Source organism: Sminthopsis crassicaudata, chromosome 3, assembly GCF_048593235.1.
Source record: "Sminthopsis crassicaudata isolate SCR6 chromosome 3, ASM4859323v1, whole genome shotgun sequence".
Taxonomy (NCBI): Eukaryota; Metazoa; Chordata; class Mammalia; order Dasyuromorphia; family Dasyuridae; genus Sminthopsis; species Sminthopsis crassicaudata.
Window position 1 is genome coordinate 440,858,261 of NC_133619.1, and position 134,351 is coordinate 440,992,611.

Sequence of the window (134,351 nt, forward strand, 5' to 3'; positions counted from 1 at the left end):
TGGACTTTATACACACACACACACACACACACACACACACACACACACACACACAAATTGTTTATATATATCTTATATACCAAACCCTTATCAAAGAAACAATATAAAGCTTTCCCCCCCCCACATTCCACCACTTCCATTCTTATCCTAAATACATTAAATTTTTCTGTGAAGAAACATTTAAGTTTCATGTAATCAGTCATCTATTTTATTTTTTTGTCATTATTACTATTTTTGTTTGGTTAAGAATATATATCTCTTAACCATAGTTTTCAGAGATATATGATTTGCTTCCCATCTAATTTTTTTTAATGTTATGAGCTTTAATATCAAGATCACAAATTTATTTGGAACTTATTGTAGAGTTTCTTGGTCTATGCTTACTTTTTGACAAACTTTTAAGTTTTTTAGAAATTTTTATCAAAAAAAAAAAAACAAGGAATTTTTTTTCTTCTAGGTAACTGATGCTTTCTATTCTATCAAACTCTGGATTTTTGAGTTCCATTGCTTCTGATTCTCCTTAATGCAGTCTGTTCAACTGAGTTGTCTCTCTATTTTTTAACCAATACCAAATGGCTTTGATTACTGCTATTTTATAATACAGTTTGAGATCTGGAAATGCTATTGTCCCTTCAAGCCTATTTAAAAAAAATTTTTTTTTCTCTTGATAGTATAGATTTTTCATTTTTCAAATGAATTTTATTATTTTATCAAATTCTAAGAAATATTTATGAAGTATTTGGTAATTTGATTGGTAAACTATGAAAAGTGTACATTAACTTTGGTAGTACAGTCATTTTTATTTTATTGTCACATGTTAGCCATGGGTATTGTGTGATCCTCTAGCTATTTGAGTTGTTCTTTGTTTCTTTAAAAAAGTAGTTTCTGATTGAGTCTATACTGAAATTTTTTATGTATTTTGGTAGGATGATTTCTGGATCCTTTATGAATTTTTATACTTATTTGAATGTGTTTTCCTTTTTTTAGCTTTTGTTTCTTGAGTTTTGTCATTACATAGAAATGCAATTTTTTTTTGAGGTTTTATTTTAAGCTTTCAACTCTACTGAAGCTATTAATTGTCCTGATTAGTATCCTTGCTTCCAACATTTTCCAACTATACTGTCATATTAGAGCTAGGGATAATTTTATCTCCTCTTTACCTGTATTTGTGCCTTTAGTTTCTTCCCCTTTTCTTATTGCTATTGCTAATATTTCCAGAACTATGTCAAATAATAATAGGGAAATTGGGCTTCCTTGTTTCACTCTTATATTTACTAGATGAGGTGCAAATGTATCCCTATTATATATGAAATTTACTTTTCATTTTAGAGGGATGTTTTTGTAATATTAAAAAAGGTCATTCCTTCCATGCCTAAATTTGTAGAGTTTTAGTATAAAAGAGTGTAGTACTTTTATAAAAGGTTTTTTCTTGCAACTATTGAAATGATCATGTCGTTTTTGATGTTATTGTTGAATCATCCTTACATTCCTGGTAAAAATCCCATTTGGTCTTAAATGATTTCTTGGATAAATGTCTATCTTCTGTTTGACACAATTTTGTTTTAAATTTTTGAATCAATATTCATTAATGATATTGACCTATAATTTTTCTTCTAGGTTTTATCTTTCTCTAATTTATGTATTAGGACTATATTTGTCTCATCGAAGGATTTCATTAAGCCTCTTTCTCAGCTCTTAAGAATAATTTGTGAAGTATGGTTATTGATTGTTTTTTTAAAATCTTGATAGTACTCATCTGTGAATCTGTCAAGAATAGTTTTTTTTTTCTTTGATTATCCTTTACAACTAGGTTTACTTCCTTTATATTATGTTATTTAAAGTTTCTATCTGGTACTTTGATAGTTGTGAGTATTGTATATTTTTGCAAGTAGTCCTCAATTTCTTTTGTGTTACTGGTTTTGTGAGCATATAACTGTGCATAATTATGCTCTGGTTATTCTTTTTATTTCTTCTTTGTTGTAATTTCTATTGTTGCTATTATATTGATTTGATTTTCTGTCCTACTTTTTCTAGCCATTCACTAAATTTTTATCAGCTTTATTAGTATTTTCAGAGAACCAGGGTTTAATTTAATTATCATTTTATGAGTTTTTTTGTTTCCAATTTATCTACTTCTCTAATTCTTAATAGCTTCTTTTTTGTTCTTAAGTTTTGTTTGTTGGGTTTCTAAAGTTTTAGATGATTATTCAATTCATTAATCTTTATTTTCTTAATATATGTTTGTAGTTGATTTTATTTCCCCTGAGAACTGCTTTAGCTGCATCCAAGAAATTTTGACATGTTGTTTCATCATTATAATTTTCTTTCACATAATGTACTATCACCTACTGTAATGCCACTTAGCATTCCCTCTCTTACTGTTTTTTTTTACATTTGTTTGGAATATCTCTCTGCCTTAGTATATAGTCAGTTTTTGCAAAAGTTTTATGAAGTAGTAAGAAATCTGTATGTTCTTTTACTATCCCATTTAGGAGATGCCAGATATTTGTTTATTTCTGGGCATGTGGTGGGCCTTGGGGGGAAAATCTGTTGAGTGGATTTGAGTTGATGTGAATGTAGGCACCAAATGATGTGATTTAGGAGAGCAATTACTGGTTCCAAATGATGTGTTTGGAATTTAGCCCCAAATGTTGAGAGGTACCAAGTGTGGAAGTTCAGTCATTGAAGAATTCACAATGCACAAGGTAGGCTTATTAGTAGAAGAGGTTATAGACAAAATGAAGAGATACAACAAACACAAGAAATAGTAAATATGAAATGAGTTGGGAGAACACATAGCAAGGAAAGAAATTTTAACAATTAATAATGGAAAAGAAGTTCCGTAGTGGAACTCTCAATAATCAGGAGAAAGGGAACACTCTGTGAAGTTGGAGTATGCCCTTAATTGTCAGGTTAAATCCTTTTTAAAAAATTCTTTTTAAAAATAATAACTTTTCATTTTCAAAATACATGCAAAGATAGTTTTCAACATTCTCCTTTGCAAAACCTTGTATTCCAATTTTTTCCTTTCTCCCTTCCTACTATCCTCTCCCCTAGTAATAAGTAATACAATATATGTTAAACATATGCAATTCTTCTAAACATATTTCCACATTTTTCATGCTGCACAAGAAAAATCAGATCAAAAATGAAAAAAATGAGAAAGAAAACAAAGAGCAAGCAAACAATAACAAATAAGGTGAAAATACTATATTATGATCCACATTCAGTCCCCATAGTCCTCTTTCTGTTTGCAGATGCTCTCTCCATCACAAATCTATTGGAATTAGCCTGAATTACCTCATTGTTAAAGAGTCATGTCCATCAGAACTGATCATCACATAATTTTGGTGCCATGTATAATGTTCTCTTGGTTCTATTCCCTTAGCATCAGGCCTTTCTGAAATCATCCTGCTGATCATTTCTTATAAAACAACAATATTCCATAACATTCATATACTATTACTTATTCAGCCATTCTCCAACTGATGGGCATCCACTCAGTTTCCAGTTCCTTGCCACTACAAAAAGGGCTGTTACAAACATTTTTGCACATGTGGGTACTTTTCCCTTTTTGTGATTTCTTTGAGATATAGAAAGGGCACAACTTTTAATGAAGTCAATAATTTTGATAATATCAAGAAACATAACTTCTAATTCTAATGACATTTTTTTGCTTCCTAATGGATCATATAGTGAGTAAAAGTGATAGATTCAGTACCACCAGAAATCCAACATTCTCATATGTCATTGCTACAGTATCATCTGTACAGATTCCAATACAATTTTTACACTGCAAACTATTTGTGCAAAATTCATCAACTTTAACTCTAACTCTTTCCCTCTTGTGTGTCCTTCCAAAGGGTGACAAAACAATAATTCCTTATGTATGCTTCCTTCAGATACAATATCTTACATAAAATAACAACTGTGCCATGTTAAAAATATCAGTTGTTTCATTTAAGTGAATTATAAAACTTTGGACTGCCCTTAAGCTTAGTAATAAGCTATTGGAATTTGTCCTAACCAATTTCAGAAATTCTTTTGGAAATAGTATCATTTGATCAAAATTTTTTTTACAAATTTCATCACCATATTATTTCTCATGAACTATTTCTGGCATTTTAATAGTAACAGATAGCACAAGGTCTTCTATTACATAGGGCTTTTTTAGCTTTTTCAATTAAATAAGTTTTGTAGGATTCAAGTAAATACTTTTCATTGACAGTAACAAGTTTCTTAAAACATTGTTTTCTTTATGTGAAAATTTTAAAAGTTGTTTCAAAATCTGATTGCTACTTTCATAGTCTGAGCTCTGCAAGTTCTTAACCTGGGTTTTGGTCAGCAACAGTAGACTGCTTCTGAACTCACCCTCTCAGCCAGCCAGGAAATTCTGTTGGTTCAGAAAGACAGAACTGTGGGCTCTTTTATTTAGAACTCCTGCCATGGTCATTCCTCTGCATCTGGGCTGGGTGCTATAACTGAAATCCTGCTCTGCTTCTGAGGTCTGTAAAGCATTGAACCTCTTGCTTTCTTAATACACTATTCAAAACCTTCCTATCTAGGAATGACATCCATATGTTTATATCTTCTCAATTTGCCCAGATCTGTGATCCAGAACTAGGTAGTAAGTGACAAAGCTGTTCCAGTTGGCACCTAAACCAAAGGCAGTGTCCTTGTATGGGGTTTGAAAGTGTCATTGCCTTAATGCACAAACCTCTTTATATGGTTCCCTTAACTGTAAAAAAAGACTGTGTGACTTTTTTTTTTTTTAATTTCCCATCAGGATTCTGTCTAGTACATTTTCCAGTTCTGTTTGGAAAAATTGTGATGGGAAGCTAACCCTACACTGTTCTCTGCTATTTTCACTAGCTTTTATTTACCTTCCCAGATTCTTTAGAATTGCAATAGGCTTTTAACAAAGCCTGGTTTTCCATGGGGATATTTCTTTTTTTTTTTTTCCTTTTTTTTTTAAATTTTATTTATAATTTTTGACATTATATATGCATGAGTAAATTTTTAAATAACATTATCCCTTGTATTCATTTTTCCAAATTTATCCCCCCCCTCCACTCCCTCCCCCCAATGACAGGCAATCCCATACATTTTACATACATTACAATATAACCTAGATATAATATATGTGTGTAAGTACCATTTTCTTGTTGCACATTAAGTATTAGATTCCAAAGGTATAAGTAACCTGGGTAGATAGACAGTAGTGCTAACAATTTACATTAACTTCCCAGTGTTCCTTCTCTGGGTGTAGTTGTTTCTGTCCATCATTGATCAACTGGAAGTGAGTTGGATCTTCTTTATGTTGAAGATATCCACTTCCATCAGAATACATCTTCATACAGCATTGAAGTGTACAGCGATCTTCTGGTTCTATTCATTTCACACAGCATCAGTTGATGTAAGTCTCTCCAAGCCTCTCTGTATTCCTCCTGCTGGTCATTTCTTACAGAGCAATAATATTTCATAATCTTCATATATCATAATTTACCCAACCATTCTCCAATTGATGGACATCCATTCATCTTCCAGTTTCTGGCCACTACGAAAAGGGCTGCCACAAACATTTTGGCACATACAGGTCCCTTTCCCCTCCTCAGTATTTCTTTGGGATATAAGCCCAATAGCAGCAATGCTGGATCAAAGGGCATGCACAGTTTGATAACTTTTTGGGCATATTTCCAAATTGCTCTCCAGAATGGTTGGATTCTTTCACAACTCCACCAACAATGTATCAGTGTCCCAGTTTTCCCACATCCCCAGGGGAATGTTTCAAAAAGTCCTAAATAAAAACTATGAGGCAAAAGAATTAATTGTGCCACTTTAAAAGGAAACAAAACCAATGATAGAATAAGTAGGGAAGAAAAGAAATCTAGTCCCCAAATCCCAAAATACCTTGTGAAGTATAAGCAATTAAAATTTATATTTCTTTGTTCAGAACATCCACATGTAAGGTTATGACTATCCCTGAGGATAGAGAGAGAAAAGAAAAAGGAAGAAGAGAAGGAAATAGCAGCCTCACCCAACTTGAACTAGCCAGCTGGTTCCCAGGGGGTAGCTACTACTACTCACCAATAATACCTCCCCATCTATTCACTTGCCAGAATGCTCTGATATCCACTCAGAGTGCAGTCAAAAGAACTCACAGTAAAATAGATTGGGGCAAAGCAAAAAGGCTTGTGGCTTACCTCAGAGCTTCCTAGTGATTTATTTTTCACTTCACAAGTTAAAAACTAACCAAATCTCCCCTGTGACATCAATATTCTTTATTGAATTATCCTTTATTCCAGTTATATGATTTTTCATTTTGTAAGTTTTACTCTTTCAAATCTTAAAACACTTACATGCAAATGATGACCTGAGACCACAATCCCCTGTAGGTACTACCATTAATCTGTTCTTCCATCACAGTCTTTGTCCTTGAAAACCATTTTTAAAAAAAATTGGAATATTTTTCAATCACCTGCAATCTATCTTCTTTCCTTAACCTCCTCCAATTAAAAAATTTTAAAGAAAAACAATTCCCTTTTATAAATGTGTAGTCAAGGAAAATAAATTTCTGCAGTGATCATATCCAAAGAAGTCTCAGTCCACACACACTGAAACCATTACCAATTTTAGCATGTTTACTGTGTTTCATCATGAGTCCTTTGAAATCATGTTTAGGTTCTGCATTTATCAAAACACCTAACTCTTGGGGTGCTTCTGAGTATCAAATGAAATAAAGCGCTTGTATTCAGCACAATGCTTTGCTAACAGTAGGCACTTAATAAATGCTTGTTTCCTTCCTTCTTCCCTTCCTACATCTTTCCCACTTGTTTGTCATTATAATATTGTTGATTTTAGATTATTTTAATTAGACCCCAATTTTATTTAAATCAGTATTAACCAGCTTAATGTGATTCTAAAGGGATAGTGAGTGTTAGTAATTATTAGCATTATGATTGTCTATCAATATACATTTAGTTTATCAACTAATATTTGTATAGAAAAGTCCATATTAACACATATTTTATATCTGGAGATAATTAAATAAGATATATTCTTTCTTATAATAAGTTCCAAACTTTAAACTATAAGATTAAAAGTTTGTTTGCTTTTATGAAGTTCACTTGCTTAATCATAGGAAGTTAACTAGAGAATCTCTACCGTTTCTTCCTGCTGAGTAGGGGACCAAGCCTAGTGTGGCAGAGGTGACTCTATGATATTGAAAAGTTCCTAGCTATTTTTATTTTCCCTCCATCTCTGGTCACCTCTTCATTGCCCAACATGGGAAGATGGCCATGAACATTTTACCAACAAGTAATCCTGTTTGCTAACCTGTGGTAAACTTATCAACTGTACCAAACCTATCAACTCATGTGGATGTTTTAACATGGATCTGCTCATTGGCTTGGTAGGCCTCCTGAAAGGTCAAGATACAAGTTTGTTAACCAATGGAATTCTGTATTTTTTATTATTATAGCTTTTTATTTACAAGATATATGCATGGGTAATTTGTCAGCATTGACAATTATTGCAAAACCTTTTGTTCCAACTTTTCCCCTCCTTCCCCGACCCTTTCCCCCAGATGGCAGGTTGACTAATACATATTAAATATATTAAAGTATAAGTTAAATACAAAATACATATATATATATATATATATATATATATATATATATATATATATATATATATATATATATATATATATATATATATATATACATCCACACAGTTATTTTGCTGTACAAAAAGAATCAGACTCTGAAATAGTATACAATTAAGCCTGTGAAGGAAATCAAAAATGCAGGTGGACAAAAATAGGATTGGGAATTCTATGTAATGGTTCATAGTCCTCTCCCAGAGTTCTTTTGCTGGGTGTAGCTGGTTCAGTTCATTACTGCTCTATTGGAACTGATTTGGTTCATCTCATTGTTGAAGATGGCCACGTCCATCAGAATTGGTCATCATACAGTATTGTTGTTGACGTTTATAATGATCTCCTGGCCCTGCTCATTTCACTCATCATCAGTTCATGTAAGTCTCTCCAGGCCTTTCTGAAATCATCCTGTTAGTCATGTCTTACAGAACAATAATATTCCGTAATATTTACATATCAAAATTTATTCAGCCATTCTCCAATTGATGGGCATCCACTCAGTTTCCAGTTTCTGGCCACTACAAAGAGGGATGCCACAAACATTCTTGCACATACAGGTGGTATTCTGTATTTTATGTAGACACTCCTGAAGGGTTAAGATCTATCAATCAATGAAATTGTATTTTTAGTTTGTTTCATCTGTATTGTCTGAGTATCAAGCTCTATAAACCTAAGGCCCTGGAGGAAGGGGGCAGCTCATATTGTGAGGAAGATCCAAAATTATGTTTATTAAAATGGGCCATGTCCCTTTAATAAGTGATTATTGGCTCAGAGCTCTGCTTCAGTTATAGTAGATTGGAGAATTTTGCAGCCCACATACTACATAAATAATTTTCCTCAAACTGCCTACCACATTCTGCATCAGCTCATAAAAGTCTTTCCAGATTTCCCTGAAACCAACTTCTTCATCCTTTCTTACAGCAAAACAGTATTTTGTTAAATATGTACCATAACTTGGACAACCATTCCCCATCTCCTTAATTTCCACAGCCTATTTATCCTAGAACACCATCCCTTTGCAGATCTTCTTCAGCTCACCCTATGTTTGTGTGTGTGTGGTAATGAGCTACAGAACTGCCAATTGACAATTGCTGCACCCTGCACAAATTTAGAACCTTTTGTCTTAGTTCGGGATTTTTTCCCTGGGGCACAGCATCTTCCTGCTCTAGAATGCCATATCTCTCTTTCCCTGTGCCAAACTAGTCTTAAAAATGATTCAATGATTTTTTTTTCTTGGATTTCCCGAAAAAGAATTGGTGTGGTATATTTTCTATATATGTTTGGAGTTATAGAGTAAATTATTTGTCTTTCTCTTATTCAGCCATATCAGCCTCTCAAAATTGTTAGTACTTTCATTTTATCACTTTTTAACAAATAAAAGTTCTTTCTCTGCTCTTTTAAACAAATGAAACTACTTACATATAAATAAGACATCACCCTACATCCTTTACAAGGTGAACTAATTCTTTATATTTGTCGTAATTTATGTTCTATCCCAAAGTGTTCAAAGCAATATAACTTTTTCCTCACATCCATTTTTGTAGTTTTTATTAACTAAAGTTATTTTCCTGATTTTTTCCCTAACCATCAACTTCATATGTTAAAGAGGCAATACCTCCATTTTATTTTTATCAGTTGATTGAATAATTTTATTAACTATTTTGGTTTTGATCTCTTGTATTTCACTTGAACCCTTCTGAATCCCAGGTAGGTAGTGTGTTTCATCACAACTCCTAAAACATAGTGATTAGTCACTATATTGTTCAGAATTCTTCATTCTTTCAAAGTTGTTTGTTTTTGCAATGTTGTTGTTATTATATTAATTGTTCTGTTAGTTCTGTTCATTTCATCCTGGATCAGTTCAATCAAGTCTTTCCAGGTTTCCCCGAAACTTTCTCCTTTATGAGTTTTTATGGAATAATAGTTTTCCATCATTTTCATGCACCATGATTTGGTCAGCCATTCCCTAAATGATGATTGGATAATAAATGTTTCCATTTCCTTGCCAGAACAAACAGAGCTGCTATAGATATTTTTGTACAATTAGGTCCTTTCTTTCTTTCTTCTTTATTTGTGATTTATTACTATGTCAAAGGAAAGGAAGGCACAGTTCTGTGAATTTGGGGATGTTATTCCAAAGTGCTTTCCAGAATGACTAGACCAGTTCATGGCTCTACCAACAATACATTAAAATATCTCTTTTTCCTGCAGATTTTTCAACATTTATTATTGTCTTTTCCTTTGTTCATTCATTCTTTTTTTCTTTACAATTTTACCAATTTGATGGGTGTGAGGTAGAATCTCAGTTACTTTAATTTACATTGCTATAATTATTAATGATTTGGAGGAAAAATGTCATACACTCAGTCTAAAGCCCACATAGAGCCTGCAACACTCCCAACCCAGATTAAAATGTAACTGAGAAATACTTAATAAAATAAAATTTAAAAATTCAACAAAACATAGATAATATTAGATTTTAAAACTACGTTATCAATATGCAGTCTATGGGGATCCTAGTGTATGGATAATATGAGTTTGATGTCACTGTTCTGAAGCATTACTCATGTGGCTAATTATTTGGGTTTTTTCACATGAAAATTGCTTGTTTGTATCCTTTGATCATTTTTCTATTGGGAATGGATCTTATTTTCATAAATTTAATTTGTTTATATACATACACACACATATATGTACCCATGTGGTATCTCTCTGTGTCTTTATGTATGTGCATGTATATATAGTATGATGTGGCAACTGTTAGGCACAGGTACCAAAAGATGTGAGTGCCAAATGTTGCACCAAATATTGGGGTTCAGTCATGTGAAGAATTCACAATAACCATTTTCTTTGGCAAAAGGTAGGTTTTATTTAAGACAAAATGAAGAGATACAATAGACACCAGAAATGGTAAATATGACAGAGTTGGGAAAGCATATAGGTAGCTAGCTGTAAGAAGGAGCAAGACACCACAAGGCATTCTGAGGGTTGAGAGGGGAGACACCATGTGGCATGGGGGAGGGGTGAAGGGAAAGACACCAGAAGGCAAAGTGCTGTGATGGGCTATACACAAGAGATGACATGAGCCATGGACAGAGTTAAGGGAGAAATTTAACTTCAGGAACATGATAGATTTCTGACAGGACATAGCAAGGTGAGTCTGCCCACAACCTCCAAAGAAGATGGGTCTCAGCATTTGACATAGCTTGAATTTCTGATTAGATAACCTCCACAGAGGAGCTAAACTAATCTCTATGAGTCCTTTCCCTGCCTCTCCCCAGGGAACAATTCCATCATTGCTCCAGTGCCTCTCTGCCAATCATACCCAGGTCCTGAGGACCTCTGTGTGTGTGTCTTTCTGTCTGTCTTAAAATGAGACCTACTTTTTCCTTAGTTACCTTCTTTTCTAATTTTATCTGATTAGTTTTGCTTGTACAAAAACTTTTCATTTTATGTAATTGAAGCTGTCTTTTTCTGACTTTTGCCTTCTATGATCCTTTCTAACCCCTTTTTGATTATGAACTCTTCCTTATCCATAAATCTGAAAGGTAATTTTTTTCTTCAAATTTGTTTATATATCCCTTTATTTATTTTTTTCTTTTTTTGCTGAGGTAATTGGGATTAAGTGACTTGCCCAGAGTCACACAGCTAGGAAGTATTAAATATCTGAGACCATATTTGAACTCAGATCCTCCTGGCTTCAGGGCTGGTGCTCTATCCTTTGTGCCACCTAGCTACCCCCCTTTATTTGTAAGTCATATACTCATTTGTAATTTCTCTTGGTATAGAGAATGAGATATTAGTTTATACAAAGTTTCTACCAGATTACTTTCAAGTTTTCTTAGCAGTATTTTTTAATCAAATAGTAAATTTTTTGCCCAAATAGCAGGGATCATGAGATTTATGAAACAATAGACTGTTGTAACATGTTTATTTACTTCTATATAATATATACCTAATCTTTTCTGTTGACCAAATCTCTTTATTTTCTAGCCAGTATCAAATCATTTTGGTGCTGTAGTTTGAGATTTCATATTATTAAGCTTCCAATCTTCTCATTTATATCCAATCTTTCTCTGTAAATTTAAACCTTTTCTTCCACCAGATGAATTCATGTTTTCTTTTTTTTAGCTCCATAGAGTAACCTTCAAGAAGAATGAAGATTAAGAACAGTTAGAGTCAATAAACATTTACTAAGGACTTTACTATATACCAAGCATTGTGCCAACTAAGCCCTAGGGATTCAAAGAGAGGCATAAGAAAGCCCCTGCCCACAGGGAACTCCAGATCTAACAATACTTTGGATTTAATAATTATAAGATAATTAATAACTTTAATAGAATTTTCAATTGAATGATGTACTTGAATAATAAAATACAAAGAGTTTAGCAGAGGATGAGAGGAAAGGAAGTAGAGCCACCAATTGCAGACTTTATATTTAAGGAATTTAGCCATAAAAGGGAAGAAAAGTATAGAATTTTAATGATTTAGATTGGTGAACCGAATTGCTGGTACTTTTGAGGACAGGGAAAATGCAGTCATATATTAGGCTGTAGAAAAGCAACTAATATAGAGGGATTGATTGAAGATTAATGAGAAAATAGGAATGTTAGAGGGGGAAATATGTTGAAGTACCCATTTTATCACCTGTGACTGGTTGTATTGTTTCTTTGTCTAAGAATTCTTCCCCTAACCACAAATGTATCTTCTTCTTTGTTTCTCTAATTTGTTTCTGATACGACTTCTTATATCTAAGACATTTCTATATTTGGAGCACATAGTGGTAAATGCTATGAGATGATCTAGATTTCTCCTAGAATGATTTCCAATTTCCCCAGCAGTTTTTGTTGAATCATGAGGCCTTAAACCCAGTAATTTCTGTCATTAGATTTGTCTAACACTATACTATTATGTTGCATTGCTTCTGAAACTTATGTACCTAATATGTTCCACTAACCACCTGTAAGGGTTAAAAAGCCTCTGGAAGCAAGGAAGGCAGTTCAAGGCATGTGGGAGGACCTGAGGGATGAGAGGTTCTGAGGCGCAGGCAAGTCCTACGTGGAGGTGGGGCACAGCCCCATGAGGCGGTGTCTGACTCCAGGTACCACTCCTCCCTCCTTAGTGCTCTCAAAGCCTAGCACACCTCCCTTCTTCTTCTTGGGCCAATCCCATTATGCCAGGTTCCTAGAGGACTTCCCCCTTCCCCCATATCCTCAGTGGGGTATAAATATGTGCTATCTCAGAATAAAGTTCTCTTTTGTTTCACCCCTACCTAATGGTGGTCTGTCTCTATGGGATCCGGGTTGGTGCCCGAAGACGGGTAAGTGTGACCTAGCCATGCCGTCTACGGACGGGCATTAAGAGTAGCTCTAAGGGGAGCTACCAGGTTAGAGTAGTCCATAGGGGTGTAACACCACCTTTTCTAGTTTTTCCTTTTCCCCTGACCAGTATCAGATAGTTTTGAATGTCATTGTTTGTTGATAGTTTGAGATCTGAAATGGCTAGATCCTTTTCCTTTCCACTTGAATATTTTCTCTTTTTGAGATACAGGCTCAGTAGGGACACTGCTATATCAGAGTATGCAGAGTTTGATAGTCCTTTGGGTATAGGTCCAGTGGTTGGATAAATTCCCAACTCCACCAACAATCTATTAGTCCCACATCCCCTCCAACATTTATCATTATCTTTCATGAGTTTGTTTTAGCAGGAGCATCTTGCTCCACAGAGTTGAATATAGGGAAGACATCAGATGCAAAATAGTCATTTTGAATAGAATCAATCTTTCCATTCCTTTCTTTTATGTGTTATTGGTAATATGTAGACTTATTTTTGTAAATTTATTTACTTTTTTTCTTTCCAAATAATTATTATAGTTTGAATAATCTGTATTTTGAGAGAGCATGGAATTCACATGACATTTACCTTACATATTAACAACAAAAGCAAAACCAGGCATAGTTACTCCTCATTATTTACGGTGTCCAAATAAGAAATTCTACAGAAATATAAACTTTAAAAATCTTTTCCAACAAATAGGCACAACACAGAATCAACAAGAACTTCTGCAGTGTTTTTTAGAAAGCACACTGAAATTAGAGAAGGAAAGAAATAATACCTAAAATCTTTTATTACTATAATTAAATGTCAGTAACTCAAATTGTCCAACTGAATATATTTTGTGAAGACAAGCAAAAAAGGAGTCAGTTTTTAATTTAATGTTTTAGCTGAAGTACATGAGAAAAGATAACCTGCATGAACTGATGCTTTTGCAAACTAAAACTTTGGAAAGAAGATCAGTATCCAGGGAAGTCATCTTAATTAGATTTTATATTTCCTTGAATTTTGGATGATCATTGTCTTGTAAGTGTTTTGGCTGTACTATGTTATTTGTGCTAACTATAATTCCAGTTTGACCAATAAGTTTATCTGGCCTACTTCTTTATTTTTAAATTTTTTTCCCATTTATTTATTTAATATTTTATTTTTCCCAGTTACATGGAAAATAATTTTTAAATTTTATTTTTAAATTTTTGAGTTCCACTATGCCCAAAGGACTATCAAACTGTGCTACTCTTTGACTCAGCAGTGTCTCCACTGGGCCTGTATTCCAAAGAGATCTTAAAGGAGGGAAAGGGACCCACATATGCAAAAATGTTTGTAGCAGCCCTTTTTGTAGTAGCAAGAAATTGAAACTCCAACTCCCTCAGTTGGAGAATGGCTGAATAAGTTGTGGTATATGAATGTTATGGAATATTATTTTTCCTATAAGAAACAATCTACAGGATGATTTCAGAGAAGCAAGGAGAGACTTACATGAACTGATGCTAAGTGAAGTGAGCAGAACCAGAAGTTCATTGTACACAGCAACAATAAGATTACTATGATCAATTTTGATGGACATGTTTTTAATCAACAGTGAGATGATTCAGGCCATTCCAAATAGAGAGATAAATTCATATACATACATACAGACAGTGATTGAAGATATAAAGTTTCCCAATGTGATGAGTTCAATAAAATGAACAGGTATACATTACTTCAGTCATTCTCCAAAATTCCAATGGGCAGGTCCCATTCATTGGAAAAAAGTATATAGTGTGTGTAGTGCCAAGAATGTGTATCTATAAAAAAGGCTTATTTTATATCTTGTTGTTTTATTTAAGTATTCTGAACCAGATCATTCTCTCAGTTTCTTTTTCTTGTTTTACTGATATGGATTGATTGATAGGGGTGACAGTGGACATCCCCAGTTTACAATGATCTTAATGAAAAAGAATCTAGCATTTCTTTATCATAGATAAAGCCGGCTTTTGGTTTTGGACAGTTACTGTTGATCATGTCAACAAAAGGTACATCAGTTTGAATTCAAACAGATGTACCTTTTGTTGACATGATCAACATTTTACCCAAAGATTTTCTAAATCTGATATGATTTTTTCCTTAGTTTTATTATTATTATAGCCTGTTTTCCTAATATTGAAATAGTTCTGTGATTCTCATAGAAATCCAATCTATTCATAGTAGATAATCTTTTATAATGTGTTAGTGCTGTATTTGGTGCTATGTCATTTGATGCATTTACGTTAAATATTGATATTTTATTAAGTGTGTGTCTTTAAGCATAACAGTTTCCCTGTTCATTTTCTAAAACCATGTTTATTTTTATTATTGCCTTATGTGAGATCATGATTGCCTCTCCTGCTTTTTGAATTAGTTCCAAGGTATAATAAATTCTGCTTCAACATCTCATTTTACTTAGTGTGAACTTGTTTCAGATATATTGCTTGTAAACAAAATATTTAATTCTTCTTTCCTTTAAAAATTTTTTTCAATTAATAATATTTTTTTCTTTTTAAAAAAATTATTTTTAATAAATAAATTCAGTTTTCCCCCAGAGGAACAAATTCTCTGGAAGCTCCCCACAAGAAAATGGGTTTTGGAATGAGGAATAAATTTTTGCTCAGTTTTATTTAACGTTAGTCTACTGTTGGATTTCTTGATTTTTAAAAAATACCTTTATTTGACCTAATTTCTGCTTTTTAAAATCAATATTTTTTAGAATATGGAATATATTTTTCCTATTGCAACATGAAGATACATGGTAAATTAATTCCTGAATATTCATATTTTCACCTTTGTGCAGCAATTTGTGATATTTAATCAGCCATGGTTGCTTATTAACTTCACATTTCTTTTTTTTTTTTTTCCAGGTTGAAAAGTTAAACTTATTTGGTTTTATTTTATTATAGCTTTTTATATACGAAACATATGCATGGGTAATTTTTCAAAACTGGCTCTTGCAAAAATTTCTGTTTCAACTTTTCCCCTCCTTCCCTCTATTCCCTCCCCTAGATGGCAGGTAATCCCATACATGTTAAATATGTTAAAGTACGTGTTAAATACAATATTTGTATACATATTTATAGTTATCTTGTTGCACAAAAAAGATCGGATTTAGAAAGAAGATAAAAATAACCTGAGAAGAAAAAAACAAAAATGCAAGCAACAGTAACAGAAAGAGTGAAAATGTTATGTTGTGGTCCATACTCGTTTCCAAGTATTCTTTCTCTGCGTGTAGCTGGTTCTGTTCATTACAGATATTCGGAACTGATTTGGATCCTCTCATTGTTGAAGAGAGCCACATTCAACAGAATTGATCATATTGTAGTATTGTTATTGTTATTATAGTATTGTTATTGCAGTGTATAATGATCTCCTGTTTCTGTTCATTTCACTTAGCATCAGTTCATATATGTTTCTCCAAGCCTCTCTGTATTCATCCTGCTGGTCATTTCTTATAGAACAATAATATTCCATAACACTCATATACCACAATTTATTCAGTCATTCTCCAATTGGTGGACATCCCATCAATTTCCAGTTTCTAGCCATTACAAAAAGGGCTGCCACAAATATTTTTGCACATACAAGTCCCTTTCCCTTCTTTAAGATCTCTTTGGGATATAAGCCCAGTAGTAACACTGCTGAATCAAAGGGTATGCACAGTTTGATAACTTTTTGCGTATAGTTCCAAATTGCTCTCCAGAATGGTTGAATTTGTTCACCACACCATTAGCAATGTATTAGTGTCTCCTCCAGGATTCATCCTTATCTTTTCCTGTCATCTGACAGGTGTGTAGTGGTATCTCAGAGTTGTCTTAATTTGCATTTCTCTGATCAACAATGATTTGGAAAACCTTTTCATATAACTAGAAATAGTTTCAATTTCTTTATCCAAAAATTGTCTGTTCATATCCTCTAACAATTTATCAATTGGAGAATGGCTTGATTTCTTATAAGTTAGAGTCAATTTTCTATGTATTTTAGAAATGAGGCCTTTCTCAGAACCTTTAGCTGTAAAAATGTTTTCCCAGTTTATTGCTTCCCTTCTAATCCTGTCCACATTAGTTTTATTTGTACAAAAGCTTTTTAACATAATATAATAGAAATTTTCTATTTTGTGATCAATAATGATCTCTAGTTCTTCTTTGATCACAAATTCCTTCCTCCTCCACAAGTCTGAAAGGTAAACGGTCCTATGTTCTTCTAATTTATTTATACTCTCATTCTTTATGCCTAGATCATGAACTCATTTTCATCTTTATCTTGAGTGTACAGTGTTAAGTATGGGTCAATGTCTAGTTTCTGCCATACTAATTTCCAATTTTCCCAGCAATTTTTGTCAAATAATGAATTCTTATCCCCAAAGCTGGGGTCTTTGGGTTTGTCAAACACTAGATTGCTATAGTTATTGACTATTTCGTCCTGAGAATTTAACCTATTCCACTGAGCAACTGGTCTATTTCTTAGCCAGTACAAAATGGTTTTAATGATTGCTGCTTTATAATATAATTTTAGATCTGATACAGCTAGGTCACCTTCATTTGCTTTTTTTTTTTTTTTTTTTTTTTTTTTTTTTTTTGATTCATTCCCTTGAAAATCTTGATCTTTTGTTCTTCCAGATGAATTTTGTTGTTATTTTTTCTAAGTCAGTAAAATAGTTTCTTGTGAGTTTGATTGGTACAGCACTAAATAAATTGATTAGTTTAGGGAGTATTGTCATCTTTATTATATTTCTTCAACCTATCCAAGAGCACTTGATATTTTTCCAATTGTTTAGATCTCATTTTATTTGTCGGAAAAGTGTTTTGTAGTTTTGCTCCTGACTTTCTCTTGGCAGATAAATTCCCACATATTTTATACTATTGACAGTTATTTTAAATGGAACTTCTCTTTGTATCTTTTGCTGTTGGATTTTGTTAGTGATGAATAAAAATGTTGATAATTTATGTGGATTTATTTTGTATTCTGCAAGTTTGCTAAAGTTGTGGGTTATATCTGATAACTTTTTAGTAGAATCTCTGGGGTTTTCTTTTTTAAAATTAATTTTATAATTATAATTTTTTGACAGTACATATGCATGAGTAACTTTTTTTTACAACATTATCCCTTGTATGCATTTTTCCAAATTTTCCCCTCCTTCCCTCTACTCCCTCCCCTAGATGACAGGAAATCCCATACATATTAAATGTGTTACAGTATAACCTAGATACAATATATGTGTGTAAATCCAATTTTCCTGATGCACAGTAAGAATTGAATTTCGAAGGTATAAGTAACCTGGGTAGAAAGACAGTAATGCAAACAGTTTACATTCAATTCCCAGTGTTCCTTCTCAGGGTGTAGCTGTTTCTGTCCAATATTGATTAACTGGAAGTGAATTGGATCTTCTTTATGTTGAAGATATCCACTTCCATCAGAATACATCTTCATACAGTATTGTTGCTGAAGTGTATAGTGATCTCCTAGTTCTGCTCGTTTCACTCAGCATCAGTTGATGTAAGTCTCTCCAAACCTCTCTGTATTCATCCTGCTGGTCATTTCTTACAGAACAATAATATTCTATAACATTCATATACCATAATTTATCCAACCATTCTCCAATTGATGGACATCCATTCATTTTCCAGTTTCTAGCCACTACAAAAAGGGCTGCCACAAACATTTTGGCACATAGAGGTCCCTTTCCCTTCTTTAGTATTTCCTTGGGATATAAGCCCAGTAGTAGCACTGCTGGGTCAAAGGGTATGCACAAGTTGCATAACTTTTTGGGCATAATAACAGATTGCTCTCCAGAATGGTTGGATTCTTTCACAACTCCACCAACAATGCATCAGTGTCCCAGTTTTCCCACAGCCCCTCCAACATTCATCGTTATAAAAAATGTTATAATTATAAAATTAATAATAAAAAAGGAAATGAAGAGAAAAAAATTTTAAAAATGAGTTACTTTGCTCAACTTTATGCCAATAAATTTGATAACTTAAGTGAAATGGATTACACCTCCAAAAATATAGGCTTCCTAGATTAACAAAGGAGGAGATAAAATGCTTAAATAGTCCCATTTCAGAAAAAGAAATAGAACAAGCTATTAATCAATTCCCCAGGAAAAATTCCCCAGGACAAGATGGATTTACATGTGAATTCTACCAAACATTTAAAGAACAATTAGCCCCAATGTTATATAAACTATTTGAAAAAATAGGGAATGAAGGAGGCCTACCAAACTCCTTTTGTGACACAGACATGGTAGTGATACCTAAACCAGGTAGGTTGAAAACTGAGAAAGAAAACTATAGACCAATCTCCTTAATGAATATTGATGCTAAAATCTTAAATAAGATATTAGCAGAAAGACTTCAGAAAATCATCCCCAGGATAATAAAACTATGATCAAGTAGGATTTATGCCAGGAATGCAGGGCTGTTTTAATATTATGAAAACTATTAGTATAATTGACCATATTAATAATCAAATTTTAAAAAACATATGATCATCTCAATAGATGCAGAAAAAGCACTTGATAAAATACAACATTCATTCCTACTAAAAACACTTGAAAGTATAGGAATAAATAGACTATTCCTAAAAATAGTCAAGAGCATATATTTAAAACCGTCAGTAAGCATAATATGTAATGGAGATAAACTGCAACCTTTCCCAGTAAGATCAGGAGGGAAACAAGGTTGCCCACTATCACCATTACTATTCAATATTGTATTAGAAATGCTAGCCTCAGCATTAAGAGTTGAGAAAGAGATTAAAGGAATAAGAGTAGGTAATGAGGAAATCAAACTATCACTCTTTGTAGATGATATGATAGTATACTTAGAGAACCTCAGACATTCTAATAAAAAGTTATTAGAAATAATTCACAACTTTAGAAAAATTGCTGGATACAAAATAAATCCACATAAATCCTCAGAATTTTTATACATCACCAACAAAATGCAACAGTAAGAAATACAAAGAGAAATTCCATTCAAAACAACTGTCGAGAGTATAAAATATTTGGGAATATATCTACCAAAGGAGAGTCAGGAATTATATGAGCAAAATTACAAAACACTTGCCACAAAAATAAAGTAAGATTTAAGTAATTGGAAAGACATTAAGTGCTCTTGGATAGGCCTAGTGAATATAATAAAGATGACAATACTCCCCAAACTAATCAATCTATTTAATACTATGCCAATCAGACTCCCAAGAAACTATTTTAATTACAACATATGGAACAATAAAAGGTCGAGAATTTCAAGGGAATTAAAGGAAAAAAAAAAAAAAAGCCAGATGAAGGTGGTCTAGCTGTACCTGATCTAAAGCTATATTATAGAGACAGCTGCTTGAGCTCCGCATTTTCTCTCAGGACTTACTTCATGACAAGCCTCGGAGTTAATGCTTGACCAGAAAAGAAACCCACAAATAATCACCAACAGAAGACATCCTTGAAATTCGCCAAAGGAGGTGTGTGTTTGCTCAGGGGAGGGTCAAACAGACTGGGAGCAGACTGAGGGCAAGCAGCCAGAACGAAACAGGTAGCTCACACAGCCCAGACTGGAGGGGGGAGGGGTGCAATCTCTGCCGTTTTTGCGAAAAGACTTTTTCCCCAGTATGGATACTCTGTCTTGTCAGCAAGCCAGGCGCAGCAGAGAAGGTTTAAACACCGGAGGTGAAGAATAAAACCCCGGCATGGACCCACATTTAACACCACATACTAAGATTAGATCAAAATGGGTCCAAGGTTTAGGCATAAAGAACGAAATCATAAATAAATTGGAGGAACATGGGAGGGTTTACCTCTCAGACTTGTGGAGGAGGAAGGAGTTTGTGTCCAAGGGAGAACTAGAGACCATTATTGATCACAAAATAGAACATTTTGATTACTCCAAATTAAAAAGTTTCTGCACAAACAAAACTAATGCAAACAAGATTAGAAGGGAAGTAACAAATTGGGAAAAAATTTTTACAGTTAAAGGTTCTGATAAAGGCCTCATCTCCAAAATATACAGAGAATTGACTTTAATTTATAAGAAATCAAGCCATTCTCCAATTGATAAATGGTCAAAGGATATGAACAGACAATTTTCAGATGATGAAATTAAAACTATTTCCACTCATATGAAAGTGTTCCAAATCACTATTGATCAGAGAAATGCAAATTAAGACAACTCTGAGATATCACTACACACCTGTCAGATTGGCTAAGATGACAGGAACAAATAACGATGATGTTGGAGGGACTGTGGGAAAACTGGGACACTGATGCATTGTTGATGGAGTTGTGAAAGAAAACAGCCATTCTGGAGAGCAATCTGGAATTATGCCCAAAAAGTTATCAAAATGTGCATACCCTTTGACCCAGCAGTGCTACTACTGGGCTTATATCCCAAGGAAATACTAAAGAAGGGAAAGGGACCTGTATGTGCCAAAATGTTTGTGACAGCCCTTTTGTAGTGGCTAGAAACTGGAAAATGAATGGATGTCCATAAATTGGAGAATGGTTGGGTAAATTATGGTATATGAAGGTTATGGAATATTATTGTTCTGTAAGAAATGACCAGCAGGATGAATACAGAGAGGCTTGGAGAGACTTACATCAACTGATGCTGAGTGAAACGAGCAGAACTAGGGGATCATTATACACTTCAACAATGAGACTGTATGAGGATGTATTCTGATGGAAGTGGATATCTTCAACATAGAAAAGAGCTAATCCAATTCCAATTGATCGATGATGGACAGAATCAGCTACACCCAGAAAAGGAACACTGGGAAATGAGTGTAAACTGAGAGCATTGGTTTTTTGTTTTATTTTGTTTTGTTTTGTTTCTCTTCCCAGATTATTTTTACCTTGCGAATACAATCCTTCTTTTGCAACAACAACAACAACAAAATTCAGTTCTGCACATAAATATTGTACCTAGGATATACTATAAGATATTTAATGTGTATGGGAATGCCTGCCATCTAGGGGAGCGGGTGGAGGGTAGGAGGGGAAAAACTCGGAACAAAAGGGAGTACAACGGATAATGTTGTAAAAAAAAAAGAAATTACCTATGCATATGTACTGTCAAAGAAAATGTTATAATTATAAAAATTAATAAAAAAAAATAAAATTAAAAAAAAAAGAAGAAGAATAAAACCCCTGAAAGCTAGCATCTCTCGGGACCCAGCCACCCCCACCCCCACCCAGAGTGATTCAGTGCATTCTTAGAGCCTCAGAGCAGACGCAGCGCAGCTATCGCTGTCCTGTAAGTGCCTCATTGCTATCTCCTTTAGTCTGTAGAGGAGCTTGGTAACGCCATCCAGCCCCATCCCCCCCAAAACAGACCAATTATTTCTCTTGTCAATTTGTTTTCTTTGATTCATGCTCTGAGAAAATGAACAAAAAATTTAAAAGGGCTCTAACCATTGACAGCTTCTGTGTGCAGAGAGAGCAGACTTTAAATACTGAGGAGACCAAAACCATATTGTCTCCAGAGGAATCCCCTAAGGGGGATATGATCTGCTCCTCAATACAAAAGAATCTCATAGAGGAAATCAAAAAGGCTCTCACAAGAGAGCTAGAAGAGAAATGGGAAAAGGAAAAGGAAGCTTGGCAAGAGAGTCTGGAGAAGTCATTCCACACATTTAAAGACAGAGTGGATAAAGAAAACAAATCATTGAGAAATAAAATTAGTGATCTGGAAAAAGAAAACAGCTCTCTAAAAAACAAAATGCATGAAATGGAAAAAAATCCCCTAGAAGAAAAAAACTCACTTAAAAACTCCATTGGACAATTACAAAAAGATATAAAAAAGTGAGTGAAGAAAATACATCATTGAAAATTAGACTCAAACAAGTAGAAATGAGTGACTCAAGGAGAAACCAAGAAATAGTCAAGCAAAACCAGAAAAACGAAACAATTGAAAAGAATATCAAGTACCTTATTGGAAAGACAACAAATCTGGGAAATAGATCCAGGAGAGACAATTTGAGAATAATCGAACTCCCTGAAAAATGTGAGGAAAAAAAGAGCCTGCACACTATTTTCCAGGAAATTATCAAAGAGAACTGCCCAGACGTTTTGGAAACAGAGGGTAAAATAGACATTGAAAAAATTCATCAATCACCTACTGAAAGGGACCCTAAAATCAAAACGCCAAGAAATATAGTGGCCAAGTTCAAGAACCATCAGATGAAGGAAAAAATACTGGAAGCTGCTAGAAAAAAGCAATTCAGATATGGAGAAGCCACAATAAGGGTAACCCAGGATCTAGCAGCGTCCACATTAAAAGAACGAAGGGCCTGAAACATGATATTCCAAAAGGCTAAGGAACTTGGTATGTAGCCAAGAATAACTTACCCAGAAAAAATGAGCATCGTTTTCCAGGAAAGAAGATGGACATTTAACGAAATAAATGAATTTCATCTATTCTTGATGAAAAAACCAGACATACGCAAAATGTTTGATCTTCAAATACAGAACTCAAGAGATTTCTAAAAAGAAATGACCAACAGGAACAGAGAGGCTTGGAGAGACTTACATCAACTGATGATGAGTGAAATGAGCAGAACTAGGAGATCATTATACACTTCAACAATGATACTGTATGAGGATGTATTCTGATGGAAGTGGATATCTTCAGCATAGAGAAAACTAATCCAATTCCAATTGATCAATGATGGACAGAATCAGCTACACCCAGAAAAGGACACTGGGAAATGAGTGTAAACTGTGAGCATTTTTTTGGTTTGTTTTTCTTCCCAGATTATTTTTAGCTTCTGAATACAATTCTTCCTTTGCAATAACAACAAGAACAAAATTTGGTTCTGCACATATATATTGTATCTAGGATATACTATAAGATATTTAATATGTATGGGAATGCCTGCCATCTAGGGGATGGGGTGGAGGGAAGGAGGGGAAAAATTCGGAGCAGAAGGGAGTACAACGGATAATGTTAAAAAAAAAATTATCTGTGCATATGTACTGTCAAAAAATGTTATAATTATAAAAATTAATAAAAAAATTATAACATTTTTGACAGTGCATATGCATAGGTAATTTTTTACAACATTGTTCCTCCAACATTTTCACACATCCCCTCCAACATTCATCATTATTTGTTCCTGTAATCTTAGCCAATCTGACAGGTGTGTGTGTAGTGGTATCTCAGAGTTGTCTTACTTTGCATTTCTCTGATCAGTAGTGATTTGGAACACTCTTTCATATGAGTGGAAATAGTAACTCCTTATTATTTCTCTAATTTCCTCTTCATTGGTGGAAAGATCCCCCTTTTCATTTTTAAGACTAAAAGTTTGATTTTCCTCTTTCCTTTTTCTGATCAAATTTACCAAAGGTTTATCTATTTTATTGGCTTTTTCATAAAACCAACTCTTAGTTTTATTTATTAATTCAATAGTTTTTTACTTTCAATATTATTGATTTCTCCTTTTAATTTTAGAATTTCCAGTTTAGTTTTTGGTTGGGGGTTTTTTATTTGGTCTTTTTCTAGCTTTTTAAGTTGCAGGCCCAATTCATTGATCTTCTCTTTCTCTATTTTATTCAAGTAAGCCTCTAAAGATGTAAAATTTCCCCTTGTTACCACTTTAGCTGCATCCCACAAATTTTGGTATAATGTCTCATTGTTGTCATTATCTTGGGTGAAATTATTGTTTCCATAATTTCTGTTTCACCCAGTCATTCTTTAAGATGAGATTATTTAGTTTCCAATTACTTTTTGGTTTATTTACCCCTAACTTCTTGTTGAATGTAGTTTTTATTGCATTGTGATCTGAGAAGAAGGCATTTACTATTTCTGCCTTCCTGCATTTAATTTTGAGATCTTTATGTCCCAATACATGGTCAATTTTTGTATAGGTTCCATGAACTGCTGAGAAAAAAGTATACTCCTTCTTATCACCATTCAGTTTTCTCCAAAGATCTATCATACCTAGTTTTTCCTAATGTTCTATTTACCTCTTTAATTTCTTTCTTATTTGTTTTGTGGTTTGATTTATCTAATTCTGAGAGTGCAAGCTTGAGATCTCCCACTATTATAGATTTGCTATTTATTTCTTCTTGCAACTCTCTTAAGCCCCGGACAGCAGAAGGGAACTGCACAGCCGTGTCAAGATAAGTGTTAGGTCACTTCCGGTATGGGGTGATTATATTTTCTGGCTTTTTGTTATAAAGTGGCTTTGATTTCTCTTCTGATCTGCTGTTTTATAAGCAGAGTAGAGCTATCAGCCTATGCCAGATTCCTCTATCTCAGTGGCTTCTCTGGTCCCAGAGTTCTCCTTAGTCCATTTGGCACAGTGTGCTAGCCCCTAGTCCAACTCTGTCTGTGCTGGTCTTTTTTTTTTTTTTCCTCCCCTTGGAACCAACCTTTTCTGTTTAAATTCCAGATTCTCTTTGGCTGGTAAGTTGTGCTTCTAATTCTTGTAGTTTTTATCAGTCCAGCATTATATTTGAGGCTGATTTAACTAGTTGGTATTGAGGGAAGAAGGGAGCTTAGAAATTCATGTGTATCTTCTCCACCATCTTGGCTCCGCCCCCCTAGGGTTTTCTAAGTATACCATCATATTATCTGCAGAGAGTGTTAATCTGGTTTCCCCATTACCTAATCTAATTCATTTAATTTCTTTTTCATCTCTTAATGCCAAAGCTAGAATTTCTAATACAATATTGAATAGTAATGGTGAAAGTCGGCAACTTTGTTTCATTCCTGAGTTTATTGGTAATGGTTCCAGTTTATCACCATTACATATGATACTTTCTGATAGTTTTAAATAGATTCTACTGACTATTTTAAGGATAAGTTCATTTATTCCTATACTCTCTAGTATTTTAAATAGGAATGGAAGTTGGCTTTTAATCAAGTCTTCTATCTGCCTCTGCTTTATGGGGGAGTTTGCCCCATTCATATTTATGGTTAAAACTACTAATTCTGTATTTCCTGTCATCTTATTATCCACAAAATATGCTTTTCTCTTTCCTTTCCCCTTTACCCCTCCTCCCCAGTATTAGATTTATGAGCACCACTTGCCTCAGGCAGCCCTCCCTCTTCAGAGTCCCTCCCTATCCCTTAATGTCCCTCCCCTTTTCTTAAATCTTTTTCTTACTATTTCTGTATTCTCTTCTATTTACCCTAACCATTTCCTTTTCACTTTTCCCCTCCCATTTTTCAGTGAGAGAAGTTTCTTTGTAAATCAAATATGTTTAATATTTCTTCTTTGAGCCAAATCTGATGAGAGTAAGATTCACACAATGTTCATCCCCCTTCCTTCTTTCCCTCAGATAAAATAGGTTTCCTTTGCCTCTTTGTTAGGAACTAATTCCCAGGCTGAATTCCGTTAAAATAGATTAAGGGAGCTCTGTAAGAAATGACCAGCAGGATGAATACAGAGAAGTTTGGAGAGACTTACATGAACTGATGCTGAGTGAAATGAGCAGAACCAGAAGATCACTATACACTTCAACAACAATACTATATGAAGATATATTCTGATGGAAGTGGATATCTTCAACATAAAGAAGATCTAACTCACTTCCAGTTGATCAATGATGGATAGAAACAACTACACCCAGAGAAGGAACACTGGGAATTGAATGTAAACTGTTTGCACTACTGTCTATCTACCCAGATTACTTATACCTTCGAAATCCAATTCTTAACGTGCAACAAGAAAATTGGATTTACACACATATATTGTATCCAGGTTATACTGTAACACATGTAAAATGTGTTTACCTCTCAATGGTTTCATGCCCTCTTGAACTCTCTCTTCAAAGTTCTTTTCAACTTTCCCTTACAGTACTTGTTGATTATCGGTCTCGTGCCGGTATTTAGCCTTAGATGGAGTTTACCACCTGCTTTGGGCTGCATTCCCAAGCAACCCGACTCCGAGAAGACCCGGTCCCGGCACGCCGGGGGCCGCTACCAGCCTCACACTGTCCACGGGCTGTGCCTCGATTAGAAGGACTTGGGCCCCCACCGAGAGCGGCACTGGGGAGTGGGTCTTCTGTATGCCACATGGCCCGCGCCCCATCACAGGGTGGGGATTCAGCGTTGGGCTCTTCCCTGTTCACTCGCTGTTACTGAGGGAATCCTGGTTAGTTTCTTTTCCTCCACTGACTAATATGCTTAAATTCAGCGGATTTAAATTCACCTAGATTGCCTGTCATCTAGGGGAGGGAGTAGAGGGAGGGAGGGGAAAATTTGTAAAAATGAATACAAGGGATAATGTTATAAAAAAAAAAAATTACTCATGCATATGTACTGTCAAAAAACATTTTTTATAATTATAAAATTAATTTTAAAAAATAGATTGAGGAAAAAGGAAGGTTTAAGAAGATGCGTGTGTCCTTTCTACCATCTTGGCTCTGCCCCAATAGTATTTTACATGTAAAGTTAGTTTCCAATATTAATTTTTGCAAGATTTTGAGCGCCAGATTTTTTCTCCCTACTTCCTTTCCCTTACTTTTCTCCATGACAGCAGCAATCAGATACAGATTATGCAAGTACAATCATTTTAAACATATTTCCATATTAATTGTGCTATGAAATAAAAACATGAACTAAAGAGAAAAACCACAAGCAAGAAAAAAAAATGAAAATAGTATGTTTTATTCTATATTCAGTCTCCATAGTTCTTTCTCTGAATATGGATGGGATTTTTCACCAAAAGTCTTTGGAATTGTCTTTTAATTCTTCTTAATTTATTTTCCTAGCCTCTTCTTTTTAATGAGTGAATATTCATCCTATTTACATTCAACTATGGCTGATAATTTTGTTTTTCTCCTAGGAGATATTCTTTTTTTTTTTAATTCTTTGCCTTCCATTCCTATCTTTATAGTGAAGATGGTTAAAGAAAAGGAATATGTTCAATATTAGTAACCTATAACTGAAGCAATCTTTTTTTTTTTAAGAAAAAGTTTTTTATTTTGAAAATTTGAAAATTTTCAACATTCACCCCTGCAAAACCCTGTGTTCAAAATTTTTCTCCCTCTCCCCCCCACCCTTTTCCCTAGATGGCAAGTCATGCAATATATATTAAACATATGCAGTTCTTCTATACATATTTCCACAATTATACTGCACAAGAAAAATCAGATCTGTGATGACTGCGTTAGAACCCTGGATACCTTAGAATCGGCTGGAGTCAGGATAAGCAAAAGTCTTTGGTCTTTAGCAGTAGAAGTGAAGGGTATGGACACAAGATCTCAGAGATCTTACCTCTTCTTCTCCCGCCCAAAGTGACTCTGGCTAGTCTTACTCCACCCCCTACTCCCTCCTACAATTCTCTGTATACACTAAATAATTGGGCCAGCACAGGATAGTGGGAAGGGCCATTTTCCAAGCATATTCTTGTAGAGTATTGGCCAATTGGTAATTAGCCTTAAGTGCTCAATTGTCTGATTTCAGTGCATAACTCAAGAGTTTCAACCCTTTACATAGATCAAAAAGGAAAAAATTGAGAAAGAAAACAAAATGCAAAAAAACAACAATATCCTACTATATGTTGTTTACAGGAAACACACCTGAAACAGGATGAGACATTCAAACTAAAAGTAAAAGGGTGGAGCAGAATCTATTATGCTTCAGGCAAAACCAAAAAAGCAGGAGTAGCCATCCTCATCTCAGATCAAGCAAAAACAAAAATTGATCTAATTAAAAGAGATAAGGAAGGGCATTATATCCTGCTAAAGGGAAGCATCAATAGTGAAGCAGTATCAATATTAAACATGTATGCACCAAGTGGTGTAGCATCTAAATTCTTAAAAGAGAAATTAAGAGAGCTACAAGAGGAAATAGATAGCAAAACTATAATAGCGGGAGATCTCAACCTTGCACTATCAGAATTAGATAAATCAAACCACAAAATAAATAAGAAAGAAGTCAAAGAGGTAAATAGAATACTAGAAAAGTTTGATATGATAGATCTTTGGCGAAAGCTAAATGGAGACAGAAAGGAATATACTTTCTTCTCAGCAGTTCATGGAACCTATACAAAAATTGATCATATACTAGGGCATAAAAACCTCAAAATCAAATGCAGTAAGGCAGAAATAGTAAATGCATCCTTTTCAGACCATAATGCAATCAAAATAACATTTAATAAAAAGCCAGGGGAAAATAGACCAAAAAATAATTGGAAACTAAATAATCTTATACTAAAGAATGATTGGGTAAAACAACAAATCATAGACATAATTAATAACTTCACCCAAGAAAATGACAATAATGAGACATCATACCAAAATGTGTGGGATACAGCCAAAGCAGTAATTAGGGGAAGTTTTATATCTCTACAGGCCTACCTGCATAAAATAGAGAAAGAGAGGGCCAACGAATTGGGTTTACAACTAAAATTGCTAGAAAAGGAACAAATTAAAAACCCCTAGACAAACACAAAACTTGAAATTCAAAAAATAAAAGGTGAGATTAATAAAATTGAAAGTAAAAAAACTATTGAATTAATTAATAAAACTAAGAGTTGGTTCTATGAAAAAACCAACAAAATAGACAAACCCTTAGTAAACCTGATTAAAAAAAGGAAAGAGAAAAAGCAAATTGATAGTCTTGAAAATGAAAAGGGTAAACTCACCACTAATGAAGAGGAAATTAGAACAATAGTTAGGAGCTACTTTGCTCAACTTTATGCCGATAAATTCGATAACTTAAATGAAATGGAAGAATACCTTCAAAAATATAGCTTGCCCAGATTAACAGAGGAAGAAGTAAGTAGTCTAAATAGTCCCATCTCAGAAAAAGAAATAGACCAAGCTATTAATCAACTTCCTAAGAAAAAGTCCCCAGGACCAGATGGATTTACAGGTGAATTCTACCAAACATTTAAAGAACAACTAACTCCAATGCTATGTAAACTATTTGAAAAAATAGGGATTGAAGGAGTCCTACCAAATTCCTTCTATGACACAGACATGGTACTGATACCTAAACCAGGTAGATCGAAAACTGAGAAAGAAAACTATAGACCAATTTCCTTAATGAATATTGATGCTAAAATCTTAAATAAGATATTAGCAAATAGACTTCAGAAAATCATCCCCAGGATAATACACTATGACCAAGTGGGATTTATACCAGGAATGCAGGGCTGGTTTAATATTAGGAAAACTATTAGTATAATTGACCATATTAATAATCAAATTAATAAAAACCATATGATCATCTCAATAGATGCAGAAAAGGCATTTGATAAAATCCAACATCCATTCCTACTAAAAACGCTTGAGAGTATAGGAATAAATGGGCTATTCCTTAAAATAATAAGGAGCATATATTTAAAACCTTCAGTAAACATCATATGTAATGGTGATAAACTAGAACCTTTCCCTGTAAGATCAGGAGTGAAACAAGGTTGCCCACTATCACCATTACTATTCAATATAGTACTAGAAACTCTAGCCTTGGCAATAAGAGCCGAGAAAGAGATCCAAGGAATTAGAGTAGGAAATGAAGAAATCAAATTGTCACTTTTCGCAGATGACATGATGGTATACTTAGAGAACCCCAAAGACTCTGCTAAAAAACTATTAGAAATAATTCAGCATTTTAGCAAAGTCGCAGGATACAAAATAAATCCACATAAATCCTCAGGATTTTTATACATTACCAACACAATCCAACAGCAAGAGATACAAAGAGAAATTCCATTCAAAATAACAGTCGATAGTATCAAATATTTGGGAATATATTTACCAAAGGAGAGTCAGGAATTATATGAGCAAAATTACAAAACACTTGCCACAAAAATAAAGTCAGATTTAAATAATTGGAAAGACATTCAATGTTCTTGGATAGGCCGAGCGAATATAATAAAGATGACAATACTCCCCAAACTAATCTATTTATTTAGTGCTATACCAATCAGACTCCCAAGAAACTATTTTAATGACCTAGAAAAAATAACAACAAAATTCATATGGAAGAATAAAAGGTCGAGAATTGCAAGGGAACTAATGAAAAAAAAGTCAGAGGAAGGTGGTCTAAGTGTACCTGATTTAAAGCTATATTATAAAGCAACAGTCACCAAAACCATTTGGTATTGGCTAAAAAATAGACTAGTTGATCAGTGGCATAGGTTAGGTTCACAGGACAAGATAGTGAATAAAAATAGCAATCTAATCTTTGACAAACCCAAAGATCCCAAATTTTGGGATAAGAATTCATTATTTGACAAAAACTGCTGGGAAAACTGGAAATTAGTATGGCAGAAACTAGGCATGGACCCACATTTAACACCACATACTAAGATTAGATCAAAATGGGTCCAAGATTTAGGCATAAAGAACGAAATCATAAATAAATTGGAGGAACATGGGATGGTTTACCTCTCAGACTTGTGGAGGAGGAAGGAGTTTGTGTCCAAGGGAGAACTAGAGACCATTATTGATCACAAAATAGAACATTTTGATTACACCAAATTAAAAAGTTTCTGCACAAACAAAACTAATGCAAACAAGATTAGAAGGGAAGTAACAAATTGGGAAAAAATTTTTACAGCTAAAGATTCTGATAAAGGCCTCATCTCCAAAATATACAGAGAATTGACTTTAATTTATAAGAAATCAAGCCATTCTCCAATTGATAAATGGTCAAAGGATATGAACAGACAATTTTCAGATGATGAAATTAAAACTATTTCCACTCATATGAAAGTGTTCCAAATCACTATTGATCAGAGAAATGCAAATTAAGACAACTCTGAGGTATCATTACACACCTGTCAGATTGGCTAAGATGACAGGAACAAATAACGATGAATGTTGGAGGGGCTGTGGGAAAACTGGGACACTGATGCATTGTTGGTGGAGTTGTGAAAGAATCCAACCATTCTGGAGAGCAATCTGGAATTATGCCCAAAAAGTTATCAAAATGTGCATACCCTTTGACCCAGCCATACTACTACTGGGCTTATACCCCAAGGAACTACTAGAGAAGGGAAAGGGTCCTGTATGTGCCAAAATGTTTGTGGCAGCCCTTTTCATAGTGGCTAGAAGCTGGAAGATGAATGGATATCCATCAATTGGAGAATGGTTGGGTAAACTATGGTATATGAATGTTATGGAATATTATTGTTCTATAAGAAATGACCAACAGGAGAAATACAGAGAGGCTTGGAGAGACTTACATCAACTGATGCTGAGTGAAACGAGCAGAACCAGAAGATCATTATACACTTCAACAATGATACTGTACGAGGATGTATGCTGATGGAAGTGGATTTCTTCAACATAGAGAAGAACTAATCCAATTCCAATTGATTAATGATGGACAAAACCAGCTACATCCAGAAAAGGAACACTGGGAAATGAATGTAAACTGTTATTTTTACCTTCTGAATCCAATTCTTCCTGTGCAACAAAAAATTCGGTTCTACACACATATATTGTATCTAAATTATACTGTAATATATTTAACATATATAAGACTGCTTGCCATCTGGGGGAGGGGGTTGGGGGAGGAAGGGAAAAAATCTGAATAGAAGTAAGTGCAAGGGATAATGTAAAAAATTACCCATGCATATGTACTGTCAAAAAATGTTATAATTATAAAATAAAATAAAAAATTAAAAAAGAAAAAAAAAACAATAAAAAAGCAAAAATACTATGTTGTGATCCACATTCAGTCCCCACAGTTCTCTCTTTCTGGGTGTAGATGGCTGTCTCCATCACAAGATCCTGGAAGTGGCCCGAATCATCTCAATGTTGAAAAGAGTCACGTCCATCAAAATTGATCATTGTATAATCTTCTTGTTGCTGTGAACAGTGTTTTCTTGGTTCTACTCATTTCACTTAGCATCAGTTCATGTGAGTCTCTCCAGGTTTTTCTATAATCATTTTGTGAAGCAATCTCTTTAGACTCTTCTACCTTTCTTTTCTTCCTTTCTCCCAGACCCCCATTCACAATTTTTATTCTTTCTCCTTCCCTCCCTCCCTCTGTCTCTGCCTCCCTCTATCTCTCCCCTCCCTCTCTTTCTCTCTCTCTCTCTCTCTCTCTCTCTCTCTCTCTCTCTCTCTCTCTCTCTCTCTCCTTTTTCAATCTCTTTAAATTCATGATCTATTTTCAGAAATTGAAATTTATCTTATTTAGGATTAATCCCTCCCTGGTGCTATCATCTCTCTTAAACCCATACCTTCCCATATCTGTCTTTTTTACTGTCAAGTTTAATGTATTTCAATGCCTTATTTTATATATGTGTATTCAATCTTCTTTTGTCTGGTTAGAGTTAAAGAGGAATTGATGTGACTCCTATTCTATCTACCCTTTCCTTCACAGATTTTAATCTGAAAGGAGCCTTGGAAACCATCAGCTCCTATTCCCTCACTTTACAAATGAAGATATTGTGGCTGGAAAAGATTAAATGACTTGGCTAGGATCACACATATAGTAAGTACCCTCAGTAGGATTGGAACTCAGGTCTTCTGACTACAAGTCCAGCACTCTGCCCACCAGAGTTTTTCTCCACTTATCTTTCCTAGTATTTTTCTTTTCTTTTCCTTTTCTTTTCTTGTTTCAAGATCATCAAAACAGAACAAATAGCTCCTTCCCGACTTTCTATTTGTCTTATTTGTGATTGTGGAAAACGTTAAAATTCACAAGAGATATTTATTTCTTCTCTATTAGAATGTAAACACATAATCATTGTAGAAACTTTTTAACTTACTCGATATATTTATCTTGACTTCTGTGCATTTCAAAGTCTACTAAACTATGGACTCATTACAATGCTTGAAAAATTTGTATTCTATTAAAGCTCCATTTTTTTTTTTTATCCTGTAGGAATAAACCAAGCTTTTCAGGGTAAGTTATAATTAGTTGTAAGCCTTTATCTTTTGTTTTTGATTTTTTTTTTTTAATATAGTACTCCAAGATTTCTCTCCTTTTAGTCAAGGCTGCCAGTGCCTTCCTTTTAGATATGTATTTTTTTTGTTTTGGAAGCTTTATGTTTTAGCTATAATATTCCTATTTTCATTTTTAGTTCCCCACCCCTCCCAGGATGTGATTGGTGAATTCTTCCCATTATACAGATCATAAATAGAAATATATGCTTATATTTATATCTATATCTTTAGAAATAGACTGTATCTATATTCTATATCTATTACAGCAATAAGTTTGAGATACTTTGTAGATTTGAGCAGTTTTCATTTGGCTTCTTGAAATATGATATCTAGAGCCCATTAGTTGGAGAGTGGCTGAATAAGTTATGGTATGAGTGTTATGGACTATTATTGTTCTATAAGAAACAATCAGCAGGATGATTTCAGAGAGGCCTGGAGAGACATACATGAACTGATGCTAAGTGAAATGAGCAGAACCAGGAGATCATTATACATGGCAACAAGATTATATGATGGACATAGCTCTTTTCAACAATGAGATTATTCAGATCAGTTCCAATGATCTTGTGATGATGAGAGTCATCTACATCCAGTGAGAGGGCTGTGGAAACTGAGGGTGGATCACAACATAGCATTTTTACTCTTTTTGTTATCTTTTCCTTGAATTTTCTTTTCTTTTTTTTTTTTTTTTTAACTTTTTGATCTGATTTTTCTTGTGCATCAAGATAATTGTATAAATACATATGTCTATATTGGATTTAACATCTATTTTTTCTATGTTTAACATATATTGGATTACATGCCATCTAGGGAAGGGGGGGACGGAAAGGGGAGAAATTGGAACACAATGTTTTTCAAGGATCAATGCTGAAAAATTATCCTTGCATATATTTTAAAAATAAAAAGCTTCAATTGAAAAAAAAAAAAAAAAACAAAGAAATATGGTATCCAGACTTTTTTTTTTTTTGGGGGGGGGGGTCATGGTTTATCATAGTTTTTGTCATTGGTTTTCCAATGATCCTTAAATTATTTTTCCTCAACTTGTATTCCAGGTCAGTTTTTGGTAGTAGGTATTTTACATTATTTCTATTTTTTTGGTCTTGTTCTTGTATTTCTTGTTGTCCCATAATCAATGATTTCTGCTTGTTACATTCTAATCAGAGATTCCATTACTTATTATTCTGAGCTTTTCCATTTTTTTTTCTTTTCTTTTCCAAGCCCTTTTCTAGGACTTTCATTTCATTTATAATGAATTTTTATTTCTTGCTTCATTTCTTCCAGGAACTTCATATGCATTACTCTTGTTTCTTTTCCCAGTTTCTCTTCTTTCTTATGATTTTTAAGCTTTCTTATTGATCCCTTCTACGAATTCTTTCTAGCCTTGAGACCACTTCTCATTTTTCTTTGGGGTTTTTCCTATAGGCGTTTTGACATCATTGTCATCTTCTGAGTTTGTGTCTTGGTTTTCTCTGTCACCATGTAACTTTTTATTATCAGATTTTTTTTGTTTGTTTTTACTCATCTTTTTTTTTTTTTTTTTTTTTCCTTTCTTTTAAATTTGAGCTTTATTCTGGGGTAAAAGGAGCACTGTTTGAGGCTTCTTATACCAGGGAATAATACAATTCCTGGCTGTTTACCTTGTGCTACATAAACACAACAATAGGACTTACTGTCCTGAAAACCATGGAGGAACCCTTGTGTCTTGTGCTGTGCTCAGGGGGTGAAGGATGGCTGACACTGCTGGAACTTATAGGGGTCCAGCAACTTATTCAATATTGAGCTGGGTTCCTAGTACTGGCATAGACTGAATTGTTTCTGTGTTTCTTTGAAGCACATTATGGTTTTCAGAATCATACCCAATCCCCTGGCTATGCTGAGGCACAAGGGAGGTCCCGGGGTTGGCATTTGTCTACTGCACTATGGCTCAGGATCTCCCATGATTTGTTAAGGAGGAGCTTACTGCTGACTTGTTGGGATTCTTCATACGGTATCCTGGGTTTTATCCAACTGATAAGCTAAAAGATTTTTTCACCTTGCCTTTTCCTGTCCCAGGATTTGTTTGTGGTTGTTTGGAAGTGAATATGGAAGAGTTACAGTAATTTATTGCTTACTCTGCCATCTTGGACCCTGGAAGTGGCCTTGTCTCCAATTTTTTAATCTGTGACTCAAAGGCCCATTAATGATGTAATTTTTATCTCATATATTAGAGAAAATATATTTAACATTTCTGCTTTTTTGCATTTATGAGTTTATGCTCTAATACATGGTCAGTTTCTGTCAAGGTGATATACACCACTGAAAAGTAAGTTTGTTCTTTTCTATTCTGATTCCATATTCAGAAATCTATCATGTATAGCTTCTCTAACATTCATCTCCTTAACTTTTTTTTTGTTTGTTTTATGGTTGGTTGGGTTTATTTTAATCTAAAAGAGGTAAATTGAGGTCCCCTACTACTATACTTTTACTGTTTTCTCCTGGAACTTATTTATTTCTTCAAGAATTAGCATGCTATGCCACTTAGACATATATGTTCATTGATTAATTTATTGTTTAGTTTGTTTGCCTCTTAATTAGGTGTATTGTTACTTTTGCTTTGTCTGAGATCATGTCCTTTTTTTTTTTTAACTTCAGTTGAAGCATAAGATTCTGCCCCAGCTTCTTAATATATTTTTTTAAAGTATAGAGATATATTTTTGAGTGGCTTAAGTCTATAGCATACAAGAACAAATGAACATTTTAATGCAGTGTTTGATTCATCTGAATATCATGACTATTTCCTAAGGACTTGACTTAAAAAAAATAGAAAATTAGAAAACTGTTTGAAAGATATCATTCATACCAACAGCTCAAATGAAATGCTACAATAAAGAGGAAAAACTTAAACAAGTTATAAACAATATATAAATTGTTTAAGTTTTTTCTCTTTATTTTATATATATAAACATAAGCTAATTAAAACAGCAAGGAAAAAATTCCTTTTTTCTCAGAGTGATAATCTTTTTTATTATAGATTTTTATTTACAAGATATATGCATGGGTCATTTTTCAATATTGACAGTTGCAAAACCTTTTATTCCAATTTTTCACCTCCTTCCCCCCACCCTCAACCCCAGATTGCATGTTGACCAATACATGTTAAATATGTTAAAGTATAAGTTAAATACAATATATGTAACATGTCCAAACAGCTATTTTGCTGTACAAAGAGAATCGGACTTTGAAATAGTATATAATTAATCTGTGAAGGAAATAAAAAATGCAAGTGGACAAAAATAGAGGGATTGGAAATTCTATGTAGCCGTTCATAGTCATCTCCCAGAGTTCTTTTACTGGGTGTAGCTGGTTCAATTCATTACTGCTCTATTGCAACTGATTTGGTTCATCTCATTGCTGAAGACAGCCATGTTCACCAGAATTGATCATCATATAGTATTGTTGTTGAAGTATACATTGATCTCCTGGTCCTGCTCATTTCACTCAGCATCAGTTCATGTAAGTTTCTCCAGGCTTTTCTGAAATCATCCTGACCAGCCCCTTATTTTAACACTATGTGTTTCTTGAATGTTGTTGGATTCTGGTTTCTAATCCATTCTGCTCTCCATTTTCATTTTATGAATAAATCCATATTCAGTTGTGACTGATGCAAATTTTTCTTCATTCTCCCCCATTTTCTTAAGTATTTATTTTGCTTCTAATCACTGCCTTTTAAAATCTATTCACCTCTTACTCTTATTACCCTCTCCTATTTTCTATGTGGCTTGTTGGATAAGATAAATTTCTCTATTCAATGGTGTCTATAGATTTTCTCCTTGAATCAATTAAAATGTGAGATTCAAATATTGCCCATTCCAATCCACCCCCAATCTTCTCTCCACTGTATAAACTCTTCCTTGCACACCTCATTTTAAAATGAAATAGTTTTTTTCTTCCTGTGCTCCCTTTCTTATTGGACCCTTTCTCATCTTTTATCATCTCAATATAACAGAATCACACCAATGTCCTGTGTCTTAGTAAGCTCCAAGACTCCTGTTGATAATAAAGTTCTAAATGGTTGTATTCATCATCTTCCCATATAAGAATGCAAACAGCTTAACATTGTTTATAGTCCCTTGATTTCTTAGTCACATTTACTTTTTATGCTTCTCTTGAGGCTTTTATTAATTTTATTAAATGTCCACTTTTCCCCTGGAGGACTATATTGTTTTGCTGAGCAGTTTATTATTGGTCATAATCTTAGCTCCTTTGCTTTCTAGAATATCAATCATTCCAAGCCTTCCATTCCTTTATAGTGTTAGCTGTTAAAACTTGTGTAACTTTGATTGCAGCTCCTTGGAAGTGCTTCCTTGTTGTCATGTTCATCTTGACTTTATCTATAATTCAGTAACCTATTTTCTCCCTAAAGCATAATTACAACTTGCTTTCCATAAAAGCTAGACTAATTCACAACTCTTATCAACAGTATATATTACTAATTTTGGTCAACTTTGCCACTTGTTAAGGAGATATGAAGTGGATCTTCACAGTGAATTAAATTTGCATTTCTTCATGATTTGGAACATTTTGTATATGGGTATTGATGGTTTAGATTTTTTCCTTGGAAATTTGCCTGTTCATAATCTTTGACCATTTATCAATTAGGGAATGGCTCTTATTCTTATAAATTTGAATTAGTTTCTTATATCTTAGAAATGTGAGGATTCAGTGGGCATCTACTTAGTGATTTTTATTCCTTTCCATATAAAAGAGAAACTTGCTACAAGACCATCCTGCCCAGAACCTTTTCTGATCTTAATTGTATTTAACCAACAACCCTGGGTTTTTTAACCTATTTTTTTTCCCAATTGATGAAACCCATTTTTTCTCCTCTCCTCCCCTACTCAAAAAAGAAAGAAAAACATTACCCCTTTTAACAAATATGCATCAAGCAAAATAAATTGCTATATTGGCCATGTCCAAAACAATGTCTCAATTGCACACTGAGTACATCACTGTCAGGAGCTAGGTAGCATTTTTCATCATGAGTCCTCTATAATTGTAATGTTATCTCATGGTAACATGCACTGATCAGTTTTCTACCCTCTCTTTATAAAAAGGATGGTGAGAGAAGTCTGCTCAGTAGCAGTGCTCTAGGTTTGATACAATCTGCTTCCTTTCTTTTCCTTTTGCCCAGAGTCCAGTCACAATTTATCCTTTCTTTCGTGTTAAACTCCAAACTTCTATTATTAGTTTGCTTTCCTTATTAGGATTAATGTTTCTCTTCATCTACTTTCCCTATTATTCTCATACTTCCCCCCCTTCCCCTTTCCCCATTCTTGTTGAGTGAAATGCATATTTGTATGTGGTGTAATTTTACCTCCTTTCACCCAGTCAGATGAAAGTGTGATTCTTTGACCACTCTCTCTCCATTTCTTGTTTGTATAGTCTTTTCCTTGGGCGTCTAAATTACATCATTTCCTCCCTAACACTATTCTTCCCCATACCTTTTTGCCCCCTTTTCTTTCCAAGTTCATCAAAACATAACAAAACCATTCCTGGATTGTCTTCTGCAAGATCTTCAGAGACTCAAATAAGGAACTGAAGGGATACATATATGATCTATGACAACGCATTCATATTTACCTCTTGCCTCTTATGTTTGCATTTCAAAATTCTTTTATAACTCTGGTCTTTTTATCAGTAGTATTTGTAAGTTCTAGATTTCATGAAAGGTTCATTTTCTCCCCATACAATTAAATTCACTTTTGTTAGGCATGTTAATTTTAATATAAGCTTACCTTTTTTTTCCCCCTTCTGAAATACCATATTCCAAGCTCTTAGGGTGGCCTGCATCTTATGAATAATTTGCTTCATATTCCCCCAGTTTTATAATAGAGTGCCAGCATATAGTGTTAAATGTTAATTCAAGAAGCATTTATTACGTGTCTATGTGTTAAAGTATTAAGAATTAGAATAACAAATGAAACAGTCTTTGCCTTCAATAAGTGTTTAGTTTATCAGGATGTAATTTTGAAACCAGTGCTTTTCATCTCACAGCTATGCTCCTCTCCATGACATCTTTTTTTTTCTTACCCTACAATCTTCAGCCATTTTGGAAGTTTTGGATAGAATTTATAAGCATAAAACCCAGGAAATTAACTATAGTGGAGAAAAACAAAATTTTTCAGGATAAATTAACTATGAACTGATACAGATTTTAAAAAGTTTTATATCTTTAAGTAGTATGAAGTAAGACAAAGTGCAAGATTTGGAGCCATTTGACTTGAATCCCAGCTTTACTTAAAAATATTACCTTGCTTATCACTTAATCTCATTTTTTGCATCTGCAAAATATAGGAGTTGGACTGGATCTGTGTTCAGCAAACTATGGCTAGAAGGCCAAATCCATATCACTACCTCTTTGTATGACCCCAGCTAAAAATGGTTCTTATAATTGAATACAATGTGATTTTTATTTAAAAGTGTAAAAAAACATTGTTTGCCAACTCCAGCTGTGAACTAATGATAATCCTGTGAACTTAAATCCAATTCAATCTGATTTATAGGTTGAGTACTTAAACATTCCCATTATTTCTAAACCTCAGCATGTATAGAGCAAGAGTTATTTGGATACTTTTAATATCAATTGTGGGCCACATAAAATTATCAATTTATAGAACTCAAGGAGGTTGTTCCACCTAGCTTTCAGTTCCTCACTGCCTACATCTGTCTTACCATATGATTTTGAGGGCTTTATTCAGCTCATGGGCTAGACATTCTCCATCTCTGGTACAGAGGAAAGAGGACTTGATTTAAATGCAAGTATTTTAAATTCACCTTTGGCACAAAATGTCTCTATGACATGGGGCAAGTCCTCTTTGGGCCTTCTTTATAAAACCAAAATCTCTTCCTTCTGTCAAGGACCAAAGATACTAATAATTGTTTTGTTACTGCAAAAAAATATAGGTTCAAGTAAAGTAGGACTTGAGTTCATTTTACTGTTATTATATATGTTGTTTCTAAGCAAATCTATCTAAAATCGAAGATGTTTTGGGAAGGTCTGCATTTTCCCAAACTTAAAAAATCCCAAGATGAGAACAATGCCCCCAAGTAAAATAAGGCAGTGAGGAATCTTCTTTCTATCTGTACCCTCCATATATATAAAGGGGTTTGATAAGCCAGTAAAGGGACCTGATAACTCAGATTTTGTGCAAAAATTCTTTATTCCCTCTAATCCACAAATATGAAGCCATTTATTTTTTCTCCCAGAATGTAGATTAAGGATAGAAAAAATGACTATATCTTTTTATATCTGTCTATTTAAAAACCCTATGTCTCAAAATAGAATCAGCTAAGCAAAAAATAAAATAAAATAATAATAATAAATTTCTTATACAGGGAAAGATAATTGAAAAGAAGCATAGGAAAACCTGATTTTCTAAGTTCTATATACCCTAGGAAAAAATAGCAATATGATCTTTAATGACTTACATTATTAGCATCTGAGGATATTTAATGCTGAGTACTATATTCCTTATTTTGCCTTACCTCTTCATTTTAAAGAGTAGTTATATTACTACAACCTGGCATTTCCAAGTTAGCATTATGAATGCTTATTTAAGAAGAAAAGAAATAGCAGTGATGGGTATTTTATAAACTATACCTGTGGTTTATTTAGCAGTGAGTGCTCCTAGAATACAAACAATATTTTAGAACCTATAATTCCAAACCTACTAGAAGAAAATCTTCAAATAAGAGAAAAACAAAAAAGGTAACTTTTTAATGTAAATAAAAATGTCACAAAAGAGTTTTTTTCCATTAAGAAGCCATTACAGGTGTTTCACGGTACAATGTATAGAAATCTTCAAATTTCCTGTACAGAAAAGTTGATTCATTATGCTTGAGCAAGTCGTTCTATTATTCTCCTGTAATCTGAAACAAGTTGTTGGAAGCTTTCCTCCAACTGTTCATGTTGCATGCTTATGTCTATTTGATTCATCTGGTTTGTCAGCTCTTCAGGCCTGAGACATCTTCTCATCTTTGCAAGATCCCTCTGCTTTTTCTAGGCAGTAAATAAAATTATTTGTTAGGAAAAGAAATAGCTTATTTCCTTGAATCTGTATAACAGTAATCTCCAATGTTAAAAACAAAACCAAATAAAGTAAAATAAAATAATGGTGGTACAATGGAAATATTGACTCTAATGTCAAGATAACCTCAATTCAAATTTCACTTCTGATACTTACAACCTGCATGACCTCAGTCAAGTCTTTTAACCCCTATGGCCCTCATTCATCACATCTGTAAAATTAGGGAAATGTAGACTAGGTGGTTTCTGGGATCTTTTGCAATTCTAGATCTGAGCCTATTAGTAACAGTAATAAATATAGATTACAATCTTCAAGGAAGCCCAAAGCTTAAACTTAATAAATAAAAAAATTTACATGATATATATATATATATATAAACATATACATATCTGATACATACACTCAATATTTGACACTTGCAAATATTCTTGGTAATAAGTGTCCAAAAGAACTTGATACTGGTCACACTTACAGATAAAAATGAGATACAAGGTAGTAATGTGAGTGAAAAACTATAGTAAGGAAATTTGATCCCAGTCTTATCCTTGCAATGGAGCACTCACTTGGTTTCCTACTACCTTCAGGATCAAATATAAAATTATATGGTATTCAAAAAATAGAACTAACCTGGCTTTCTACTTTTCTAGCTTTTAGGATATAGTGACATGGCACCTTGCTGTTCCTCACAAACAAAATATTCCCATCTCCAGAATTCAGACATTTTTAGTGTCTATCCATCATGCTTAGGATTCTCCTCATTTTTATGTAGGCTTCTCAGACTTCATTTAAAGTCAAGACAAAGTCCTACTTTTTACAAAAAGGCTTTTCTGATCATCCTTAATGTAGTGCCTTCCCTCTTGTTAATTATCTCCAATTTATCCTGTATATCCTGTGTAATTTGTTTGCAAGTTATCTCCAATTAGAAGTTGAATTCTATGACAATAAGGATTTGTTTTACCTTTCTTTGTATCCCCAGCACTTAACAACTTAGAAGGCACTTAATAATACTAATTAGGAATCAAAATAATGTAACAGCCAAGGTTGCTTATTTCTAAATTATTAAGAACTTTTGCTGTCTTCAGTTGTCTATTTCTGAGCTTTTTGCTTTATCAAATGAAACCAAGCTCCAATAAATAGCACCTCCCTCTTTTAAAGTAGAATACAGTGTATATAGCATGTTTTATTTCTTCTCTTATCGCACTTCTTCACGTCATATAGAAAGAGAATACTTTTTATCATATGGCAATTCTGATTCGACCTTTCCAAATAATTCCATTAAAAATATGTTTGGTAATTTTTTTTTTTAAAGGAGGCAGAGGCTGGGAAATAGGAAATGGAGACTTAAATAGTACTCATAATAACCAATGTATTTCCCATATAAAATTTCAATCATTTGGCAATACTGACATTAAGAGAAAAAACAAGGAACAATGTAAGAAAGTTATTTGAATGCAGGAATAGAGAGTAGCCAGAGATTTTAACTTTTATAGTTGTAAACAAGATAAGCTTCTAGAAACAATTTAGCAAATATTTATTAAGTATCTACTTCAAGCAAGATATGATGACGTAGTGTCTATGAGCATATACAGCATATAAAAAGATATGTAAAAAAGATAATTTGAGGAGGGCAAAACCACTGACAACAAAGAGTAGGAAAAGCTTTCCATAAGAGACAAACCTGAGCTGTGCCCTGAATTAAAGCTAAGATGAGGAGAAAATATTTTCTAGGCTAAGGAGGTAGCTTATGCAAAGGGTATGAAAAAAGAAAATGAAGGAGTTCAGAAATAGCAAGCAAGCTGGTTTAAGCTAGAACAGGGAATGTATGAAGTATGTTAAGTTCTGACATACATTCCCAAAGAACATCTCAATGTAAAACTGCACAATAAAAATCCCAGGAGTTTATGGCATAAACAAAGTAAGGAGTTATGGACATATAATTCAAAAACTTTATCAATAACATTAAAAATAGGAAATTAATAAAAATAGCAGCCTAATTTTATGCATATTACAGGATTAAATACTACAAAAAAAAGTAGAATCTCTGTTCTCCAGCTGGCAAAATAAAGGGCTAAAAAAAGAATGTGGTCTCAGTAGGTTGTAATTCTAGAAATCCATGGCTAAATGAAAGTGGGGGAAGATGCACATAGAAGATATACCATAAATATGGCATTTTGCTTTGAAAAAGCTAAAGTTGCTTGTGGAATTAGATGTGGGAAACATTGCAACTTGTGAATTGTCAGTGCTGCAGTCTTTTGTTCTTGCTGTTTCTTGCAAATGAAACAGTGAATCAAAACTGCATTAACAAACACAAAAATTTGTGGTGTTGAAATTCTTTTCTGATATATCAGTCATACTGGAATGAATTTATATTTTCAAATAAAAAAGTTACAGCAGAATTGACTGCAATATAAAATAAGTTTGGAAAAATATGCTGGGACCAGATTGAAAAAGGCTCTGAATGCCAAACTATAAAATTTCTATTTTAATCGCAAAACAAATAGGGAGACAGAGAATGACAAGGTCAGACATGCTTTAGGAAGATTATTTTGACACCTGGATGGAGAAAGACTGAAGAGGAAGGGACTGAAAGCTAGGAGAGCAATTGGAAGAATATTGCAGTTTTCCAGCTGAAAAATGGTAAGATCTTGACCTTGAACCAGAGTGGCAATCAATTGAGTAGAAATAAGGGACTGGATGTACTAGAGGCAAATGATTAGATCACAGGAAATCAGATTAAGCAAAAAGCCCTATTTTTATCACATGGTATTTACTTTAAACAAAAATAAGCTAGTTCCGGACTTCAGGGGAGAAGATAAGGATTCCATTATGTACTCAGGGGATATCCAGGTGAAGAAAAGTTATGCTAATAAGCATAATGTTAAAAACAAAAAACTATGCTTTTGTATTATTAATAGTTCACCTTAATTTCAAATTATTTTTCTACTTGAAACATACAAAACACTTGTGAACAAGCAAGGAAACAAATTCTATGCTAAACATAAAATGGAAGATTTGTATACTTCTCTATGGACTTAAAACTATTTTCCTTTAAGTTACAACCCTCTATTTCCTCTATTTAAAAATAGGAAAACTTAGATCTGGTAATTTGGGTTCTTAATTGAAGTAAAATTAAATATCAAGGAAAATCATCATATAAATGAACATATAGTTACAGAAAGTAAAAATAATTTTTAATTCTAAAAATTCCCTTTTCTCCTTATTTTACTATCTACTCAAAGTGCTTATCTGACAATGTAACAGCATTATTGTTCCCCTCCCCCCTTGAGGCTGGGGTTAAGTGACTTTCCCAGGGTCACACAGCTAGGAAGTGTTAAGTGTCTGAAACCAGATTTGAACTTGGGTCCTCCTGAATTCAGGGCTGGTGCTCTATTCATTGCACCACCTAGCTGCCCCTAACAACATTATTGTTAAGGACCATGCCTAAGTGAAGGGGCAGGTCAATTCTCCTAGAGCCTCCACAGCTGTGGACCATAACATCTGAAGGGAGTTGCAAAGCAGCCTTTCTTGACACAGGTGTTAATTTTGGACTGAGAATGAAATAAATTGGAAGCAGAGGGAAGAGGAGAGGTCAGACAACGCAACTGCCTCTCAGTGAAGAGGTCAGAGAACATCGAGTGCCTCTCAGTCTCCTTGTACCATCATCATCTGCTCACATAAAGAGATCCATTCTACAGGTCTGAATTAGACCTCCAGCAGCCACTGGCAGGTGGCTCCCCATATCACAACACATTATGTGTCATAAATCATCTAGACATAAAGTCCTTTGTTTTATATAATAAGTACACTTCATAGGAAAGCACTGTTTCTCAGTTTCCTAGAGTCACCAAAAACAAAAAAAAAAACACTTCATTTATTTTTTATTTAAAATACTTATATGGATCAATTTCTCCATTCATGGTCTTCATCATGTGAACATGTATTCCTCTTAGAAACTTTAAACATGTTTTTAATTCACATATTTATTTATTCAAAAGCAATTTATGGGGAGGCTAAGTGTCGAAGTGGATAGAGCAGCAGCCTTGAATTCAGGAGGACCCGAGTTCAAATCTGGTCTCAGACACTTAACACTTCCTAGCTGTGTGACCCTGGGCAAGTCATTTAACCCCAGCCTCAGAAAGAAAAAAATAAAACAAAACAAAAGCAATTTATACTTTTTGTGACTTTATAAGGTTTTTAGTTTCATAAAAAAAGATCAAAAGTAACAGCAATAGTCCTACTTGCCTCAATAATACATACAAATATTTTATGACTAGGTATAAAAGTACTGATATTAAAATACCAGAATATAATTTTTTGAAAATTCAAAGTCTTCCAGCAGTTTTAATATTAAGAAATTTCTTTTCAATGAGTTTCTAATAAGTATGTAATTAGTTTCCAGTGGTATTATATTTAAGATAGCAAAAAAATTTTAAATCTCTTGTAAAATGTACCATTTACAATTAGCCTATCTACTAAGTTATATTTTAAGTCCTCCCTGCCAAAAAATAAAAATGCTGATAGTTTATTAGAAGATGGGAATCTTGGGCACAAAAAGAGGAAAGAATATTATTTAAGAAAATGATGAATTTATATTGCCTATCACTGAATTTCTATTTCCATGTCAGTTTATATTTTAATATCAAATCAAACAGTTTGAGAAGGAAAAGTCTTTAGGGGAAAAAAAAAAACACTAGTATATGAACAGTGACTGTATCTGTAAATACCCTATAAATGGGTAGAGGGAACTCCTAGATAAGGAAATTCTACCAATACTTTATGAAATCTCTTCAAGGGGAGTATTGCCAAAGGCAGTTCTGCATTTTGCCCAAGATCACATGATCTGTAAGTATTAGAGAAGGGGACTTACACCCAGGGTTTTCTGGCTTTAAAGCTGGTTCTCTCACCACTCTGCCATTCTAGACTAAACTTGCATCAAAGTGAGACTCTTCACATCCAGACACATTCCCATTCATAAGACAGGTTGTAGTACAAATCGGGAAAAGTATCCAAAGCAAAAGTTCTGAATTTCTACCTTATCTTTATTATCAATTAGCTGTGCTTTTGCACAAATCACTTCTTTGGGGGATGATTTTATTAAAAGGAATTGAATTTGCTATCTCTAGAGCCCTTGAACATCTTTCTATGCACGTATTGAATATTTGGACTGTTTCAGAAAGCTATTACTATTTTGTACCAGCACTTGCTTCTGTTGAATCAAAGTGAAGTAATGTAGGGCTTCCACAAAAGTCTCTCACCACCACTGCTTCCACCCTGTTCTACTCTTGGAAGATTTGGGGCAAGTACCCTCATGGTCTCTCCTCCTCATCTGTAAACAGAAAAAGGCTTTTAAGGGCCTTTCTAGCTCTAAGTCTATTATTCCTTGAACAACATAAATGGAGATGTAGTATCTCCAAAGGTAAACAGATTCCTCTATACCCAAATACAATTTTAAGGCTTTGATTTAAAATTATTTGCCCTGATTAAGTCATTTAGAAACATTCTTCAAAAAGTTTGCATATGCCAATTAAGTCAGTAACTTAAAATTTTTCTGGTAAACTCTTCCCTATAGTCAGTCTTCTATTTCTTTAACAGTTTCTTTCTTCTGAATCTCCCTTCATTTTTTCACATTTTTAAAATATGCTGAACAAAACTGGACAATCTTCTGAATAGAAGTCAAATTAGTACAAAACATATTATGTCTTATTAAATGGGATTTCCGGGTTCTTACATTTCATGCTTTAGAGCTGGAAGTGGCCTTAGAGATCATAAGAGTTCAATCCTCTTTGCTGAAGGAGACTAAAACTCAGACAAGATAAATTATCCTGCCAAATGTCATATAGTTAATTGTCAGATGAAATAATGCATATTAAGCACCTTTGCAAACTCTAAAGTTTTAATATAAACTTTAACTATTATAATTTGTATCACCAACAGTTGCTTATTTATTTCTAATAATGTTGCATTCTATCCCTATAAAGTGACATGTTCAACAAATATAAAGACATGTCCTGATCATACCAAAAGGAGAATTAAGAGAGATCAGGTTGAATACTAAAAGTAATTAAAGGCAATATAGCTTTGTTACCTCTGTAAAGTTAAAGAAACATAAGAGAGGGGCAGCTAGGTGGTTCAGTGGATAGAACACTAGCCCTGAAGTCAGGAGGACCTGAATTCAAATTTGACATTTCTTAGCTGTGTGACCCTGGGCAAGTCACGTAACCCCAATTGCCTCAGGGGGAAAAAAAAAGAAATATAAGAGGAAAACAAGTAGGTTAAAAGGTTTCACATTACAAGTTATTATAGAATCTCTCTGCTCCAATTTTCAACAACTTGCCTTTCATTCTCCTAATCACTTAGGCCCCAGAACTCACCTAACAGTAATCTTTCATTCTTTTCTTTTTTAACTTACATCCAATTATCAAGTCCTATCAATGATATCTCCCCTCCTTCATTCTATCCTACTGCCAACCTAATTTAGACCCCTATTATCTCCTGACTGGAATGTTGTAAGAGCTATAATTTCTAGCATTGCTTCCAACCATCCTCCCTACAATCTTTTCTATATGCAGGTACCAAAAGAATTTTCCTAATTAGAAAATTCAGATAATCATTCTTTTGCTCAGTAACTCTCAATAGTTATCCTTTAGAACTCAGCAATCATATGGTTCAACATTCCCTGGAGAAGGAAACAATCCCAGAGAAAGCAAATGACTTATCCAAAGTCTATAGCTAATACAAATAAAGTCCAAACTCTTTTGATGTTTGAGTCTCTGAATCTGGTTCCAACCAACTTTTTATTAAATTATTTCTCTTCATATGTGCTAAAGTATATTTAAAGTGGAATATCTACTATTTGCTAAAACTCTTTTTGCCCTTTCCAATCTCTATAATTCTGTCTATATCATTCTCTGCATCTAAACTGCCCATCTCCCTCCTTTCTGACTACTGAATCTTTCACATGCTTGAACAATCAGTACAAGACTAAATTCTATAAGAAGTCATGTTAGTTCAATCTGTATCTGAAAAACCATCTGGTATCTGCTTGAAAATATTCAGCAAGTGGGAACCTATTACCTGTCAAGGCTTGTCATTACACTTCTGGAGAGCTCTAATTATTAGGGAACTACCTCTTATACTATACAAAAACCACTCAAATGCTCTCTTCTCTCCTTATTTGCTTTAGTTCCTGGATTTTCTGACAAGATCATATTTTAAATAATGCTATTGTAATAGTCCTTTTTCATCCATTTCCTTTTGAATAGGGCATATCTTTTCAGGAATACTTTCTAGTCATGACCCCATTTCAAAAGATTTCAATAATGCTAGTGAAGTTAATTGATGCACAGTTAAATGAGAAAAGCAATAACAATTACACAATAAAAACTTAACTTTGAAAAACTTAAGAATTCAGATCAAACTTGGGATGGAAAATGCCATCTGCATCCAGAAAAAAAAACTATGGAGACTGAGTAGATTAAGGGACAGTATTTTCACTTTTTGTTTGTTTGTTTTTTTCTTGTAGTTTTTTTTTCACTTTTGTTCCGATTTTTCTTGCACAACATGAGAAGTATGGAAACATGTTTGACCTATATCAGATGGTTTGCTATCTTGGAAGGGGAAAATATGGGAGAAAAATTTGGAACACACAAGGTCTTGCAAAAGCAGATGTTGAAAACTATTTTTACATTTAGAAAATAAAATACTATTGAACATTAAACAAGTAAAAAAATAAAAGCACATCACCTCAAGAAAGAAAAAAAAAAAAAAAAAGGATTCAGGTCAAAAAAATTCTTTTAAAAAATAAAAACAACTCAAATTAACTGATCAATTCTGATGGACATGGCTCTTTTCAACCCTGAGGTGATTCAGGCCACTTCTAATGGTCTTGTGATGGAGAATGCCATTTGCATCCAGAAAGAGGAGTTTGGATACTAAGTGTGGATTACAACATAGTATTTTCACTTTTTCTTGTTTGCTTGCATTTTGTTTTCTTTCTCATTTTTTTCCTTTTTGATGTGATTTTTCTTGTGCAGCATCATTGTGGAAATATGTATAGAATAACTGCACAGATTTAACATGGATTACTTGCTGTCTAGGGGGAGGAGGTGGGGAGAAGAGAGAAAGAAAAAAATTTGGAATACAGGTTTTGCAAGGGTGAATATGTTTGCATTATGTTTTAAAAATAAAAAGCTTTAAAATGAAAATAAATAATTTTTTTTTAAAAAAAGAACTCAAATCAACACAATAAAACTGATTCCCCAAGACCAGTAATGAAACATGCCTCCTATCTACTCATAGATAGGCCACAGAGTCAGCATGCAGAATAAGACATTTTTTTTCTGGATGTGGATAACATGGGAATTCATGTGATTATTGGTTACAATGGTCTTTTACATTTACTTTACTGGATCAGCATCTTACATTGTATACTTTTTCAAAATTCTTTCATTTCCATTACCTTATAGAAACCACCTGACTGATATAGCGTGAAACTTCTTGTGTTTGACTCAAACTAGAGTTCCAAAATATATTTAATAGAAATCTTGAGGAGTCTGTTTTATAAAAAGTATTTTTTATTTGGAAAAAATATAGTATTTCCTGAAGACTTGGAATTAAGTTAAATGTTTAAATATTTAAAAAAACTTTTCCCTTGTAATCTTGTTTTATTTGATTTTTTAAAAAATTAATGTTCATTTATATAATAAACAAAAGGTTTAAAATACAAAGTAAAAGTCTGGTATGGCCTTTAATCACTGCATTGTTAGGAAGAACCAAGTCCATCACAGATGATCATCACATAATCTTGTTACTGTATACAATGTTCTCTTGGTTCTGCTCCAATTCACTAGAATCAGTTCATATAAGTCTTTCTGGCTTTTCTGAAATCAGCCTATTCATCATTTCTTTTGAAATAATTTTTTATTACATTCACCTACCACAACTTATTCAGCCATTTCCCAATTGATGGGCATCCACTCAATTTCCAGTTCCTTGCTACTACAAAAAAGGTTGCTACAAACATTTTTGCACATATAGGGCCTTTTTCCTCTTTTATGACTTCTATACAATACAGATGTAATATCCTAGGTCTATAAGAGGAAATTCAAAACCTTAAGGAAGAAAATAACTCCTTGAAAATTGGAAGTGGGCAAAGGGAAGCCAGCAAAGTTCTAAGACCAAGAAATAATAAAACATAAAAAAAAAAAAAAAAAAAAAAAAAAGAATGTGAAACATCTCAAAAGAAAAATTATCTGAAGAACAGATCAAGAAGAGAAAACATATCCGAATACCTGAAAATTACAAAAAAATAAAAATAAAAATTATTTTGATGCAACAATACAAGAAATAATTAAAGAAAATTGTCCTAAAGTTTTAGGACAAGAGGAAAAAGTAGAAATAGAAAAGAAAAAAAAAAAAAAACTATTGATCACTACCTGAAAAAGATCGTAGGAAGAAAACCTAAAGGAATATCAAAGCCAAAATATAAAAATTCCCATCTTGAGAAAATATTACCAGGAACAAGAAAAAAAGTTTAAATGTTGCAAAAGTAAAATTAGAATTACAGAAGACCTAGCAGCAGTTATATTAAAAGAGACTGCAGATCTTGGAACAATATATATGGAAGAACTGGAGTTGTAGCTGAAAATATCATACCCAATAAAGTTATGCATAAGCCTGATTGGGGGGTAGGGGGGGTGGGGGAAATCAATGCACTGCTAAATGTTCAGAATTTTGTTGAAAAAAGACCTCAACCTCAAAGAAAATTTGACATGCAAGATCCAAGAGAAATATGAAATAAACATCAAAGTAATTATAAGGGGATCAATAAGGACAAATTGTTTTTGTTTTATACCTGGAAATATAACCTGTATGTCTAAGATTGTCATTACTAATTGGATAGTTGGAAAGAAAGTCAAACCCTCTTTTCTCCTCTTATACTTTTATCAGCTCCCATCTTCTCTAGAGAGATAATTCCTAAATAAACACATCCAACTCTAATCTCTTATACTTTTATCAGCTCCCACCTTCTCTAGAGAGATAATTCCTAAATATATACATCCAACTCTCCTCTATATCTCTCCTGAACTCCAGTTTTACATCAGTTGTTTTCTGAACATTTCCAATTGGATATTCCATAGACATCTCAATGAGCTTTAGTTTGTTCACACTGAATTTATCTCCCATCCTAAACTTGTTTCTTCTCACTTTCTTGTTTTCATTGAAAGCATCAATATTTTTCTAGTCTTACAGATTCATATGCTGAGTCACCTTGAACTCCATTTACTTCTCTTCCCTATTATCCAAATAGTTGCTAAATTTTGTTGTGAAGACTGAATATTTCTTCAATATTCTTTTCATTTTGAGGGTTTTTTTTGGCCATCACCTTAGTTCAGGCCTTTATCACCTGTAACCTAAACTACTCCAACAGCTTCCTAATGCATTCCTTGTCCAATTAGCCTTCTTTCCAACTCATCGTCACACAAAGCTGCCCAAGTAAGTATATGTCTGGCCATATCACTCTCCTGGCTCAAGAGTTTACAACTGACTCTCTATTACTTCCAGGAAATATAATCTCAAGAATTTGATATTTATATCTTTTTAGTCCAGTGTTAGCTTACCCTTCTTGAGATTTCATTCATAATACTTCCTTTTCATGCATACTATGATCTAATCAAAAAGGAGTACTTCTTATAACCCAAATTCAAAACTCTTATTCTCTTAATTGCTTGTCTTTTCATAGGTTATCTCACATGCCTAGAATATATTCTCTCTTCACCTCTACCTCTCATACCTTCAAAATTCAATTCAGATGCCATCTGCAATGGGAAGTTTTTTATGGCCCTTTTAGTTGTTAGTTCTCAACATCTACAATTTAATTGTTCTTAAATATTTGTGCAAATGTTGCATCACCAAAGCAGAATTTAAGCTACTTGAGGGCAAGGTTTATTTTAGTACAACACTATAGGCCTTTAATAAATACCTACAGAGTGAAGAAACATTGAAGCCACTGGTGACTTTCAACTTACAACAGCTTATGGAACAAATGTTCTCATATTGTCAGCTGGTGCTGTCTCTAACTGCTTTTTCTTCTCTTCCTTAGGGCAAGCCTTTACAGAGCATTCCTCTTTGCTACTATTATTTGACCTTATTTATAAAGAGAAAAGAAAAGGTACCTGCCACATGCAAAGACTCAGGGATGAGTTTTCCCAAGTAAGCCCAAAGCTCCCTGGGCAAATAAATTATTCACTTTTTTTCTAGCTGATCTACTTGCTTTGCTTTTTCATCAATTTGTACAAAATGGCTTAAGGATTTAACTGACTTAACTGGAGCAGTTTTTTCATCCTAACTCCTTGTTGAAAATTTCTCAGAGAGGCTAAAAATTTTTCCTCCCTCTTAACTTACAAACATTTAAAAACACAATGCAATTCTAAGCTCTGCTTGTAAAACAAAAATCAAAGTTCAAAGTCAAAAGAATCACAGGATTTGCTCCAAGACAGTTTACTGGACTTCTCTGTTTCTTAGCTCTCTCTATTCAGAACCATCCTTCTACAGTTCTGAAGTAGACCTTTTAGACTTCATAATTGTTGAAATACAAATCTCCCTGCATTTTTAGAAACAATTTAAGAAAACCAGACTATAACTCCTAAATCAATAAAGAATATCAAAAATATCAAGAATATCAAAAGATGTAACACATGTTATATAATAACAACCTTAGCTAAATCCTAAGGTTATGGTAAACTAAATTATTCTGAAATACATTTGGAAGAATTGTGATAAAGTAGCTCTTTATGTGTATACTTTTAATTAAGCTAGTGAACAACTCCTTCAAGTGACAGACACTCAATAGAAGCATCCTTTATGTCATGAATAATCAGAGCTAAGTATTCATACAGAGGCAACTAAGGTTTAAAACTGTCACAAATAGAAAAACTGCATACGTTCACACCAGTTCTTTGCCAAATACCATCATGGTAATTTCTTCAGTCTTTCTAGTTTCTCAGGTGATGCCAATTTTTTTCACCTCCTTTACCAGGTCTTTCATATATATAGAAGGGGAAAATTAAGTTTAGAAGTGAAAAAGGATTAAAGGTAAAAACAAACAAACAAACAAAAAAAGGCAAAAGAGAACAAATATATGAAACAAAAACATGACAGGAAAAAGCCATTTTATAGTTATAATCAGTAGTAAAAAAGAATAGCAAGGGAAAAAATACTAAATAATAGCAAAAATGTAGACGACAAGAAGGTAGAAAAAAATTTGACTATGTTCTGATCCTTAAGATTTTCCAGGAAGCATAAAACTGAAAGAAAAAGCTATTGTGTGGATTTATTTTAATTACAGATGCTTCAATGAGGATAGTTTACACATCACTACAGTGAAAATTTTTTAAAAATAAATAATGGAGAAATTTAAATTATTCTAGAGCGTTTCTATGCAGGTTAAATAAAATCTAGCAAGATAGTTTAAACCTTCCTATAAATGATATCCAATAATATTTCCTTCTTAGTCTTTAATTTAAATACTGAATTGTTATTGTTCGGTCATTTCAGTTGTGTCCAACTCTTTGTGATACCATTTAGGGTATTCTTGGCAAAGATACTGAAATGATATGACCTTTCCTTCTCCACTTCATTTTATAGATGAGAAACTGAGACCAACCATATTAAGTGACTTGACCAAGGTCACATAATAAATATAACCAGATTAAGGCCAGATTTGAATTCATTAAGATGAATCTTCTTGACTCTAGGCTTAGAAATGAGCCATCTAGATACCCCAAACACTGAACAGAACACAATATTCCAAGATGACTGAAATTAATTATACCTTGTATGGACCAATTAATCTTCTTTTTATGTCCAGTCTATAGCCCCTGGATTGTTCAGCATCACCCATGTCAGTCACACGTAATCGGAGAATTTCATAAACTCGCCTAGCATGTTGCTAATAAATGAAACAAAAGAAAAAGCAAGGTGATTCCAAAAAAATTCTTGAATGCACAAATACCCTCAAGGATTTATCATCTAATTTTAAGATTAATTTTGTAAAGAAACGTGAATTTACTAGGTTCTCTATTCTTCCATTAAAGGTACAACAAAGCCACATTAAAATACAAACAATGTGAAAACTTGGAAGTAGGAAGCAAATACTTTACCTTTAGTCTGTATAAAACAAAGCAAAACAACAAAAAACGCAACCTCATATAAACAAAATTTCCAAAATCTTAACCTGAAGAGCTATGATTTTATATACTACTGTGCAATTATTACAAATAACTTTTAAAGCAAATCTCTCGACTTCAATTTTAACACTATTTAAGATATTTATTTAAAAGCAATAAAAATGAGCTTTTAAAAAGGAAGACTTTTACAATTTACACAAGAGCGCCAAATCATTCCAAATAGTAAGATTTTTTAAAAAATAATAATTTTCCCATCATTTCTCTATTTTTTAAAAATTAGCATTCCTAGGCAATGAAATAAATGTCTTTTAGTTCCTAGAACAATCCAGAATATTTTTATACAAATTATACTAGTGTTTCCTAAAATGTACTGTTATACAAACTATAATTCTTGTAAGCATGTTGGGTAATAAAATGATCAGCTTATGTTTCAAAGTAGAATTAGAACATTCTTCTTTGCAAGTTAACATTCCTCTAGGGAGTCCCCATTACTTTCACAAGTCTAATGTTATGAATTCTCACAATACAGCTTTACACTGTAAGTAGGTGAACTGATTAATTTATTTTGAAAATATAACATTAAAAATTACCAAATTTTAAAAGAAGATCCTTGTCCTTTATTATTAGACATTAAACTATTAAGGCAGATATTTGTTTCTGTTTATTTTAATGCAAGTCTATAAAAAAGTTATCCCTTATTTTCTCATGCACTAATTGCCTTCTCAGAACAAACTACCAGCATTTCTTTATTCCTCCCAATGGCCAAGGTCCTTTAAATAGTTTAAACACTGAACTGAAAAATGTTTTAATTTTCTAAGTTTATGTCCACAAAGGTTTCTAGACTGTGTTTTATGGTGGATTCCATGCTCCCCCAATCCCAGTTATATAGAATGGAAACTTAATCAACCAACACCTAATCAACAGACTCCTAAAAAAAATTTCCTTCTATAAGACAAAAATCAACCCTTTAAAACAAAGATGAAAGGGAGAAAACCCTCCAGCCAGTTCCTATGCTAAAACATCATCACTCATTTCTTCTCTAATATATTTCACTGCTAAAATGTTAGTTTGCTTCATAGGCAAAAACTAAAAATGATTATTAAATTGTCAAGCCTAAACAAAATTTAAATAAGTTAGCTATTTTGGAAACATAAGAAAAATAATTAGAAATTATAGTGATAAAAAAAATTTTTGGAACATTAAATCATATGCATCTTAAATATTTGCATGCTTCTATGAATGATGAAGGCTTTACAGCATTATACTTTACAAACTAATGTTTAAAACCACTGCCAGAAAGGAAATAATATGTGAAAGTTATATTGTGGCTTTTGAATTTTGGAGGGAGGATGAACATATTGATATTGGGAAGAATTTAAATTGTCCTTTTCTTTTAGTAATTTAAAACACATTTGCAGGGGGCAGCTAGATGGCACAGTGGATAAAGCACTAGCCCTGAAGTCAGGAGGACCTGAGTTTAAATCTGTTCTCAGACACATAACACTTCCTAGCTCTGTAACCCTGTGTAACCCAATGCCCTCAGCAAAGAAAAAGGAAAAAAAAAAAAAAAAAGCATTTGTTACCTCTTGGAAGAGACAAAGAATTCTGAGTTATGTATTTAGTGTACAAAGGAGCTCTCCAGCTTCTGCTTTAAGTCCTTTACATATAAGCAGTGGCATAAATGCTACTCTTAAACTTAAGCTTAAAACATTCTTGCTTATACAGCTGTGTTTTGCAATATTTATAAGTTGTTCATACTATAAATACTGAAGTATGCCACTCCCTGCCAGCAATGTAATTATCAAATGTACATATTGAGCAATAGTTTGCTATAGATTTATCAATAATTAAATATAAAATTTGAGACTATTTCCCTACTGTAATTTAAAATACCTTGTTTATTTTGAGTTTCTGCTGTGCCTCTGTCACCATATCTTGACTGAATCCTTGCATTAACTTGTCTGGTGAAAAGCAAGGCAAATCTTGGCAAAGTTTCACAAGTACAAAATCTCTCAGTTTCACATAGTTTTCAGATGGATCTTCAGCTAAGGAAATAAAGTCAAAATAACAAACAACATACTCAAAAGAATTTCTTTTTATTTTGAATGATAAATACATTGTCTAGTTTAAAGATTCATAAGAATATATGAAAGGTATAATAATGTATATGGTTTTTGAAATATTTCTTTACAAACTACAACTGTGCTTAAGCAGTAAAATTTCCAAACTTAGCCAAATATTGGACGTGAAATCCTTTATAAATGTATGCAATAATTATGACCTAAATGTCAGTATTTTTAAAATTATATCACATTTATATCACTTGTCATAAGCAGTCTTGGTTTTCATAGTCAGTAGACTAAAAACATAAAAAGTACACCACCAAGGAGAAAGACATAGAACAGCTATTTAAGAGTCAGCCATTTACTAATACATGCCCAGTAAGTCAATTAATTTTAAATTCTGTAATGTATGTAGGAAGAAAGTTGGTTTACTTTTCTTTGATCTCACAGCACTTACCTGCTTATAATTGCATTAACAATACAAAAAACTATCCCATAAAAATTATCAAATTTAAAAAAACTAAAACAGTTCTATCAAGCATAGGAAAACAATTATTTAAAGATGACAAAGTAATGACAATAGCACAGGAAAAATTGTATTATATTGGAATGTATTGATCACATGGAAAACTATTTCCTCCAGTTTGGTAGCTAGTACACATCTGGCATTCAGCTTAATAATACATTCACATCAAAGATTTCTATGCTTAAAAAAGATAATGTGGTAATCTTTAAATTTTCTTTCCAACACAAATATTTAACATATCAAGATATCAACTACTTATCTCTAATTCACAGAATTACAAATTCACATGTTATCATGTAGTTACATCTTTACTATGCTCTCTGCAAACTGGCACCATGAAACATTTCAGCTTTATATATTACCTTCGTTTCTTATCCAAACTAATAAAGGCCCACAAATTAATCATTCTGTTATCTATTTTATTATGCTTAGCATTACTTTTTAAGTAGTGTTTTACTTTTTAAGTTCTAAAGAATATAACGAAAGATATTTTTTAAATATGCTGCTATAATTTGTACTAATGTCTAAAATATATTTCTATCAGAACATAATCATAATCTCATAAAAGATTATGAAAAATCTCTCAGTATGAACTAATAGTAAAGTAAAAAAGGATAGAATTTTGATCATGTAATCACATACTAAAAACCTTGTGTCATAGTATGTTCACAATCATTTGAGGTTTTGATTTCCACTGGCACAAAAACCAAAGGTATGGGAGCTATGGGTCTAAGTTGAGTAAGAAACAAGGAAAAGGAAAATGTATCACCTATCATCCCAAAGAATTATCAATATTTGGGATGCTTAAAATTCTAAAAATTTCTTATTTTTAATCCTTCTCTTCTTTCTAGCCCTTATGCTCTCACTCCTGGTCTTCAGGCAATACATAATTCCTTTAATGTTATCTGTGTAATAAATCTATGTTAACTGTTTTAGACTATAATGGACAAAGATCATATGATGCTATTTTAAACTTTTACACAAATGCATCTAGTATTTTGAGACTATTCTTCCAGAGGAAAAAAAAGAATTCAAATTCCATCACAGGCATGATGACTACAGTCAAGGTCAAAATCAGTATAAGAAACAAGTAACTTTTAAACAATTTTCAGCACTCCCAAAGTAACCTTTCAAACTGTCATGATAAATCTTTTTTTATTTTCTTACTAGAAATGAATATGAAAGAAGAGTATGGCCAGGCAGAGAAATACAGAAGACCCATTAGTAAAGCAGTCTGGTTCATGAAAGCGAAACTAGACTGTCACACAAATAGGCAACAATTAGCAGTTAAGAAAATTTGCATTTGCTCATGATGTATTCAATCCACTAACCACTAAGCCTTTCCTATAAATATACTTATATCAACTAACTCTAATAGAGAATGCTAACTACAGATAGGAATTAAATAACAACTAAAATTTTTTGATCAAAATGAGAAAAAATAAAGGCTAATTTCCAAGTTTTTCTAAGATTGCTTGCATACTATGAAATTTATTTTAAAAATTTAAATACTGACTTAAGATCCAGATTTTTCAACATAAAATATTTTGTCCATTGTCATTTAGATTCTGAAAACTGGTATAAAAAAAGCAAACAAGACTAAATATAATATAAAGCCTATTTATGAAAAAGGAAATCTGATATAACTAGTAGCAACTAAGAATTGAATAAGCATCTCAACATGTTTAAAAATATTTATCTTGAGCAAAATTATAAATTTTAAAACTGAAGAGTATGTCATATTCCCTTCTTTAAGTTCCATTCAATTGAAAGGTCATTTTAAACTATGCAAATAATCACTACCATTTTAGCTTAAAATAAGCCCTCATAGACTGATTACATTTCAGATGTGGCTCAAAAAGGCCATGCTGCCTCTCAAATTTTCTTAAACTCTATAACTAATGGTAAAAGTGTTAGCTTTAGTGAATTTCTAGTACCTCCTGACCCCAACAATTTGGCATGTCTGTTTTTAATAAGTTACTTTGGGCCAAAGAGATAAGCAATATATTAATAATGAAACACACTAAAATACAAATTTTTGTAAGGTTCATCAGGATATGCATTAGAGGAGAGGGTCAAAGTTTGAATTTTTACAAGTTAAAACTATAACACTTAATTTAAGTGCTCAGTTGTAATAAAAAAAAAGCTTTCTTTTTAATAAAATATGAGATAGGAAAATGATATATTAGGAAGGGAAATAAGATGAAAGCACAAATTAACCAAACATAAAAAAAAATTAAATGTAGTATTCCAGAAAGTTCTAAAACACGCAGTTTTTAAGCAATAATGGATTTCTAAAGGGCAAATATACTTATATTATCATGTTACTTGTGAAGATAGTAACTTTATTTTCATATGAAATTTTATTTCTATCTTCGGTTTAGATTTTAATACCAAGAAAGACACAATTTTTTAATGTTATTCTATTTCCTAACTCAAGAGATTATAGTAAATATCCAAGAGTATTTGTGATAGACAAATATCCTCAAAATGAAGATACTATACGCTATTTTTACATTTTTATTCTAACACAGTTTCAAGATATAATGCAAAAATATTTTTCTAGAAAGATAAGAGAGCTACCAAGATTAAATTTTAGTTAAATAAAAGTCTAAAATTAGAGCCACAGACCTAGACACAAAAGATATATAAGATATATTCTGGGACCCAGAATCCACTGATGGTCAATAAGATCTCATTTTAGTAAATAGAGCAGCTCAAATTTGTAGTCTTTAACAAGATAACAGATTAAAACTGCATCAATTCATTGAGTTCAATACCATAAGCAAATCAGAAGGATAGTTATCCATTTACAATTGTAGCAAATTATTATAGTTTATACTTCAATTCTCTCTAGTTGTAGTGAATTTACACTTAGCAAATATCTTTCAAATCTTCCAATTTTGAATTCCTACTTTAGTAGCTACAATGACAGCAAGATGAAATGATAAATCATCTCTCCATACGCTTTTGAGATCCTTGTTAAAACAACATGTTTTCTAGTAGATTATTTTAAAATGACAATTTGGAGTTTGTTTCATTTCAATTTTAATTTATTTTAGATTCAAAGTAAATCCATCTTAATATATGGTGTTGAGGCTTTCTTGTAAATGAAATTAAATTCTAGAACACATAAAAATGAGAGGGTTTGATTAGATTTCCAAAGGTTTAAAAATCTATTATATTCTATTTGTGAAAATGAACAGTTGGTTTGCCATGGCCAAATAATCCATCACCCAGTGGCCAGAAATTGTAATAGCATTTTTCTTTCTTTCTTTCTTTCTTTCTTTCTTTCTTTCTTTCTTTCTTTCTTTCTTTCTTTCTTTTTTTTTAAATTATTTTCTCATAGTTTAGTCATCAACTTATTTCCTTGACAACAATTCCATAAACTGCAGAAAAAGAGTAAAGCTGTATCATTTTACTTCTGGTTGGGTTACTTGCATTCTTCTAACCTATTTTGGCTTTTCCGTTTTCTTGAATAGAAGAATCCAGTAGTTGAAATCACAGATTAAACAGTCAAATCTTTCTTTTATTAGTTATTCTAGTCATAGCATTCTGAAGGTAATTAATAGATTGATGTTTGTATCACAAAGTGGCTCTGCAGTTCACTCATTCTACACTTTAAGTGGCTTTATTCCTCAAAATTGTAAGAACATAATGAAAGGAATATGAAACACCCACAAGTTATTAATCATGTACAAATTTATTATATATCATATTAAAAATAATCTTTCCTTTATGAGTTTAATAAAGGAGGAAGTAACAAAAAATATTGAAAAACTCAACTTTTCTATGAGTAACCTGATCAAATAAAAAGTTACAAATATATTAAAATAATAATAATGAATTGTGAATTTGGAAAATGCTTTCTATTAAAACACTTTATACAACTAGCTAAAAAGATATAGCCACTGTCCCCTAAGAGCTTACAATCTAAAATGTCCTACACAAACCATATTGCCAGCTGGTCTTAATTCAACTGTGACAGATACATAACACAAAATTTGGCCACTTAGAAGTAAAATTTTTAAAAATAACTTAATCTGAAGAATAAAAGATTTACATACCTGTAATATCAAGAACTACAGGAGAAGAAATGTAATATCTATGAACTGTTTCAAAAAGTTGGGCACCATGGCCTTCACCTTGAAATGGAGGCAAAATCAACATCTGGCTACAATACAGAAAGAAATTATTTTTAAACTTTTTTTTTTTTTTTAAGGACACCATTTGAAATCTGAAGTCAATTTTATATGAACAACAACTTAGATAGTACCAAAAAATTATTGAAACTTTTATCTCCAAAAAAAGTTAAAATTACAATGATAATCAAAACATCTTCCCTATTGTTTCAAATGGCATAATGAAATAAATTAGTGCATACCCACTGGATAATAGTGATTTTTTTTTTTTAAACAAATCAACACCATTATAACAAGTATTGGAAACTTCAGCAGTTCCCTCTTCTGAAATAAAAGACAAGGCACGTGTTACACTGCCAATTACCTTACACGTGGCCGGGTTTTGTCTGGGTACACATAGTAATTATAGACTGTCATGTAGCCTACGGTCGCAAAGAGCGTAGCTCCATCCTTATTATACTTCTCAAATCTGCAGATAAAACAGAAAGCCAAGCAGGTCAATTACAGTCGCGCTCCCATGCAGTGTCCATTTTCTTTTCCATTCTCTGACTGAATTTTCAGTGTCAGCAAGCTACTCTGTGAGGGCCCAATGGATACACCTGCTATGTTCTGAATGTACAATTCACTTAATTGGTGTGCAGCAACTTGGATAAATCAGACCTCTTTACATCACTTCAGTGCACTTGCCTATTATAAAGATGAATAGGTGGCAAGTAAAAGAAAACACAGGCAAAGCTCATTTTACTGTTTAAGCCTACATTCAGGGCTCTAACGGACAACAGCATTTAATTCAGCTCTATTCTCAAGATCTCCCAAAGCATAATGAAGGAAAACTCAAGCCTGATAAACAATAGTTTTTCTTTCCTGGGAAAAATATCATTATACTGTCCCAATAATTGGCCCGCCACAATTAAAATGCAGGCTTTGTGGAGGTAATAAGGTCGACTGTTGCTTTAGAACTGTACTTACACTAGAAAGTAGTTCCATCTTTCATCATCCACGTCAATAAAGCTAGCAGTTTCAATAAACCACATCAAAAAGGTCTGAAGCCTTTCATGATATTCTCGAAAGCCTGTACATGTCATGTCAGCCTAGGGAAAAAGCCAAGAAAAGTCAGGTGAAACTCATCACAGAGGTAAGTGAAAGTCTGTAGAACACAAAACTGTCCTGTGGGAAAATGTCTGGGAGCAGAATGCTCTGATTAAGATGTGTATACCCAGACCCCCTCACACCCACACACTCTGAAAAGAACTTTTTGTAAATAAGAGCTATATTCTGCAGTCAAGAACAGATTACTGAAAACAACTTTCAGAAAATTAATAAAAAAGTATAAATTTATGTTAAAGAATTACACAGTTTTGTTCTTACCTTGTATATTTCATAGGTAATGTTTTCTCCTGCTTCCTTATTGTGAACTGAGTATGTATGAAGTAATGTGCCAAAGGGTTTAAAATTAACTTCCTTTTCCAACAATGAAATAAAATCATCTGTATTTGTACAAAATCCTGGAGGAATGATTTCTCTAATTTTGCTCTCCACATCATCTGCCTAAGGATTAGACATTAGAGAGGAATGAAAAATTAAAAATAAAAATTTTTCCTTACTATTAGCTGAAAACATTCAAAACCTTTAAGTATAAATAGGACTTACAAGACCAAGTAACTTCAGTTCATGTTATAATATATAATTGAAAGCAAGGCTATACACTTGTAATAAATTGAAATTGTAATGTATAAGATCATTTATTCATATCTAAAACCACATATCAAACCGTTCTCAAGTAAACAGATATGCTGTGATTTAATAAAAGGAAGTCAGACAGCCAATGGTATTTTTCCTGGTTTTGCAGTCATGAATACAATATGGTTGATCTGACTATCCTACATAATCTTTGAAGTTTACCAACTTTAAAAGTTTGGAAATTGTGCTAGATAGGAAGAGGCCAACATGTTTCTCTATTCAAGAAAGAGTTGCCTTCAGCAATAGGATAAAGCTAATGACTGAGTAAATGAATAGGAATCTCACAATGAACTCAACTACCCCATACATAAAAAAAATTAGGGGTTTTTGAAGAGATTTAATAAAAGTGATTTCTGACAAAGTTATTTTAAAATGTATATCAAGATTTTGGGAATACATAAACTAACATAATAGAAGTATATACATAATATTCATATATATTTTTGATAATTTCTATAGACTCAGATTTATGGAAGAAAGAAAAAAGCAAGTCTTAACAAAATTAAATTCAGAGATTAAAATTACCCTTGTTAAACAACCCTGGTGAATGTTCAGACTATCAGCTGAGCAGACTTCATAATCCTTTTCAAAACCCCAAAAGACCACTTGATTGAATACATTTACTACTTCTCTTTAACCATGAATATTTGATGAAGTCTCACAATAAAGTATTACTGCTTCTCACCAGGCAATAAAACTTAATGAATTGGTCTCAACTTAACAAAACCTTACCCCTCAATACAGTCCCTAAAAGCCTGACATTACATTCAACAAAATGAGCTTGCATTCTATTCAAACTTTTTTCTGAACAATGAGGCCAGGTTTTTACTTAATGGAGTTTGCCGTGAGTTCAGCTGTAATGTTTGTATTGTATCTATTTCCACAAGGACTGACACAAGAACACTTTGTGTTAACTTACTAAGCAGCTCTTTCACACCGTTTACATGCATGATGGGTATTAGTTCTAAACCAAGACCCTTGCTACTTAGCATTCAAAACAGGGAAATTAAGATGCTTAGAACAAAATACACTACAAAAGGCTAATACAACATGCTACTAATTCCTGTCCTTTCAACCATCTTTAACTAAGTAGAAGCAATGCACCTGCAGATGAATAGCACTTTATCATCATTCAGTTACAATTTTAGGATGGAAAACCACGGATGGAGTTTATCACAAACAAGTTGAATTTTCAATGCTTTGGTACCACCAACATTTATATTTAACTTGTTTTCTATCTATAAAAAAGAGCTATTAAACAATTAGAATATAGTGCTACAATACTTTGCCCCAAGCTTACTTTTAATACATACATAGTCTCTGCATCTGATTCATCATGAAGATAAAAGAAGTTGAATTTACCAAAACTCTTTTTTTGTTCACTTTCTAAGCGGGATTTGATAAATATTTCTCTCTAAAACTACTGGCTAATCTGAACAATGGAGGAGTAAAGGCAAAATTTGGGATTCTAGTCTACACTATCAATGCAATTTATATAAGATTATTATAAAGAAAAAATGTTATTTTTAGTAAACCTGATTCTCTGATAATTCAAATACAATGTATTACTGATTAATGATTTTAAGTTGGGTAGAATAATTAAAGATGTATGTTTGTAAAGTTCCCAACTTGAATAATATTTTTAAAAATTAGTTTAAAGACTGTAAATCACTTAACATTTTACCCTCCAAAATTCCTGAGATACTTATTGCCTTCTACACAGAATATACATTCATACAGTATAATCACTTTGCACTTTTGTACTAATTCTTTCAATCACTTCAAATATTTCTTAGTTGACACTCGTTATCATTCCAATAAAACAACTGCAAAGATCACCTAGTTATGCTAGTGTTGAAAGGACACACAATATCAATTTTATTATCTAGAATTTTAAGCCCAAAGATTTTGACCTTCAAGATAATAGATTATAAATTATAATAAATTACACCAATTAATATGAAAGATAACTAGATAAAACGTTTTAAGACAAACACCTAATTTTAATCTTTAAAATGTTAAAAAATGAATAAAAGCCCTTACAAAGGGCAAGGTTAAATATCCTTGAAGTATTAATTTCCATTTCATAACATGATTGACTACAATGCATTTATCTGATTTATATGACAAAAGTTCACTGTTAAAAACTGAATTCACACTTCCTCTCTGAAAGCTATAGGACAAATTTTAAGAGCATTAACTGGGATTTTAATGTCTATTTATTTTTCTGGGGAAAACAAACTGTACATATAACAATGTAACTTAAAACTTATTCACACACACATATGTACAATGAGAAAGTACAGAAGAAAATTATTTGTCGAGTTAACTGAGTTTTATAGTAAAGGTTAAGCCAACAAGATCATCTTTTTGTTTCAAATTATTATAAAGTACTTCATTAAAACAGGTATTTTCCTTTGTTAGTAATTAGTATATGGTAGATTTACTCATACATTTTGCATTCTAAATCTCACTTATGTTTGCACAACACTGTAAGCTAAAGGAATCAAATTTCCAACGTTTTTAAAAAAAGAATAAAGATTTCCTACTTAATATAAAAATGCCATGAAACCCAACATTAACTGTGACTTTTGCATCTATTGACAAGCAGGATGGTACAATGGAAGGAGTGCTGATCTTAAGATGCCCTGTTCAATTATCAGCTCTGCCAGCTACTGTATGGCTGTCTATGAACAAGTCATTTCTTTGGTCTGGTCTTAACTTGCTCATCTGTAAAATAAGATCATCAGACTAAATGGTTTCTAAGGCCCCTTTTCTAGCTCTAGAGTTATGATCTTATGTTAAAGGAAAAAGATGGCAATGAAAAACTGTGAATTCAACATTATATTTAAAGTGAGTTTATGTCATCTTATATGTCATCTATACACATTTGAAAAGGAGTAACAACTGAAAGTAAAAAATTCCTAACAAGCCTCTTATTCAAACTGCGTATTTGCTAGAATTCAATAAAGAACAAAATGAAAATGCTTGATACATATGGATTCATGGAACCCTGTTAATAATCTTACAGCTTCTAAGTTAGGAATCACTGACTGAGAATACATTCTTAAAAAGGTTTTTTGTATTTGCCTTTTTGAAAATACACAAAGCCTGGTTTCCTAATATTTGGGTTCTCCTAAAAAACTGAACACAGAGCAAAAAAAACACTTGAGTTTTTAAATATTCTGGATTATTGTTAATGTTTTAGACTAAATGATCTCTAAAGTGCCACTAGGTATTCTGTTTGTAAGTTTACATTCAGAAATCTCAAAAAAGAAAAGAACTCATATTTTTAAAAAGTATTTATGGCAGCACTTTTTGATATAGCAAAGAACTGGAAACTAAACAGGTGCCCATTGATTAAGGAATAACCAAACAAATCATGGCATGAGTGTAATGAAATACTATTATGTCATAAGAAATTATGAAAAGGAGGGCAACTAGATGGTGCAGTGCATAGAATACCACCCCGAAAGTCAGGAGTACCTGAGTTCAAAAGTTCAAATCTGACCTTAGACATTTAACACTTCCTAGCAGTGTGAACCTGGGCAAGTCACTTAACCCTCAATTGCCTCAGCTTAAAAAAAAAAAAAAAAAAAAAAAAGAAAAGAAAAGAAAAGAAAGAAAGACAGAAAAAAGAAAAGAAATGATGAAAAAGGACCATTAGAGAAACCTACAAAGAATTGTATAAACTTCTATTCATACATTGCAGTGAACAGAATGAGGAAAACAATTTATACAATAACAATGTTTACTAATCATGTCTTTAGAGGACCAATGATGAATCATGCTACCTACCTCTTCACAGAGAGATAGGCTCAAGATGCAGAATAAAATATATTTTTGACTATAGACAACAGGTGAATTTATTTTCTTAACTATGTCTACTTACTAAAAGAGTTTTGTTCTTTAAAAATTGAAACTTTTTAATGCACACAAGAGAATAGAAGAAATGCCAAAAGAAAACACAAACATTTTGAAGCATTGAAAATTATCTGCTGGATGTATATTAATATGCTTAACAGCAGGGGTTCTCAAACTGCGGCCAGTGGGCCAGATGCGGGCCATTGAGGTCCTTTAAGCCGCCAGCCGAGTAAATGGCAAATGGGCTGAGGGGCAGCAACAGAGTGTGAGTTTTTGTTTTTACTATAGTCTGGTCCTCCCACAGTCTGAGGGACAGTAAACTGGCCCCCTATTTAAAAACTTTGAGGACTACTGCTTAAAAGGAAAGGCAAGCTCTACATAATAAAAATTTGAAGTTTCATATACAATCCTTTCTTTGTTATAATGCTACTTTTGCTTGCTGTTTGTTAAATTTTTTAAAAAATGTTTGTGTTTAAGCAGAATAAGCATTATTTTATCTGCAAAGATAATGATTAAACATGAGGAAATCCTAATTACAATGAGAAAAAATAAACTCAATTTCAAATGATTCTGAAGGTATCTCATTTCAGTTTACAAAAATTAAAGACAATATAAAGTTTATTTATTTATTTTATTTATTTATTTATAAAGTGTCAATATAAAGGCTAAAATTTTTAAAAATTTAAAGAATAAACTTTAAAAATCAAAATTGTTAGTTCTCTGTGGCTTACTGATATAAGCCATGAGGGGAAAAACTGATGCATTTAATTTTTTGAAGTGATTTGCATTTAAGTGTAACTACTGGCAAAGCAAAACCTAAAAATATGGTGAGAAATGACTAGTTATTATTTTAACTCTGCTTTCGGATTACCAAACTGTGCAAAACCTTTGATACAGGATTATCTACTGGGCCTGTATCCCAGAGATCATAAAAGAGGGAAAAGGAGCAATATATGCAAAAATGTTTGTAGCAGCCCTTTTAGTAGTAGCAAAAAAACTGGAAAAGAGTGGATGCCCATTAATTGGAGAATGAATAAACAAATTATGGTATATGAATGTTATGGAATATTACTGTTTTATAAGATTAGCAGGATGATTTCAGAAAGGCTTAGAGAGATGCTAAGTGAAGTAAGTAGAACCAAGAGAACATTGTACACAGTAACAACAAAATTATATAATGATCAATTCTGACAGACGTGTCTCTTTTCAACAGCAAGGTAATTCAGGCCAGTTCCAGTCGTCTTGTGATGGAGAGACCCAAATGCACCCAGAGAAAGGACTGTGGGGAATGAGTGTGGACTACAACATAGTATTTTCACTTTTGTTGTTTGTTTGCATTTTGTTTTCTTTGTTTGCTTTTTTTTTTTTCTTTCTGATCTGATTTTTCTTGACCAGCATGATAATTGTGGAAATGTTTGGAAGAATCGAACACGTTTAACATATATTGGACTACTTGCCATCTAAGGGGAGGAGGGGGAAGGGAGAAAAAAAATTGGAAACATAAGGTTTTGCAAAGGTGAATGTTGAAAACTATTTTTGCATATATTTTGAAAATAAAACTTTATTTAAAAAACAAATGAACAACAACAACAAACAAACCTAACCAGCAGGATTATTTCAGAAAAGCCTGGAGAGACTTGCATGAACTAATGCTAAGTGAACATAATATACACAGCAACAACAAGAATATATGATGATTGATTCTGATAGACTTGGCTCTTTTCAACAATGAGATGATTCAGTCCAAAGTCAATAGATTTGTGATGGAGACAGTCACCTGCATCCAGAAAGAGGCTTGTGAGGACTGAATGTGAATCACAACGTTCACCTTTCATCCTTTTTGTTGTTTGCTTGTTTTGTGTTTTACTTCTCACTCTTTTTCCTTTTTGATCTGATTTTTCTAGTGCCGCATAATTGTGGAATATGTTCGGGGCAGCTAGTTGGTGTCATAGATAGGGCACCAGCCTGAAGTCAGGAGGACCCGAGTTCAAATCTGGCCTCAAACATATTTCCTGGATGTGTGACACTGGAAAAGTCAATTGCCTCAGGGGAAAAAATAATAATTAACACATGTTTAACATATATTGGATTGTTTGCTATTTAGGGGAAGAGGGAGAAGGAAGGGAAAGAGAAAAAACTGGAATATAAGGCTTTGCAAGGATGAATGTTGAAAACTATCTTTGCATATATTTTGAAAATAAAAAGCTATTATTAAAAAAAAAAAAAAAACTTTATGGCTATTCTGCTATTTTAAAGCCACCTCTAATTTCTACATTGTAGTGTGCTTTCTAGAGCCCCAAAATTGGGGTGCCAAAATGTACTATATGAACTAGCTCTGGAGGATCCTGGGACCAGCCCAAGTCCTTGAAGAAAGCAGGAGACCCACAATGATGGTCAAAGATGGAGTCCGTGTATTTCAAGTCCTCTCAGCCCCTAAATACCTTAGTGCAATTACATCACTACAACACACTGAGCATGTGCCAACTACAAAACCATTACTCATCATATCACACTATAGCACACTGCTATAGATATGCAAATGCATCCTTACTGTAAGTATCCCTTGCTTCAAGTAGAACACAGGTGGTCACACCCTCCTTGACTTCTCAGGAAGGGTGAGAGCACCAAAGGGAGATAGGGAATCAAACTAGACATTGTCAGCAGGTTCCCTCTGGGTTGAAGGGTCTTATACCTTACCCATAGTTCCCCTATTATCTGCGGCCCTCTACACTACATGGCAAATTAATCATTTGTTGTTTTCTATGCAGATTTTCAACATTCAAAATAATTATGGAATAAAAATATTTTTCAGTTTCCTTAACTGCCCTCTATCTCTATTTCTACTCTGATGCTTTTTATTTTATATACCATGGTCTCTTAAAGATATCCCTTTTATTTTTTATACCTTCTTAATTAAGAATCAAAATGGTGCCTAGCACTCTAATGCCAACTTCTCAATGTAGTTTTCAAAGCTTTAAAATTAGCTTTAAAATTCAACTTTAGAGCTAATCCAATTCCAATTGATTAATGATGGACAGAATCAGCTACATCCAGAAAAGTAACACTGGGAAATGAGTGTAAACTATTATTTTTACCTTCTGAATCCAATTCTTCCTGTGCAACAAAAAATTAGGTTCTATACACATATATTGTATCTAGAATATACTGTAATATATTTAACATGTATAAGACTGCCTGCCATCTGGGGGAGGGGGTTGGGGGAGGAAGGGAAAAAATCTGAATAGAAGTAAGTGCAAGGGATAATGTTGTAAAAAATTACCCATGCATATGTACTGTCAAAAAAAAAAAAGTTATAATTATAAAATAAAAATTAAATTAAAAAAAAAATTCAACTTTATTTCCCATCTCACCTTAATAATATTATTCCTAGGAAGCTATTCACAGTCCTCTACATATGTCACACTCATTCTCATATTACTACATATTGGTTCATAATTTTTCTTGTAGAAAGAAAAATTTTCTTTCAATTTTTTCACAATACAATAAAAAGTGACCTACCTTAAATCAAGTTAACAAGATAGCATTAAAAAATAATAATAATAAATTAGAAGTACTTCTTCTAAAAATAGGCATGAAATGAGGATGTCCACTACCACTTTTACTTGAAATGGTACTGGAAATTTTAACAATTGCAATGACACTGAGGGTTAGATAGACAATGATAAATGAGGAGTCGCAGAAATATTGTAAAGATGACAATATATTCTAATTTTAATTAATAGGACATGACATCAAATCAAATAATTCCCAAACTTAGCAAAAAGTAATTATAAACAATAAAATTAAAGACAATGGGGATTATGGAGATACAAGTACAATCATGAATTACACTGAAACTGCATACCCAGAACAACACTGAGTGATACAATTTAGCAATGTTAATTAGGATTTATAAAAATAATTTTTTTTACCCAACAATTGCAGTCTAGGAAAAATATGCCTACATTTTATTTAAAAAAAAAAAAAGGTGGAAAAAAATTCATAGCAGCAATACTTATAATTGCAAAAAAAAAAAAAAAAGATGAAAAAAGCATCCATCAATGCAGAAAAGTCTTCTCTCCCTCCAAATCTAGTAATTTTCAAATTCTAGCTCATCTTACCTATTTCAAAAAGCTTTCTTCAATTCATAACAGTTTCTCCTATTAACAGCACATTAAGTGCATTCTAGTTTGCCCCATATTAATATTCTTTCTAGATTATAAATTTCATAATAGCAGGTCATATTTTGTTACATTTTCATCAGTGCTTCGTAGAATTCTGGAGAGGTGCTAAGTGCTCAATAAATGCTTGATGATATAAAAATAATTTAATGATCTTGGATACATGTCCTGTCTAGGAACATATTACTTTATACAAAAGATAACTCAAATACTAGAAAAAATATAACCTTGTACAATTCCTAAAGAAGGAAAAGAGGCAACCACTAAAAAAATTCATCAAACTTCAGATTTCCTTTTTCTCTTAAAAAAAAAATTTTAAAAGAAGATGGCAAAGGGAATGTTTGAACACATTTAAATGATTTTTGTGACCAGAAAAGAATAAGACACTCTATAAAGTAACTTAGAATAAAAAGCCATTGATTTCTCAGTGAAAATGTATTTCCAAATGAAAAAAAACAGGTTTTCAAGCATAGAGCAATTAGAAGTCAATGTAAATACATAGCTATTTTCATTGTATACAATATTTGAAAGATTTATCAATAATTAAATCAATATTTCTTTTGAAAGAAATCAATTCAATTCAGTCTTACAACTAAAAAAAAAAAAAAAAAAAAAAAGCCCACAGACAATGAGTTTCATGAGAATAAATACCAATAGCCTTTTAAAAATAACTAACTTGACTTGTATTTGGATGATTTAATGACATTTAATTATGAAAAACTACATATTAATGATTTCTGTGATAAATTCTAGCTAATTTAAGAGTGCATCTTTTCAAAACAGGGGCAACTCCCATACTGGATATGAATAGTAATTAAGTCAACTTAGAATTTGGCTGAGTCACCTAAGGCAGCCAGCTAGCCATTTAATCAATAAATATTTATTATGCAACTGCTATGTGCCAGACACTATGCACTGGGGATACAAATGAGGCAAAAGATAGTCAAGATCCTCAAGGTACTCACAATAGAATTAATGGAAAAGACAACAAGAAAACAAATATGTAGAAACAAGCTGTAAACAGGGTAATAAAAGGAAAGCTTACTTCAGAAAATAAGATTTTAGTTGGAACAAAAAAGAAAATCAATAGAGATGGAAAAAGAGCATTCCAGGCATCAAAAGTAGCTAGAGAAAATTCCGAGTGGAAATTTAAATGTCTTAGTTATAGAACAGCAAGGAAGCAAATATATCATCAGATTGAAAAGTAAAAGGTGAGACAGTGTCTGAAGAAAGAGGCGGGTATGTTTGAAAGATGTTAGAAATGTGAAATCAGCAAATCTTGACAAAAGATTGGATATGGAAGGGAGATGAGAGAAAGTGAGGATGATACCTAGGTTGTGAGCCTAAAGATGTGATTGACACTCAGATTGTGAATACTGAGACTTCTACAGAAACAAGAAAGTTAGGAATGGAGGAGGGTTCAGGGGGAAAGATGAATTCAGTTTTGGACATACTGAATTTTAATTTATGTTCTGGAATCCAGTTCTAGATATCTGAAAGACAAATTGAAGACACAACATTAAAAGTCAATAGAGAAATTAGGACAAGATAGGGAGATGTAAAAATCTACATAGAGATGGTAAACAAATCCATGAGAACTCATGGGATCACCAAATGAGATAATATAGATGGGAGCAGATAAGAGGATACAGGACAGAATCTTGTGGGATACCTATGGTATGATCTAGATGAGGATTCAGCAAGAGATTGAAGATTGATCATATCAGCAGAAGGAGAATCAGGAGAAATTAGTGTCCCAGAAACTTAGAGAGAAGGAGAGAATTATTAACAATAACAGAGTGCAGAGGCAAAAATGAGATGGAGAAAAGGTTGTTGGATTTGGTCAATGGTAACTCTGAAGAAAGCACAATCAATGGAGTGATGGAAGTTGGAATCCAGATTGTAAGGGTTTAAGAAGAGGTCAAGAGAAGAGAAAGTGAAAGTACTTATATAGATGGTCTTTTCAAAGAGTTTGGCCTCAAAGAGAAGAGCTATAAAATCATCGAAAGCATAAAAGGATCAAATTAGCTTTTTCAGCATGAAGGTGGCATGGGCATATTTATATAGAAGGAGCTAATGGAGAGGGAGAGATTGACAATAAATGACAGAATGAGGATAACAGGAGGCAAATCTATTGAAAGAGGCAGGGTGGAATAGGACTACTTGAGCAGAGAAAAAGGTTAACTTTGGCAAAGAGTAAGGCCACCTCACCATCTGAGATTGGGATATAGGAGGAAATAGTAGAAGAAGGCATAGGAGTGATATGAAATGAGAAGGGGGAAAAGAGGGAGCTCATGACAAATGGCCTGTTTTTAAAAAATAAAATATAAGGCAAAGTTCTTAGCTGAGACAGTGGTAGGAAGGAGAGCCACAGAAGGTTTAAAGGAGGGAGGAATAGATTTGGAAGAGCTATTGTAGAAACTGGCATAGAGGGGGCAGCTAGGTGGCGCAGTGGATAGAGCACCAGCCTTGAATTCAGGAGGACCCAAGTTCAAATTTGATCTCAGACACTTAACACTTCCTAGCTGTGTGACTCTGGGCAGGTCACTTAACCCCAGCCTCAAAAAAAAAAAAAAAAAGAAAAAAAAAAACTGGCATAGAAAGTTGCTAAGGATTGTCTAACAGCAGTAAGGACCTGTTATGATTTCTTTGAAAAAAAATTATAGAATAACTATGGAAATCCTTCAAGTGAAAGGTAAAAAAAAAAAACATTGAAATTGGTTAAAGATGCTAGAAATACAATGATTTGTTACAAGAGAGCATGGACGCTGGTATCATTAGTCAATCACCGATTAGGAGAAAAAGGTAGTATCTGATACTAAGCTTTGATTTTACAAATCTTATATATACTCTTTAACAGGGGGAAAATGAAAAAAAATTTTTTTTTGTATTCTATGTTGTTGCTCTCTTTTTTGAATATAAAAAAGTCCATTTCAGCCTTATAGTTCTCAATGAAAATTGAGAGAAAAGCTTTTGTTGCTAGAAGATAAGTTTCCTGAGTAGAATAATATTAAAATAGGTGAAAATTAAGTTTGTTAGGGCCCAAAGGATATTGACTTTGGCAGGTGAATTCTACAATATACCCAACAGAAATTGTACGAAAGGAAGTATAACTCTGTTATAAATATATAAAATATAAACCTCTCAGTTCATGGTTTTTTTTTTGTTTTTTTTTTAAATGGCATAAGAAGTCAAGAGACTCCTGCCCTAACTCTTTCGGATTGGTTCAGTTTTGTTTCAATTTACTTCATTACCTATGCTCATGAGACAATCCTAATAACAACAACAATACTAATAAACTCATTACTGAGTCAGAAGAAATAAGCATGAAACTAGTAACTAATGAGAGAAAATTAGAAAAGTAGTTTGCAAGCAAAGTTTGGGAAAAGAGAATTTAGGTATTTTCTTCTACCCCCATTGACTTCCAATCCTTTACATAAAATTCCATTCCTTGTACATAAAATGTACAATAGTAAGGCTTCTCAGTAAATTATTTTCTTTATCCACAATCCAAAGGCAATGGCAATAGAACCTAAGTGTTTGAAAAGAAAATACATCCTTGACATTCAAAAGGCAAGATAAAACTGTATGGAAAATTAACTAAGAAATCAGATGGAGGAGGAAAATGGCTACATAATTAAATGAGTAGTAGAAGTGACAATTGATAATTTAGTACATGTAATCTAAAAAGTAGATAAAATAGCCCTCTCTTATCTATGTTTAGAAAAATGTAATATTTTAAAATTTTAAACATAATTAAAAACAGTGAAAATATAAATTTTATTTCTGTTTTTACCTCTACACAGTCGAAATTCTCACTAACTTTAGATGCATACTCAATTCGGAACAATGTTGATAGGTTACCAGCATTATAGTACAAAATGATCTTAAGACCCTTGTAACCGAAGACAGTTTCACTGGAAGAAAAAGAAAAGCAGCAATCAAGAACCCAAGAGAAACAAACAAACAAAAAAAATACTGTCTATGAACACTTTGAATGTCCATGCATTAAAAATATTTCTGTGTTCCTATAAAAACAAATAAACTTTTATAAAAATCATTTAAGTAGCCAGACATTGCATAAAAGTGATAGAAAAGCTGAACCAGAATGTAACCAATCGAAATACTCCAAATAGTTCTTCAATTGTACTGCTTCCTTCTACTAACTTTCCACCTCTATTAAAAAAGGAAGTAATTGTATCCTAAACCAACTCAAGAAACCAGGAGGTGAGATGGTAGTACTCATCCTTCAAATAGATGTTTCCAGGGACAAACAAGAGTCATTAAAATTTCCTGCTGAATTCTTCTAGGTGAGATAAGTTAGATTAAATAATTTTCAATAAAACTTCAGTGCTATGAGAGAGCTCTGAAATGTATTTACAAGCAACAATGACAGTTCCAAAATTCATTCTAGACTATTACAGAAGAATGTGGGCAGGCTTTTGTCCTACTTTCAGAAACTCAATTATTGGTGATATAAAAAGGAAACATAAGTGGACAAGGAATTAAGACTTCATTTAAACTTAAGTCAGTAAGGGCTGAGTTACTCCCTTCTATCTCATAAAATTACTTGCCCTGTTAATCACCTAAAAAAAACTGTAAAATGAGCACACCATTTAAAAAAAAAAAAAAAGGTATCCTAAAGGATATACAAATGGAAGGATAAGATAATATGGAGTGTTTGCTAGATTAAATGTGTCAAAAAGTAGCAGTGCTTATCACTTAGTTCCCTAACCCTTGTCATTACAGAGAATAATAAAAGCAAAAGGGAATAAAACAAAATAAATACCACAGAATGTTTCCAATAATTCCTTTTTTTTTTTTTAAAGAACAGTTTAAAAGACTCCAGATTGATGCATCAATATTCCCCCCTTTAAGTGGAATGTATTACACAGAGCTTTTTATTCTTTAAAATGATAAAAGTTCATGAACAAGACTCCCAATGAAATTATAACTGAATGCATTCAACAGCCAGTGAAAGTTAACACATAGTCAGATAAAAAACCCTAAGCTTCTATTAATGAGTTAAATAAATTTTTTGGAATTTATGCAAAAAACTGATAAAAGTAAATTAAAATCCACAGAACAGTGTTGACACATAGCACAACAGTAATTGACAATGGACTCATACTCTTAGTTGACCTTTAAAAAAAAGCCAAGTACATAATGCAACAATTATTAAAAAAAAAAAAAATTCCATGATAATAGTAAAATTCCATTTACTCCAAAATAGTGATGGAATGTTATTGTTATTTTAAAATTTTGGTTAGAGTTACGAAACATATTATATAAAACCATCACAAAGTAAATATTGATATAAAAAATTAATACCAAATAGAATTTCTTTTTGATGAATCAAAGTACTTTAAGATCCTACTATTTGTCAGGCTTATGAGCACTAATCATCACTGTATTGAGATCTCTTGACATATACTACAAGTTACGTTTCTTAATAGGTCCCTGTTATCTGTTTAAAACTTTTAATAAATTATAGTACCAAAAAAACAAACAAACAAACAAACAAAAAAACTCTAATTACTTAAAACTCAGTTACAAAAAACTTCCAACATAAGAAAATATGAAATGTTATGTAAAAGGCACCAGGTAAACCTAAAATTAGTAACTAAATGAAGCTAAAAAATAAATTGGATCCTATTTATATTGCCTACATGGTTTCTACAATACTTACTCATCACCAAATATTTGATGGCTGTACTCAGGATTAAAAGTTGTGCTGTCATTGTCAAGATCTTCAGCAAAGCGAACTATTAAAAAAAAAAGAGAGAGAAAGAAATGAAAAATACAATGCATATAACAGCAGTAGTTCCATGATAGCCATTCAGGGTTTCACCAATTTATATCAACTGACAACTAACTGGATTTTTATGAGATAATATAACATTGAAAGGTGATATACTCAAAATGTAGCACTTGGGAATCCGAAAGACAAGCACATCAGAGAAAATGAATAGTTATTTCTCCAGAACAGTGATACTCAAATTTTTTGGTCTCAAGATCCCATTAACATTCTTTAAAATTTCTGAAGATTGCCAAAAAAGCTTTTGTTTATGTAAATAATATCTATCAATATTTTATGGAATTAGAAATTAAAATATTTTAATAATATGAAAATAATGACCTTGAATACATCCAAATACTAGGAATATCAGCAGCAAGTTATCTTGCTCCTTGAATGACAGTGCTTCTCAAATCAGTTCTTTAAAGGTATCTGCATAGGTATGGATGGTGGGGGAAGGAGTGATAACAATAGCTAGCAATTCTAAAGCACCTGAAGGATTGCAAAGCACTTTAGAAATATTACCTCATTTGATCCTCACAACTCTGAGAGGTGGTACTATTATGATCCCTATCTACAGATTGGGAAACTGAAGCTGAAACACACAGAGAAAGAGGTGAAGTGATTTGTCCAGAATCACACAAATTAGTGTTTGAAGCCAGAAATTAAACTCAGGTCTTTCTAATGCCAAGTTTAGTTCACTAACAACCACAGCACCTATCTGCCCACATGAGATTCAACATCAGTTTTATATGTGCCATTTGGTATATATTACATATATACTTGTTTTATTGCAACCTTTCCAACCCCTTTCCAATATATCTGAATACAGAAATAGAGACAGATACAAATATAGAGGAATATATATATATATATATATATATATATATATATACATATATATATATATATATATATATATATATATATATATATATATATATATATATATATATATAGGCAGTGTATTTCTCTTCTTGGGTCACATAATGAGCATTACTAAAGATTCAGGGACAAATAGATGTGGTTTGCATTGAATAATTATGATTTTTTCCTTCAACTATTCCCATAATAAAAGAATCTTTTAACTATAATTTCTAGCTTATTAACTTTTCATTCCAAAGGGCTGTTTGGAAGCTATGATGATGCCTGCTTATTTTTCAAGTGCCATAGACAGATTTATATTCTAATTAAATAATAACATATAAACCTAAGACAATACTTAATTGTTAGAAATAGGCAGGGTGCCTTTTAAACATCTTTAAAAAAGACTTTACTATTCTATTATATAATGCTGAAGAATCCACATATTTCTCTATATTTTAATAAGTTACTGAAAGAAGACAATGCAATTCTAATTAAATGAGTTAATCCAGTTAAATGAGAACACTAAAGGATGGAAAGAAGGTAAAGGACAACAGAAGAAAATTTGTTAAGAGAGTAATTGCATTTTTTTTGGGTTTCATGAAATATATTCAAAGTTTCTTATAGGCTCCTAAAAAGTCACACATTTAAGATAGATCAATCTACATAATTTTCAAGAAAATAAACCAAGATAATTAGTTATTTACAAGGAATAGCATTATTCTAAATGTGTCATTCATGAGAATTTAACCATTTTTGTAATTCAGAAGAAGATATATAACTAAGCAAAAAATAAAGGTTTAAATTTAATTAGTTTTAGTTTCTAAGTGAATGAAGTCCTATCCTATATTGCTAGCTTCCCCAATCATTCCTCTTGAAGAACTGTTGTTCAATTGTTTTTCAGCTGTATTCAACTCTTTGTGACCCCATTTGGGGTTTTCTTTGCAAAGATACTAGAGTGGTTTACCATTTCCTTCTCCAGTTCATTTTACAGATGAGGAAACTGAGGCAAACAGGGTTAAGTGTCTTGTCCCAGGTCACTCAGCTCATAAGAGTCTGAGGTCAGATTTCAACTTAGAAAAATAAGTTCAGTCTCTAGGCCTGGCACTCTATCCACTGTGTGACCTAGCTGTCCTCTTGAACCATTAAAGTATAATTATTCTTACAAGTTACACTTTAATACCTAAATTACTCCAAATATATTTGTGATCTCTTTAATATTGTAATCCTTTATAATGCACTCATGATTATTTCCTATGTACCCAGTATGCATGACATAAGTTTATGTCCAACTAACGTATTTGATGCTTTCTTGAAATGTCCTAACCTCCTGAACACAATGTATATTAGTGTATTCCTTCCTTTTGACAAGTACCAATACAATTCTCAGATTATCCTCTGACACTTCTCCAGAGTTTATTTTTAAGTTGTGAGAAGTTGCTCACACTTATATATATATATATATATATATATATATATATCTTTAATGCCCTAATTCTTCAAATTCCATAGTGTTCTTTGACTCAGCCATTTGACATAATGGAAAAAATGGTGGTCCAAAAAAAAAAAAAAAAAAAAGATAAGCCATTGTTTCTGAGAAAAGTATAGGGTCTTTGAATGAAACTTTGCAAGTTGCCAAAAGTAGTTTAAACCAGAACTTCTTAAACTTTTTCCAATTATGACCCCTTTTTGCTGAAGAAATGTTTATGTGATTCCAGGAATGGGTATATAAAATAGGTATAAAAATCAAACATTTACTGATAACAGATAATGATTTTGTGACCCCCACATTCAGTGATGAGATCTCATATGGTATCACAACCCACAGTTTAAACTGGAGTTTAAACCTCTTTTCCTATTCTATCCCATGCCTAACTTATAATCCAAATTTCAATGTCTATCAATTATCTACCTGCAGAAAGTATATGTACACACATACACACACTTTCTATGTCAGCTTTTTGTTTTCTTTCCTATGTGAATACTTAAGCCTAACTCTTGTGTGTGTGTGTGTGTGTGTGTGTGTGTGTGTGTGTGTGTGTGTGTGTGTGTGTATAGCTTACCCATAATTAATGGCAGGTAAAGAAAATAGTTACTTAAAAAACCCTCCAAACCTCTTTTTTTTTTTTTTTTTTAAATCATGCCTTCTTGTGGAACTTTGAGTGATTCAAGCATGCTAGAAATTCTACATATATCAACTTTATATGTGATTTAGTCCACAAAGTGACCCTCTTTCTCTTTGTTACCTGCTACTTAACTATACTTCAACCTTGAGCAAACATATTTCTCCCCAAGAAGAAAATGTGAATAGAATGACAAGTTTTTATTATACTTTCAACTAAGAAAATGACAGAAAAATAGCATTGTATTTCTTAGTTCTTTGAAAAGTACAGGGTTTTCTCTGTGTGTACAACCTTTACTGTCATTAATAATATAAACAAGATATCATGGAGATTGTTTAAAGTACCTGTAATAAAATGATTTTGGCTATATATTTTGGAGGTGAAAATATTTATATTATTATATGTCTTATAACTTTTTTGGTTATAATTATTCCAGTATATAGCTTTTAGGTGTGGGGAGTGAGAATCGTTTGGGAGGCAAGACAATAATAGCCCAACATAATGGAGGTAAAAGAGGTGCTTTATTCCACTGATGGCTACACAAATTGCTTCACATGAGCAGTGAAAAGAAAAGCAAGTGAGTATTTCAAATGAGCCTAAAACATATAGGACAATAAGCAACAACAATCCAAAACTAAGAGGAGAAGTGGGGAAAGAAGACAGAACACCCAAGGCTTTGACTAACTTTTAGGATATGGAAATAAATGCAAGTTGGCTAAGATCAAGGGCAGAAGAGAAATTTCTGCTTAGCCTCAGACTCTTACTCACATTAAGAAATAGAAAAAGAATATTTCTGAAGCCTACAAAGAATTAAGAGCATTATTTTCATTTCTGGGATACTAGAAGTAGAACTGAGCTCCACGCTCAGACTGAGAAAAAATATAATGGCAGTAGGGAACTAATATCCTATAGTTCACATAGAATCAAAATTAAAACTATAAAATATGAACATATATATAAGTATATTATATTGATATGACAAAGAACTTTTTAAAATTACAGGCAGTTAACTTTTTTATCCGGTACTCTTTCCCATCACAAAAAAAAAAAAAGAAAAAAAAAAAAAGAGAGAGAGAGAGAGAAAACAGTTAGCCAAGGCAATACTGTATAAGGGAAAGTGGACTGTATTTGAAATTGGGAGATCTATGACACTTATTAGTTATGTTACATTGGGACAGAGGAGGGAATAAGCATTTATATAGTACCTAATATGTGCCAGGCACATATTAATATCTCAGATAGAGAGGATTCTGGGAAGATGGCACAGTAAGTTAGTAAATTTCAAGCTCTCCCAATTTCCCCCACAAATACAACAAATTTGCACCTTAAAGAAAACACAGATTCCTGAAAAATAAAGATGGGGTAGAACTGGGGTGCTCCTGATTAAACCCAAGAGGATCTGGGGAAAGATCCAGGGCCGGGACTAACTTGTGTGAAGTGAAAACACCTCCGTGGAGGCAGCAAGTGCAATCCTGGGGCTAGCTGAGTGCAGTTGGAGCATCAGCAGAAACCACAGAGAATTTCACCTTCCAGACTGCTTCTAAAGTCTAGGCCTGAGTCCAGGAGGACTGAGGGAACCTCAGCTGATTGGGAACACCAGGCCCAGTTATGCTGCAGGATGCTGACCTTGATGAGAAGGAACCAGCATACCCCTGAGTACAGAGGCAGAGGGGCAGAGATGCTGCTGGTTGTGGACACCTGCTGGAGGAGGGTGGAGCTCTTAGTTTGGGGTTCCTGGTCAGAGGGGAAAGCTTGAAGTGAAGCCAGAGACAAAATCCCACCTAGGACTGGAGTTGATTACACAAATACCTCTTATTAAAAAAAAAAAAAAAAAAAAAAAAATCAGCAAAGAAGAAAGAACCCTAAAATAGAAACATTACAAGAACAGGGAAGAACAGGGTTCATCTTCAGAGGAGGACACTGAAGTAAAACAAGCTTCTATTCCAAAGAATAATGTGAAATGGCTCCCAATCCAGAGAGAATTTATAGAAGAACTCAAAATAACAATTTAAAAATCAAATGAGAGATACTGAGGAAAAAGTTTTAAAAAAAAAAACTATCCAAGAAAAACAAGATGATAATGAAAAATAAATTAGCCAACTACAAAAGGAGATAACAGTCTCAAAAATGAAAATAATTCTTTGAAAATTAGAAGTGAGGGCAGCTAGATGGCACAGTGGATAGAACACCAACCCTGAAGGCAGGAGAACCTGAGTTCAAATCTGGTCTCAGACACTTAATATTTCCTAACTGTGTGACCCTTAGCAACTCATTAAACCCCAATTGCCTCAGCAAAAAAAGAAAATTAGAAGTGGACAAGGGGAGCCCAGTGAAGCTATAACAGTGAAGAAATAACAAAAAAGATTATAAAGAATGAAAAAACAGAACAAAATATGATACGTCTCATAAGAAAAATGACAGATTTGGAGCACATCAAGAAGAGAAAATATAAGAATAACCACACTGCCTGAAAGTTGTGACTAAACAAGGACTTTGACACAATAATGCAAGAAATAATCCAAGAGAGGCAGCTAGGTGGTGCAGTGGATAGAATACCATCCCTGAAAGTAGGAGGACCCGAGTTCAAATCTGTTCTCAGACATTTAACACTTTCTAGCTGTGTAAGTCTGGGCAAGTCACTTAAATCCAATTGCCTCAGCAAAAAAAAAAAAAAAAAAATCCAAGAAAATTGTCTCTTTTTAACAATGAGATGATTCAGGTCAGTTCCAATAGTCTTGTGATAAAGAGAGCCATCTGCACCCAGAGAGAGGACTGTGGGAACTGAAGGTGATTCACAACATAGCATTTTCACTCTTTTTGTTGTTGAGTACATTTTGTTTTCTTTCTCATTTTTTCCTTTTTGATCTGATTTTTCTTGTGCAGCATGACACTGTGGAAATATGTATAGAAGATCTGCACATGTTTAAAATACACTGGATTACCTGCCAAGTAGAAGAGGGGGTGGGAAAAAGAGAGGGAAAAAATATGGAACACAAGGTTTTACAATTGAATGAAATAAAAGAATTTGAAATAGAACAAGAATGTTGAAAACTATCTTTGAATATATTTTGAAAATAAAGTTATTAAAAAAAGAAATAAAAGGTAGTAGTAAAAGAGGAATTTACTTAAGACTTAAAATTTGTAAATGAAGCAGTATATTTCCACTCTTTTGCCTTCCCCTTTCCCTCAAAGATAAGTTTTATTCTTCCTTTCTTATGAATCTTCACCTCATATATTAATCCTTTGCTTATCCTGCCCTCCCTCTTAAATTAGTCTTCTCCCCCTCTTTTCCTATTTCCCAATTGAATTTAACATATTTCTATTCCATAATCTTTATTTATGCAATTTGTGTTTTACTTTTCTTTCTTTGGTACAGATGAAAAATGAGGTTTGTGGAACATTCTTTCCACTTCTTTCTTCATGTATGAAAACTTTTCATCTAACACACTATAGAGATTTCCTTCTCCTTAAATCTTCTTTCACCCCCAAAATGATCCTCTATCCTTCTCATTTCTATCTTCTCCTAAGATCATCATACATAGAAAAACCATACCTATAACTTCTGTGTCTCATTTATCTATTTTAAAGGGTCTTGAAGACTTTAGGGTTCTGAGAAGATATTGTTTCTTCCCCTTATTCACATATTAACAATTTATCATAAGTGTGTACTTTCTATTTTTTTCTTTATTCCTGAGTTTACATTTCAATGTCTACTCAGTTCTGGCTTTTTCATAAGGAATATTTACAAGTTTATTTACTTTCAGGCAGTAAATGATGGATTCTTTCTATTTTTACTTTAACCTATGATCCTAAGAGATTCAAGTTTTCGTTTATGATTTCTGGAAATATAGCATTTAATCTTTTTGTTAATCATGAATTACAAGCAGCATAATTAAGATTAACTCTTCATAGTTTTCAAAGTCAAATTTTTTATTAATCAATTATACAATAGAGCAGAAATGAATTGAACCAGCTACATCCAGCGAAAGAACTCTAATCAATTATAAATTTCCATATCCAAACAATCATCTTTTCACAGAATATTCTGAAAACTATTTCACATGGCCATTCTAAATTAGCTAATATATTATAAACAATATTATTCATTTCTGGTCAGACCTAATTTTATTCTATGCTATTTTCTTAAAGACTTAACTACATTTCCATTCTCCACAAAAAGGAACATGGAATAAAAGGGTAGTATTGTTAAAAATCCAGTTAAGTATTGTTTTATCCCTTATGTATATTAGAATATGAAATCTTCTAAGTTGAATATGCACTGCTGTAATGAGACACCTGCATTTTCTCTTTATGTCTTAATTCCAGCTCTATGACTTTTGAGTGTACAGGATAATATAATACAGAAAGATCTCTTAACTAACATTTTGGAGACCTAAGTTCAAATCCTGGGTCCAATAATAATTATTAGCTAAATGACCATTACCAACTCAGAGTCAATTCTTTTTTCAATTGTAATATAATGATAATATTTTAACTACTTACCTCACTGGGCTGTTATAAGGAAGATGCATTCTTAACTTCAGAGCCCAAAAATAGATATGTTATTACTGGGAAATTTCCTTAAGTCACCTGGGTTTCAGTTCTTTAACTATAAAATAAAGGCAGTTAGATGAGATGATCTATAGTTCTTTCTAGGTTAAAAATTCCATAATTCAATATTTACAAAGACTGGATTCATCCCATCTAACTGTATACTGAAATGATCACTGGCTTTGAGTCAGAAGACCTATATTCAAAACCCACTTATGATATTTACATTCTACATGACCTTGAACAAGTCACTTATTCTTCTTTTACCTCAATATATGAGATAAAAATTAAGGGTTTGGATTCCATAGCCTTTGAAGTCTCTTCTAGCTCTAGATCTATGATCCTATCACTACAAAAATACCATAAATGACTTTAAATCTTGGCTTCATTTAAAGTGGAAATCAACATTTATATAAAAGAAAAATTTGTTCAACAAAAATCTTAAATTACTTAGAATATACCTTCACTCCATTATTTCTACCTCTGTGTTTAATTCAAAAGAAACACAAGGAAATGTCCCGTGGTTGGCACATATTTAATCCAGCTATCTATAATATAGTCATAATTAAAAGTTCAAAGACAATAAATAAACCAGTCCTGGCTCTCAAGTGGTTTATATCCTAAAATGCCTTTACCTGCAAGGACTTAGGTATGTTTTGAATGCTACTTTGATGAATCTGCAATTTCTTAAGTATGGTCATTCCTTCTATGCCTTTTTATATTATATAATTTTTATCCATATTTTCTCAAAAATCCCCCAGATGATATGGTGATACCTATGTGCTAAAAGTTATCTTTTTATCTTAGAAATAGTAACATATCACTTAGATTATCCATGTGTGTATCTGATAGAGGAGATTCTTTGCCTCAATTGCTACTTAGCCTTAATCACTGAATGGGTGTAGCTCAGTCAAATTGAGACTTCTAGCTTAAAGAGGCCAAGGTCTCCCATTTCATCCAGGGCCATTTCTTGCCACAAATGGTTCTAGAGGAGAAAATGAGGTAGGTAACCTTACATAGCCCTCCTCACTTAAATCCAATTCACTTGCATGTCATGGCACCACCTCCATAATATTATGGTCCTCTTCAAGAACAAAGGGCAAACAACAACTTTTCTGGTCATACATACTTCAATGGATCCATGATCTCTCTTACCAGTATGAGTAGCCTATCTATGTCTTTCTATATTCACCTAAGATACTCTCAATTAATACAAAACACTCCCAGAAAATTTTTAGAGGTGAAACAGGAAAACGTGTAACTGATTATGCCTTCCTAATTATCTTTTCAATAAAAACCCTCCATGATCTTTTCTATCCCTTTGGAAATCTTATACACTCTGAGATATTCTGAAAGGACAATATCAGAATGCCTTCAAAATTATATACCATTCTTTCAACACATCATCTTCTTTAAGTGTCATTTGTCATTTCTTAAAAAAATACATATAAATCTCATGTCAATTTCTCTCTGCAGGTTCTTCTTTTCAATGTTTTAAAGCAACACTGCTCATAGTTTTCCACCATCCCCTGCAATATTTCACAAGTACGTTTGTACTCTAAACAGGAATTAATTAACCTTAGCTTCCATGTGTCTACAAGCAAGGAGAACAAGTGTTTCCTTACTTTTCAGGCTCTTTTGGCCTCCTCATTGTTCCAAATGTTTGTATTAGTTATATTTTTAAAATAAAAATGCTGTTTAAACAGGTTTGATTTGTTGCCTGGCTAGGAAAACTCATTTGTTAAAGGAACAACATGAACCAAGAAGACTGATCTCCAAACTTGCACTAAAGCTAGTTGTATCAGAATATAAGTTCTAGAATGACAGAAGCCAAAAAAGTAATACAGGCTCATGGATGAGTTATCTATTATCTGAAGAAAGGGGAAAAGCTCATCATCAAAAGATCATCCAGGAGGTAATGTGTCTTTAAATAGAACAACTTGGGAAGACCATCTAACTGAGGTACATGATCAATGTGAATCAATATAAGAAGTATCCACATCAATTAAATCACAGGTCACTGTGTAGCAGTTAACAGATTTACATAATCAGTCTGAAACAAAAAGATATTTCTAATTAGCCCTCCTCAGTTAAACAGAACACCTCACTGATCAAGCAGATGTTCTTATTTGTATGTATAAAATATTTATACATATTATATATAGTCTCATTAGGATCACTAGAGAATAGATATTTCACATATATGAATATCTGCTATATAATCACTTGAGGCTTATAAAACTGTTTTCTTAAATTATAGTCAATATACTCTATACAACATATATTATGTGTCACAATGAGTCCTATAGATCTGTTTGCCTTGGGAGCCAATTAGCTTCAGACTAATTACTATCTTAAGTAATTTGTCACTTCTCCATGACTATCTTCAGGAGAACCCTATCCAGCTACTTCCCTTCCTAAATCTAGTTCTATCTAAAAAATCAGAAAAACAATTATGCTTAGTAAGTAAAAAGATTAAAGTCCACAAAGCTTTAGTGCATAGACTTTATGATATACCTTTTAGCTGCTCTGAAGCTTTGTTGATTAAATCTTACTTCCCAAAGTACTATATACTTACACAAGTAAATCCAAGTACATAAGTGAAATTCATATGCATCATGTGCTGGCATATGTCAAATACACAAACATATACACTTTATATACTATATATAGTATACTACATATACACATATAAATAATGGTCCTCCCTTTAACAAACAAAAAAAATCTTTACAAATCTAAAGGTTACCACTTTTAACATGAAGCACTATTCTTCAAGGTATTTATCTCTAGACAAAACTTTTAAAACTTTTAAAATGCAAACAGATAGCTTCATTATTTATTTACCACTAATCAAAATTAGTAACAAAATCTTAATAAAGCTATTTTTAAAGAAATACAATATACTTTCAAAATCACAGAACCCAAAACTAGAGAAATCAAAGGTCTGTTTTAACAGTCATGAATAACAGTATGGATAAACTAATGGCATCATGAAGAACTGAGTTCAATTCAAAGACTTACCAGTTGTGTAAATTTTTCTGAGTCTAAAGCAACTCTCTTAAATCTAAGTTATAGATGTGCTCAGATCTGCTATTGATAAGATCTAAAGTACCAAGCCAGGTATATATAGTCAAGGATATTATGTCTTTAAACCTCACAGAATTACAATTAGAGGTGGATGGGATTTTCTAGTCAAGACAAGGATTTGTAAGAGCCTATCTATATCAAGCATTTGTTAAACTCTGGGATTATAAAGAAAGGCAAGAGTTTCTGCTTTCAAGGAGCTCACAGTCTAATAGGGGAGACAACATGCCAACAACCACGTACAAACAAGATGCATATGAAATAAAGATAAATTACAAATAAACTCAGAAGGAAGGCACTAGCATAAAGGGGATTCAAGAAAAGTTTACTGCAGAAGGGGAAATTTTAAATTAGCCTCGAAGGAAGCCAAGGAAGTCTAGAGGCAGAAATGAAAAGGCAGAGAATTCCAGGAATGAAAATCAGTCAATAAAAATACTCAAAGTTAGGAGGAGTGTCTTGTGTGTAAGGAAGAATAAAAGAGGCCACTCTCACTAACTTTTAATGCCAAACATGATGATTTTACTTTTGATCCTGAAGATGATAGGAAGCCAGTAAGTTTATGAAGAGAGGGTGTGACATGATCAGACTAGCATTTTAGGAACATCAATTTGAGAGCTGGGTGGAATCTAAAGAGGAAAACAAGTAGACAATTTCAATAGGCATTATGTGATTAGACTGTACTAGGATGTCAGCAGTCTCAAAAGAGAGAGCAGTATATATGAGATGTTAAGAAGATTCAGCAACAGATTAGATATAAGGAATGAAAGTAAGGAGCAGAAGATGACACCAAAGTTGTGAGCTGGGGTGATTGGGAAGATAGTGTTAATTTCAAGAGTAATAAAATCAGAAAGAGGAGAGAGTTTGGGGAAAAAAGTTCCATTTTGATTATATTAAATTTAAAATGTCTACAATTGGAGAAATAATCCTGGAAGTCAGGAGAGAATTTAGGGCTAGAGAAGTAGGTTTGAGACACCAAGCAAAATATAGAAAAATACAGTAGCAGAAAAGAGCTCAGAACAAAGCCATAGTTAATCCATAGTGAATTTCACCATGAAGTGGATGAAAATCTAGCAAAAGAGCTAAGGGACAGCTGGGAGAAGAACCAAGGGAGAAACTCCCCTAGTATGGGATCATCAACATCCTAATCACCCTGGTTTGGTAAGCTCAGAGTTAATTTCTTTAATCTTCATTCTTTTTTCTTCAGTTTTTAATATTCCAATCAGTTGCCAACTGATTATATTCTACCTATCTATTTCTTTTTCTTCTCCCATTACAAAGACCTAATCATTTCTCCCCTAGTCTACTATAATATCTCTATAATTATTCTCCAAGTTTCCTAAATCTTTTCCCTAATCCATACTCCATTGGACTCCTTAAATAAATTTTCCTTGGATACAAGTTTGACCATATCAACCTCCTGTTCAAAAAACTCTTCAATGGTTCCCTATTACTTCTGCACGATAAACTTCTCAGTCTGGCATTTAAAGTCCTCTACAATCTGACTCCATCCCACCTTTCCAGATTTATTTCACATCACCACCCTCCTTCTACTCTATGTTACAACTAAGCTGGGCTACTAGTCGGTCTTTGAACTTGGCACTTCTCTCTGCATGCCTTCACATAGTTGTCTCCCATCCCTAAAATATATTCCCTCATCACAACTATTTCTTAAAATTCTTCAAAGTTCAGGTTCCACTACTTACAATTTCTCGAGTCTCCTAGTTCAACTCCATTGGTATAGTTGCTACTAGTCTCTTTCTCTAATTATATTTTGTTTTCTTATTTATATGTTTTATTCTTTTGGCAGACTAAATTCCTTAATCACTAAGCTCAGAAAGAACAAGTTATGCCAGACAAAACTTGTTTTTTTGACAGGGTTACTAGAAAATTAGTTTAAGGAAATTATTGTTGACACAGCATACTTGAATAATAAAGTATCTTCATTCTGACCTTTTCTTTTGGGGGGAGAGGGAGTAAGAATAAACACTTTAAAAGGAAATAAATACTTTAAAATATCTGTAATATTTCATTTCACTTTTATTTGCATTGTCATATTTACTCCCATGCCATAAGCTTTTGTTTCTTCAGTTTCTTTTGAGCAACTTCCTCTTCAAGTTTAGGAACAATTTTGCTCCTTTTCAATAAGTACCATCTCATACTGTTGGTGGAATTGTGAACGAATCCAACCATTCTGGAGAACAATTTGGAACTATGCTCAAAACAGTTATCAAACTGTGCATATCCTTTGATTCAGCAGTGTTACTACTGGGCTTATATCCCAAAGAGATCTTAAAGAGAAAGGGACCTGTATGTGCAAAAATGTTTGTGGCTAGAAACTGGAAATTGAATGGATGCCCATCAATTGGAGAATGGCTAAACAAATTGTGGCATATGAATGTCACGGAATATTATTGTTCTATAAGAAATGACCAGCAGGATGATTTCAGAGAGGCCTGGAGATACTTACATGAACTGATGCTGAGTGAAATGAGCAGGACCAGGAGATCATATACTTCAACAACAATACTATATGATGATCAATTCTGGTGGATATGGCTGTCTTCAACAACGAAATGAACCAAACCAATTCCATTTGTTCAATAATGAATAGAACTAGCTACACCCAGTGAAAGAACTCTGGGAAATGAGTGTGAACCATTACATAGCATTTCCATTCCCTCTGTTTTTGTCTGCTTGCATTTCTGATTTCCTTCTCAGGTTAATTTTACATTATTTCTAAGTCCTATCCTTTTGTGCAGCAAAATAACTGTATGGATATATATATATATATATATATATATATATATATAGTGTACTTAACATATACTTTAACATATTTAACATGTATTGGTCTACCTGCCATCTGGGGGAGGAGGAGGGAGGAAGGAGGGGAAAAGTTGGAACAGAAGGTTTTGCAAGGGTCAATGCTGAAAAATTACCCATGCATATATCTTGTAAATAAAAAGCCATAATAAATAGATAAATAGATAGATAGATAGATAGATAGATAGATAGATAGATAGATAGATAGATAGATAAGTAAGTACCATCTCAATATGGCAAGGAGAAAAGGAGAACTCATATATGGGTTAAATTGACTATGAGAGCTGTAAGTACAGCGTCATTTTTTGGGAGCCTTGTTAATCTGGATATGCTCAATGACAAGAGAATCCACATCCAAACCCTTCAGTTCCATGTTATGCTTTGTATTTTTAAGCATATTCAGCAAGAACTCAGAACTTTTTTGGGGGCTGACTTTCTTTTTTGAGTGAAGTGATATTCAGTTCTCTGTCCCCAGTCGTCCAGCCTTAAACAAGGCTATTTCACCTTACTATAGCATTGTTTAAAATTCCTATATTTTTCTATATTCTACATTTACATTGTTTCTATATTAACAGAATTAGTGACAATTGAGAATCACTTATATTCAAGTAGAAAGTTGTGAACCACAGATAGAGAAAGTTATATGTATAAAAGTTAAAAAGCTCTTACACAAATGAATCCTACCTCAACAGAAAATAAGCAACTTTTAAGAAGTATATATATTCAAGAGCACAGAATTTAAAACACTGAAAATGTAACATACCTAATTTAAGTTGGATTGCTTCATTGGTATTACACTTGTACTCTGCCAGCTTCTTTTCCATAGCACTCTTGTATTCCACTAAAAATTTTTCCACTGCACCAAAACCTATGGGAGAAGGAAAAGGTATCAAAAGAATTTGGTTAGAAGTTATTTGAATGCTAAATAAAATTATAAGAATAATATTAGGAAAATTAAAGTTTAAACACAAAATCTTAATCTTAAATTATGTAAATACAACAATACAAGAAATTAAAAAAATCATATCTTTTTATCCAATAATCACCTCATTAAGAATCTACCATGTAAATGTTGCTTTAAAATAAATAGCATTTATATAGATCTTTAAGGTTTGCAAGACACTTTATGAAATAGTAGCCATGTGATCCTGGGCAAGTCAGTTAACCTCTGTTTCCTTCAGTTTCATCTGTAAAATGGAATAATAATAACACGTACATAGATTGTTTTGAGTATCAAATATAAGAGTAATTGTAAATGACATAATAATTGTAAATCTCTTAACACTGTGCCTGACACATAGTAAGCATTATATAAATATCAGCTATTATCATCTTCATTATGACCTGTGATTATTTTCCTTATACTACCCTGTGAAGTAAACAGCATAGTTTACAGATAAGAAAACAGAGATCCAGAGAAGTCAGTGACTAGGTTGGGGGGTAAAAAGGAATCCTTTTATCAGAAGGATTCAAACTTGACCCTCTTTAGGTACAAATCTGCTGCACTTTTCCCTAATCAAAGATGCTTCTCATCAGGTCTATAACCTAAGCCTGTCTAGCTAGCTTGGCAAGACCTACTAGTATTTGTGTTCTTTTGGTATGATCTTTGAAGAAGAGATAATATTGCTAAATTAAGGTAATTCCTACAGTAAGCTGGATAGCTTGGCTGCAATTTTGGTTTAAGACTAGATGTAAAAAAGTTATTTTCCATACCTGATTAATAGAACAATGACTTTATTACAATTGCTGCCAATGAAGCAGAATTTCATTATTTTCAATGCACCACTACACTCAAAATACTTAACTATCTATCTATCTATCTATCTATCTATCTATCTATCTATCTATCTATCTGTATGTATGTTTTTTCCAATGTATGCAGTTCTTAGGATTTTTAAGTATTATGAATAAATGAATGAATAAATGAAAATGAAAGGCAAAAAAGCTTCAAAAAAGTCCATAAATCCTATAACAATATTAGAGAACACTAACAAAAACAGTTGGAAGCACAGTAAATATAGCCATCACAGCCTGGAATCAGGAAGACCTAATTCAATTCTAGCCTCAACCACATTAGTTGCATGACCTAGGCAAGTCACTTTACCCTCTATTTGCCTTGGTTTCCACTAATGTAAAATGCATTTTGTAGTTGTTGTGAAGATCAAATGAGATATTTTATTTTTCTAAAATGTGCTTAACATAAAACCTGAAACACAGTTAATGCTATATAAATGCTTATTCTCCTCCTCTCTGTTAAGACACCATCCTTTTTTCTTAAGAGGCTATAAAAGAATAGAATGAATAAACTAGGAAATAGTACTACTAGGTTCTGCTTCTCATCACTACTTTTGAAAAGCATATGAATTGAGATAGAGATTAATCATATTAAAATTCAAGAAGTTGATAAATCTTTCTGTATAACCTTGATTTTTTTTAAGTCTATGTTGCCCTCTATGCATAAGATAAAACTAGATAAGCTGCAAGTATCAGTAAAACCCCTTTGTAACAAAGATCATGTTATAGTGATATTTGTACTTGTACTGCAATACCTGGTCTCCTGATTCCTCCTAACAATTAAAGCTAAACAAAAGTAGAAAAAGTGCTCCCACTTTCAAGAGGTTCAAAGATTTAGAACTGGAAGGAAATTTGATGATCATTTATCAAGTCCAACTCCTTTATATTACAGATGAGAAAACTGAGGTTTAGAGACATTAAATGACTTGCTTGTGGTTACAGTGGTACTGAGGTATAATTTCAACTTTGCTCCTAACTCCCCATCTCATGTTCTCTCTCCTACACCAAGTTACAGGTTCTTGTTCTCTTAAATTAAGCCTTCAAGAAAAGATTGGATAATCACTTCTTGGCCACTTTTCTGTAGCAGAGATATTTTTTTCAGGTAAAAATTGTACTAGATGGCCAAAACACTTCCAAGTCTAAAATTCTATGATTGTCTCTGAATCCAAATTCTGTCACTTAACTGGCAGACACAGGTCTAATATCATGTTTTTCATATCTCTACCTAGAATGCTTGACTAGATTTTTTTCTTTATTGTTTTTGTTGTTTTTCAGGACCTTTTTGTGACCTTTTGAGAAAGATACTCAAATGGTTTGCCGTTTCCTTCTCCAGATGAGGAAACTGAAGCAAACACAATTAAGTGACTTGTCCAGTGATTTCAGAAAGGCCTGGAGAGACTTACATGAACTGATGCTAAGTGAAATGAGCAGACCAGGAGATCATTATATACTTCAACAACAAAACTATATGATGATCAATTCTGATGATGTGGCCCTCTTCAACAATGGGATAAACAAAATCAGTTCCAATAGAGAAGTAATGAACTGAACCAGCTACACCCAGTGAAAGAACTCTGGGAGATTACTATGAACCTCTACATAGAATTCCCAATCCCTCTATTTTTGTCCACCTGCATTTTGGATTTCCTTCACAGGCAAATTGTACACTATTCCAAAGTCCGATTCTTTTTATACAGCAAAACAATTGTTTGGACACCTATACATATATTGTATTTAACTTATACTTTAACATATTTAACATGTATTGGTCAACCTGTCATCTGGGGGAAGGGGTGGAGAGAAGGGGAAAAGTTGGATCAAAAGGTTTTGCAATTGTCAATGCTGAAAAATTACCCAGGCATATATCTTGTAAATAAAAAGCTATAATAAAAATAAATAATAAATAAGGTGACTTGTCCAGGGCCACATAGCTAATGTTAGAAGCCACATTTGAACTCAGGAAGAGTGGGGTCTACCTGATTTCAAGCCCAGAGAGCCACCTAATGGAATCCTTTGACTCAGAGGAATTAAGATTTCAGATAGGACAGTCAATAAAGAATCAGAGGAAGGACTGAGCTATCTCTAAACTGAACACCAAGGGAGAAGTAATGATCTAATTAGAGGTGGAGATTCACACTCACTGGTGGGGATAATGAGCTCAAGATAACTTGTGACTTCTGTAGTACTCAGTCAATGGGACATCAGAAGAGGAACTTGCATTTTGGATATTAAAAAAGACAAATATTTATTCCAGGTGTTCCTATTCCACAGGATCCCCACTTCTGCAGTTTTAAAACATTTTAAACTTTTAAACATCACCTCTCTCAAGTCCAGTGGTGTTATTTCTCACATTTTTTATTCACCTTCAAGCTCCATAACATTTGTCAAGATTCTACCCATCTAATTCATCCTTCTCCAATCATGCCCACCCCCCCAAAGTTCAAGATAATACCAGCCTTATTGATCAAAAGCTTCTTTGTCTCACCATACCCTACAGAATAAATTATAAATTCGAGGGCAGCTAGGTGGCGCAGTGGATAGAGCACCAGCCTTGAATTCAGGAGGACCCTTGAGTTCAAATGTGGTCTCAGATACTTAACACTTCCTAGCTGTGTGACCCTGGGCAAATCACTTAACCCCAGCCTCAGGGGGGGGAGGGGGGGAATTATAAATTCTCTTCAATTTACAAATAAATTTATACAATCATTACATTGCCTATGGACTTATTGAAAATCTTCTAATTAATCTCTGTACTTCATTCCTTTTCAGTCTATCCTATACATATGCCAAAGTGACTTTTCTAAAGTACAGGTTCCAGAGATTCCCAATTACCTTTAGGACCAAATACAAAGTTCTTAGTGTAGCCTTTAAAGCTCTTCACAATGTGGAGCCTTCCCACCTTTCTAATGTCTTACATTGTACTCTTCCTTCCACATAATACAATATTGATATGCTGCAAAGAACATAGCACCTTGTCATCTCTAATCACTGTACTTTTGCAATGGCTAACCCTCATCCCTGGAATGTTTTCCCTTCTCATCTCAAGACTCTTAGAATTCCTGGCTTCCTTTAAGCATTATCTCAAAATAGAACCATCTGCAAAGGGCCTTTCCCAGTCCCCCCAGCTATTAGAGATCACCTTCCAATCTACTTTTATGTACCTAATTACATATTGTCTCCGCTATTAGAATGTAAGCTCCTTAAAGGCAATGAACTTATTTTTTTTCCTATGTATTCCCAGCACTTAACATAGTGTCTGGTACTCTAAGCACTTAATAAATGCTTGCTGATTAATTGATAAAAATCACTACATTCATTTATCTAGTCTACATAGAAAAAAGGTATAAAAATTCATAACTTTGACTTAAAATTATCTAGTACTTACAGTAGCATTTTAAATAAAATGAATGCTAAATATCTCCTGATATTCATTATTCATCTTTGTAAGTGCTTAAAAATATTACAGAATATTAAAGTGTGGAGTTTTAAATTTTTATGAAGGTTTAAAAAACTGTATGGACATAACTCTTATGCACAAAAAAAAAAAAAAAAGCACACCATGACTAAATTGTGAAATAGCAGAAAAATTTATGGTATATGAATATGTTCGAATATTATTGTACTATAAGGAATAGTGAATGTGAAGCTAGGGAAAACATCATACAAAGTGATAATGAACAAGACAAAAACCAAGACTATTCAAATCTACAATCACAAAAATGAATTCAACTTCAAATAACAAAATTCAAATCAAAATTGATTATTAATAACTTGCAAAGAAAGCATATACCTCTACCAATTATTTTAACAAATAGAAAACAGTATAGTATTATATTACTATCCTTTATAATCAAGCTATTTTACTTAGCTATTTTAAGTTCAATTAAATTAAATATTTGAGAATCTGGTATATGTAGGGCACTATAGTAAATGCTATGGGTAGATACAAAAATGTTAGATCTCATCTAAATGTGTCGTGATTAAAAGAACATGGGTCATACAGATGAGTTAACATAATATCACATTATTATAAGAACTGTGACTATGACAATAAGTCAATATAATAATTTCACACCTGAAAAATTTTATACTTTATCATTACATGTCTTATATGTATATGTATATTAAAAGTAAAACAAAAATCTGTCAATATAATCTTGGAAAGTATAGTTTTAATTACTTAAAAAGATGCCAGTCACTTAATCCCAACTGCCTCAGCAAAAAAAAAAAAAAAAAAAAAAAAAAAAAAGATGCCAGCCTATACTTATAGCTGTAGTACAATGTAGCTAGAAAAGTCTCCTACATGTAGCAGACATTCAAATATTTGCTAAATAAATATAAGAATCTCCTGTTTCAAAAAGTAATAGAAATTCTTTTTATCTGGATAGTAAGATATTGCAACTTAATGTATTTTGCAAAAGATAACTATAAATCACAAACTAAAGTTTGAAACATTAGATGACACATTAAATACTATATTATCTAAAGCCTTTGGTTTCAATTAGGGGTAAATCTTCTAAAAGCATATTCTGAAATCCACAAATATTTCCATATCCTTTAATATTCTTGCACATATAGGAAATGGAAACTGAATGTATGCCTTATCAGCAGGGGAATGGCTAAATAAGTTATATGGCATAAGAAAGTAATGATGTATTATGGTTCTATAAAAAATGATGAGTTGTTTGATTTCAGAAAAGCCTGGAAAGACTTAAGTGAACTGATGCTGAACCAGGAGAACAATGTAAACAATAACAAGATTATGTGATGATTAACTATAATAAACTTGGCTCTTCTCAACAATGCAGTGATTCCAGGTAATTCTAATAGACTTGGGATGGAAAATGCCATCTGTATCCACAGAGAAAACTAGGTTGGTTTCTTTCTTTCTCATGTTCCCCCCCAACCTTTTTGGTCTAATTTTTTTTTTTTTTTTGCATCACAGGTCAAATATGGAAATATGTTTAAAAGGACTGCATATGTTTAATCTATACTGAATTGCTTGCTATCTATCTTAGGGGAGGAAGAGGTAATAGAGAGAGAAAAATTTAGAATACCAAGTCTTATAAAAATAAATAATGAAAAATATCTTTACATGTATTTGTAAAAATAAACTCCTATTTAAAAAAAAAAAATTCTTGCACACATCCTCACATAAATCCTCCACAGGGCATCAGTCTTTTAAGATTATGTAGGCAAATCTATTGTTATGTGAAAAAGTGCTCTAAATCATTACTGATCAGAGAAATGCACATTAAAACAATTCTGAGGTACCATCTCATACCTTTCAGGTTAGCTAACATGACAGGAACAGATAAAACTGGGGTACTAATGCATTGTTGATTAAGTTGGGAAATGATCCAACCATTCCGGAGAGCAATTTGAACTATACCAAAGGGCTATCAAACTGTGCATATCCTTTGATCCAACATTGTCACCACTGAGTCTTATCCCAAAAAGAGCATAAAAGAAAGAAAAGGACCTACATATTTGTAGCAGCTCTTTTTGAGGTAGAAAGGAATTGGAAATTGGGTGAATGCCCATGAGTTGAAGAATGGCTGAACAAGTTATGGTAAATGAATATAAAGGAATATTATGTACTAAAAGAAATGATGAGATGATGTGGATTTCAGAAAAACCTGGAAAGATTTATGTGAATTGTTGCTGAGTGAAGTGAGCAGAACCACAAGAACATTGTACACAGTAAGGGCAAGATTATGTGATGATCAAGTATGACAGACTTAGCTCTTCTTAGCAATGTAATGATCCAAGACAAATTCAGTAGACTTGGGATAGAAAATGCTGTCTGTATCCAGAGAGAATTATAGACTAAATGCAATTGAAACATATTATTTTCACCTTTCTTTCTAATTTGCTTTTTCTTTCTTGCAGTTTTACCCTTTTGTTCTGGCTTTTCTTTCATAACATAATCTGACTAATATGGAAATGTTTAAAATGACTATACATGTATAACCTGTATCAGATTGCTTGATATTTTGGTGAGAAGGAAAAAAAAAATTGAAATTCAAAATCTTACAAAATGAATGTTACCATCTAAAAAAAAATAAACAAAATAAAAAGGATTATATAGGCAATAGTGTAGCAAGTAGGCTACTATTACTTGTTCTTATTACATAACGACTAAGTTCTCCTTTTAGAATTAAATATCTTTGGTGATGTTTTATGTCTTTTATGTACAATTCATTGTTGCTTAATATGCCATAACCTATTTACATCCCTCTTATTACTCCCTCTCATGCTACCTATAATTTTGAGTCTGGAAAATCTATAGCCATGATTCTTAACCAAGTGGCACCATCTGAAAAATACTAGTATTAAAAAGATGGGTTTTGCTTTAGGGAAGAGGCTTGAGGTTACTGGAAGTACTGTTCAATTTCCTAAATGCTACCTAGATTATTTTCCTCCTATTCACTTCTGGGTTGTTTATTGTTCATCTGCTATGTTTCTCCAATACTCAAGTATTTCATTCCCATAGTCTCTATCCAACTCAATTCAATAAACATTTATCAAACAATGATTCAGTGTTAAGCACTGAATGGAATTTTAGATTACAAAGATAAAAATAAAAACACTCCCATCTCTCAAGAATATTACATTCTACCCCATAAAGAGGAAGCGGTTAGCAGACTGGATTAAAAGTCAGAATCCTACTATATGTTGTTTACAGGAAACACACCTGAAACAGAGTGATACATTCAAACTAAAAGTAAAAGGGTGGAGCAGAATCTACTATGCTTCAGGCGAAGCCAAAAAAGCAGGGGTAGCCATCCTCATCTCAGATCAAGCAAAAACAAAAATTGATCTAATTAAAAGAGATAAGGAAGCATTATATCCTGCTAAAGGGTAGCATCAATAATGAAGCAGTATCAATATTAAACATATATGCACCAAGTGGTGCAGCATCTAAATTCTTAAAAGAGAAATTAAGAGAGCTGCAAGAAGAAATAGACAGCAAAACTATAATAGTGGGAGATCTCAACCTTGCACTCTCAGAATTAGATAAATCAAACCACAAAGTAAATAAGAAAGAAGTCAAAGAGGTAAATAGAATACTAGAAAAGTTTGATATGATAAATCTTTGGCGAAAGCTAAATGGAGACAGAAAGGAGTATACTTTCTTCTCAGCAGTTCATGGAACCTATATAAAAATTGATCATATACTAGGGCATAAAAACCTCAAAATCAAATGCAGTAAGGCAGAAATAGTAAATGCATCCTTTTTAGACCATAATGCAATCAAAATTACATTTAACAAAAAGCCAGGGGAAAATAGACCAAAAAATAATTGGAAACTAAATAATCTTATACTAAAGAATGATTGGGTAAAACAACAAATCATAGACATAATTAATAACTTCACCCAAGAAAATGACAATAATGAGACATCATACCAAAATGTGTGGGATACAGCCAAAGCAGTAATAAGGGGAAGTTTTATATCTCTACAGGCCTACTTGCATAAAAGAGAAAGAGAGGGCCAACAAATTGGGCTTACAACTAAACTTACTAGAAAAGGAACAAATTAAAAACCCCCAGACAAACACAAAACTTGAAATTCAAAAAATAAAAGGTGAGATTAATAAAACTGAAAGTAAAAAAACTATTGAATTAATTAATAAAACTAAGAGTTGGTTCTATGAAAAAACCAACAAAATAGACAAACCCTTAGTAAACCTGATTAAAAAAAGGAAAGAGAAAAAATAAATTGTTAGTCTTGTAAATGAAAAGGGAGAACTCACCACTAATGAAGAGGAAATTAGAACAATAGTTAGGAGCTACTTTGCTCAACTTTATGCCAATCGATTCCATAACTTAAATGAAATGGAAGAATACTTTAAAAAATATAGCTTGCCCAGATTAACAGAGGAAGAAGTAAGTAGCCTAAATAGTCCCATCTCAGAAAAAAGAAATAGAACAAGCTATTAACCAACTTCCTAAGAAAAAATCCCCAGTTCCAGATGGATTTACATGTGAATTCTACCAAACATTTAAAGAACAACTAACTCCACTGCTATATAAACTATTTGAAAAAATAAGGATTGAAGGAGTCCTACCAAATTCCTTTTATGACACAGACATGGTACTGATACCTAAACCAGGTAGATCGAAAACTGAGAAAGAGAACTATAGACCAATTTCCTTAATGAACATTGATGCTAAAATCTTAAATAAGATATTAGCAAAAAGACTTCAGAAAATCATCCCCAGGATAATACACTATGACCAAGTGGGATTTATACCAGGAATGCAGGGCTGGTTTAATATTAGGAAAACTATTAGTATAATTGACCATATTAATAATCAAATTAATAAAAACCATATGATCAGCTCAATAGATGCAGAAAAAGCATTTGATAAAAATCCAACATCCATTCCTACTAAAAACACTTGAGAGTATAGGAATAAATGGATTATTCCTTAAAATAATAATGAGTATATATTTAAAACCTTCAGTAAACATCATATGTAATGGCGATAAACTAGAACCTTTCCCTGTAAGATCAGGAGTGAAACAAAGTTGCCCACTATCACCATTACTATTCAATATAGTACTAGAAACTCTAGCCTCGGCAATAAGAGTATAAATAAATTGGAGGAACATGGGATGGTTTACCTCTCAGACTTGTGGAGGAGGAAGGAGTTTGTGTCCAAGGGAGAACTAGAGACCATTATTGATCACAAAATAGAACATTTTGATTATGCCAAATTAAAAAGTTTCTGCACAAACAAAATTAATGCAAACAAGATTAGAAGGGAAGTAACAAATTGGGAAAACAGTTAAAGGTTCTGATAAAGGCCTCATCTCCAAAATATACAGAGAATTGACTTTAATTTATAAGAAATCAAGCCATTCTCCAATTGATAAATGGTCAAAGGATATGAACAGACAATTTTCAGATGATGAAATTAAAACTATTTCCATTCATATGAAACAGTGTTCCAAATCACTATTGATCAGAGAAATGCAAATTAAGACAACTCTGAGATATCATTACACACCTGTCAGATTGGCTAAGATGACAGGAACTAATAACGATGAATGTTGGAGGGGCTATGGGAAAACTGGGACACTGATGCATTGTTGGTGGAGTTGTGAAAGAATCCAACCATTCTGGAGAGCAATCTGGAATTATGCCCAAAAAGTTATCAAAATGTGCATACCCTTTGACCCAGCAGTGCTACTACTGGGCTTATACCCCAAGGAAATACTAAAGAAGGGAAAGGGATCTGTATGTGCCAAAATGATTGTGGCAGCCCTTTTTGTAGTGGCTAGAAACTGGAAAATTAATGGATGCCCATCAATTGGAGAATGATTGGGTAAATTATGATATATGAATGTTATGGAATATTATTGTTCAGTAAGAAATGACCAACTGGAGGAATACAGAGAGGCTTGGAGAGACTTCTGGAAATGGATATCTTCAACATAGAGAAGAGCTAATCCAATTCCAATTGACCAATGATGGACAGAATCAGCTACACCCAGAAAAGGGACACTGGGAAATGAGTGTAAACTGAGAGCATTGGGTTTTTTTTTTTTGTTTTTGTTTTGTTTTCTCTTCCCAGATTATTTTTATCTTGCGAATACAATCCTTCCTTTGCAACAACAACAACAAAATTCGGTTCTGCACATATATATTGTACCTAAGATATACTATAAGATATTTAATATGTATGGGAATGCCTGCCATCTAGGGGAGGGGGTGGAGGGAAGGAGGGGAAAAACTCGGAACAGAAGGGAGTACAAGGGATAATGTTATTAAAAAAAAAAAAAAAAAAACTACCTATACATATGTACTGTCAAAGAAAATGTTATAATTATAAAAATTAATAAAAAAAAATTACATTCTAGAACTTAGGGTCACTTCCAAGTCAAGATGGGGACAATGGAGAAGATTTTTTTTTTTTTTTTTTTTTTTTTTTTTTTTTTTTTTTTTTTTGGCTGAGGCATTTGGAATTAAATGACTTCCCTAGGGTCACACAACTAGAAAGTGTTAAGTATATGAGACCACATTTGAACTGAGGGCCTCTTGCCTTCAGGGCTGGTGCTCTATCCACTGCCTCACCTAGCTGCCCTGAGAGAAATTTTTTTAGAGGGCTAAAAGAAAAAAATTGTGGGAAGATTCTGCCTCCAATTCCAACACTTTCTATTATGCTTTGCTGCTTCTCACATAACACTTTATTTTTGCAATTTTTTAAATGCAGTTATACAATTGTTACAGTCAAAGGTTCTGATAAAGGCCTCATTTCCAAAAAATATAGAGAACTGACTCTAATTTATAAGAAATCAAGCCATTCTCCAATTGATAAATGATCCAAATGATAAATGATCATGAATGGATATGAATAGATAATTTTCACATGAAGAAATTGAAACTATTTCTAATCATATGAATAGATACTCCGAATCATTATTGATCAGAGAAATGCAAATTAAGACAACTCTGAGACACCACTACATATCTCTCAGATTGGCTAAGATGACAGGAAAAGATAATGATGACTGTTGGAGGGGATGTGGGAAAACTGGGACAGATACACTGTTGGTGGAATTGTGAACGAATCCAAACATACTGGAGAACAATTTGGAACTATGCTCAAAAAAGTTATCAAACTGTGCATACCCTTTGATTCAGCAGTGTTACTACTGGGCTTATATCCCAAAGAGACCTGTATGTGCAAAAATGTTTGTGATAGCCCTTTTTGTAGTGGCTAGAAACTGGAAATTGAATGGATGCCCATCAATTGGAGAATGGCTAAACAAATTGTGGCATATGAATGTTATGGAATATTATTGTTTTGTAAAAATGACCAGCAGGATGATTTCAGAGAGGTCTGGAGAGACTTACATGAACTGATGCTAAGTGAAATGAGCAGAACCAAGAGATCATTATACACTTCGACAACAATACTATATAATGATCAACTCTGATGAATGTGGCTCTCTTCAATAACAAGATGATCCAAATCAGTTCCAATTGTTCAGTAATGAAGAGAACCAGTTACACCCAGTGAAAGAACTATGGGAAATGAGTGAGGACCACAACATAGCATTTCTACTCCTTCTGTTATTGTCTACTTCCATTTTTGTTTTCCTTGTCAGGTTATTTTTATCTTCTTTCTAAATCTGATTTTTCTTGTGTAGCAAAATAACTGTATAAAAGTGAGGTAAAGGCAGTATCATCTATCTTTGAAGCCAAGCTTGATCAGTGTAATTTTGAAGAATTCAGTTTTATTTTATTTGTTCTTTTACTTATATTACCACAGTAGCAATTATGTATGTTTATTGTTTTTCTGGTTCTGCTTATTTCATTTGCATCAGTTCATCAAAGCCTTTGTCTACATACAGCATACTGATTATTCCTTTTAGCACAGTAACTTATTACATGTATAAATTTGTATGTATGTATCAATTTGTTTAAGATAATCCTTAGTTAAGAAGCATAATCTATTTTCAGTTCTGTGCTACCATGTGGAATATTGTTTATTTTGGTAAATTATGGGACCTTTCTTTTTATCAATGTCCTCCAGATATATTCCTCGCAATGGAGATTTATCATGTCAAAGGACATGAATGTGTCAGTCACTTTTCAAATTGCTTTCTAGAATGGTTGGACCAATTCACAAAGTTATCAATAAGGCATTCGTTTGAATACCATTTCGTTTTTTATAATCTCTCCAAAAGTGACTTCTGTTTATGTAGGTTTTGCCAATTTGTTAGTTTTAAGGTAAAACCTTGGAGTTGTAATTTGGATTTCTTATAAGTATAATTTGGAGTATTCTTCTATAAGGTTGTTAGTCATTTACAATTCTTTTGAAAGCTGTTTGTTCATATCATTTGATTATTTCTCTAGTGGAAAATGGCTTTTGGTTTTATATATTTCTTCAATTTGCCTATATTCAGAGGATTCTCCAAAAGTCTTAGATTTTAAATCCCACTATTCATCAAGCAAAGGCAAATGATCAGATTTATTCCTAATTTTTATGTGTGTAACATTTTTAATACTCACTTTGAATATATTGTGGAATTTGGTCTAAGCTGTTAGTCTAAACCTAATTTCTTTTAGACTGTTTTCCAATTTTCCTGAAAATTCTTTCCCAGGATTCAATTTAAAAGTATTATAACAGTATTACAATGATAATACAGTAATAATAACAGTATAACAATTTGTATCTTGCCATTTCATATCAAAACATTTCTTTCAATGTTTAACACAGTGTTGTGTACATAGTAGCAAGATAAGTATCTACTGAATTTTTTGAACAAAATTTTAGTCATCAAAGATGAATGAAGTTTTTATACATAAAAAACCTAGAATTTTGTACATAATCCTTATTACATAAAAAAAGTTCTATTTTCATAGTAATAGTATCAAAAGGTCTACTTCTAATCCGAGAAATACAAATTTCCAAATATAAGACCCATATATAGGGGAAAAGACCCCAAAATAAAAAATGTATAGGAATATGACTAATTATAATCATAAATATAAGAAAGTTATCTTTTATGACAATATTACCTAAACTAATCTATTTATTTAGTGCTATACCAACCAGACTCCCAAAAAACTATTTTAATGACCTAGAAAAAATAACAAAATTCATCTGGAAGAACAAAAAGTCAAGACTTTCAAAATAATTATATGGATATGTATACATATATTGTATTTAACATATACTTTAACACATTTAACATGTATTGGTTTACCTGCCATCTAGGGGAGGGGGTGGGGAGGAGGGGAAAAGTTGGAATAGAAGGCTTTGCAAGAGTCAATGCTAAAAAATTACCCATGCATATATTTTATAAATAAAAAGCTATAATAAAAAAGTTATCTTTTTTAACTGTTTAATGTTTAAGTTTATTAAATATTAATTATAAATTCCATCCTCTTATTTCCCCCCAAACCTCCATTAATCTTTTAAGATTATCTAATGTTTGATAAAACTATTGGGCTAAGGATTCTTCATTTCATAAAAACTGCTGGGAAAACTGAAAAACTTTCTGACAGAAATTTGGAATAAAGCAAAAATCTCAAATAACAAACTCATTTCAGTCATGTCTGACTCTTCCTTGCCCCCTTTTTGTTTTTTTTGTTTTTTGTTTTTTTAGCAAAGATAATTGGAGTGGTTAGCCATTTCCTTCTCCAGCTCATTTTACAGATGAAAGAGACAAATCTGCCTAGGGTCACACAAATAGGTAAGTGTTGGAAGGCAGAACTGAATTCAGATCTTCCTGACTCTTAAGCCTGGTGTTCTACTCTCTCTGGAACCTACCTGCCCTGAAAATTTTATACAATAAACAGCTGGCCAAATTGATTCATAACCTAGTTTAAAGTCATGTCCCATGGTCAAATTAGAAAAGCCAGGAAGAGAAAACTATTTAAAACTATGGAAAGGGGTCAAGTTAATAAGTTAGTTAATAAACATTTATTAATTACCTACTATTCCAAGGAATGAAGCTAAACTTAGATGATACCAAAGGGAAAAAAAAAAAAAAAAAGAAAGAAAAAGACAGTTTCTGCCCTCAAGGATCACATATGGTGGAGACAATAAGTAAATAAATAACAAGCCATATATAGGAAAAATAAGAAACAATAGATAGAAGGAGATAGAAGGAAGAGAGAAGTTGGGAAAGTGATAGGATTTTAGTTGGAATTTGAAAAATAAAATACTGTTGAGAAAAAAAATAATTAAATTAAAAAGATTGGAAAATATAAAGTTAGGCTATAAATGAAGTTTTGAGTGCAAAAGAAAGCAATAGGGAGCTACAGCTTACTAAACAGTTTACTAAATTGAGGAAGAAGACAGTCTAGAAGGAGGCGGGGGGAGTGACAAGGTAGGACCAATTTAAGAAAATCATTTGGTTACTAAAATATAGGATGGACTGGAATTCCGAAAAACATGAAGCAGGAAGATCCACCACCTTAGGTGTTCTATTAATATTACAATAATTCAGGTCAGAGCTGATAAGACGTATATTCTATTATATATACTATTATATATACTACTGGTGGTAGTATCATAGTATCATCATATCATGATGAAGGTTGGCAACAGATTGGCTATGGGGGCTGGGAAGATCATGTTGTTCTCTTGTATAAACAAGACTTTATACCTCTCTGTCGGCATTTCTCTGCTAGAAACTTTACTTCTCTGTGGATATCTTCAACTTTCAGCTGATCAATGATGTCCCAGAGAAGGAACACTGGGAATTGAATATAAAATATTAGCACTACTGTCAATCTACCCAGGTTACTTATACCTTCGGAATCCAATACTTAACGTGCAACAAGAAAATTGGATTTACACACATATATTATATCTAGGTTATACTGTAACACATATAAAATGTATGAGATTGCCTGTTATCTCGGGGAGGGAGTAGAGGGAGGGAGGGGAAAATCTGGAAAAATGAATACAAGGGATAATGTTATAAAAAAATGACTCATGCATATATACTGTCAAAAAAAATTTATCATTATAAAATTAAAGAAAAAAAAAAAGAAGAAAGAAAGAAACTTTACTTCTCTGTCAGGACTTTGCCACCAAGGAATTAAATCTTTTTATTCATGCATAGCAAAGGACGACTTCCCAATTCCAATAACAAACTTCTTTTACCAGTCTAGCTTTTCAGGTTTGTAAATTCCTTTACAAAGGACCGCCTCACTGCCAGAAAGAGTTCCCACAACTCCCTGCCCTGAGCTGAATCCTAGGGGACTCTAGGAGAGCCAAGTCTCTTCATTTGATTCCCTGACCATCAGGAATTGGCGGGGGAGACTAACCAATGATGAAGCATACTACTCATTTCCTTAGAGGCAATGGACTCAATGTACAGAATGAAATACACATTTCTAGAAATGACCAGGATTTATTTTGCTTGATTATACATATTGGGTGTAATGGTTTTTTTTCTTCCAAATCCAAATGGGATAGGCTATGGAAAGAAGGAAAAAAGGGAGGGAGGGAGAAAGATAAGAAGAAAAGAAAGGAAGAAGGGAAGGAAAAAGGGACAAAAGGGAGAGAGAAGAAAGGAAAGGAGAAGGAAGTTAGTAGGGAAAAGAGGGAGGGAAGAAAGAGAGAGGGGTGGGGGTCAGTGAAACATTTAAATACCCAGGAACAAAAAAGAAGCAAGACTGGAAGAAAAACAATAAGGACAGCTTTGAAAATTAAGCTGTATGTCAAAAAACATTTGTAGCTTAGAACACAATTTTTGTATTCTGTTACTCATATTGTTATAGAAATGCTCATTTTATTTGGTGTTTTAAGTTCAGGATAATATATAAATGTATATAAATCAAGCAAAATTTCCAGATCTCATTTACAAAAGATAAAATTCTATGATTAGATTTTATTCAACTTTTTTTTAAGCACTAAAATTTTCTAATTCTATTCTTGAAGATACAGAATGCTTAGAAAATTATAGAAAACATAACAATTAAAACAACTGAGTTTTGCAGGCAGTTTTCTTAGAAAACAGGACAGACTACCTATGAAAATATCAATCAAATTCCTGTTCATTCAAGACCTCAATTGTATATATTTAACAATAATGTATAAAATGAGCATGAGATACATCAAACACAAATTTTAAATAGAAATAATTATTCTACTGGTTGGATAACTAGTCTCTGAAATAAAATTAAATCACTTGTCTCTATCCATATAGAACATTATAGCCTAGAAGCAGGAAGACCAGTGCTTGAATCTGATCTCATATACAGCCTAGCTGTGTGACCCTGGGCAAGTCATTTGACTTGTTTTCTTCAGTTTCTGCAACTATAAAATGGGAATAATAATAATAGCACTTATCTCCCACAACTGTTATGATGATTAAAAAAAACTGAATTTTAAAAAAAGTATTTTAGCACAGTGCCAGGCACAAAACAGACATCATACAGTATTATCCCCTCCATTCCCCCTGCCCCCATATATGTATACTACAACTAGAAAAATGAGCATTGCCTTCCTTTACAGAGATTTGACAAGATTACCCTGAAAAAAATGAATGAATTTTTCCGCAACTATTTCCTCAAGTATAAAAGGAGAGCATTGGATTAGATAGTACTTTCTAGATCTAGTCTATGGTTTGGTATGTGTGTCCTATGTGGGTATTATTGGTATACGGTGTATATAGGTACCTGTAGTGTTCCTCAAACTTTTTAAATAGGGGGCCAGTTCACTGTCCCTCAGACTGTTGGAGGGCCGGACTATAGTAAAAACAAAACCTCACACTCTGTCTCCACCCCTCAGCCCATTTGCCATAGGGGCTGGCCACATAAATGTCCTCAAGGGGCCACATCTGGCACAAGGGCAGTAGTTTGAAAACCCTTGGGGGTGTCCTATAATCTTATATGATTTGAAATGGAAGGTATGTTATTAAAACTAGTAAAAAGTAAATATTTAAATACTGTAGTTCAACTCTACTTTGAATCAACAAGACAGGTATCTATTTAGACTATTAAAGTCTAAAAGGGAAAAAGGAATTTCAAGTCTGGCTATAGCAGGAAGGTAAAGGAATATGTGATTCTTTATATCTAAAATTAAAAATTTGGGATACAAATACTTAATATTGATTTCCCCCCAGATTCAGAATGTAAAAATTATATATGCAAATCAATTCCATTCAAATCACTCCAAAGAAAACACAGATCTGGTACAAAATATATATCCTTCTTTTCAAATTGAATTCACTTAAAGAATATTCCTAATTAAATCATATATATGTCATTTTGTCTTTCAACAACACTAATACCAAGGTTTTAAGAGAAGGGTATATGGAAAGATACATTGTAACAAAATCAAACTTTTAAGTCAGGTTAATTTGCAGCAAAGCAAGATAAGTGGTCCTTATTTTAGCTAGAATTTGTTCATTAAAGAGAACAAGTGATGTATCAAAGAATAAAAACTAAAGAAAACATAAGTTCTCTGGGCTACTGAGGTAGGAATAAGAGAATGAACTATAAAGCACAATTACATAGCCAGCAAAGTTAAGCATAAGCCTGAATGAAAAAAGGACATTCAATGTATTGCCAGACTTTCAGTATTTTGTTACAAAAAAAAACTGAACTTATTAGAAAATTTGACACACAAAATCCAAGACAAATGTAAGGTAAACATCAAAGACTAATTACAAAGGATTTCATAAGGTCAAACTTTTATACCTGGAAATATAAACTTCATGTCTAAAATTGTCATTAGTAATTGGGTAGCTAGAAACAAAGACTGGGGTAAAACTGAATATAATGTGAATTTAAAAAGCAAAATTGTGTAGGAAAAGATTAAAATAAGTAATTATCTCACATATATGAAGTATGAAAAGAAGAAATGACTACTCTCATTGGGGATAGATTAAAGTGGGAAAAATACATATTTATCTAGTAGGGTATAAAGTTCTTCTAAGTTCAGAAAGAAATAAAAAGGTAATGGAATAGGAAAAGAGAAGAGGAATAAGGCATGGTGTAAATAAATAAGAGGATGGGGGAAAGGATTAGGGGGACAGTAAAAAGAAGGGTGTGTAGATTAATGAGAATAGGATAAAGAGAGACAGGGTGGGAGAGGGGAAAGATAAATGAGATTCATGAAAGGGTGGATAGGTTAAAGAGGATAAGAAGGTATCTTTGTGGAGTTGGGTTAGGTTGAATAAGAGGGGCAAGGTTGCCAGTATAAAGCAGAGGAGTGAAGAGGGACAAGAAATGAGATACAAACATAAAATAGAAAGCGGGGGTAGTGATCATGATTTCAAAGTTAAAACTAAAATAGATTTAATATAAAGAAAAAGTACACTATGTCAGCCATATTCAATACTATTTTGACTATTTAAAATAACTAGACAGTATAAGGTTGGAATACAAGATGTTATCCACTTTCAGAGAAAGAGAGGACAAACAAGAATGGTACAGTCTTATAAAGATGCAAATGAATGTATATGTGCATGTCTATAGATATCTATATTTATGCATGTGTAAGTATCTGTATGTACATATACATTTGGTATATAAGTATGTGGATGTGTATAGATAGGTACATACATACAAAAATATATTTGCACTTAATTGTAGTCTTCTTGGGGAGAAGGAAAAGAATAAAGTAAATACACAGCAGAGAACAAAAGAAAACCTACAAGAAAGCCAAGAGGGACAGCTCTGAACATATTGTGTAATATTCATTTTATAGGCTTTCTTGAAATGGAAATTTATTGCTTTATATTTTGAATCCTCTCATTTTCTGCTGTGCAAATGGTAAATTTTTTTCTTATAAATTTAAAATTTTTAAAAATCTAAAAAAGAAAATCCAAACCACAATTATGTAGTCATAATGAATTACTTAATTTCTTTATTCCAATGTTTAGCAAAAGGCATTACTTTAAATAGTATAAATTATCTTACACAAATTCCTTCATTTAAGCCTTATAATAGTCCTAGAAAATTAAGCAAGGCAGGGTAAATAGTCTCATCTCCATTTTACAGATGTGTATGTACATTCTGAGAGGGAATTAAGTATAATGGGAAAAGAATAATGGATTATAAATCGGAAGATCTGTGTTCCAGTCCATTTCTGCCAACTTGTTATGTACTAGTCCAAGCTCAGGTCTTCTGCAAAGTGAGGACATTAGATAAAATTATTTCAAAGGTACTCATTTAAATCTAGCAATTCTAGATTGATGTATTGAAGGTCAAACAACTAGTGGCCATCAGTTATAGGCTGCATCCTAGGCAGCAGATTTTTGAAATGCCTGGCGATTTTGCTATTTGTCTAGACTGAACAGTAAGTTGGGACAGTGCTGGGTCTGGAGTCAGGGAGACGAATCTTCCTCAGTTCAAATACGATCTCAGGAACTTACTAGCTGTGTGATCCTGGACAAGTCATTCAACTCTGTCTCAGTTTCCTCCTCTGTCAAATGAGCCTTAGAAGGAAATGGCAAATCACTCATGTCTTTACCAAGAAAATCCCAAGTGGAGACACAACTAAACAATAACAAGCCAATAAATAAAAAACTAAAAAAAATGAGCTATATTAAATACTATAATTTAACTCTACTTTGAATTAATGGGATAAACTATCCTATTTGTGTTTTATTACAATCTAATATGGGAAAAGGAATTAAGAGTTTGGTTATGGTAGGAAGTTCCAGCCCTCGAGGTACTTTTATTTCACTTGGGAGGGGAAAGTCAAATCTAGGCAGACTATCAAGAAGTGGAGAGAACGGAAAAGACAAAGTAGGTTCAATACGACAGACAGGAGCACTTGGGGGGCTTTCCCATCAGTGCCACTTGTACCCTTAAAAGAAGCCTAGCGTTTGGGGATGGTGTACAATCCCCCCCTTTTTATTTAAAGCTAAACGGCATCCGAAACCCTAAACTGACATGGTTTCAAAGTCAGAGGTGAAAGGCGAGGGGGGGGGGGGCGCCACTGTCAGCATCATGACATCCTGGAGCCCGCGGACCGAAACCGCGGGAAAAGAGGATGGGGCGGGGCCCCGAGGCGTCTCCTACACCTAGGGCAGCAGGGGAGAGGGAAGTGTCCCCGTCAGTGTACGGGAGGAGGGGCGCTCGCCAGCGAACGGACGAGGCAGGGGTGAGGGGGAAGGGCAAGGCGATCGCCCGGCCATACGCGCCGAAGTGGTGCCGGAGGGGGGAGAGAACCTTCCCGCCGAGGCTATACCATCCACACTCCAGCTGCCCCGGACAGAGGGCCCCAGTGGCTCCGAGCTCCGGATGGCGGCTGGAGAAGGGAAAGGAGAGACGGGGAAGGGAGGGATCGAGTCCGGAGCTTGCCCTCCAGTGGCAGGGCACACTAGACGCTGTGACCACCCCCTCCTCCCACTCTGGCCAGCTGGAACCTCCTCAGCGGCCATCTCCGCATCCAGTCCCGGAGGCCTCCCCGCCCCCTTTCCCCCTAGGTAAACTTTTCCCGGGAACTTACCCGCCATTTCCGTGCAGCAGGCTGAAGCGGCCGAGGAGAACGAATCAACCCGCGCGCTCCCTGCTCGGAAGTGAGCGCACCACAGTGACGTATTTCCGACCATTCCCGGAACGGCCGATGGGCTGAGGAGCGAACGTTTTAAACGCGCAGGCCGGGCTCCTGGGGCGGAAGCTCCGAGGAATCCAGCGCACTCGCTTTTGGTAGGCTGCCTGCCGTTGCTTAGCAACCAGAAGGGCTGACCCGTTTGTCCTCTAGCTAGACGAAGCTTGAGGTCAAGGATCTCCAACCCCTGCGGAAATGCTATGAATAGGCGCTGCTCTTTAGGAGTTTCTGCGGGACTTAAATGAATAACTCTCCCCCACTCCTCCCGGAAAGACTTACTTTCAGCCTGTGGCATCTACTCTGAAAACCTGGTACTGCTGTGGGACGGCAAAATCAGAGAAAAGTGCTCAGACTTCTCGTCTGAATTTCCTCCTTGTAAATTTCAAACCTAACTTGCTTTTTTTTTTTTAAATAAGCTTCTCGGCAAGTACCTGTACCTGTAACTAGCATTCATTGAAGTACTGATTTCTTGGGTAATCAATTAAGCATCCAGCATTATTAAGCGCTGACCCCGTGACAAGTACAATATGTCTAAAACTAGGACCAGAGACCCCTGTGAACCAGAAGCTCCAAATGATTTGTGTCATCAAGTAGGGAATGATGAGGTTCCGTGCAGGGCAGAGAGTTAATGAAACCCTCTTCCGGTAGGCACAGGTGCTACGTGAATGAACCTGAAAAGTTAGACTGGCAGGAGAAGTTTATTTGCACTGGGAAGTCAGCTTTTGCAGTCAGGCAGGGTCCTGACAGAGAAATAAAGAGGGGTAAGGTCCTGTTAGGGAAATAGGTGAGAGAGATAAAGAGAGACTAACGCTGAAAAGAGAATGTCTCTTCAGCGGGCAGAGAGGGTCGCAGCTATGCCAAGGAGAGGGAGAGGTTCCTTGGGATGATTCCTGCGTTTGGCCCACTTGAGGAATGGAGCTGAAGGAAGCTTGTTATATGGGCAGTTCTTGGTGGGGGCTGGGAGCAGTTTGAGTCGAAATCAGAATAGAGAATCTTCTAATTGAATGAATGTCTCTGGACTAATCTCCAAATCTGTATAGAGCTGGATATCTTGATCTCCTGCTCGGGCTAAGTAGGAGTGGTCCTGGACTCCGCTAGTCCCACCCAGATAGCAGAAAGAAACCACTTTATCTAGATTCCCTGGGGCGGGTCTCGGGGAGTTTCTCTAGTTCCCCCCTACGTGGGAGAAAGAGTGAGAGTTTCTGGGCTCCCCTCGTCAGGTAACGACTGATTTTGGACCTTTAAGAGTTCTGGGTAGTTTACTCTCTTGAAGGATGAAACATTTAAGGACATAGTTTGCATAGGAATGACTCCTCTTAACAAAATATTTACATATTTCAGTCAAGCATGAAACCACAGATGGCTTTTAGAACCAAAACTTGAAGGTTTGGAGAAGGGAAAGAAAAAAGCAAGTTCCTTTAAGTCCCTCCCCACCCCCACTTGATCTTGATAAGGATTATATAACCATGACTGAGGTCTGACACTCACCAAAACTAGAATCGGAGCTAGGTTATTTATTTGAGAGCTCTCCTTTTCCATTGAGACTATATATGTCACTGAATTAAAAACTGATTACTACATATTGCAATCATTCTATTGGACTCCCATTTATAATTCCTCCACAACTCCTCCACTAAAGGGCTGGGAAGCACTGCTCTAAATCAGGTTAGTAACTTCAGGTATATGATTTTAAGAATGTGTGGGACAGTGACCCTTACCCAAATTAAAATCAGAGAGACTCTAGGTAAAAAAGGCAAAAAAGGGATTTATTACAATCTCCAGAAAAAAAAGAAAAAAAAGAAAAAAAACAGCTTTCAACAGACAAGGTGTCAGGAGAGGAGTGCAAAGCACAAACTGCAAAACACAGATTAAATAGACTAGAAGCTTCCCCCCACCTCCACCCCAAACACTCTAAACACAGAAGTCTATCTCAGAAGCAAAAGAAAATTAGTAAATAATTTTTAATTTCCCCTAGAGAACTGCTATACAAGTAGATATTCTTGGATGAGAGAATTCTATTAAATGAATTCTCAAAGCCATCATGGCCTTTAAAAGATAAAGTGGCTTCATCCTTTTATCTTGATGGTGACTAGCTGCACCTTCTATTGAGTGGAAAATTAGTCCAGGACCACTCTTACTTAGCTTGAATCTAAGTGTCTCATTCAACTAGAAATCTAGGCCTTGGGGCAGTGATAACATTGGGGGAATTTCATTCAATTGATCTCTTATAAAAAATAAGAAAAAAAAGCAATTTTAAACTCATAATTTGCAGAGGCCCAAAGCAGGACTATGCCTTGTCAGGGAATCTCTCTCTCCTTGGCATAGCTAACCTGCCAGGACCCCTGCCTGCTGTGAAGATAGCCCCTTCTTCTCAGTGATAACTGCTCTTTATTTCTCTGCCAGGATTTCTCTACTAGGATCTTTTTTTTTCTGCTAGAACTGACTTCATAGTGCCAATAAACTTCTATTTTGGGTTTGTGAATTCTTTCACATTGAACCTGTGGGGATCAGAAGGGGATTCTCACACCCTGACTCTCTGAGGCACTGCCATTTACTGCATTATGTCCTGCTCAATAGCTTCCAGTATTCCCTGTATTGCTTAGAATAAATGAAGACTTCTTAGGCTAGTTCATAAATGTCTCCAATCTGGTGTCAATCTATCTCCAGTTATATCTCATATTATTCTCCTTGTGCTTTCAAATCCTAATATAACTGCTTACTGTTCCTTGAATTCAGCTTTCCATTTTATGTTTTAATGAATTTTCACAAGCTTTAATCTATTCCTGGAATGAATCCCCTCCATTTTTCTTCATAGCTCAGTTCCAATGCTGTTTTACTCTATGAAGTCTTCATATATCACATTGTTAGTGATTTCTACCTACCCAGACTTCCTGATAATCATTTTGATATCCCAACTTATAAAACTATTGTTCCCGACCCCATAATGGGTCCCATAACTAAATGTGAAGATCACAAAGTTATGGTTTATTATCAATAAAGTTTGATTTGTATACTTACTTTATATGCTTATATGCCCAGGGTCATATAAAAATTTCTTGGGAGAAAGAGGTCACAGAGAGAAGAGGGCTTTCAATTTTATCTTTACAATTTCAACAATTTTCACATTTTGATAAATGTGAAAATAAGTGGCAGAACTGTGACACAAACTCAGGTTTTCTATGTATATGTCCAATATAGGTTTCTTTCTTGTTGCTTCTAATGTTATGTAACATATTTATTCACTTCAATTACAAGCAACTGTATCTGCTTAGCATAGCCTATTCTTACAAAGTCAAAGAGTAAACAAAGATGCAGTAGCAACATTTACTCAGCATTTTCAAAATTACCATATAGTTCTTAGGTACATAGTATACCCTGGAGATGAATTACTTTCTTCCCAAGGCTAATTAATGGTAACCTGGTCAAAAGCAAGTGTGTTATGAAAATCAAAGCAAGAAACTAAATGTTTAGAGCATTCTTTTAGTAGATGTCATAGTTTCAGATGGACTTTGTATTTCTTGTTTCAAGAACTGGTCTATAATATGGGGGACATTTTATCTGTTTGGAAATGGATATGATAAATTTGAGCCAATTTCTTTTTGATTTTGGACGTCAGACTTCTTTAACAATGTTTATTGCAAATAATGCTTTGTCATAAATCTGTTTATTTTGTTTTAAAAATTAAATTTTATTTTAAATACTTTTTTTACTCTAACAATTTAGTTTATGAAGAACATGTTTTTGCTTCCTGTGAGTTCATTTGCTTGAATAGCTAAAAATTGTCTACTTACCTATAGCTTCAATTGATATTATTCTGTTATCTTCAATTAGAAGTATTTAGACACATTTACACATTTGGAATTTATGGTAGCATGTGGCAATTGTGGGTCCTAAGCTTATTTTTAAAAGCTATACTGCTATACAATTTTTTACAACAAAAGTTTTTGTTGAGTAATTAGTTTTTACTCCTTTATTTTATTGTCATGGATTTCTCAAACATAATCTGTTTTGTTTTGGTTTTTTGCATGCATTTGGAACTAGTTCCTGGTTAGAAAATTTATTTTGCCCATAATTTTGATAATTATTACTTTAAGTATAATTTGAGATCTGGAAATAGAAGTCCCTCTTTTTTGTTTTCACTCTCCATGATTTCCTTTAAAATTCTTGACCTTGTATTCCATATTCATTATATTAATTCGCCTTTGCTATCAACTATTCTATAGGTTTTAAAATTAGTAGTATATTAAATCTATATTAAATTTGAGTTGATATTTTCCTTACAATATAAACTTAGACTAGCCATATCTTTTAACTCTTTCTAGTTAGTTGATTCTCATTTTCTGTAAAAATGACATTATAAATTTGGAACTATGCCCAAAGTATTATAAAATTGTGCCTGCCCTTTGATCCAGCAGTCTCACCACTGGGTCTGAATCCCAAAATCATAATAAAAAGAGGGAAACAATCTATATGTGCAAAAGTGTTTGTAACAGCTCTTTTTTATAGTGTCAAGAAACTGGAAATTGAATGAATTCCCCATCAGTTGGGGAATAGCTAAATAGATTATGAAAAAGTAATAGAATATTATTCTATAAAAATATATTATTCTATAAAATATGTATTATTCTATAAAAAAAGATGAACAAGCTGATTTCCAGAAAAACTTGAAAAAAACTTAAATGAACTGATGCTGAGTGAAGTGAGCAGAATGAGAACATTGTACAAAGTAACAAGATTATGTGATGATCAACTGTGATGGACTTGACTCTTTTCAGCAGTGAAGTGATTGAAGGCAATTCCAATAGACTTGTTATGGAAAGTGGCATTCACATCCAGAGAGAACTACAAAGACTGAATATAGATAAAACCAGTATTTTCACCTTTTTGTTGTTTGTTTGTTTTTTCCTTTCTCATGTTTTCCCCCCCTTTTGATCTGACTTTTCTTCTGCAGTATGGCAAGTGTGGAGATATATATATTCAGAGGAATTGTACATGTTTAACCTGTATTAGATTGTTTGATGTCTAGAGAAGCGGGGAGGGAAGGAGGAAAGTTTGGAACACAAGGTTTTGCAAAGGTAAATGTTGAAAACTATCTTTGGATGTATTTGGAAACAGAAAAAAAAATACTCCATATAACACACACACACACACACACACACACACACACACACACACACACACACAGAGGTATGTGATAACAAACTGTGATGGATTTGGCTCTTTAAACAATGTGGTGTTTCAAAGCAATTTCAATAGATCTGGTATAGAAAATGTTAATCACATACATAGAACTATGACAACTGATTAAGGATCAAAGCATAGTGTTTTCATCTTTTTGTTTGTTTCTTTCTTGTGCCCCCCCCCCTTTTGATCTTGTTTTTCTTACATAACCACACAAATGTGGAAATATGTTTAAAGCGATTATACATATTAACCTACACCAAATTGCTTGCTGTCTTGGGGAGAGGGGACATAAGGAGTAGAGGAAGGAAAATTTGGAATGCAAAGTTTTACAAAAATGAATATTATAAATTACTTTTACAGATATTTGGGGAAAATAATACTATTGAATGGGGGGGGAAATGACATTGTAGGTTAATACCCAAATTTTAACATTTCCTCATTTGTTTAAATGGCATTTCTCACAATTACTTAGGGTTTGTAAGTAATAAATAGAAATTCTGGTGATTTTTGAATGATTCCTGAATAGTATGTTGAAGAAAGGAAATTCAGTCAGAAACCTCTGGGCTTAGAGAGTACTGAACATCACTACAAAACTAAAATTCATTCATTCAAGGCTACAACTACAACAGCTCCAACTAACAATTTAAATAAAACTATTGACTTTTTAAAAAAAAGGAATTAAAAAAAAAAAAAAGGAATTAAAAACTGAATTTGATCATATATCCTAGAGAAAACATTTAGCCAATATAAAACATAGACCATAAAAAGAAAACCACAAGAACTCAGAAACTGAATTAGCTAACAAATGTTGTCTCTCTGCAAAACCTTGCTAAGCAGAGACATGGGAGCCAAGAGTATCATGATATCAAGAGTATAAGCATTTTTAAAAGTGGGAGAAATAAATTAAGATTAAGGATCATTACCTTACAAAATAGGAAATTAAGGAAGGAAAATGTCAGTCAAAAATACAAGACCCAGATAAGCCAAAGGATTCTTAGAATGTTTATAAATTAAAGATTTCAAGTCACAACTTCTCTACTTAGAGTAGAGACTATCTTTATTATAAAGTGGAATTGATAGTAATTTCTAGTTCAAACGGTTGTTGTAAGGATTAGATAGTGTATGTGAATACTTTGTAAACTTTAAAGCACTCCATAAACATCAGCTGTCATTATTATCCAATGTGATCCATGAATACATAGAAATAGAATATAAGATTATGTACAGAAAAGTATCTAGACCCACTGGAAGGAATCTGTATTTTGAAGGTACTCAGGGATCTATTTTTAAGAGTTCTTAGAGGGAAACAGTTTTTTAAAATATATAATTATAGAGTTAGGTGTCATGATGAATAGAGACTTGAGTCCACAAGAGCTGAATTCAAATTCTTCCTCAGAAACTAGCATTATGACTTTGTGCAAGTTTCTTAATTTCTCTTAACTCAGTTTCCTTATCTTTAAATGAGGATAAATAGTACCTTCTCAGTGTCATGAGGATCAAATAAGGCAGTATATGTACAGTATTTTGAAAACCTTTAGAGAAAATATACGAGTCATTAATATCATCTCTTTGACTTTGGTTTCTTCATCCATGCATCCTTATCCCATATACTTCTTGTCCATATTCTTCCATAAACCCTTCACAGAAGATACACTCAAAAGTCCAGAGCTTTTCTCTAAGTATTTTTATATTTTGTGAGTACCAGTTGACTACTTGGGCTATCTCTCTCATATTCTGCTTTCAAAATATGACTAGCAACTTCATTTTCCAATTGTATATATACTTCTATGATATCCCTTATAACACTTCTTGTGCATATACATTATGAAGACCAGGAGAGAAATGAGCCTTGTCTTTTCCTTTTCTTGACTGCATGTGTGACTTCATATTTAAACTGCCATCCACTACCCACTTCCATTTAGTGTAACCATCCACTTTCCTGTGTTTATCCCCGGATCTATATAAATATCTACAAGGTTGACCACAGAGAAGGGGATGATGGGGGAGGGGGGATGGAAAGAAGGTGGGGGGAGGAATTACTTTATTCCTCACCTCTGAGGTCAAGGATAGTTTATCAAGCCATTTTCTCTCCTTCATAGAAACCTCTCTTGGCCAACTTCCAAAGCCAACTACAAACCATTGGCAATCCAACATAACTTCCCTTGCTTCTTTCTTCTTCATTTTGTTCTTTGTCTACTTGAGGGGAGAAATACTCTATAATCAGAGTTCACCTAAGGTACAAAAGAAATTCTGTGAATCAGCTGACCTTTCCATGCCATGGCTTCTAATAATCTGAATAAAACTTTTATTTTATTTGCAGCCTAAAGATATGATAATATCATTGTTGGAAATTTGCTGCTGGCATGAAAATCATTCCTCCCTCCCCCCCACAGTATTTTAATTTTTTTCAATTACATGTAAAGATATTTTTCAACATTCATTTTTGTAGGATTTTGAATTCTGAATTTTTCTCCTTTCTTCCCTTCTTTCCCCCCTTCCAAAGCCAGCAAGTAATCTGATATAGGTTATATATATATAAAATCATGTTAAACATATTTCCACATAAGTCATGTTGTGAAAGATCAATCAGAACAAAAAGAGAAAAACATGAGAAAAAAATTTTACAAGTGAAAATAGTATGCTTTGATCTTCAGACTCCATAGTTATTTCTCTGGATGTGGATAGCATTTTCCATCATGAGTCTTTTCAATTGTCTTAGATTATTGTGTTGCTAAGAAGAGCTAAGTATCATGGTTGATCACTGTATAATGTAGCTGTTACTGTGTACAATGTCCTCCTGGTTCTGCTCATTTCACTCAGCGTCAGTTCATATAAATCTTTCCAGGTTTTTCCAAAATCCCTCTTTGCTCATAATTTCTTTTAGAACAATAACATTTTAGAACATTCAAAAAACACAATTTGTTCATTCATTCCCCAGTGAATGAACATCTTTACAATTCCCAATCTTTTTCAGCATAAAAAAGAGCTATTATAAATATTTTTTCTTCATGTAGGTCTTTTCCCCTTTGTTTATGATCTCTTTGGGATAAAAAACCAACAATGACTCTACTGGATCAAAGAGTATGCATATTTTTATAGCTCTTGGGCATAGTTCCAAATTGTTCTCCAGAATGGTTGGTTCAGTTCACAACTGCATCAACAATACATTATTGTTCCACTTTTCCCATCACATCTCTAGCATCCACCACTTTCCCTTTTTGTTATATTAGCCACTCTGATAGATAGGAGATGGTAACTCAGAGTTGGAGGTAGAGCATTTTTTCACATTTTTCATTTAATTTATCTGAAAACTGCCTGTTCATATTCTTTGACCATTTATCAATTGGAGAATGAATTGTATTCTTATAAATTTGGTTCAGTTTTCTATATATTTTAGAAAGGAGGCCTTTATCAGAAATACTGGCTGTAAAAATGGTTTTCTAGCTTTCTGCTTTCCTTCCAATGTTGGTTACATTGGTTTTGTTTATGCAAAACAATCTTTAAAGTTGATATAATTAAAATTATGGGATCCTCCAGTGACTGCTGGGGATCTAATTCTGACTAGCAGAATAATGAAAGGATTATAATGATACAAGGAGACTGAGAGGCAGTTGCATTCTCTGACCTCTCTCCTCATTCCCAATTCACAAGCAACATCTGTGGCTGTAAAGGCTGATTTGCAATTCCTTCAAATGTGTTATGATTCACAGCTATAGGGGCTTTAGGAGAATTGACATGCCCCATTCACACTTAGGCATGTTCTTTAACATTGTATCTCTTGTTTGGTCATAAATTCTCGTGAAGACCATTGTTAAGATTTTTTTTTTTTTTAAGTATAGATGCCAATTACTTATTGTTGGTATTTGTCTTCTTGGTTGTCTTTTCCCAACAGAAATCATTGCAAATGGTATAATCATTCAAAAAAAGGCAACATGGATACAATAATAATTCCCAATTAATATGTTTTCCTTTTCATCTCTATAAAAATCTTGCCAACAATGTTCTATTTAGGAATTTTGGGGATATTCTTAAAAATATGAGAAAGAGACAAATAGATGATTTTCAATAGCAGACTATATCTTCAATCAATGATTTAGTGAAATATACGATGCGTACCAATCTGTTGATTACAAAAAGCATTTGTAAAACAAATGTAGCCTTAAAGGATCTCCTCTAAAAAAAAGTCTCCTAAAACATGCATTAAGTTTACATAAGCTTCTTTAATAAATGCAACTACAAAAAAAAAATCAGATTATTAAATAAAATCTTCCTTAGTAAGACTAAAACAACATGAATCAACATAAGGAATTGTATATGTCCATAAGTCCTAGAAGGAGGGTATATAAATAACTGTAAAGGGCTGAAACTCTTGAGTCAATACACTGAAGTCAGACAATTGAGCACTTGAGGCTAATTACTGATTGGATAATACTCTATAGGAATATACTTGGAAAATGGCCCTTCCCACTATCCTGTGCTGGCCCAATCATTTGGTGTATACAGAGAATTGTGGGAGGGACTAGGAGGTGCAGCGAGACTAGCCAGCCTCACTCTGGGCGGGAGACAAAGAGGTGAGGTTGCTTCCCTCACCTTCACTTCTACTGCTAAAGACCAAGAATAAAGACTTTTGCTTATTCTGACTCCAGCTGATTCTAAGGTATCCAGGGTGCTAACATGGTCATCACAACAATCACACATATACCTTCATCAGTCAAGAGGTAGTCCGACACCAATCTATTATCCATTACTTCATGTGTCAGGGAATCCAATGATTCCTGCAGATTTTGAAGTTCTGCAGGAGTTTCATTAACAATTTTTGATGTTCATGAGTCAATTACCATACACGTTGGGTTAACAGCCATGCTTTTTCAGTGGCATGTGTAGTCAGAAATGGAACTATCTCATGTTTCTTGGGTCTTTTCCTTTGTTTCAAGAGAATTCTCCATCTCTCTCCAACAAACAAGATGAAGATGGCTCATTGGCACCCATCTGATTCCTTCTCCATCTGTACAGATACAAGCAAACCCTCTCCCCCAAGTAATTAACCTATCTGATCCCTTCCATTCACCACTTTCTGGATCTCTCCTCATTGCCTGGCAATTATCTAAAGACAGTGTTGCTGCTTGCACTGGACACTGTCCTTTTGGTGGATTATAAAACCTGAATGCTGGAGCCAGTGCATCTTTATCAAAAATCAAAAAATTAATAGTATAAAGAGCTAAATTAAAAAGTTCTCTAGGGTTACCTGTGGCTCCCTCTTTCTTTTGTTTTTAGAGGAGTGTCTTGATGTCTCCATTTCTCCTCTCTATTATTGCCTGACCTTGAGGATTAAAGGTATGCCAGTGGTGTGTAAAATCTGATACTGTGCATAAAAGTGTGTAAAATGTTTACAAGTATATGCAGGTCTATTATCTGTTTTTATTGCTTGTGGCACTCCCATAATTGCAAAAGCTTATATAAGGAATTTAGTGACCACTTGGGCTGTCTCTTTTGCTGCTAGTATTGCAAAAGCAAATCCTGAAAAGGCATCTACTACTATATGGATAAAAGACAGACCAAAAGATTTATAATGGGTTACATGCATTTGCCAAATTTCATTGGGTCACAAACCATGAGGCTTCTTCCCTGGAGAAAGCGTAGGAGTGTGGAAAGGAAGGCAAGCTCATGCTCTTAGCTTCCTCTTTTGTTATCCCAAATTGCAAATGGAAAGCTTGAGCAGCCTGATGACATTTAAAATGAGATTCTTGAGCTGCCTAAAATAAAGGAGTATTAGCTAACATGATTAGAAGGCAATCTGCCTTTGAATTTCCATTAAAAAAATAGGACCTGGAAGTCCACTATGAGAGTGGACATGCAAGATATAAATCTTATCTTGATGCTTTCTTACTTGCTCTTGAAGTTCCTTAAAGAGCTGATATATGTTAGAAGCTACAAATTTCATTTGAACTATGGCAATTCTTTGTACCACACCTACTGAATAGGCCCAATCATATATTTACATCTATTTACATGTCCTGCATAATAAGAGCTAGCATGATTGCATACAATTCATTCTGCTGAGTGGACTGAAAAGGAGCTCTTGACTACTCTCTTTATAGTTAAGTCATGAGAGTATATAGCACAAATGTTATGTTTGCATCTATAAAGATAATTGGTCCTTTAAGAGGAACCTTAGAAACCTTTTCTTCAAAAATCCATTGCCAATTATGTAATAGCCAGGTTATCTGGCCTTTAATAAAATTATAGCCACAAGCACTGGGTAAGAAGTAAGGCTTTGGTCTGGTTGTGCTGGGAGAGTCACTCACTCGATCACATTGTCTCCTTGATGAAGGACTACTGTGGGTGCCTCTTTTGTAGCAAAAACTGATATTTTCAAGGGTTTTTGAGTAACTCTTCCAACCACATTGGATAAAGCCAGTCCAACTTCTCTTAAAGCCTCTTGAGCTTCTTTTGTAAGTTGGCATGGTGAGTTTAAAGCAATGTCTCCCCTTAAAATGTTATATAATGGTTGTAAATGATAAGTAGTTAAGTCTAACACTATACGCATCCATTGGATATCTCCTATCAATTTTTGAAAGTCATTTAAGGTGTTCAACTTCTCTGTTTTACTATAAGGACCTTAGGTTATATTTCATATCATAAATATTGAAAAGGAGCATGCCTTTGAATTTTTTCTGGAGCTATATGCAATTTGTAGTTGTTTAGTGTTTCCATGGTCTTTTGTAGACATGCTTTTAACATTTGCTCCTCAGGTTCACACCCCAAGATATCATCCATGTAATAAAACAATGTAACTTTTTTTTTTTTTTTTAACTGGAGTTTTCTTACTGGAATAAGAACAGTGGCAACATACATTTGACACATAATAGGGCTATTTTTCATTTCCTGTGGCAAAACTGTCCATTCATATCTTTTATAAGGCTCAGGTAAATTAACACTAGGCACTGAAAAGGCAAATCTTTTCATATCCTCCTTATCTAAAGGGATAGAATAGAAACAATCCTTAATGTAATCCAAAGAGGCCATTTTCTAGGCAATTGAGTAGGAGATGGAAGTCCAGGCTGAAAAGTTCCCATAGTTTCCATCTGTTTTGTTTTTTTTCCCCTTAAATCAATTAACATCCTCCATTTTATAGATTTCTTTTTCTTTTCTTTTTGCAACAAATAATATCAAGGACTTAGAGAAGATTGTAAGTGTCCTTGGTCAAATTGCTCCTGTACTATATCTAATAAGGCCTGATTTTTTCCACTTGTTAAGAGCCATTGTTCCACCCACACTAGTATATCAGTTTTCCATTGAGTAGGAACAGGTGAGAGTGCAGGCAGGCCTTCAACAGCAGCCCTGTCTAAAAATCCAAAGTACTCAATTGAAATCCAAACTATTATAAGATGTCTCTTCCCCATAGATTGATGGGGATTTTTTTTTTAAACTACAAAAGGAGTAAAAACTCCTGTTTTACCTTCAAATTTCCATCTCAAAGGGGGCAGCTGCTATTGATCCTCCTATGCCAGACATATGGGTATCTGCCATAATCCTTGGCCAATGACTGGGCCAACTGGCACCTTTAATGACTATATTATCTGCACCTGTGTCTACTAATCCTTTCAATGGTATGCCATTTACATAGATAGTGAGGATAGAATGGTCAGCTATAACAGTTACAGTCTAGAATATTCCTGGATTCTGTTATTGGGAGTCAAAATCTGGATAAATATCACCAAATTGCCTATCAGGAGTATGTATCAGTAAACCTGATGCTACTACTTCTCCTGGGTGTCTACCTGTATTAACGACTGGGACATTTTCCCAGTTTCCCAAATCAATGTATGGATAGACACTGTTTTGTAAGTACTCAGGAAGTAAAATGCTCAAGCCTACTGTGCCTGGAGGCAAGGGATCTATAGGTGGGATAGGGACAGATTTCAGCTCCCTCTAGATAAGGAGTGTAATGTAAGGAGTGACTAGCTCTCTGGAGGTTCCCTGGATGAGCCTTGGTCTTAGATGGAGGAATGATGAAGGCAGGAGAGCTTTCAGGAGGATCTCTGTTTCTATCTTTGTCTTCTGTGTTTCCTCTATGTTTGTGTCTGAGTTTTGAGTTTGAATCTGAGATAGAGTTTTAGCACTCAGTCCTCTCAACTCTTAAACTTCAGTCTGATTACATCATTATATCATACTAAGTATATGCCAACTAGAGTGATGACATCATTATATCATACAAGAGTGATTATGTCATTATATCATACTAAGTATATGTGAACTAGAGAACCATTATCTCATCAATCACACTGAGTAAACACCCTGCTGTAAATATCCTTGTTTCAAGTATACCTTTCCCAGAGTTCCCCTACTCTTTGTGGCCCTCTACAAGAAATGATTGAAAATCCTTTATTTCATTGAATGTCCATCTTTCCCCCTGCCATCTAGTTTTGCACAAGCCATTTTCCATATCTAGAATGAATTTCTTAATTCTGACTCTCAAAATGTTGGTCTTCAAAGATTGCCTCCTCTCTTCTTTGAGAGGCTTTCCTATATCCCTCTATTTATTCTTCCCTCATTATCTTGTATTTACTTATGTGCACACATTATAAATTTTAGTAAATATAAGTTCTTTGACGGAAGGTACTATTTCATTTTTGTCTTTATATAACCAGTAACAAAAAATATTAAATTGAATCTTTACACACAAAGAATAACACTTTTTAAAGCAAACATGTTTTTACTCTATTCTTAACAACTGAAAGACTTTAGAGTTCATTAAATTTGTCCATTTTCCTAATTAGTAATAAAATTTTCTAGTCTTAATTTTCTGTCCCCCCACCCTCAGTCAATAGAGAACAAGTTTATCCCCTTTACTTTTCTCATTTTAATAATGGATATATTATCTTGAAACTTCCCTAATACTTCTTCCTGCCCTTATCTTTCAATAGGGTTAAGCAAAATTATCTAACATCATTTCAGCTAATGTCATCTGCAAATGTATAATTCACAGATTAACAAAAAAAGAGGATTTGATACTTGATCTCAATTTGTTGCTTTTACTTTTATTATTATAGACTTTGTATATAATATCCCTTTGACTTTCCTCTCTTCATGAAATCCACACATTTCTTCAAATTATTCATTCTCAGCTTTCTTAATAATAATATTCTATTTCCTGTATATGCCAGCATTTGTTCTGCTATTCACCTGATTATCAGGCACATTGTTTCTAGCTTTCTGATATAACAAAATGCCATGGATACTTTTGTTTTATATAGGGACTGTAGTACATGTATGTGAAAACATGTTTTGCTCATGCAGGTTATATATATTTATAGAGGTTTGTCAAAGGGAGGCAAGAATAGGTACCTCTAGACTCTCATCATCTCCTCTTTCCCCAAAGGAGACTTTGATTCCAAGAGAATTAAAAGGAACTTAGAGCTAAAGCCTGGCCAGTCTGTTCTCTTCAGAGAGAGGTGATATTAGAATAAAATTATATCTGCTTTTAATATTTTTAGGCTAGGGGAAATAGTTTTTAGATTCAGACTGCCTTCCTGATTCCTGTTCCTTATGAAGAAAAAATATCCCAAGGTATATAACCAAGACTTGGTTATATACTTACTACTATAAGCCATTTCTACAATGAATGCACATGACAACAAATAAACCTATTTTTCCACATAGATAACAAATAGAAATCAGAGGAAGTATCCATAGGAAAATATACACTAGACCATATACAGAATGTTTCAGCTCTGAGGTGACCAAGAGAATATACTAAATGTAACCAAAAGGGAAAATCTCTGAAGTCTTCAGTGTAGTTAGCTAGAAATAGAAATATGATCAAAGTGTTGATTCCTTTAATGTCAGCTTTTTTCCAATCTTTTTCTCCCTTCAAGGACATGAAGAGAGTCTGTAACTACATGACTTTTTTGAAGCAGGACTTTAGAAGACAAAAATCTCTCTTTTTTTTAACTATTGCCAGTTCTGCCCTTCACACAAGCAAAGAACATGGAGTAATCAGTCTCTGTCAAGGAGAACAGTCCCATACAGAAGGATTTTAAGGCTTAGATTACACACAAATGAGTCTTTTATTTTTATTATTGACTTCTTTAAAATTTAAACCCAGTAGGGGGAATCTCTGGGATCAAAAGGTATGGACAGTTAGTACTTTTTCTTATATAATTCTAAACTACACTCCTTTTCTATATTAAATTTACATTAAATATGTAAAGACCTAAGTTGCCCTTTAATTCACTTCTTTGAACATTCCCACTTCCTTTAGTTGTTGCCTCTGTTGAAATGTCTAAGCCCTTACCATCCTGGTTGTCCTCCTCTGGAAAACACTAATCTGTAAGGATCCCTCATAAACAGTTATACCTAAGTCAGAAAATATACTATGTGGAGTCTATTTAATAAAAAGTATATCAGGATTATTTACTTACATTATCTAGACACTATCTTATTACTGCAATCTAAAATTGTGTTGGAATTTTTAGCAACCATACTGCATTATTGGCAAAGTCTAGCATTTAATAAAAGTATAGCTAGCTTGTTAGAAAACTTCTTGAAATTATTTAATGCACAAAATTCTTATATTCACTACCTCAAATTGTTCGTCTTTTAAATCAGTGGTCTCTGAAGTGAAATCCATTGTATGACCCAAAAAGATGTCACATCTACCAATTGGAGAGTAGCAACATAGATTATAACTCAAACCTACTACAATAGCTGATACTGGAACTTCTTTCCAACATGACTACACAATTCCCTCCAATCATTATCCCCCTAAACTTGATCATCTGCCTCCTTCCACAAGTTTTCAAACTTCCAAGTTCTTCCCTTTTGCCTTGGTGTGGCCCCTTAAGGACTGTCTTCATAAAACCTCCATCAAGATATTCACAAAAGTAGCTGCAGAGGTGCCATTGAGATAATATCTTCCCTCCTCCCAGCATATTCATATTCTGCCCCCATTTCAACTAATGATTATGGTAAGTTCTGAAGCAGTTCCTTATTTAAAAAAAAAAAATTCCCTTCTCCCTACACCTACATTCTTTTTGTTTCCAATGAGTCAGAGTTAGACTCACAGGATGAACAAGCATAAATGAGTAATAATGTGCATGGCATATATCATTATATTAACTTTTTCTTTAAATCTACTCCTCTTTCATACCTCCGTGTTTTGTTTTGTTTTGTTTTTTGAGGACATTATCATATTTCTAAACACCCAATTTCACAAACTCATTATCATCCTCATTCTAATCCCACATATGCTTTCAGTTATCTTCACATTTCTCATATCTTCGCTTTCTCCACTTTCAAGATTAACACATCACTCCAGGATGTCACCATTCCTTCCTCTGGCTACTGTTATAATCTTTTGATGGGTTTTCCAGTCTAGTTTCTTTCCTTTCCAATCCATCCTTCATGCAGCTATCAATTATTTTCTTGAAGCCAAAGTTTGATGATATCACTTCCTTACTCAATAAATTCCAATAGTTCCATATCTCTTCTAGGACCAACTATTATTTCACCTTTATCTTATTCTTTTTTATTTCCATTTTATACATATTTTGTAATACATGTTATTACTGATAGGAGTAAGTGATCAAAAAAGTTTGGAGACCTCTGCTTTACAAGATGCTGACTGATAATGTAGAAAAGATATTTTCTTTCCTAAGATAGAAAATTCTGAGGGAAAGCAAAAATGACTGCTAGCTGGATCAATCTTTCTTTCTTTTTAATATTAATAAAATGGTTTCAAGAGATGTGAGAAGGTCTCAATAAAGATTTCTTTCCTCTGCCTTTTTTTTGGCCTGGCTATATGATTATATTGGTGTTGAGAATTCCTGATGAGTAAAAACCCTTTACCAATGAAAGCCACTATTCTTCAATTTTCAGTCTTAAATGAATTTTTTAATTTAGTAAAAAGAAAGAAGTTATGTTCTTGTTTTGAATTTTTTTAGGTTGTAAGAGTGGAATCTGGGTAAAGGCAAACACTTCAGCTGTCTGGCTAAAAATTAGCTCTTAAAATCTGTGGCAGGGCAGGATTTGGCCTATGAAAAGTCAGTACCCTACATTTAGGATAGGAAAATACCCATATGGTACAATCTGAGAGGTGTGCTGGTAAATGTTTAACAACTGGTTCTCTGGGAAAAATCTGTAGTTCAATAAACTTTTAAGTCTAATCTGCCTTATTAACATTTGCTTTATACTTAAGCCTGGACAATAAATAAACAATTAAGTAAGGCCCTAATTTCTAGCATTGCCAGTCAGTTTTTAAAGCCAGTTCCTGATGACTTCAGAATAACATCTGAATGTATTAATCATATATATTTTCCTAATATTGACACAAGAAGCCACAACCAGTTTATTTTATGAAAACAAGCATCTGTTCATTTGTAATAGATGAAACTATCATCCAAGAGAGACAGGGTGACAGAACTAATGAATATTTAAAAAAAAAAAAAAAAAAGGAAAAGTAGTACCAAATCAACTTCAGGAGTTGGGAGACAATAGATTTAATAAACGAAGAGAGAAGGCAAGAAATTAAGTGAGTTATGAGGCTGCTCCCTAGTCCCTGACTTGTTCAGAACATATTCTAGGACATATTTTAGAGCAGATTGAACCCCAGGGAACAAGGAATCAAGAAAAGATCCTTCATTTCTTTGAATTAAAAAAAGAGTGGATATTGATCAGAGAAATACAAATTAAGACAACTCTGAGGTACCACTACAAACCTCTCAGACTGATTAAGATGACAGAAAAAGATAATGATGAATGTTGGAGGGGATATGGTAAAATCAAATCATTAAAATATTGTTAGTGGAGTTGAGGACTGATCCAACCATTCTGGAGAGCAATATGGAACTATGTCAAAAGGGCTATCAAACTATGCATACCCTTTAATCCAGTACTGTCTCTATTGGGGCTAGATCCCAAAAAGACCATTAAAAAGGGGAAAGGACCCACATGTGCAAAAAATATTAGTAGCATCCCTTTTTATAGTAGCAAGGAACTGGGAATTGAATGGATGAATTGTTGGAGATGAACTCAGTTGGAAAATGGCTGAATAAGTTATGGTCTATGAATGTTACAAAATATTATTGTTCTATAAGAAATGATCAGCAGGATAATTTTAGAGAGGCCTGGAGAGACTTACATGAATTGATGCTAAGTGAAGTGAGTAGAACCAAGAGACCATTATACACAACAACCACAAAATTATATGATGATCAATTCTGATGGATATGGCTCTTTTCAACAGCAAGGTGATTCAGGACAGTTCCAATGGTCTTGGATGGAGAGAGCCATCTGCACTCAGAGAGATAACTATGGGAACTCAGTGTGGATTACAACATAGGATTTTTACTTTTGTTGTTGTTAGCTTGCATTTTGTTTTCTTTCTCACTTTCGCTTTTTGATCTGATTTTTCTCATGCAGCAGGATAATTGTAGAAATAATAAAGAATAATTGCACATGTTTAACCTATATTGGATTATTTGCTCTTTAGGGGAGAGGAGAGGAGGAAATGAAGGAGAAAAAAAGAGAACAAAAGGTTTTGCAAGAGTGAGTGTTGAATGTATGGGACTGTCTGCCATCTAGGGGAGGGGGTGGAGGGAAGGAGGGGAAAATTTGGAATAGAAGTGAGTGCAAGGAATAATGTTGTAAAAAATTACCCATGCATATGTACTGTCAAAAAAAAAGTTTTAATTATAAAATTAATTTTTAAAAAAGTTTAAAAAAAAAGTGTTGAAAACTATGCAGGTGTTTTGAAAATAAAAAACTTTATAAAAATAAAATCAAATTAAATTTAAATAAAAAAAGAAGAAAGTAGAAAGAAGTTTGGTTTTTACTCAAGGTAGAACCAAAGAGAAATCACCATTTCATATGGAATCTTCATACTTTATACTTGCCTTCTAGAATCAATTCTTAAATATTCATTGTAAGCATTTACATCTCAGAAAATGGTAAATGGTACAAATCAGGACTTGATATATTGTTTTGTTAATTGTCTAGATTTAAAGTAATATAAATAGCATATATTCAATTTAACAGAAAGCCAATTGTTAAATATATACCAGCACATCTCTGTATAAATCTTTTGCATCCTATCCTTCATCTTGAGCTTCAATCTTGCATCACCACTGCCTATTAGACACCTTAAACTCAACATGTCCAAAACAGAATTCATCTTTCCTTGAGTGCAGTCTTTCTCTGCCTAATTTCCTTATTACAACTGAAGACATCCTCCTCCTCCCAGTCATCCAGGCTCACAAGTAGGATACTATCCTTGTCTTCTTATACCCCATATCTAGTTTGCTGTGAGGTCTTGTCCTTTCTAATACTACAACTCCTCTCCTTCCTCTCTCTTTTTTTCTTTCTCCCCCCCCCCCCAAACACATACATATATATACACACACACAATGCTCTTCTGTACTTACATAGCTGCCATTCTGATACAAACTCTTATTACCTCAAGCGTCATATGTCTTTGCCTCAAGTCTCTTCTAGTTTCAGTCCATCCTTCATTTGTCTACCAAAGTGATTTTTTCTAAAATACAGGTCTGATCATGTTATGGGATCACCTACCAACTCAGAAAGCTTCAATGGCTTCCATTATCTGTAGGATCAAATGTAAAATCCTCATTTGCCCTTTTAAATTCTTTATAACTTGAACTTTCCTGTCTTTCTAGTCTTCTTAAACTTTTAAATCCCCTCCATGTACTTTGCAATCCAGGTATATTAGACAACTTACTATTCCTTACACAAAAATATTTCTCCTTACTCTTTATCTTTGTACTGACTATCTCCTCAGATTGGAATTGTGTGCCTCCTAATTTCCCTGGCTTCATTTAAGATCCAATACAAATCCTGTCTTCTTCAGGAGGCTTTTCCTAGTCTCCTTCTCCTTTCCTCTACTCCTAAGTACCTTCAATGTATAATATCTAATATATATATATATATATATACATATATAGTTATTTGCATATTGTCTCACCCATTTTAATGTGGACTCTTTGTTGGGCCTTTTTTTAATTATAACTTTTTGTTGACAGAACATATGGAAGGGTAATTTTTTACAACATTATCACTTGCACTCACTTCTGTTCTGACTTTTCTCTTCCCTCCCTCCATCCCCTCTCCTAGATGGCAGGCAGTCTTATACATGTTAAATATGTTATAGTTTATCCTAGATATAATATATGTGTGCAGAACCAAATTTCTTGTTGCATAAGAAGAATTGGATTCGGAAGGTAAAAATAACCTGAGAAGAAAAACAAAAATGCAAACAGTTCACACTCATTTCCCAGTGTTCCTTCTCTGCATGTAGCTGATTCTGTCCATCATTGATCAATTGGAACTGAATTAGATCTTCTCTTTGTCAAAGATATCCACTTCTATCAGAATACATCTTCATATAGTATTGTTGTTGAAGTATTTAATGATCTCCTGGTTCTGCTCATTTCACTCAGCATCAGTTCAGGTAAGTCTTTCCAAGCCTCTCTGTATTCATCCTGCTGGTCATTTCTTACAGAACAATAATATTCCATATTTGTTAGGTCTTTTAAAAATATATATATATTTAATGCTTTTCATAGTTACTGTTACATAGTAAATGTTTAATAAATGCTTATTGATAAGTATTTTCTCAGTTTGGAACCTCAATTCCTCCATTTATAAAAATGAGAATGAATATTGGTCTCTAAATCTCTGAGGCCCCTCTAGTTGTGAAGATTTTATGATTTTGCAAGAGGAGACAAAGGAAATTTTTAGCTTCAACTCTAAAATACTAGAAAACCCCCATTTTAAACTATTGATAAAGAGAGAGATATGTCTTTTTTTTTTTTTCACTTTCCCTGCAATGTACTTTTCTTAGGAAGATAACTTAAAATGTTAGTACCAAGGGTTCTAGAGATGTCTGGTAATTGTTTTGCTCTCTGTTTCTGGTGCTTGGTACTTCTTATCCTTTCCCAGACATGACTGTGCTTTTTGCAGATTTTTAAAAAATACAAAAAACTCAAACTCTGGACTGTTTTCTTTATAGATTAACAAAAATGTTGGGATTTTTTTCTTCAAAGAAGACTTTCAAATTTTTGTTCCCACATTTTGAACTTTACATTGTTGTTGTTAAAACCCACATATTTGAATTAGAAGAATCCCAGTAATAGTTCCCCATATGAATATTTTAAGGATTTTCTCTAAGTTATTCTAGTTTTATAATATTTTATTTAAATTGAGAATTTGTTTTTCATGTTTCCTGTTGAATTAGATAAACTATTTGAATTCAGAAAGTTACTTCCATTTACTATCATAAAATATTTTGGAAAATTTAATTCTATATGAACTCATTTCCAAACTTTTAAAACAATTACCATATTCATTTCTAGATGAGTAGATTTAGAATATTCCCATTAAATTGTTTCATTCTTAATAAATTCAATCCTAAATGTTTATGTGGAGCATTTTTGTAATG

General features: G+C 33.4%; 1 protein-coding gene across 1 annotated transcript; it reads right to left on the minus strand.

The window, feature by feature from the left end:
- Positions 1-41,481: 41,481 nt before the first annotated feature.
- HAT1 (histone acetyltransferase 1) lies at positions 41,482-113,021 on the minus strand. The gene is made up of 11 exons (XM_074303125.1): positions 112,610-113,021; positions 91,635-91,739; positions 77,316-77,391; positions 75,423-75,543; positions 63,210-63,389; positions 62,811-62,932; positions 62,206-62,310; positions 61,767-61,873; positions 57,004-57,155; positions 54,756-54,872; positions 41,482-41,895 (listed from the first exon to the last, which is right to left on the minus strand). The coding sequence occupies exons 1-11, from the start codon at positions 113,004-113,006 to the stop codon at positions 41,728-41,730; spliced, it is 1,650 nt and encodes a 549-aa protein (XP_074159226.1). The 5' UTR covers positions 113,007-113,021; the 3' UTR covers positions 41,482-41,727.
- Positions 113,022-134,351: the final 21,330 nt, after the last annotated feature.

Coding starts and splice junctions, on each gene's coding strand:
- HAT1 (XM_074303125.1), bottom strand. CDS start 113,006: ATGCCACAGGCTGAAAGTAAGTCTTTCCGGGAGGAGTGGGGGAGAGTT. Junction 91,740..112,609: donor CTGCTGCACGGAAATGGCGG/GTAAGTTCCCGG, acceptor CTTCTCCCATAG/GTTTTGGTGCAGTGGAAAAA. Junction 75,544..77,315: donor CATCAAATATTTGGTGATGA/GTAAGTATTGTA, acceptor TTTTTCTTCCAG/TGAAACTGTCTTCGGTTACA.